We start from the raw sequence: 136,897 nt of genomic DNA, 5'->3' as shown, positions 1-136,897 counted from the left end.
AACCTTGGTGTGTACATTTTGGCATGTAACTGGTGATGCTCAGCAGTCTCCTTTTCCCTACCCAAATATCCATGCATTTCCATTACTTTCTGCAGGGATGAAGTCAACTGGATAAACACTTTTTCTTTAAAATTAGTACTTGTAAGCTAGTACATTCAGCTGAAAATTCAGACTGCAAAAAAAAACCCCATCCAGGTTACTTTCATTCATGGCTGGGCTTCGCGAACGAAGATTTGGGAAGGCTTTATCCATATTTGTTACAGGCACGTTGGTAACTTATGAGGCCAATACGTGACAGACATATCCGATTGCAAAAGGCGCAGCAGAAAGACTCCTTAGATGGTGTATTCCGCAAGACACGGTTCTTCCTGCGTTGCCTTTTCTCCTCGAGAGAGATCCTGCGTGAGTTCTCAAAGGCTTCCGCAGTGTTATAGATGGTGTGTCTCCAGGCCTCCCGATTTGAGGCCAGAGTGGACCAATTATGGTGATCAATATGGCCAAGGCTGAGATGTTGTTTCAGGGAGTCCTTGAATCTTTTCTTCGGGGCTCCTCTCATGCGGCAGCCAGTGGCAAGTTCACCATAGAGCAGGATCTTAGGGAGGCGGTGGTCCTTCATCCTGGAGACGTGCCCTGCCCATCACAGCTGTGTTCTCATCAGCATGGCCTCTACACTTGTGACTGCTGCTTGCTCAAGAACAGATGTATTGGTCACAAAATCTGACCAGTGGATGTTTAAGATTGTACGGAGGCAGCGCTGATGGAAGCGTTAAACTCCCAAGTTTAGTTGATACATTACATCAGCAGCCTTTGAGCTTTGATATCCTGATATTCCTCTGCTACCTTAAAAGCAAAGCATTTCTTACTGAGTCAGAGAATTTCCTTACACATTTATGTGTGTTAAATTAGTGCAGAGTTGAATTTTCAGTAAACAGGCATTATTAAAAATTGTATCTGAGGTGTTTTCTTTTTTTCTTTTTTTTTCTTTTTTTTTTCTTTTTTTTTCTTTTTTTCTTTTTTTTTCTTTTTTTCTTTTTTTTTCTTTTCTTTTCTTTTCTTTTCTTTTCTTTTCTTTTCTTTTCTTTTCTTTTCTTTTCTTTTCTTTTCTTTTATTTTCTTTTCTTTTCTTTTATTTTCTTTTATTTTATTTTCTTTTCTTTCTTTTCTTTTCTTTTCTTTTCTTTCTCTCAAAATGAAGACCAGAGTTATCTGTGTATGAGGAAGACAGAGGATCTGAACAGGGCACTGTGAAGATAGAAGGTGTGAGAAGCAAAAGAAACATTGGAAAAATGTACACTGGGAGCATGAAGAGAGAAGAAAAGGTAAGTAAATGAGATACAGGGCTACAAAGAAGAATAGACTGCAAAGTAATTAGAGGCAACACCAAGTAAAATGTTGCAAGACATTAATCATATTTAGGAGTATGAAAAGTCAGGTTCTTTGTCTTGAAAAGGCTGGGGATTAAAAGATTTTCCTTCAGCAACTATAGGATATATCTCACATGTATTTAAGGCTGGATTTTGAACTTTGGAAGTTACTTTATTTTACGGAACATGTGACTCAGGAAGAATATTTACCCAGGTAAATAGAGGCTGTGCAATCTCTTTAAAAATCTTATAAATTTCCAACCCAGTCTTTTCTGGGAGTACTGACTAGTTATTTTCACTTGGCTAGTTTGACAGTATTATTTTTTTAAATCAACACCCACGAATGCCATTATAGGGATAAGACTGAAAAAGCATTTTCTTAACATTTGTTTCTTTCATTTAACTTTATCTCTGCAGTTTGTGACATGCTTTTACTCCTCTGAAAGTGGAAATACTACTACTAAATTAATGTTCTCTTACAGTAGACACCTTCTGACTGGTAGACCTGTTAAGGAAAACATGATGATACATTGTCATGCTGCTAAATATTTCTTCCTACATTAGCTTTCCAAAGGTAAAAAAAGATAAAATTGTTCTAGCAGCATCAGGACTACTGAAGTTTAGTTTCCTACATAGTTTTGCTGGAAGTCTCTTAAACATTCTGCCACTAGTTATTTTTACCTCATAAGACTGGCATGTAATTTTTTTACTCTAGGTCCTATAAATGCAGCTATTAGGGACAAACACGGGGCTGTAGGGCTGTATAATCACCAACCTGCCAGGCGACTGGTGCTTCGTAGCTTCTGGTCCTGGGAAATGGGAAGAGTCAGGACTGACTATAATTTCTCCCAGCAGGGGGCACAGTAGAATCTGTACATCCATTTTTGGAGACTAAAAAAGCCATTAGCAACCTACTTGTTTTGACTTTTTCCCTGCTCTGTCATTTGAGTATTTCTTTGCCCAGCTTTTTCGGGAAACTGACAACTTGGCAAAATTGCAACTAGAATAACTCAAAATGCTTCCTTACACTCTCCCTGCACGGCACTAACTGGTGTTCAGCTCTATCATTTCCTTAGTGTCTATATAGTACTGACACTTGCTGGTTGCATACACATAAATATTTTAAAATAACAGAAAATTAGATCAATTATTTCCTTCCTAACCTGCACAGAGACGTTACAGTCTGAGTTGAGGTGGGAAGGGGTGAGCTTTCCAATGTTTTAGAAACAGCAGAGGCAGGACTGGCAGAAACCACCGGCGTCCTTAAGGGCAGTTTTCCAGAATTAAATCTTCATATGCAATATAAGTTTGGTACAGAAAGCTTGCCAGTTTATGCTTAGTTTGCTTGGGACTGATCTAAGAACTCCAATATTCTCATATCTGAAAATTCACTTTCAAATCTCGGAATGACTTTTGAGACAATATTAGAGTCCCCTGGGGAGGATTTGAAGCTAAAAGTGCTAAGCTGGCTTCCCTGTTCTTTCTTTAGTGTTCCTGAAACGACCAATTAGAAAAGAACTTGTGAGCCAGGTTGCAACCATTGTAGAGAATGACTGTCACAAACCCATCCTACAGAAAAAAAAAGAAAAAAAAAAAAGACTATTCAGGCTACTTCCAGCATTCAAAATCTCAGTGCAACTTTTTTACTTCCAGGCACTGCCAGTGAAACTTACTTGGGCAATAAAGGACAGGGCTAAGAAAACAACACTAAACTAGCAGACGTCAATAATAACAGCATCCACAGTGTATCAGCTTAGCCCCCCAGCGCCACACAGGTACTTTCCTCTTCTGCTTTTAATTATTTCTGGTAGTTCTTAAATGCTACTCAGCCTCTGCCTTCCTACCACTGCAGTCACTCATGTTTTAGTTGCTATTGTCAAAATGTTTCCTAAGAAGGCATAAATACATGCCAGAATGAACAGAAAGCCAAAGGGTAGAGGAGAAAGTCAATGCCTGGCACGCTACCTTCTGCAAAGGTTAAATGCATCCCAAGCTGGCCTCTAAGACATTTGCTTCCTCTTGAGGCATAAAAACAAGCAAACACTGCAAAACCTCAGGCTCTTCCTTTAATCCTTTTCTTCTTTTGGAGCAACAATCACTGGGCTCTTCTCTCAGTAGGGCAGGAACTCCTACAGTGTTTATATGCATCTCTGAAGGTTGGCTTTTCCTTCTCTCTCATTTCTCTTCCTCTGTCTCTCATATTGCTTATGAGATCTTCAGGGTTCACATCAATTCTGTGTCTTGTCTGTATATACAGAGTTCTTGTCTAATAAAAGAGGTGCCATACCAGGTAGTTGCTTTCTGATAGGATTGTACTTCAATTATTAGCATAAATAGGAACTTTATTTTGTGTAAAGTGGAAAGATCAGACTTTGAAATTAACTATCTTGCTAAGTAAACTAATAACTTCATGGATTTCATAACCATAGAGCCTAGAGACAATCAAAAGGGCCAACACCAGTAAAATTACTTTTCATGTTTTCATTAAATCTATTTGAACCCAGACAAGGAAAGTGCAATATATATTGAGGGAAAAATCCAATAGAATACCATTGATTTTGCATCATATATTATATTAAAAAATACAAAATATGAAATAAAAAATAGGGCTGAAATAATCCCAAGATCTCTAAGGAATTCACCCTCCCCCCAAAAAAAAATGAGTGAGAAGGGGGAAAAAAAGCCAAGTAATTATACAGGAAGCATTATTGACTGAGAACTTGTAAAAATAAAATGTTCTAGTATGAAAAATATGATACCTTACAATTTATAAGAAAGTACATATTAGAATTAAAATATAATTTTACAATAGTTTTGTTCTAGAAACCCACTCCTCCAACTACTGAAAAAGAATAAAAAAGTAAACAAAATTTTTCTGAAAGCAACCTCCTTGCTCTTTGGGTTTGCAGACAGAGAAGTACATAGTATTATAAAAGTTAAAGAAAGTCTAATGGTCTACTTAGATATGTATTAGAATATACATAACAACAGATTTATCTCTAATGCTGATTTTTCTGCCATTCCCTAAAAAAAAAAACAGGTTGAAAGAATATTAGATTTGTGAAGTTATGCTTAGAATCCCAGAAATGCCAGAATCAAACTTAAATTTTAAACTTACAGTTGTGTCAGTAGCTCATCTATTATACCAAAATCTTTACATACAAAAGGTGAGGGCAGGGATAGAGGGACACCTCCACATCCTATCACTTACAATCACCAAGTGTTTTTGCTGTTTGCATAACACAGCAAAATAGCATGACGTATCAAAAGAGGCAAAGGATAACAAGCTACGATAGACAAAAAAAAATGTGACATTTAACAATGTTGGTATTTTATTTCTTCTTTTACTATCCTTGAACCTGCTAAAAAAACCAGGTATTTTGTCTGCCAAAATCCTCACCTGCTGCTGCTGAGATTTTTTCTTTCTGTCTGCCTTTTGGCCTTCTTTTAGGACATATTATCTCCCTCCTTTTACAGTCCTCTTCATTCTGATTTACAGAAACCGGTACCTTCACGTTGCTTTTTCTTTCCCTCTCAGGATTTTGCTCTCCAATACCCAATTAGTAATGGCAAGCAGGGGGAATCAGTCAAGTGCCTCATAGCTCTGCTGGTCTGCCAGTAGTGAGGGAATGATGAGAAAAGAAACAGGAAGATCAGCAGAACAATACCTGGCTCTGAGCTTGGTGTCACCGGCAAAATTTTGGGCTCTTTGATCATGGGTTAGTTTACAGCACATCAGGCTTGCTGGCAACAGGCAGGGTGCACCTGTCTTAAAGGAGGAAAAGGAGTTTGCACAGGAATTAATAGGACTCATTAAGAGGTCTTCAGACTAGATTTGAAGGGAAAAGAGATAAAACCAGGCCTGCCAGAGATAAGACTGGTGGCAGCATGCCACTGTCTGAGGGATGGTATTCTAGCAAGGTCCCTCACTCTGCTGTCTCTGTAGAGATGGGGATGGAAATCATGCAGTAGCAAAGATGTGAGGACTATTGAACTGCAGATGTGCCTGAGGAACCACAGATGTGCCTAAGAATGGTGACATAAGGATTAGGGCTTCTCCCACCAGAAAGGTGGCAGGATCAATATCCCAGCTGAAGTGCATGCACACCAATGCACACAGGATGGGCAAGAAACAGGAGGAACTGGAAGCCATTGTGCAGCAGGAATACTATTACATAGCATACATTACAAAATCATGGTGGCATGACTTGCACAACTGGACTGATGCAGTGGATGGCTATAAACTCATCAGATGGGATAGGCAAGGAAGAAGAGATGTTGTAACCCTGTGTGTTAGGGAGTGTTTTGATCATCCAGTGCTTAATAATAGTGATGATAGAGTTGAGTGTTTATGGGTAAGACTCGGGGAAGACGACAGAACAGATATCCTGGTGGGAGTCTATTACAGACCACACAACCAAGGTGAAGAGGCAGATGAAATATTCTGTAAACAGCTGGGAGAAGTCTCACAAGCATTAGATCTTGTTCTTACGAGGGACTTAAACTTAGCAGATGTCTGATGAAAATACAACAGCCTACGAGGTTCCTGGAGTGTGTGGCAGAGAATGTCTTGACAAAACAGCGAGTGAGCAAACTAGGGAAGGCATTTGCTGGAACTGTTGTTTGTAAACCAAGAAAGATTGGTGGGTGATGTGATGGTTGGAGGCTGCCTAGGGCATAACAATCATGTAATGACAGTTTTTGATTCTCAGTGAAATAAGAATGGGCCTCAGCAGAACTGTGACTTTGGAATTCCAGAGGGCAGACTTTGGCATATTCAGGACACTGATTGACAGACTCCCTTGTGTGGGAGTCCTGAAAGGCAAAGGTGTCCAGGAAGGCTGTACGTTCTTCAAGAAGGAAATCCTAAAGAAGCAGGCTGTCCCCGTGGGCCAAAAGATGAGCCATTGGGGAAGAAGACTGGCCTGGCTGAACAGAGAGCTTTGGCTGGAACTCAGGAAAAAACAGGAGAGTTTATGACCTTTGGAAGAAGGGGCAGGCAAATCAGGAAGACTACAAGGATGTTGTGAGGTTATGCGGGGAGAAAATTAAAAAGGCCAAAGACCAACTAGAACTTAATCTAACTACTGCCATAAAAGACTGGAAAAATTTCTTCACCAAAAGGCTTACAAAGCATTGGAACACGTTGTCCAGGGAAGTTGTTGAGTCATCATCTCTGGAGGGATTTAGAAGGTGTGCAGATGTGGTACTTAGGGACAAGTTTAGTGTGGACTTGACACCGTAATTTAATGGTCCCACTTGATGATCTTAGAGGTCTTTTCCAAACTAAATGACTCTGTGATTCCATGTTGTTTCTATGTTGTTGCTTTACCAGGATGAAAGGCTGGAGCACGACACTATGAACTGTGGGTAGGCTGACACCTGCATGGGTTTTGGCCTGCATCAGGGACAGTGAATACCTCCTGTGAGCTTCATGGGCAGCTTAAGATAAGCATGCCAGGACCATCTTCTACTTTTGGTAGATACTGTATAGTCACTTTTGCAACGATTATGTTCCTAGGGGTATTGACCTGAAAACAACTGTCCTTCCACCACAACTCCCTTTCCATTGCCTGGACAAGACCTACACACAATCTTAGCCAAATTCTTTCCCTTCTGCCCACAGTGAGACTATGGGAGTATACTTTTTGCACTGCATGCTAAAATTGCTTCTTGTCTTTCTGCAGACACTGAATAAAACTTGCAGATTGTACTCTGTGAATAGGCATAGAGACAATAACAGTGCCATGAAATTCCTGCTTTTAAGTTGTGACTTATGAACTTGTGTAATAATTGTAGTCACAGTGAAGTAAAATATTTGTACCAAGGTGCAGAGTACAAAGATCCAAATTTTTTTATCTTCTGTTGGTTCAGTGTGTGATCCCGAAAAAATCTTCACACTTCTTCATGTTTCTGTTCTCCTGTCTTCAAAAACTGTGTTTGTACTCCTTTGGATGATAATATTGTATTTGAATAGACACTGAAGTTGGCAGTGAGCAACTTACACAATCTAGATCTTACTGTTCCCCCTACATCTTGCCAAAAATAAAAGATAAAACATGCTACAGTTACTTGAAATAACTTCTAATTTGTGATACATCCACTTAATCATGGTCATTTAAAAATGCATTTATCTAAAACCTTACATGAAATTCTGTAGCAGGGATATCTAAATTCAGAAATTATACCCCTGATTTTTCTTAAAAGCAATGTAAAGTAAGACTGCATTCTTACCACATATATCGTATTTAGATTCTTGTGAAATATGGTCCAAGTACTGAAGTGCAATAAGATTTCTATCATTCACAAAGACTGAGAAAATATGTCAGTCATCATAAGAGCAACATTTACTTAATGCTTAAAAGCACCAGTATGGAATAACATGAAGGCCTGAAACAAGATTTGGTGATCAGAGAGAATGTCAGGATAGGTCACACAACTGGAGTGCTGCAATGGGCAGATGCAGGGTCTGTGGAATTCAGGTTGGAAAGGTGAGGAGGTGATATCATCTCTTATGTGAGAGAGCAATAGGGATGCCTGGGTCCCTGCATTGAGATGGCTCTCTGCCTTGGGATGGATGATGAGGTGGCTGGGTGCTGATGGCTAAGGATAAGTGGGCAAACCCTAATGTTTGAAGACGCATTTATGAAGGGTTAGGAAAGTTGACTCTGGTGAGGGATATGGGGACAAAAAGAAAGCTTTCTACAGATACATCTTTGGAAAAAGGAAGGTGAGGGAAAATCTGGGCCTACTGCTGAATGGTCAGGGATCAAGAAGTAAGGGAGATGGGGAAGGCCCAAGTAGTCTATATTTTCTTCATCTCAGTCTTTAGAGATAAAGCAGTCTCAGGTCACTAAGACCAGCGGGAAAGACCAGGGGAAAGAATATTTATCCTTCGTGGAGGAGGATCAGATTAGAGAACTTTCAAGTAAGACTGGGCATTCATACATTCACAAGATCTGATAGGTTGCACACGAGTGCTGAGAGAGTTGGCCCTTGTGAGGTCACTCTCAAGTAATTTTGAAATGTCACTGCAACTTGAAGAGGTTCCTGAAGACTGGCAAAAAGCAAATGCTATCCCCAACTTCAAGAAAGGTACAAAGGAGGATCCAGAAAACTACAGATTAATCATTCTCACATCAATCCCAGTAGGTAACTGGAGCAAGTAATCCAGAACACCATTTCCAGACATTTTAAGGAAATGAAGGTGATTGGGAGTAGTCAGCATAGATTTATGAATCCTAGATTATGTGTGACCAACCTGATAACCAAACATGAAATGACTGGCTCAGTGGATTAGTGGAAAATAGTGGCTGTTGTTTATCTGAACTTCAGCAAGGGCTTTGACATTGTCATCTGTAACACCCTCCAACAAACTGATAAAGCATGGACTACAAAAATGAAGGTGGATTGAAAACTGGCTGAACTGCCAGGCTCAAAGGGTTTTGGTCACTCACACAAAAACCAACTGGTGTGGGGTGGTCACTACTGGTATGCTTCAGGGATTGAGACTGAGTCCAGTTTAACAATTTCATTAAGCATCTAGAAGTGGTGGGACAAGACTGCAACCTTAGCAAAATTGCAGATAATACAAAACTGAGATGAGTGTTGCTATACAGACAGATCTGAACAGGCTGGAGAAACGAGCCAACAGAATCGTTACGAGAAAATGCCAAATTCTGCAACTGGAGGGAAATAACCCTCCACACCAGCACAGGCTGACGACTGAGCAGCTGAAAAGCAGCTTTGACAAAAAAACACCTGGAGGCTCTGAAGGATGAGTAGACCACGAGCTAACAACATGCACTTGCAGCAAAGGCTGACAGCCTCCTTGTCTTCACGAAGAAGAGTGTTGCCAGCAGGCAGGGAGATGTCATCCTTTCTCTCTGCTGACCCCGGGGAAGACATCTGGAGTGCTGAGTGCAGTCCTGGGCTCTCCAGCACAAGCGAGACATGAACATACTGGAGTAAGTCCAGCAAAGGATAACAGTGATTAAGAGACTAAAGCACCTCTCATAGAAGGAAAGGCTGAGAGAGCTGTGAGTCTAGCCTAAAGAAGAGAAAGCTCAGGAAGATCTTATCACTGTATATAATTATCCAATTACCAAAGTAAAGAGAGAGCGAGACTCATCCCAGTGGTCCCAGTGACAGCAGAATCAGCAACGGACAAAAGTCAAAATACATAAGATTCCATTTAAATGTAAGAAGAATGTTTTTTTTTCTGTGAGGGTGGCTGTGAACAGGTTGCTCAGAGAAGTTGTGAAGTCTCCATTCCTAGAAATACTCCAGCTTGGTTGGACACACAGCCCTGAGCAATCTGCTGTGGCTGACTTGTTCTGGGCAGGGGTGGGACTATGTGCCCTCCAGAGGTGCCAGGTAGCTTTGATGCTTCTACCATTCTGTAGCTGGAACCTTATCCTGGCCCACTGTTACCCACATGGTTGGTACTGCACAGCCAGGGTCCCTTGCTGAGGAAGCTCATGCTATGCTCTTAGCAAGAAAGGAGTTCACACCCACGTTTTTCAAAGAACTGGAGCTCGTTTCACTCCTCCTCAGTTGATGAGCCAAGGTTATGGAGTAGACTTCTGGCAGCACTCTCACTTGCCCTGATTATCAAGCTTTTGGAAATAGCACTGCTTCTCTTCCTGCCTCCTGCTGCTTTAAACAAGCATGAGGCTTGTTGCAGTCCAGCAGCCCAAGTTCCCCAGTCAGCCTGCCGGGGCAGGCCTTTCTGGCACTTGCAGCCCACCCTGCTTGACACTGTTGCTAGGACAGACACGTCTCCATTTCAGAGCCCTGCAACCACGACCAATGTGCACAGCCAGCATTGTTTGACTGTAGGATCAGCCTCCAGGAGAGGTATCACAGGAATCTGAAAATGGAGAACTCCAGAGAGCCTCAGTCAAGTAAATGGAACTCTACCTGTGCAGAGCGGGACGTGCACTTTTTGAGTCTTTTTACATGCTTTCAATCTTAGATGCTAGCAAGAAGAAAAGAAAATAATTCCCAAAATAGCAACAGATTTTAAGCTTTAGTATGTAACAGGTTTTGAATCTGACAGATTTGATTGTACAAATTAGGAAAGAAATGAAAATATACATAAGAGGCTCGAATAAATGTTTTCTCTAGGCTCACTGCAATGGGTGAAAAAGTGTAGCGCAAAACTGTACATATTTATACCAAAGGCAGGCCACAGTGCCCTTGACTGTATACCACAACTCCCACTGCAAATTTGTATGTGTTTGGCTCACTGACTCAATATACAAAGTATTATATCACAAACAAAGGCTGTTGTTTACAAATCCAAGTCTACTAGAAGACCTAAATTGGTCTACTCTACCCCAGCCTAGTGATGAAGTATCCCCATTTGACTTCAACAAAGAAGCCAAATCTATGTAAATAAGTGGATGATTTGGTTTATAATTATATGCTGAATTTAAATTAGATCTACTAGGCATATGTTCTTCAGGGTTGATATTTGTATTAGAGAAAGTCTCTATTAGATTTTTAAAGTTCATCTGAAATATTACCCGCTCATGGAGTAGGCAGTACAGTTCTCACAACCAGCACAGTTGCATTCATTTACTACTTCAAGTGTCTGAACTTCTCTTTTCTGGAAAGGACAATGCTCACTTGGTCTTCACAGTAGTTACAAAGTCCAGCCACACTTTGATAAAGGCAAGGACTTGCACTAACTCTGCCAGACACAAGAATGCAGAAAGTAACAATTAATTACATTATCCTTTGTTGCTGTCTGGAGTGGATTGACTTAATTGGAACAGATCAAGAAGATAATTCCATGAAAACCAAAGACTTTTCAGCCATCATCTTTGAGCATAAGGGAGAAATTTTAAAGCCTCATGTGTGGTCAGCCAGACAGCTGAACACCTTCTCTGGTGTCTGTACAAAAGCCCATTCTTAGACTCAGGAACTTCTGACATTGCCACACCTAGAAAGGTCATCATTTAGGTACCATTCCCTGACATTAGAAAGTTGGAGCAAAATTATTTATGCAGAAATTGTTTAAATAATTATCCTAACTCTGGTTAAACAACTACAAACCCTGAATTCAGTAATTGAAGGAATTTCTTTCAGGATTAGGGCTGAAAATTTTAGCAATTTTCCAAAAAGAAATGTGGATTCTCAGTGGCTTCTATAATCTCAGATTTTGTATGGTACCCAAACAAATCTGTATTTGTTTATTTAATGTACAATGTCGCATAATATATGTCTACAAAGTGTATTTTACATTTGTTGTTTCAAGTACTGAAGAACAACAGATTTCTTTTATACTGGATTATTATATAACCATTATATAGGAAAGCTGCTTTAGGAACATATCTTAACATAATTTTAAAAATAATTACTGATATTTCTGTATATGATACTTGTTTATTACACATGCAGTGTAGCCAAACTCTAAGAAACATTAAATCACAGAAGCACAGAATTGTTTAGGTTGGAAAAGACCTCTAAGATCATCGAGTCCAACCTTTGACCAATCACCACCTTATCAATCAGACTGTGGCACTTAGTGCCATGTCTAGCTGTTTCTTGAACACACCTCCAGGAATGGTGACTCCACCACCTCCATGGGCAGCCCAGTCCAATAGTCAACAACCCTTTCCGTGAAGAAATTCCTACTGATGTCAAGCCTGAACCTCCCCTGGTGCAGCTTGAGGCTATGATGTCCTCTTGCCCTGTTGTTATTTGCCTGGGAAAAGAGGCCGACCCCCACCTTGCTATGACCTCCTTTCAGGTAGTTGTAGAGAGTGATGAGGTCTCCCCTCAGATAAACAACCCCAGCTCCCTCAGCCGTTCCTCATATGACTTACCCTCTAGACCCTTCCACAGCTCCACTGTTCTTCTCTTGACTTGCTCCAGCACCTCAATGTCCTTCCTGGACTGAGGGGCCCAGAACTGACTTGACGTGTGGCCTCACCAGTGTCAAGTACAGAGGGACAATGATTGCCCTTGTGTCATGGTTTGAGAGCCCCAAAATCCAATTCCCTAGTCCAAGCCCCCTCCCACATCTCAACCCAGTGTAAGATGTGTTTTCCAGACACCACACAAGACTCAAAACGGGGGAAAGGGATTATATATTACAATGACTGTACAAATAAATACTACAATACATTATATACAATCTTAATTATCTCTACCATGACATAAGTATTTACAATGGATCAAATCTCTTCTCCCCTCCAAATAAAAGTCCAGAAGGGAAGAAGGAAAGATCCTTCTTCAGAGCAGCAGTGTCTCTAAGGCAGCAGGCATCTAGAGCAGCAGTGTCTCTAAGGCAGCAGGCATCTATTTTCTTCTCATGCATGCAGCAGCTGTGGCTGGATCTCTGCCAGTACCCATGAGGGGGTATCCAAGCCCCCTCGGCCACCTGTCTTCAAGCGAGGGTCTTCTCTTCCATGGACTGCGTAGCAGGGACAAGCTCGCGTCACCACGTCATACCACGAAGCTCAGGGGTCTTCATGACGGTCCCTTTCCTCAGGGGATTCAAATTCCCCTTTGCAGAGCTCCGTGCTCTGTCTCAGGGCAGCGGGGAGGGGCCAAGGTCACCCTCTCCGCATTCTTCCTCGGAGCTTTCTAGCTCCTTTCTGCAGTGCTGCTGCAGTTTTAGGGCTTCTATTCAGTAGGAGTCCATCCTTTCCACTTAGGAAAGGTCACAAAAGGAGTTTGGGGTTTTAGTTTCAGTTCTTACCCCAACTTCCTCTCTCTCTCTGCTGGCTCTCTTTCGGCTCTCTCAGAAAACTCTGTGTCTTCCTGGCTGCATGCTGTTTGCTGCTTCGTCTTATCTCTTCTGGTTCTGTGCCACCGTTTCTCTGGTCAGTGCTGGTCTGCCGCTGCTTTCAGTATCTCTTGCTGCTGCTCACAGTGGAGAAAATCTCCCGGCTTATAGCTACAGACATATAGTCCAGTTTAACACTGTTCCAAGTCTCTGTAGCCCCCTGTTGGTGCTGGGGGGGCCCAGAGGCCCCAAGGGGCTCTGAGCCCCTTCCTCGTGGTATTCACAACATGGCTAACCTTCTACAACAACTACAACTACCTTCTCTTCTGTTCTGGTTGTAATATGTTTATATTTTGTAGAAGCGCTCATTGCCTAAAACTTCAAAACTTCAAGGGTCGCCACCCCCTGGGGTTTTACCATTTTATAACTGCAAGGGGAAAACTGTTTCCCCCCACCACACCTTATCTTGCTGCCTAATACAAGCCAGGATGCCATTGGCCTTCTTGGCCACCTGGGCACATGGCTGGCTGATGTTTAGCCACTGTCAAACAGCATACCCAGGTCCTTTTCCACTGGGCAGCTTTCCAGCCACTCTTCCTCCAGCCTGTAGCACTGCCTGGCGTTGTTGTGATCCAAGGCCAGGACCCTGCACTTTGCCTTACTGACCCTCACACTATTGGCTTCAGCCCATTGATCCAGCCTGTCCAGATCCCACTGCAGAGCCTTCCTACCCTCCAGCAGATCAACACTACCCCCCAACTTGGTGTCGTCCACAAACTTGGCAACCGTACACTCAATCCTCTCATTCAGATCAATAAAGATACTAAACAGAACTGGCCCCAAAACCAAGCCCTGGGGAACAGCACTGGTGGCAGGTCTGGATATGACACCATTCAATACCCCTCTATGGGCCTAACCATCCAGTCAGTCCTTAAATCAGCACAGAGTGCACCTGTCCAAGCTATGGGCTGCCAGCTTTTCCAGGAGAATGCCACGGGAGACAGTATCAAAGGCTTTGCTGAAGTCCAGGTAGACAACATCCACAGCCATTCCTGCATGCATTAGGCAGGTCACCTTGTCGCAGAAGGAGATCAGGTTGGTGAAGCAGGATCTGCCTTTCACAAACCCCTGCTGGCTGGGTCTGATGCCCCAGTTTCCTGCGTATGCTGTGGGGTCACGCTCAAGATACTCTGTTCCATAACCTTCCCTGGCACCAAGGTCAGGCTGGCAGGCCTGTCGTCTTCTGGATCCTCCTTCAGATCCTTCTCACAGATGAGCACCACACTGGTCAACCTCCAGTCCTCTGGGACCTCCCCAGTTAGCTAGGACTGGTGATAAATTATGGAGAGCATCTTGGTGAGCTCTTTCTCCAACTCCCGCAGTACCCTTGGGTGAACCCCACCCAGTCTCATAGACTTCTGAATGTCTAAATGGCTCAGCAAGCCATTAATTACTTGCTCCTGCATTGCAGGGAATCTATTCTGCTCCCTGTGCCTGTCTAACAGCTCACAAGACTGGTTTTCCTGAGCATAACCAGTTTTACTGTTAAAAACTGAGATAAAGAAGACATTAAGTACCTCAGCCTTTTTTTCATCCTTAGTGACAGTGTTCCCCTCTGTGTTCAATAAAGGATGGAGATTTTCCTTGGCCCTCCTTTCATTGTTGATGCATTTATAAAACCACTTTTCATTGTCTTTCACAGTGGCAGCCAGATTGAGTTACAGTTGAGCTTTTCCTTTCTAATTTTCTCTCTACATGACCTAATGAGATCCTTGCACTCTTCCTGAGTTGCCTGTCCCTTCTTCCAGAGATGACAAACCCTCTTTTTTTGCTCTGAGTTCCTGTTATACTGAAAATAGTGATTAACAGGTCAAGCTTCTGAGTTGTCTTTGGATATGCTATTACAGCATTTTGGTGCATATCAACAGTGCATTATCAAAGCAAATCTATTGCCCTCACTTATCATGCTTTGGCTCTCTTCACAATGCCATCTTTGCAACGCACTTTCTAATGTAACCAAACTGGAAGATGGATTCCATGAGTGCACATAATATGTTTCAGTTGCTAATGTGGATGCAAGATACTCAACTCAGTGACCAGGCTGCAGCCCCTTAAATCATCCGGTGCATAACAAGCACAGAAGTAGAGGCAGAAAGCTCTCATTACGTACAGCTGTTGTCGTTTAGGAATGGTAGTCCCCATTTTAGTTCTCCCAATGAGACTCTCCAAATCAGGCTGCTCCTCACTCGCTCCCCCTTCTCCTCCTCCTGCAGGTGGTTGGAGAAGAGAATTGGAGCCACAAAAGGTAAAGATCACAAGTTGAGATGAGTACAATTTACTGGAAATAGCAATGAGATAAGAAAGCAAACAGTAAGAGCGACAATACTAATGACAGACAGTACAAGAGAGAGGCGAACAGTTCACATGGAAACCCCCTGACAGTAGACAATACCCAATCTGTCTCATCAACAACTGATGAGACAACCAGCATCTAGGGTAAAATATAAATACAATAAATAATAATTTTAAGAATATAAATTAAGAAAATAAAGTATTTTCTATGTGGAAAAGATATAAACTTATCTTCAGCGGAACCCAGGCCTTCCAAAGCAGCATAGCACTACTGTTCACATAACAGAAGGCCTAGGCAACCACAAAATGTGTGCACTACTGCACCTCCTGCCCAGCAAAGCAGTGCAGCCATCTGTTCCCATCCCCAAGGTCAAACATGCAGACTGCACAGGTAGTTGAGTCAGCAGAAGAAAAGGCATCTCAGTTCCTCAACTGTCTCCTACAGATAGATAGTGTGTGTTCCTGAATGAGTGACTGTACCTCTCTACCCTGCTCTGGTGACACTCTACCTGAAGCATTGCATCTAGCTCTGGAATCCTCAGTACAGGAAAGACATGGACTTGTTGGAGCAGGTCCAGAGGAGGGCCACAAGGATTAGGGCTGGAGCCCCTCTGCTATGAGGAAAGGCTGAGAGAGTTGGAGTTGAACAGCCTGGACAAGAAAAGGCTCTTTGTAGATCTTAATGCAGCCTTTTAGTACTTAAAGGAGGCTTACAAGAAAGATTAACACACACTTTTTAGTAGGGCCTGTAGTGATAGGATAAGCTTATAAAGGGTAGATCCAGACTAGAGATAAGGAAGAAATTTTTTACAATGAGAGTGGTAAAACACTGGCACAAGTTTCCCAGAGTGGTAACTATTGGAACTATTCAAGGTCAGGTGGGACAGGGATCTGGGCAACTTGATCTGGTTGGAAATGTCCCTGCTCTCTGTAAGGGGGCTGGACTGGGTGACCTTTGAAGGCCCTTTCCAACTCAAACTATTTTATGACTCCATGATTCAATGATACTCTGGAATGCTAACTGAAGAAGAGAAGCCAACATAATAAAGCAGATGCTATTCACGCAAACAGCAAGGGATTGACCCTAGCCAATGGACCAAGCCAACTTCCCCTAACCGTAAACAACACCCAAATATCAGTAGGCATTTGGAGAACAGGTACCACACATAGCTGGACTACAAGTATGCAGATCATCAGTTAAGAGGGGACATCCACACCACAAGGGGGATAAGTAAAAAATACTCAAGACACTAGTGAATGACTTGTTACGGCTATAAAATAGCCTAAGTGTAAGACTGTTTTGTGTACTAGTATTTACCCATTAGATAAATAATAAACAACTGACCTAAGTAGAACTGTTTGGTCATCTGTGCATTTACTACAGTATCCAAAAGAACCACAGCAAGCAATCAGACATTGCAGCGTCTAGATCTGCACTAACTTGCCTATCCCTTAACATCAACATCTTACATATCTCCTTTGCCTTTTTCCCTCTCATTATGAGCACTCGTAGGAATGAAAATCACAGAAATTAATGGGACTACACTTTCAAGAATGCAAAAGGGCTTGTTTCTTTGTATAAAATCTGCCAGACAGTTGGGTCTTCTTGACAAAAGATTTTGTGAAAGATGCTGCAAAAAATGATACTTGTATGTATGTTTATGGTGTGCTTGGACAAATTCTTGGAAAAGATTCTCTGATGTTTACAAAAAAAGACTAATCATGCAGGGTTCAGAAAATCAGTAAGCTGAAAATGGTCATAGGGTGGCAAAGTTAAACAAGTAAAATGCACATATATGCTTGCTCTTGCACTTCTCCAGGCATTAACTTATACCATCTGGACCAGCAAAAATACTGGATTTGATGTACCCAATCAGTTTGATTGCTTTCACACACTTTACTTCAGTATTTTGTGTTGTCTTTTGTACTGTTTCGTAAGATATATAGCTACTGTGTCCTGTACAACATGGCTGACAGGAATGCATTATGGTATATTTCAGATATGCTACAAATGACAGAGTGTATCTAAAAACCACTGGGAAATGCAAGCAACCTATGAAGTGGACCTAACAAAATAAATTTAAAAAAGGGAAATGTTGTATGAAATTCCTAGACAGCTAATTATGACTTTTTAAGAAATATCCATGTAACTGTTGAAAAACAAAAACTTAAAGCATTATAAATCCAGTATGAGAAAAAAAGTTATCCATTGGAACAGTCTTTCTTCCACTACCATTCTCAACATCAGAAATTGCAGTAGAAATTCCTGCATATGATGCCAATTCTTTTTTCCAGAGGTGTTAAAAGTTTTGATTCTGACAACAAAAAGCAATAATTTTTGCAGTCCATGACCAACTTCTGTTCCAGCTCTCTGTTAGTCCACTGGGGAAAAACTTTGATTATATTCTGATTATTCCTTATCCATATAAGAAGGTATAAAATTAATTGAGATATGCAGCATATTCTGTATCTAAATATAAACCACAAGGCTTTCAGCAATACAACCACTTTTAATCAATAGTGCTTTCATATTTCAATTTGGCAGGTTGTTTAATACTGTTACAAAAGTTCTATGAAGTGACTGAATATTCTAGTGATTATCTTTCCGTGTTGACAAATCCAAAAAAAAGGAGATAATCTCTCAAAAAATTAAGATGAGACGTGTTCTTTGACCAAGATCAAATTGATAAAATGTTGAAACAAAAATCTGTAGAAATTTATTTGAAATTATTTGAAAGAGTTTCCATTAGATCCTGAGTACCTCTGCAAAATAATTTTACAGATGGAAACATCAGAACATTGAAATGATTAAATAATTTTCCTGTAACAAAATTAGCTACTTCCCTTTGACACAGCAATTGATCATGTATTTATAGACTGAAATGCTGGTATAGACTAAAATATTTTGCAAATATACTGGCTTGAGGAAAATGTTTACTGATATTTATAAGCCGATATTTTAAATTTCTGCCAAGACCTTGATTTGTTCTTTCCACATATACAGACACATAAGTTTCATGATTTGAGTAAAAAAATTAACCGCCCAGTGGTTTTATCCTCCAACTTTATGGCATCTACCACAGCTCACCCTGCTCATCTTGCCAAGAACATAACCATGCAAGTGACAACTGACACAACAGAAAAGACATCCAGAAGTAAAACACTTTAAGTCAATGCTTTCTTTAGCAACATGGATGACATGACCCAGGGAACTGGGTCACATCACTCTGGCAATTTTTCTGGCAAAATAACTCAGTGTCCAACACCCCTTTTAGGTCTTTTACCTTGTTGATATGAAATTTAAAATCCAATGAAAACACAAATCCTCAAACATTTCCATGTACTAGAATACCAGCTAAATAAACATACCTGTATTTGCTGGATAGATAGAATGAAAGATGCTTATAGAAGTATCTTTTACTATCAAATCAATCAAATGTATTGCTTTGTTCATACCTGTGTCCCATTTTAATGTTTCTGATTGAAAAGGCTAGTGATGCAAGTTTTATTAATTCAAGATTGTTGTGTTATAGACTTAAATCTCTGTCAGTTAAGCTGTTGTTCCTATATACTTAATATCTTTCTCAATATTTTCTAGTAAATAGTTTTTACAGCTACAACGGTTACACAGGGTCCTGGAAATCACAGTAAATCGATCAACGTTTTGACAATGCTTCTGTGGTATGTAAAAGCAATTTCAGTTTGTTCCTGTAGGGACATGTGAAGTGGGGTGGTTACAGGGCATGCCACACAAATGTCAGGTTCTTGTAGCAAAAGGTATGAGAAAGATGTCAAGACTGGTAAAACGTGTTGGTGGAATATTTGAGGATACAGACCAGTACACAAGGAACGGTCATGAGGGAATGCCACGGTTTACATGGATTACAGGCAAGCATTACTGGCTGCACTGACTGCAGCAGCTGTGTATAGATCTTCAGAGATACTTTGCTGCGTAGTAAAGGGTTGCAGACAGGGATGCACTGGAACTAGAGGTATAAAGCTGTGGCCACTAGGTGTGTGGGCACTGTGTACACAAACAGCCTCAAGGTCTCCTATCCCCCAAATATACTTCACCTCAACATAAGACAAGAATTTCTTAATGTATACATTGAAGGTGGCAGAGTTCTGGAACAGGCTGCCCAGGGAGGTTCTACAGTCTCCCTCTCTAGTGACATTCAAAACCCACCCAGACGTGTTCCTGTGTCACCTGCTCTAGGTGACCCTTCCTTGTCAGGGGGGTTGGACTAGATGATCTCCAGAGGTCCCTCTCAACCTAAAAATTCTGTATACACCTGGAACAAGCAGATACAGCCTGTCAGGAACGCAGTCGGCTACCACACCTACGCGGTAACCTCCCTGGCGGTGTTTAAATAAAGACTGGATGTGGCACTCAGCGCCATGGTCTAATTAACACGGTGGTGTTCGGTAACAGGTCGGACTCTGTGATCTCAGAGGTCTTTCCCAACTCAATTGATCCTGTGACTCTGTGCCAGCAGGGCACCCGCGGCCCCATCGCCCGCACTCAGGTCGCAAAGGCCACGTGAGCCGAGAGCGGCCACTGGGCACGCCGGGGCCTTAGCTGGGCCCCCCGCAGAAGCCCGGCGACTGGCGGGACAGGCGCAGCGGCGGCCGCATTCCCCCTTCCACCACCGCCGCCTATCGCCGGCGACCCGTTCCCCCTCCCCTTCGTCGTCGCCGCCGCCGCCGCCGCCGCCGCCACCCTCCTCCTCCTCCTCCTCCTCCTCCTCTCGCCCCTGGAAGATGGCAGCATGGGCCCACAGGCGCACACGAAGCGTAGATACCTCCGCCATCTTGCGGCGGGCGGGACTGCGCCGCCAGGCCCCTCCCGCCAGGCCTCCACCGGAAGTGGCGTCAGTGGCCTCCACGCGGCCCCGCCCCCCGCGCGGGCCTCGCGCCGCCGCTGCGCTCCCCTCTGCCCTCCCGCCGCACTCCCGCGCGCGCACCCCCGCGCGGGCACAGAGTCGGGTGGGCGCGCGCCCTGGGCCGGGCGGGAAGGGGGGCACCGCCCACGCCCGCGCGCGCCGGCCGTTACCGCAGACCCCGCCCCTTCCGGGGCGCGCGGCCGCGCCGCCGCCCCCGCCTCCCTCCGTCCGCCTGCCGGTCCCTCCCTCCGCGCCCGCTCTCCCTTTTGTGAGTTATAGCAACCGTTGCCTTGTGAGTCGAGCGCCATAGTCACCGTAGTCCTGGCGACTGTTACCCATCAACAACAGCCGCTCCGCGCCCGCTCCTGCTCCTCCTCCTCCTGCCGCTGCTCCGCACCCCCCGCCTCACCGTCACCCACCACAACAACAACAACAACAACAACCGCAGCCGCCGCCAGCACCAGCAGCGACAGCGGGAGCGCCGCCGCAGCCCGCCCCGGCACAGGTGAATGCGCTCGGCGGGCGCTCCCCGGCCCTCCCTTCTCCTTCTCTTCCTCCTCGTCCTCCTCCGCGCGGCATCCAGGCCCGGGATGCGCCCTCGCGGCTCTCCCGTGCTCGCGGGGCGCGCGGGGCACCCCCGGCCTCCCCCCCGGTCTCCCCCGGCCCCGGGAGCGAGGCGTGGGGTGGGAGCGGGGTGCGGGCACGGCCGAGGGTGCCGGGCGGGGAGCGGGGCCGGCCCCGCGCGGGTGAGCGGCAGCACAGGCTGGGCGATGCTGCGGGACCTCTGGGACAATCGCTAGAATGCGGTGGGTGTGCGTCCGGCTCGGGTCTCTCGATCGTACGGGTCGAGAGATGGAGAAATCGGCCGCAGGCGAAGGTTATTGGCTTTAAACCCGAAAAAAAGCCAGTTGAGGTTGGGAGGAAAGATGCAGCCGGAGACGGATCCTGTAGCACAGCAAGAGCAGGGGTTGTTTTTCCCCTTTCACGTACAGGGGCCTTGTTCTCATTTAATGTGACTACTAAATGTTGCAGGTTTTTGTGAACTTGCTGTATCTTTTAATGATAGTCTCCTACTGTCGATCATATCAACCACTCTTTTTTTTTTTTGGTGCTTTCTGTATGAATTTTTTTCTTTTATTCATAACTAGTGTTGCTGTTTATTTTAGTGCAGGCTACATTTTCTTTGTATTGTGAAGTGCGTTTTTGTTTATTCATACCCCCACTCATATACACGCGGAGTAGCAGGTTGGTTTTTTTCTTATTGCACTCCTTTTGCAGGGAATTGTTTTTTAAATAGTGCTTTCGTACTGCCAGTGTAGTATGGAACTGTGCATGTGTAGGTCTAGTGTATTGCACGAGTTACGTTCATGTGGAGAGAATCCATTTCAGTTTTCCTTAAACTCTCCACAATGATGGCAATTCAGGATCCTGACTGCAAGTTTCAGTGCTGAGGATCAAAGAAAGGAGGGAACAAGAAATGGTATTAAAACAAAGTCTCTGTGATTTTGCTATTGCTGTTGTGTTTCAAGAGTGTGTTTGGAAAAGAGGGAAGAGGCGGCTTTTTACCTCTCGAGATGTAATAGAAATGGTATTATTAATGAGTATGGTTTGCTTTGTATTTTCAATCCAAAATGCTTGTTTTCTTCATCCTTTTTGTGATTGCTTATTAGGATCTAAAGATTTGTGTTGTCAGTAATGTCAAATCATACTGCATTATACTTTTTGAATTCTTTGGATGAACTGAATTTTAGGCATCTTTTATGGCAGTGAAATTTTCTGAACATCTCCATATCTAGTTGCACTCTCCCCTTTGACTTGTCAAATCATGTGTTGTTTTGGCAAGCTTTTTTACTTTTGAAGTGGTAACTTATTTATTTAGTAAAATAATTAGAAGAAAATTATATTCTTATTTTTAATCTAAACCCTACATTTTAATTGTATATACATGTTTTCCATTTTTTTTATCTTTAGAACCCTGTGTAAAATGCAGGATTTCTCATTACAGTTTCAGCTACAAGATGCTTATTTTGTCTCACATTGGAACTACCAACAAATGTGGCAATTTTTTAAAGCAAGTATTGACTACAAAATCTGCTAAGTAGTTAGTGCATTGTTGATACTAATATTTCTTGAGATAAGGCACATTAGATCTGTCTTTTCTTTTTAATGTATATTTCATGGGCCTACAATGACTTAGGAAATAAATTATTTTGACTAATGATCAAAAGTCTTTACGTCATCATTATTTTATTATTTTACTCAAAGATTAAACCACTGCATGCTGATTTTGTAGGTCCTACTGTCAAATATGTTAAAGACATTAATAATTTTTAGTGCGAGTTTTAGGATGGTATCAGTTATATGGCATACTTAAATCTCGATACATTTGTTATTATTTTCTTGGTTCATTGGTTTTTAAATAATTTCTGGCACCTACTGTTGTTGAAAAGAGAAGATGTCAGCTCTACACCGTATTTTTCTTGAGCAGTCCTCTTGGAGTGGGACAGAATACTACTCAGGATTGGGTCATTCCCTGGGTATTGAAATCTCTTTGCAGAATATGTATCCAGGCTGCTGGGTAGCAAGGTGTGTGTGTGTCTGTGAGACAAACTTTCTGTTTCAACTCTGTGAGGAGGCGTACAGGTCTTAAAAATTGTATTAAAAGCACATGATTTTGTCTAAAACCAGCAACCTTTGTAGTACTATTTAGTTCCATTTTCTTTAGCCAGTGACTGCAATTTGGAAAATAATACTTTAGGTATCTGAGAAAAGTACTGACTCCTTATTATCACTGAGATACTGTAATGACCACAGATGAGATCCTCATTATGCATTCTGATTCCCTAATGCCCACAGCTAACAAAATAGTTGGCGTTTCTGATGCTAACCAGTGTTTGAAAATCAGTTGGCTTGTGATTATTTTTTTTTTAACACATAGGTTTTCATGACTTATGTGGTGTAACTACCTAATGGTTTTTCAGTGTATCCAAATGAGCCAGTCAGGATTTTACGCTCTGTTGTGTTACTAGTGAGCTAAACCTACACTGTGCTACTGTGGAGAAACCCTTTCAGTAATGTAGTGTAGGTAAATGAAATGAGAATCAAAGGTACAATGCCATTAAAGAGTTCAAAGTCACGGTGCTTTATTTGATAATTAGGTTCAGCTTTGTTAGCACTATCCCATTTCTTGTTCCTGCCTGATAGGGTAGTTTGTTAATCACAAAACTGCCTACAGAAATAAATATTGCAGTTTCTTTCCATTTACTAAACTTTATATTGAGAAAGAAGGCTTTATCATTGCAGTTCTTTTTAGTGTTCTACCTAGTGTTTCTGATTTTCGTGCTTTGAGAGGCTTTCTTCGCTCTTAAAAAATTCTCTATTAGTTGTATTTTTACCTGCAGTCTCCAAAAGCTTACCATCTGCAGGTAAGTGTCAGGAGGAATGCTTAAAAATGAATAGGCTTTAAAAAATACATGTGACTATTAAAATACTTTTTAAAAATAATTTTCAGTTGAAAAGACATGTTGTGAATGCCCTACAAATACAAACAGAATAAAAAATAAGCTTTCAGTAGCAATGTAATATGCATGTAGTGGGAGTTCCATTTCAAAATCAAACTCCTTGTCAAATGAATGTGTTAGAACAAAAAAAGCGGAATGTTTTGAAATTATCAATGAAAATGCTTATTTTTTTATTAAGAATTAGGGCTGAAAAAATTAGTGAGGCTTTTAAAATGAATAGGCTAACGTTTAAGAAATTTTTTTCTTTAGCCACAAATTTATTATTTATGTATTTTGCCTACAGTTTGTTGTCAATCATAACAATACTTCTCTTTTCTCACAGATGCTATTGTACCCAAATTTTGGAAATTTAAGGATCAGTACATACACTGATTTGGCTAAATCTAGTTTGTTAGAGACAGATGGCTGATTTAAACAGGTGTCACTTTCATTTCTTTTGCCTTGTGTTGAGTCTTCCAGAGGTTTACAAAAGAACTGCCTGAAGCAGATGGTGATCTCCACTTCTGTGATTAGCAAAATGTACTTTTGTAAGAGATTATTTTCCTAGTGACTAGGTGTATTTAATAGTTTGATGGGTCATATCAGAGTTTGTGTTTTAATAGTTAAAATGTCGTATCAGAGTATGAACTGTTCCATGCAGTATAAGTGTCATTTTTTTAATTCTTTTCTCACTGGACTTTGAAAAGAGATTATTTGGGTGTGAAATTTAGCAGGTTTTGAGCGTGTGGATAGGTATAGTCCTAATAATTGTCATTCTTGCAAGTCCAAGAGCAGATATGTTGCTTGGTGTAGCATTTTGTTTCATTAACTTATTTACCTTTTTTTACTTAAAGAATATTCCACTTTAGAATATTTTTTAATAAAAATGACCTATTATTAAGAACACAGAGTTAGCTTCAAACTTCTGTCCTTTTTAGAATTTTTTTTCTGGTACCCTTTTGTATGAGCACACCTGCAGTTTTCTTTCTTTTAAATTTTTTTTATTCAGCACTTAAAATTTCCTCACTTACAAAAGATTTTAATAAGAAAGCATGAAAAAGAAGTTTGTTTTCTGATAATTCTTTGGCATTTTTGTTTCTAAGGGTTTCCTTTTTCTTTTTTTAATGCTGTCTTTTTTGTAACAATGACTGGTGTTTATTGTTAGTGTTTTCTTTCAAGTAGATGCACCAGAGGGTGCTATGCTATTTGAAATACAAAACCGAAAGCAAATCCTAAAAATTCTTTCATTGAAATACATTGATAATGCATATGGGATTTGAATAAACCTTACTGAAATTTTCCCACTTTCCTCTGTGCAGTGCAATATGGCAAACTTAATGTGTTGACAATATTATGCTAAAAATCATAGATGGTATTGGCTGCTCCGTATCTGATTATGTCTGTGTTTGTAGATATACACACACACTTAAAATACAACCTCTGTTCATTGAAAGAGAACAAGGATTTGTATGTAAATTATGTTTTTATCACATATAGCTCAAACAGTGTATACTTATTGAAGTACTGCATGAACTTGCCTGAGAGACGTATGTATTTTGGAGTGACTTTAATTTAATGTTATATTTTTCATTTATAAGTTCATATTCACATTTTATGTAACTTGTTCATTTATACCTGAACCCTTTTTAAAAATGCATTGCTGCATATAGATTTTCTTTCTTTCTTTCTTTCTCACTGCAACTCTTCCAGGAAGAAACTGAGGTTGAGCCATACCTGCATACTCCTGAATTGCAAAAGAGACGGGATATTTTTCTCCATCAGTTATTAGTTCTGGGAAAGAAAACCACCAACCCCCTACCACTCAAAACAAAACAAAAAACCAAACAAACAAAAACCAAACCAAACCCCAAACAGCCCCAGCCTCTAGAAATTTACAAGTACCACTATGTTTTATTTCAAAAATTTCTCTGTGGATATAAGGACCTCAGAGATTAGAATTTAGTTGTAGTAACTTATGTAGTTTAGTAATACCAATTTTTTATCACACACTGTAAGATTAATAAGGTAATATTGTTTTTTTTATGTGTCATGGATAGTTTGTCTAGTTCAGTGTAATTTCCCTTTGGAAACGTGAGAATGTACAGGCTGGAGTTTGGGTAGTACACCTTAAATTGTTTGATTTTTGCACACTACCTTTAGTTGTTTTTCATGTTCCACAATGGCACGTTGTTTGGTTTTGGTCCCCTGACTCCAGTTTCAGTGGCCTAAAATCCAGAAGTGATGGTTAGACTATATGTAAGTTCTGTTTGATAAAGAAATTTCCTGGTTTACAATATAAATTTTAATAAAACTGGGAAGTTTAATTTCTAGCAATTCAGACTTCCTGTGTAAATACCTATCTTATTTCTAATTGGTCTTGTTTAAATTCTTGGATGACATCCATAGCAATGCTCTGAGAATGTCAAATATTGTATATCAGTAACTGAATTTTAGTATACTTGTAATATTTATGACTTTTATTCATTCATTAAAGAGAGAAAAAAAGATATTTAACACTATTTTTAAAGGTCATTTCATTCACCCCTGGACCCAGTACATTGACTGTATCTCAGCTTCTTAGACCATCTCTGAGTAAACAATGTATTTAGTTCTTTCATTTTCTTCTTATTGAAGTCTGATTTCTAATAAGGCAAGAGCCATGGATTTAGATTTTGTTCAGCTTTGGATGCTGCCTCTACAACTAATGACTCAAAGCTGTGTTTACTGTTTGTCTACCAAGTAAATGGATTCTCTCTTCTGTTTTACTACCTCATTATAATTAATCTAACAGTGCTTTCTCTTACATACCACCTCAGGGATGCTTTCTGAACGCTTAAACTCAGTGCAGTTAAATCACAGAACATTGCAAAGTAGAAACAGAAACAAGCAAATATGTTAAAATGTGTAGTATGTCACTTTGCAGCTGCCATTGAGTCAGGTTATTCTACGTCAGTTAAGGTGTTCTGGATTTGTAGGTTTGGGTTTTTTTGGTTGTGTTTTGTTTTGGTTGGGTTTGTTTGTTTGTTTGTTGTTTGTTTGGTTTTTGTGTGTGGAGGTGTGTGGGGTAACTTTTTTTTTTTGTGCTGTTAACCATACTTCCCTTGCAAAGAATTGGAAATGTGTAATAGGATTCTGAGCCAGAACTGCTTACAAGACAGTTATTAAGGCTATAGAGGCTATTTATTATGCTTCTGTGGAGCTGAAATTCAAAAATACATTTTTGGCTCCAATGACCTAGTTCATGTTTGCTGAATTTTCAGATGATGCATTGTATATTGTTTCTCTAATAACTTTAGTCTGGTTTTCTCTCCCCACTCCCCTCCCCATATGTGCCTGAATCTGGGGTGGGGAGAAGGGAGAGCAGTCTTGCTTATGTATCTCCCATAATCTGACAGTGATATTGGATGTTTACAGGATTTCTGAAGGGTTTACTTGCTTGTGGGTTAGATGACCAGGGTTGTCAATTTGAACTTTTATCTTTTGGTGTGATCTGTTGCAGATAATCCATAAAGCATTTTAAAACGTTGCTGTTGGACTGTGTAGCTTCATCTAAACAAAACTAGTTTCTATCACCTGAGCTTTTTCTTCCTTATCTCATGGTAGCATTCTGCATTGCAAACAGCTGAGCGTGAAATTGACAGGCAAGTCTAAGAGAGTTGAACTGCAAAAAGTAACTAGTATTTACTAAGGAGGACTAAGTTCTACTCACTATTGGTGGGTGAAAGGAAAAATAAAATAACTATAGTTCTCTTGCCATTGGAAGCAGTGATGAAGGTTAGGATTTCTTTCATATGTTAAATGTCTCATAAATATGAAGATTCATTTTTTATTTAACCGCTGCAAAAAGTATTCATGATTGTCTATCTAAAACCCTAACTTTTTATTCCAATAAGATGTGTGCTGTATTCTTACCTCTTTATTGTTCTGTGACTTGAGAAGAGAGACAATAGAGTTAGAGATTTAATGCAGGAAGAATGTTTCCTCCTTCCCATATTTGCTGATGATATGCATACTGTAGTTCTTCCATTATGTGGCTATACACAAAGGATTATTAATTTGCCTTTCTAGTTAAGGTTTTATATACTGTGTTTATTATTGTGATGCAGTGTTAATTACTTTGTATCTCAGCAAATTTGGAAGATACTGTAAAGAAAAAACTTTACCTTAGAGCTACTTGCTTTAATTGAAAACCCATACCTGCTTTTGAAAGTATTTTTTAGAAAAATAGTTATTCTATAATCACCGTTTTAAAACCTATTTTATTTTATCCACTCTGTGTTAAACCACTTCATCTGAGTTGCAGTTTGCAAAGGAGTTGATAAGTAACTCTTCTACATTCATTCTATTGTTTTCCTGTCAAATTTAGTAAACAGACAGATGTAGAATCTAGTATGTCTTTAGTTCCTCAGAGTTGATTCTGTGTAATAGTAATAGCAATTCCCTGTGACTTCTAGGAAGATTGTTTGTTGGAGTTTCTGAAAGTTGCGGAAGCTCTTCTGTTGTTTTAAGGAGCAAAACATGCTTAGTATTAAACTATAGATTTAACATAATGTAATTATTATTTAATTGTAAATGGAGGTAAGTAGCACAGAAACGTAGATTCATTCCGTTCTCTTATTTTGTGGAAATACTTTTGTGCTCAGATTCTGGGTTTTGAAGTGAGGCAAGAGTGAACGACTTAAGATAAAAGCACAGCTCTTCATGTTGATGTCTCTTTCTAGGTCTTTTCTGACTGATGGTTGTCCTGAGTTGCTCAGGTTTTCTCCAGTTCTGAGACTCTTTTGTACTGTAAGGAGCACAGTCCTGACAGGGTGTTTCAAGGGACAATAGTGGGCAGGTAAACATGTATAGATTTGGTGCACTGAGTCTGTGGTAATGTGGAGATGAAAAAGGCTTAGGATTTTGCAAACCTTGGGCTGGTTTACAAAATTTAGGTTTTGTGAGTGAAGCACCCTTTGTTAGCACACTTTTGTCAAACTGAGGAAAGGTTTATTTTTAGTAGACTGAGAATTAGAGTTTGTCCTACAAAGCAATAGCGTAATTTATCATGCTAGTGTTTTAAAAGCTGTGAGTTTATGCTGGTTCAGTTGCATCTGTTTGGTGTGGTGGGTTTTTTAATGCTGTTGTTTCAGTAGTTAGTAGTTAAACAGTATAACAGTAGTTAGTTAAACAGTATAACCTTATGAACTTGTGTGGTCTGGGATATCCAGATTTCAGTAGTGTATTATATCTAAAGTTGTTTGTGGAGTCAGATCCTGCTAAGATTTAAATTTCAGATATTAAAATTACCTGCCATGATCCTGACATGAGCCACTAAGTCAAGTTTCCTGTCTTTAACAGGAAGGTTAACAGGTTTGAAGGTGTTCAGTGTCTTCCACTGCTTGTCCTTACTTTAGTATTTGTTTCTTATTGAATCCTGAAGAAACTGACATTTCTTGATTTAAGGGAAAAGCTAGATGCAGGGTCATGACTTCAATGCAGTGACCAACTTTCTTGACCTAATGCAGACAGATTCTTCATGTGGCCTCAAATCACAAGTTATAAGTTAATCACAAGCATATTTCAGGCAACTGAGATGAGGAGTTTTAGGATTACTTTGCAGGTGGAAGATTGCCTTTTAAGGGTTCCCACTGCTTGATTTCAAGTTGAAATACTAATATTTTTTAAAAGTATAACATTTTCTTCCCACATTTTATTATATGGGAAAAGATATAGTGTCCAAGGGAGGAAAACAGATCTATGTGGCAGATAGGAAAATGGAAGTTCTGTTTTGGCAATCTGTGATAGAGGAAGGGAGGTGTGTGTGTGTGTGGAAAGTTTTGATCAGAAATGCTGTAGTTCTTATCCCAGAGTCTGTAGCATAGGAATGGCAGGCAGCATAACAGGGTTTGACCATTAAAAATGGCCAAGATGTAATTGGGTGTTAGTAGTGGGGATTGAGATGTTGATTCATAATATGTTAGGTCTACTAATAAAATTAACTGTGTCATCTCCATAAAACAAGCTGCCTGTTCACAAATGTAACTTTGTTTTATAGCTGTGCTTCTGAACTCCCAGTGATCTGCTGTCATTGACTATTTTGTTTTTAAAAGTACGTTCATTTCACATGAAGTGCTCCTGCCTTTCACATTCTGATTCAAAAGCTTTTTATGTACTCTCATTACAGCATTTAACCTGCTGGTATGGAAATGGTTCTGTTTAGTAAAGGAACAGAAGATGCTTAGGGTACTCAGTGCAGTATGGTGGGCAGTTTGTGGTTTATTTGTATTTGGCTCATTGGGCTTTTATTCCCTTGGAAAGTGAAAGAAATGTGGCAGATAATTTCCCAGGAATAACAATCATCTAGCAGGACATTGTGTGATAACCTAGGTGGTTCAGCCTTGTCAAATGGAGTTACGCATTTTAGGGCAGTGGGTAAAACTGGTGGTTTTCACATCCCTGACTGGTATGTCATTTCTGTTTTGAGTATATTTTCTGGAATAGTCTGTTAACTGTCCTTCACAGGGTGTTAGAAAGCACATCTTTTCTTACAGCAAACATACAGACTGTCTGTTATGAACACAGTAATTTTGTGCTACTGAGTGAAATCTATAGCAAAAACAGTCACTGAAGAAAAGACTCTTTTAACCTAGTTCTACAGTAATATCCTGGCCAAAATGGAGAGGAGTACCAGTCCTGTGCAGCTCTCTAGGGCTTCACAGACCCATAGCTGTTAGTCTGCAGACTACCGGCTGGGGACGGTGGCTGGGACTACAGGCTGGATGAGACCTTGAACATTATGTAGCAGTGTACCTTGGCTGTAGGGAAGATCCAAAGTGTCTCTCGGGCTGTATGAACACAAGTATAGGCAGGAAATAGAGGGAAATGCTTATCCCATCTCTCTCTGCATTTATTAGGCAACATTTACATCCATTTCTAATTTCGCGTTCACCCTCACTCTCCTGTGGCAGTGGGAACGATGTTGGTAAACTGGACTAAGTTCAGCAGAGACCCACTAAGACAGTCAGGAACTAGAGCACACAGGTCTCCAAGGAGGCACTGAAGGACCTGGGCTTGTTCAGTCTGGAGAAGAAAAATTTCAGGGATCCTCACAGCAGCCTTCCCTAATACCTAGTTCCCAAATATAAGAAGGTCATCAAGAAGATGGATCGAGGCTTTTCACAGAAGTGCATGGTTGAAGGATGAGAGACAATGTTTCTTAGTTGAAACACGAGACTGGAGTTAAGGAAAATATTTTTCCCCCTGAGGACAACCCAGCAATGCGTTGAAGTTTTCCCATCTCTGCCTTTGGAGATTTTCAAGCTCTGATAGGATGAAGCCCTGAGGAGCTGGTCTGACACCAAGTCTGAGTCTGCTTTGAAAAGTAAGTTGGACTTGGGAGCTCATGAAATCTGTATCAACCCAAGCTATGCTATGGTTTTACTTGTGATTCTTGCTCTACAGCAGAAGTTCCTTGAGTGGATCTAGTTTGTCTTCTTGTTGGCCAGTTCTGTTGCAACTGACTGCATTTGCAGGTTTTTTTGTTGCAGCAAAAGAGAAAAATAAATGAAAAGAGGAAAAACTGCAAACACCATTTTTATTGGAAATTATTTAGACTTTTGAAATAAATTGGATAGTTTCCTGTCTTTGGTGAAACAAATACAGGGGTTTTGGTGAAACATTCTATATTTGGCTAACTTCCTGGTGATTTGCAAGTGGTGGTCAAGATATATAAAAGCCAGGAATCTGAAGAGGGGGTTTTTTGTTATGTCTAAAACATTTTCCTATAACACACCTATATCCCTGCTCATTTTGATAAGAATTGAATTGGGTCCAAAAAAGAATTTGGGAAGCAAGGATGATTGTTTTTGAGCCTCTATAAAGAGATGTTTGTTTAAAAAAAAAGTTTGCTTTATCATATAGCTGCAAATATAAAATGAAAAATGGAGATCAAGAGCAAGGGTCTAAGGAAGTGCATATCGCAGTAACTGCTATTGGTAAAGTGAGAAAAAGAGTTTCATAATCAATGCTTCTATTGATCGAAGTGATTCTGTTTGGGGGTGTTTTATTTGTTTTGGCTGAGGTTTGATCATGGTTTGTCATTCAGATATCAGAGTCCATAGCAAAATTATTGTATCTCTTACTCTTGTTTAGCACTGCTTGAGGGATAAGCAAAAACATACGTGTACATTACTAATTATGATAAATATAGTTTTGATATTCAAGGCAGTATGAGAAAGTAATCCCTTTATATAAATTCAAATGTTTCATATTCGTTAATAAACTGAGTTGAATTGAATGATTAAGGCATGGATAAGCAAATAGATTGCTGAGACCTCGGTTTTTATTTTATTCATAATTTGCTAAACTTACCTCTGTCAAATTTGAGATTTTAAGTGGACAAGGGATGCAGGATTTCCATAATGTTTCCAGGAATCTTTTCCAAGGAAAAGTCCTTTTTCTGGTAGAACTAAATAAGTGAATGCACAGTGAACTTTAAGTGTCCTAAAAGATCTAACACTATAACACGGTTAGTACCTTTTCCAAGTACCTCTGTTTTACTGTCCGTGTCTTTTAGAATGTTCCTGTCAAGTCTCAGATATCTGACTTTAACAAGTCAATGATTAAAATGAATGTCAAGAAATTAAAGTACTATAAATCTTGCTGAGCAAAACAAAGAGCTACCATAAGGAAAACAAATGGAATAAATGTCAGCATATCTCAAAAATTATATAAATAGTACTCTGTATTGGTGTTGTATGTCTCACAATTTAGATTTTTACGTTCCTATACTGTAAATGAGATAGCCAATGGTATCTATTTGATGTTATTTTCCTGTTACTTAGCAATTATGGAAGACAATGCAATGGTATGTTACATAGTCATATGGCTTTATTTTAAGACTCAGAAATCAAATTCAGTTTCTGCTGTTCGTGAAATAAATCTTGAATAAATATTGTCACTGAATGTTCTTTATATTTGAATTGGTTTTTTATTCTCTATCAGGGCAGTAGGTTGGAACCTAATAAAACAAATCTTACCAAGTAATTATAAAAATGAGTTACCATTACCTTTCATTAAGCCATTTTTGAAAGTAATATTACTTAAACTTCCTGAGCATGAAGCTTTTCGTCAGGTAGTATGAAAATCTGTTAGGAATGTTTTGTAACCTTAGAAGCCAACAAAGAAACAAACGTGCCCTGGATCCAATTGTGCCATTCTTAATATTCCATTTGTATTGTAAGTACAATTATGGTAAACAGTGAGATTTGCTAAGTATTTCCTATTGTACAGTACCAGCTTGATTAATGAAATTATTTTTTTTATAATTAAGTTCCCCCCTTTTTTTTTTTATTCCCATTTCTATTTGCTGATGTTTTTCATTATTCTTCACTGCATTTGGGTTTTACATTGTAGTTTATATTTTTTCTATCTCAGTGGTTTTTCTTTGAGGGCAAAAGACCCCATGCTAGATAAACCTAGCTAATAAGAAACATTATGCATATATTCATTTTGTGATTTCATGTTTTCACATGCTTTCTAAAGTCAATCTTAGCTAAGAGCTTAGAGAGCGGTTTCCTTAAGAGAAGTGTACGGATAAGTAAGGAGGATTTAATAATTTTAGAATATTGTTTATAAATATATGCCTGTAAGCTAAAAATATAAGTTGAAGTGGTTTGTTCTAAATCACACATGGAACAAAAATAAAAATATTGATATCTATCCAAGAAATATAAACTGTGGCTTGTATCAGTGTCTTTTAAAGTGGTCAGTACTGTTAGGTTGGAAAAGCAGAACAGAATGCTGTGTTTGGAACTGTCTTCTACTGCAAGGTGAACAAAAAGCCAGGTGGTAGTTTTTCTGTATGTTTGGCTTACAGAATTTTTTTTTGCTTAATTTTGTGTGTATGGATTTGTATATATTTTGAATATAAAAATGCATTTAATCATTCCATGAGACATCAAAATCAACATTTGTGGTATTTTCTTGAATAAATATGTGCTTTTGAAAGCCAGTGTATTGGAAAAAGTCACACAGAAAACCAAAGGAGGTTAAAATCAATGTCTAAATAATGTTTTCTGGTGTAATAGTAAATTTCAAGCATGTTTGGTGAAATAATTTTTGTAGAATGGGGGTGTTTCTTTGTCATTTCAACATAATTTTTCGTGTATTTCCTGTTGGATTGCTGTTGGTGAATTTGCTCTTGAGAATAAATTTCTTACATAAAAAGAAAAGCAATAAATATAGTGAAATATTAGTCGCGTCGTTACAGTTACTGTACTTTAAATCTATAGTTACTGTACTTCAAATATATGGATACGAAGCAAAGAAGCAGATTTCAAAGATACTTGAAATTCAGATGATGGGGCAGAGTGAAGGATGTCTTCAGGACATAAAGTGGTATTTTAAAATAAGGTAGATTTTACAAGTGTGTTTCCAAATTTCCGAAAGTTTCTAAATTTCTAAATATTTCTTTTTTTTCTTTCAAATTAAAGTATATGCCACTCTTTAAATCTTCATTTATGTTAGCAGTTTTTTCTTCCTTTGCAGTTTATGATTGTCCTTTTTTGCTGCCTTATTATATTATCATTGATGACAGCGATATCTGCTTGCATATATTTTGCGATTACAATTATATTTTACTATATATTTGATTATATGATACTTTTTTGCACTTGTTTTTAGTTATTAAGCTCTGCAGCTCAGTATCTACTGGTTTTTGGGTTTTCTTTCCTGTTCCATGTTGGATGCCTGGCTTACATGCGGTTTAATATTTAACAGTTTACCTGAGACTGTGAGGTGTGACAAGGCTGCTAAATATCACACACCGCTGATATATACCCAGCTGGTTGTAGGGATAGCCTAAGGTACTGAGGTCTGCTTTCAGGGACTGCCTGATCTTCCTTTGCCAGCAGCCACTTTGCTTTCCTGTTTCCTAACGTGTAGCTTTCTCTCAGGGTTCTTCAACCTGCTTCATGGCAGTGTATACAAAATTGAACCTTAAAAAATATATTGTGTGGAACATTATTTGATGCAATTGGAAAGAACTTGTTTGGTGTAACTGGAAAGAACTTGTATTGAGAAATTCAGAATCTGTTTCTTTCACCAGCTACCTGGGAACAGGTAAATCCCCAGACTCTGGGGAAAATAGCCCCACATATTGAGAAGTGGAATGCTCCAAGGATATCTTAAAATGAGATCTTGAAGCGTTTGCAGTTTTTGGTGATGGGGTGTATTTGTTGTTGTTGTTTCAGGGAACTCAGGGGAACAGTCGTACATGCATTTGGTCTGGTGTAATTGTGGAGGTAGCGAATCCTAAGAATCCTAAGAAGAATCCTAAGAACAGGATTCTAGAATTATGGGAAAAATGTTACCTTCTTAAATCATCTTAGTAATGTGAAACAGTCTCCTAAAACCAAGGGAACATTCAGCTTTTTTAGCTTCCTTGAATGGCCAGTTCTGAGTTATCTTCTATGATAAAGGATGGAGGAATCCTAAGCATGTCCTTAAGCTCATTATAGCCAGATTCTGGTCAAATTTCTTTTATTAAACTGTCAGTGAAGACAACCAGAGTGTCTCACCAGATTGAAAAAAATGAAGGCCTTATTCTGTTTTGTGTAAAGAAAACACTTATGTCAAGTTTCATTTACCTCAATGACATTAAAGCAAATGTCATACTTACAGAAGATAATTTAAGGAAAAATGGTAGATGAAGATAGCTTTGGATCTACTGTCTCTGTCAAAATCTTTCTTGTCTCTATTAAGTTCTTGGACAATACCAAAGTACTTAACAAACTCTAATGAAATTTTGACTGTAAAACAGCTCAGATAATCAATACCTAGGTTTTAGTTATAAACCTGTAGGTAGTTTATAGCATAACATGCTGTATTGTTCTAGCTGTACCTCTAGCTATATCTAGCTGTTGTCCAAGCAGCCTGTCATCTTTGAGCTCACAACCACTAGGATAACTTAATATTGCAGTGATCTTTTCTTTATAGAATTATAAAAAGCAAACTAGCAATGGTGATTATACATAACAATTCTTTTTCTATGGGTTTGGCTGTAGAAGTCAGTGGAAGGTGTTTGATTCTGATACTTGGTTATAGACCCTGCTAGATTAGCAGCTGTTAACTGTTCTAGGCTAAATCCCTCAATTACAGGGGATAAGGCAAGTCCTTTTTGGTTCGATTGTTACTCTAACACAGGTAGAAAGTTTATTTTTGCTTCAGAAGAAAATTCTGCAACTTTTAAATTCTGGAGAAGCAGCAAAGTTCGAGTTAGAAGACTTTGAATTCATGAACGCATTCTGCTGATGCTTGCTATTTTACCCACAACGCTCTGAGATTTTTGTCTTCAGAACAGTGTTCATATTTTTCATTGTTTTCAAGTTTTCTCTAGAAAATATCAGCCGCTAAGTAGTACAAAGCATTTTGGGAAGGATAAATCCTAGCATTTTCTTACCTGAGTACTGTAGTCCATTTTGTGGTGCTGACTGTTAAGTCTGTTGTATCGACAATCATTCTTAACATTTCCAATAACTTTTGGGACAGTGTGTTTCTTTCTTAAATTAGTACTCTTAGGGAAACAGGTTTGGTTTGGGTCTTTTCTGGTATATCTGTCCATCTTATTCAAAAGAGAGTTAGAAGTTTCAGAAAAACAGATAATTTGTTTGAAAATGTAAGCAAAAATGGGTACTACCACTGAAGAAGAGGCAGTTGCAACTCATTTTGCACTCCCAGCATCCTGGGGAGTCAGTCAGCGCTCACAGTCCGTGCTAGTTTGTTGTAGTATGGTTCCATTTAAAGGACCAAGCTGGAAGAAATGCAGCTTTCTTAATTCTGGTGCTGTAGAACAACTTGTTCTTTGGTGCAGACTGGAACAGCCTGAGATTAGTAGAATGAAAAGCCATAGTAATCAGCTCTTTTGTGGGTTATTTCTTAGCCATTCTCCAGCAGATTTGCAAAAGTGTTGCTGAAAGAAATGAATCTGCAGAGATCTACATAGGTGTCTAATATCAATTGCATAATGTGTAACAGTGACAAAGACACAAAAAGGGAGAACTCAGTTTGACTGCAAATCTTGGAACCATCTTACAGACTTATTGGACATCTTTTGATATAGAGTATAAATATCAAGTATTATTCAGCCATTTTAAAGTTAATTTTAGGCCTTTCTTTTTCCCCCAAAGTCTCACTCAGTGATCTAGAATATGAAACTTAGTGTATCGATCTGTCAAAAGTTTATTATAAAATAACTTTGCAGAGCATGTGAGCAATTCCATTATACTACCTTGTTAGTATATGAAAGTTAAACTTTGAGGTGTCTGGAGTTTACAGACTCTTATCTTTCCTAACCTAAATGAGAGATTGGGGAAATGTTGTTTGCTTTGCTGTAGGATGCCGTATAAGTCAGATATATTGCTTCTGTGTAATTTTTTCTGGTTTTGTTTGTTTACAGTGTTCAGATCTGTTATTGTGACTTTTTTTAAGCGTATGCCTGGAATTGGGGGTTGATTGAGGAGAGTGTTAATGTATTTAAATAAACTGTTTAGAACCATAGGAGACCTGTGGTGTTTTCAAGGCTTCTCAGCCTGAAAGCGCTGCATAACCCTTTTAGGTTGCATAGCAACAGGCTCCTAGCAACAATAATAGATTGAATTTCCAATAGTGACCGGGCCGGATGTAATAATAAAGCAAGAGTACAAACAGTTGTCATGGTTTTCTTTTCATAATAAACTAGTGTTGAATTTAGGGAGATTCTGTTTCTCAAAGTGGCGAACCTCTTTGCAAAATGAAGGTAATTTTGAAAATTGTGGTACTGAAACCCTGACAAAGCTGTTTAGAATGAATGACTTCGAAGTCTAGTAGTTTCAAACATCGGAGAAAACAAAGAAACATTGAATGAGTTGTTAAGGAAAAGGGGTATTAGTAACCTCTCTAAATTGCTTTTAAATCTCAACTTCTTTTATAAATTGATCTGTACTGGACCTTCACAGAAGTCCCCTAGCTATGCAGGTATATGTGTTGTTTAGAAAAGTTTGGAAATATCTTGTGAAAATATTGTAAAAAGAGTAATGAATAAAACGGAGTAACTGCCAGACAAGTTTATTTTATGTCAGTAATCTATTAGTATTTCGTATTTTCAAGGCCTGTTATATGTTTGGTAAGCAGATGACTTGGGATCAGAGACAGAAATTATCTTAAAAAATAGTAATAGTTGTGATTTTGGATGGTTACATTTCAGTTTTTGACCTGGCTAACAGCTGAAAATTAAAACACTGAAAACACTGGTTGTTTAATAAAGATGTAGATTGACACTAGATAAACACTCCTCTTCAGTTCCTGTGTCTGCTTTTGGAATGTTGTTGAATTGTCACTATAGTAAAGCCCAAGTTAGTTATTTGTGACTTGTGATATTCCGTTAGGATCACACCATTTTTTTTTCTGAATAGAGGAAAACTGTTCTAAGAATATGAAAGATGTGTCTTTATGTACTGATAAAAGGGACAACCCTTAAGGGCTACACAGTATAGAAGAAAAAAAATGTAAAGAATTAGATGTTACAGACTTGAGAAGTTTCACTGGATTTTGACATTTCAGTATGTTCAGATAATAATCAGTAATGTTTTGCCACAGGAATTTAAAAAACTTATTTCTGAAAAAGCTTTTCTTTTAAATGGACCTTGCTCTTTGGTCTACTTGTGTAGGCAGTATTTTCCAGCTTAACTGTTTTCATAGAATCACAGAATTTTAAGAGCTTGGAAGGGACCTTAAAGTTCATCTAGTCCAACCCCCCTGCTATGGGAAGGGACACCTCCCATTAGACCAGATTGCTCAGGGCCTTATCTGGCCTGGCCTTGAACACTTCCAGGGACAGGGCAGCCACAACCTCTCTGGGCAACCTGTTCCAGTGTCCCACCACCCTCACCCTAAAGAGTTTCTTCCTAAGTCTTTCCTCATTTAACACTAGAATTCTTACTGAAAAGCATATTACTGTGGTGACAGAGAGCTATTTTGGAAATATTCAATAGAACAAGGTGTTTTTAAGGGATTGTTTTTGAAAATTGAGTTCTGTAATTTGAATTTAAGTGCTGGTCTGAGCAACATTCTGAATTCTTATCATGTTTGTAATTAAAACTTAACTTGTAATTTAAAACTTAAAAATTATTTTGAAGTGTGATCTAGTTTGAGTATGATATCTACTGAAAAATGTTTGACTAGCATTTGTGGATTGCTAACTAATTTTGTGCACTACAGAGGTATTTATTCAGTAAGGTAGCTACTTCTGCTCCAGCTGGAGAGCTAGGAGAGTTTGAAAAATTTAGGAAAATTAGAATTTTGTAACTTAGAAAAAGTTTAAAATCTGATAGAGAAATAATAGGTAATGTATAGAAAGAAAAAATTTAAAAATACAGCAGCATACCTTTTACAGTGTTCAATTAATAGATGATGACTTTTAAAGGTGGTTTTACTGAGAGGTGTTCTATATGGTACAGTTGTGATATTTTCAGAGTTGTTGAAAATGTTTTAACCTTACATAAGAAATAGTATCCAGTGTTTATTAAGGCAAATACATATTCCTAAATCACGTAGATTATGTTCAGAATTTCTCTAAGGATGTAATTTACTTTCCAGAACTGCAGTCATTAACTTTGTTCAGCTCCCTCTGCCTCTTCTCCCACATAGCTGGATTTCTGTATGTTGCATTGGTGCTTGTTTTTATTTCTAAACCAGAGATATTGCTTAGAATAGTTACTTTCTAGTGTTGTTCTTACTGAGCAAATTCGAATACCTGGCTTTGCAGCTTAATGCTTCTATTTCATCCAGACCTAACCTATTGGACTGCATGTTTAATGATTTAAAAAACAAAAAAAATCCCCATTCTCATTCAAACCAGAAAAGCAGAGATTAGATATTTGGACTGTGCCAAATATGATGGTAATGAGTGTTTCTTTGCTTCCTGTGTTTTTAATGGAGTTCAAGTGAAACTTGCATCTGAAAGGATACTTTGCGTTTCTTAGAACTTTACCGTTTTTGTAAGAGAAAAAAATTGTCTAGGATAGTAACTAAAAACTGAGAGGTCAGAAAAACGATTGTGGATTGTTATAGCATGTAACACTGGAAAATCTTCAGGAATGAGGAACAAGACAGGAAGGTGAGCAAAAGTGAAAATAAAATAGACTTATTCCTAATTTTACTATTTTTAACTATAAGAATATGTAAGTTTAGAAAATTCATTGAAGTGTTTGGAAATGTAAGAAAAAGACTAGGAAGGAAGTAGGTCATTGAAAATTAAAGGACAATAGAAAACAAGAAGTTAAACAAACATTCTGTATAGTCTATTTGCCTGTATCTCTATCCATCCTACTGAATGACCAAGCAGCATAATGTGTTGTGGCATCACATTAAGTGTTTACTCATAATTTTTTTTTAATTATTGCTGTTGATACATAAATTTGTTTCCAGCATTTTCCATTTCATGTAAACACATCCTATTCTTGTACTGATTTAGTTGTAAGAACAGTTACAGTACAATTTTGTGTAAGAAATTGAAACAATTATTTTTTTATTTAATATCCGTAAATTGAAAAGCATAGTTTGAAATAATTGACCAGATATCAGTTCTGAAACAAACATTTCATCTGTCTCCGGGTTTTTTTTGTAGTGATGTCTTCCTTTTTTCAATACACCAGCCATGACTAAAATAACAAATACAAACAGTAATGTTAGTTTATGTAGTGTTAATGAAATGCTGTATAAAATTACAAGATGTTTAAAAATACAAAGGTTTTTTAACGAGTAAAGAAAGAGGTTTAAATAATGAATACTATATTAGCATTAAATGTAATTGTTGTGTGAATGACTTCAAGATCTAATTAAGTTTTGGGGACCTAATTGCTATTTATATGCTACTGGATCATGATATTCTTCTTGAATGAGTTTACCAATGTACAGTATTCACTGTTTGATCATATACTGTTATTTACGGCACATTTATCTGCCAAGAAGAGTGAAGAATGTCAATGAGAGGTTTTTCTGCTTAATTAAAAACTGAAGACCCAACCTAATAGATCTACATCATATAAACATAGGATTTAATCAGACACAAGTATAAAATGCTGTTCGTGCATTGGAGCTATATTTGTGTATTCAGTATCTCTATTCTTGATACACCCTTGAAGATTTTAAAGTGACTTGTATGGGAAAGGTAGGTGTGGGAATCCACAATTGTTGTGAATTAACCCTGCTTTTATTTAGAGAGGACCATCTTTGATGGTGAACTTTTGAAGAGGTTGATAGAATTTTCAGGTTGTGAGATTTATGTCCAGATTTATATTTTTGGAAAGTAATTCCTCAGAATGTTCATTTTATTGCAAGGGTTTCAGTATTGGAAAATTCTGAATTGCCTAAGCTTTACATATTTGCTTTAGTATTTTCCTATATTTCTGGCAATTGGGAAGCTAAGATTTCTGTAGGATTCAGACATTAAAAATATTCTTTTGCCACTTTGCTTCCAAATGCATTTTATACTGTAATAACTATAAGAGTATCTAAATAGTATTGCTAAATATTTCATATATCCTTACATTCATACTTTTATGTACTAATTCTTTGTGTTTCATTTTTTTTCATGTTTGTAATAGAATTTTTGACTATTCCGAAAAAGGAGACCGTGATCATACAATGTTAAATGTAACTCTTGGGGCTACCTATTTTCTATTAGTTTATTGACGAGAAAGCTGTCATTAAGGAGTTCTCTTTTAAGAATTTTCCAGATACAGTACATGAATTGCTGTCTCATGATTTGATTTTTGAAGCATACTAGAACAAAAAGTCCTATGTTTGGAACTTGGGTAATTTCTAGGTCTTTCTAGAACTGCAGTATTTTCTATTACAGTCATTGAAGGTGCTGACCTATAAAGCAAACCTTACTTTAATTTTCTCTTTGACCAAGCCAAAATCAGTTAGTAATACAAAGTTATTGATGCCTTAAGATAATCTGCTATTCAATTCTTATGTGGATATGAGAATAGAAGTGATACCACCTTACAGTTATTTACATCATTGAAATAAAAAAGATTGTCTCTAATCATTAGATAAATAATATTGCAATTAATTGAAATGTCAGTAGCTAGGCCTGTTTTTTCCTTTTCTATAGAAGACAGTCTCTCTTGAAGGTTGTTTTGACATGACAAATGTGACATAAAAATTAGTGTAGTTCCTTGGAATAATTAATTGACATGCCAGTGCTCTTATAAAATAAAGTGGTGAACATAGGATGTATCTAGTGTTATTATTTCAAAATAATTTGTAACTGCAGTAGTGCTCAGTATAAAAAAATAATGTTGTAGGTTCAGACATAGGTAGTCCTTTTAAACAATTTGACTTCCTTAATATGTTTGAGATTATTTTATCAAAATTTATTAACGTGTCAGTTGGACCATGTGTTTGAGTTTGCACAGTTCCCCTCCCTGAAAAAAAAATAGTTCCAGTACTATTTCAGCTTTCTTTGATATTGCTGTTTTTAATGTCTGAAATGAAACCATTGTAGTATTGAAAAAATATCTTTTACCAGGTAGTGATGCCTTAAATGTTTAGTGTTTGGCTCCCAAATTATGCCATTAGTCACTTCTGGCTGCACAATACAGTTCTTTCCTGCATTTTCCACTTTCATTCTGTATTTCTTCTTCAGTATGTGAGACAGATGTGAAATGGGTAAAACAAGTAGTTTAATTTTGAGTTGAATAAGCAAAATATCATTCAAACTGAAGCTGTATGACTAAAACAATTGTGATGTCACAGTCTTGCATATGTTGCAGTGAGTTTAATCAGAAGGGCAGCAGATCATTATAAAAAAATTGCTTTTAACACTTTCTTCAGGGATTATTTAAATACAGAAATATGTGGAAAGGAGGATAGAGAATGAAATGTCCAGACATTAATTGAATGCAATTAGGTGCAATCTGGGGCAGATCTGATGGAAAAGGACATGTTGAAGGCCGAGGTACCCAGTGCATTCTTCACCTTGCTCTCTATTGGCAAGATCTGCCCTCAGGAGTTGCAGATACCAGTGGAAAAGCTTGGATGATGGAAGGCTTGCCCTCTGTGGAGGTCATAGTTTATGACTATTTAAACAAACAGGACATACAAAAATCCATTGGTTCTGGTAAAAGAAGAATGCTGATGGAGCTAGCTGATGTCACTGGGAGGTCACTTGCTTACGTTTAAAAGGTCATGGTGGTCAGGGGAGGTTCCCGAGGACTGCATGAAAACACAGGTCTCCTGTCTTCAATGGAAGATCAAGTAAACCAAAGACAGAGCATCCTCACCTCAATCACAGAGAAGCTGATGTAGTAAGTAATCCTGGAAACAATTTCCAAACTGTATAAAGGAAAAGAAGGTCACTAGGAAGTAACCATAGCTGAGCAATAACCATATCTGATAGGCCTCCTACATGGGATTACTGACTTGGTGGGTTAGGAGAGAGCAGGGAATCTTCTTTGTTTACATTTTAGCAAGGCTTTTGACGCTGTCACACAACATCCTCATAGACAAACAGCTGAAGTATGAGTTAAGTAAGTGGACACTGAGGAGGACTGAAAACTGGCTGAACTGCTACGCTCACCGGGTTGTGGTCAGTGTCACAAAGGCCAGCTTTGAAGACGGTTACCAGTAGTGTGCTACAGGGATTGATACTTAGACGTATAATGTCAGACAACTGCAGTTGGTGTAAAACACTAATATACCATTTTGTCAGCAGCTTCAGGTTGATGAATTCACAAAACATGCAATGTGGGGCTGGGAATGTATGTTTTAGCTGCATTTTTGATCCGTGCTTCTGTTTGTAGTCAGTTACCACAGAAAAATAATTGTTTTCTCATTAAAAATAATGATATCTTTTTCCACGTATCTTAACTTCATTTTATTAAACCTTTTCATTCCTAATTGATAGATATCTGTCTAGTATTCACTTTTGTTTAGGATCATATTTCCTTTTTTGGTACCATACTGACTAAAGAGAGGTACCAGCATTAGATTGTTAAGCTATTCAGTTACCAGTTTCAGAAAATTCATTCTGAATGCAACATTATATGATTTAGTTAAAATGCTTTCAGCAATGTTTTGCTATTTGGTTCTGGTTTATTAAAGATGCTTTGTGACAGTTTAGACTCTGCTAGTAACAGACTAATTTAAGGAAGTAAATAAAGCAATAGAATTGTCCACAGTGGGTTGGATTTCATTAATTTAGCCAGTTAAATAGCTTAATCAACTTAAAAACCTATTGAATTAAATCTGAACTGAATGCCAGAGCATAGTGATAGTCTAGATACTAAAGTAAGTTGCATAGAACAATTCCTTGGTTTTCATTTATGCTGTTTTGATGGAAAAGATCACTTGTCAACATACTTGTGGCTTTGTTATTGCATAACTTAACGTGTGATCTACTGTTTAGCAGTGAGCTTATTCCTCATGCTGATCTGCTTTTAAATGGGAAATCTATATTTTGCAGGTTATACAGTTGCTATTACTGTCTTTTTTTCGCATGGGAATATTTGAATTTAAATTATGAGGTACATGGGAATTGATTTATTGGCCATAAACATTAACCAGATCATATTTCAATAGGAAGTATCTGTCAGGACTCAATTGTTAACAGTTTCAATCTTACAAATCTGAGAATAATCTACTTCATGCTGTATGCTGCCCTGGATCTTAGTGGATAGGATATGTCAGTCCTCAGATGTGTGGGAGACAGAAAAATACAGTTGCCTCAATTTTGAAGATGGGAAGGTTGAAACTCAGGCAAAGAGACATATCAAAGATCATGAAAAAGAGTATGGGAAAACAGGATACTGAATTTAAACATTCCCAACTCTTAGTCAAGGATCTTTACTGCACGAGCCAGGACTCCTGAGAAGTCTAGAAGTTACACAGAGAATGATATGTCTAGGGCATATACTGAGAATTGTTTTTTTACCCTTAAGTTGGTGAAATACATATAACATGCAAACCTCTAAATGGATATATGGAGATAGATGTTCATTGGTGTGTATATTATTAGAGTCTAGAGCTGAAGGGACTCACTTCTGCTGCTACATCTGAATTCAGATGAATATAATCTCATGTATCTACCATTTGAGGGTTGAGTTCTAAACATTATAAAAAGCAGGGAGAAAGGCAAAGGGATTAGAGTTTCATTTTAAACAGATTGGTTAACATCATCTGAGATATGTATTTTTATCATGTTGCACAGTGCACCCCTTCTGTAATGATCTTGCAGTTGTCTGAATCAGCAAATCTACTGAAATGGCATAATAGGCCACATAGTTTGTCCTAAAATGAAGTTAGTAAGCAGCCAAAGTAGAGTTTCTATGGACTAGAACTTCCAGGATTAGCTGCAGCTTAGCAACATTCTTAGTGTATTTAGGTCTGTGTAATTCACATGTTCATAATTAAATTTCAGAAACTAATGTAATGAAGGAAATTTTTGAAGTTTATGTTTAGCCATGATTATAACATAATAGAGCTACATTGGTTTATCAGTTTGTCTTTAGTGATACTGTTGGAGTTAACATCTTCATTAACTGAATTTTAAGAAGGAAGTTTCATACACTCAGTCACTGTAGGGGAACGTTTAATGTAGTTTTACTTGATGATCAGATAACTGATTTATCAATGTGGTCTAGTTTTACTTGATGATCAGATAACTGATTTATCAATGTGGTCTAGTTGGAGAAAGATAACTACTCAAAGCATTTAAAATGGCATATGGGTAAGAAAGAACATAACAGTGATTATATTTGAAATTAATCTTCCATCATGTTTCATTAATTTCAGATGTTTCTTGTTTTAAAGAAATTTCTACATACTACCACAAGAAAAATCAAAAATAGTCAAAGTAAAAAAAATATTTTTCATGTATAGGTATAAATCTGTCACGGTTGGTAATCGTGAGAAGGTGGGAAAAAAAATGAGATGTTTGATAGATTTCATACAGGCATGCATTTGAAGTTAAAAACTACTAAGTGTGTGTAGTATTTCTAGCAGATGCTTATCATAAAAATAAAGGTTGGTGTATTGACCTGTTCTCAAACATCTTTCCACTAGCTTATTGTATTTTTGTGCACTTCATGTTTATGGTTTCAGGGAGCTTAAAGACTTCTTTTGAACTTTAATGCCATTAACTGTTTAGGGATGGTTGTGTGAATAACTGTTTGGCTGCTTCTGTAGTTATATAATTTAGATACCATGGCAATAGTGGTGATAGCCATTTTAGTTAGGAAGTCTTAAATTATGTGTTTGTTTGGGGTTTTTTTTTCTTTGCCTTTGCTTGAAAACATTTAGACCTTAGTCCTATTTATTTTTTTTAGGCTGAACTGGAATAGCACTATACTAATGCTGAACTAGAACTAAAACTAGACAGTATTCACTGTAATGAAGATTTATCAGAAACCCTGGAGTACATAAACACGTGTTTTTACTTTAAGGATAAGACAGAACAGACTTACGGAAAGAGTTGTGCTTACTAAATAACATCTCTAGATACTAGTTCTTCTAGAAGCAGTATAGGAAATACTCTGAAATTCTGTGGTTACGACATTATAATATACTGCTTACCTGGTTTTCCACACTATTAATGAATGTGTAAGGAAGCCAGATGAATAAACTGATGCCTTACCTTACCTCAATCCATTATCCATAACCTTTTTTTTTTTTTTTTTTTTTGGTGTGTGTGAGGCTATTAGTTGAAGTGCTACTGAAGCTAGATATTTTTCTTCAAATGTGATTTAGGAATTTTTCTGGGATTTGTGTATGTGTGTGTCTTTTCTGCCACCCTGTGGGCCAATTTATTTTTTTTTCTCTAGAATGAATTCTTCCTCTACTTCCTGGAGAAGAACAGTTATATTTTTTCTTACATGGATTTTTCTGCAGTTGTTTTCTAGTAATTTTTGTTTTTAGAGCTGAAGTTGAATAAAACACCTCCTAGTGTTTTAAATCTGGCATAAAGTGTCCTGAGAAGCTGATAATATCAATTTCTATGACCTTATTTTTATCCTTTTTTTTCCCCTGAATTTTCGTAAGCAGATCAACAAGGGAAAGACATAACTTGTAATTACTGTTCTTATTATATACACTTCAAGATAGCAGAATTATGTGGTTCAGTTAATTTATAAAAATAATGTTACTTTAACTTCATGAAAAGCAAATCAAGGAGGTATGCAAGTCTTAGCAGAAGAATATGCAGACATAATAGAGGAATGAATTTTGACTTCTGACTGTAAATACTCTAGTCATAAAATTCTTGGATAAAAGAACAACTTGGTTTGCTTATACTATTTGCCTCCCTTTCATCCCCTGTAGAATTAAACATTTTAGTTGTGTTCCTCTTGATGCCTGTGAAGACCACACTTTCTAACAGGAATTAATCCTGTCCGTTTATGTATGTATGTATGTAATTTAAGTATGTGTGTCATTTTAGAAGGTGAAAAAACGCGGGGGTTTATTTTGAGCCATCTGTTCTGGAATCATGTTACTGTCCTGCAGAAGCATTGAAATTTTATTTCTGTATATGTTTCAGTGGGTCTCAACTCTCTTGCGTTTGCATTTGGTGAAAGTTAACCTGCTCTCTATCTGCTGACATAAACTAATCTACAATGCATTTAATAATCATCTAGTTGTTAATTTTTATCCCTCCTCATAAATTTTTTCATCTGGAGACATCAAGATTTTAATTAACATTTTCCTGTTATGGATTTCAGAAGTTTAAAAATTCTTTGCATGGTAGTTGTTTAAATTAACTTTGAATCTCTATGCCATTACAAGGACAGTTCATTGTGATCTCAGACTGTGAGGTTTCAGGACTGTGTTGCTGATAAACTGGCTGGAAAAAAGTATAGAAATAAATGGTGAATATTTTAGCACAAAGATGTCAGGCAAAAGACCTTTAGTGAACATTCCTTGACTGTGGTAAGAATGTGCCAGAATGGGTTATTTTCAAGGTGTAATTGAGGAAATGTGCTGTATTTTTTGTTTGTGCCATGTTTGCCAACATCTGAAATAATATGAAAGTATCAATGTCTGGAATTTGTAAGTATTCTAGCAACATGTTTTTTCGTCAGCTAACTTAGTAGCACGTGCTGTCAATTTAAGAACAAAGGTTTAAAAGTGACCAAGAGTTTCACTTTTCAAATTGACAATGTGGTCTGTTCATTTTTTTATCCTCCACTTGGACAACTTTATGTATGGATAGTTGACTATTTACAGCAGTTTGTAAAGGAAAATCTTGGTGAAAAATCAAGTTTTGGGCAGAGAAATCAATGAGTTTGTGGAAGTAGATATGAAAGAAGGCGAGGCCAATTGGTCAGACTTTGAATACAGCGTGGAGGATTGAGAAAGGATGTTGTGATAAGTACATGCTAAGATGTAGGTGTGAAAGACATTCTGTATAAGAGTAGGGAAGGAAGAGTTTGATAACTGCTGTAGCATAAATGAATTTCTACAAAGGATAGTAATTTTTAGTTTTTGACTAATGTAGTAAAAAATAAGTAAGATTTCCTGAAAGCTGTAGATGCAGTGACTTCTCTCCTTTAACCAGTTAGAAAAGTGAGGACAGAAACTACACTCTCCATCCTTTTCTCTCTGTCCGTCCACCGCCCCTCCTCCTTCCTCTTCCTTTCCTTTCTGCCCCTTTCTGCTTTTTTCCTTTTCTTATGGTTTTCCAGACAAAAAAGTGATAGAAGAAGACATTAAGAGAAGGCAGTTTAAAAGCTCACACATTGGGTGAACATCCTTAAAATTTTGTAAAGGAAGTGTTCTGTGTAATATCATACTTTAACAAGGCTTTAAGTTTCTCTTTGAAGTCTGAAATTAAATAAATTTGCGGTATTTTCCATTTTTTTTTGGTGTGAAATACTTGATCTTTCTAGTCTAAAAATTGAACAGTGCTACATAAAGTTTAAATTTGCAACAACTCTTGCCATGATTTCTAAATTTTTTATACATAGAGATTCTTTACAACTATTAAAATTTGAGATAATGAAAAAATGAATATTTTTATTTCATACGGCTTATGAACCTTTAAAATAAAACAAGAAATTGTTTATAAAAAAAAAGGAAATTATTCTAGCTTTTATACCTGATGTGCTTTTTGTTCACTCTCCCTTAGGGACTTACTGTTTTATAAAAACATCCTACCTTGCAGAAAAACGATGGGGCAGAGGGGAATGGATTTTAAATGTGAAAAATATTTTAGCTTGTCCAAAGCTTATGTTGACGTAACAGGTCTAGGGTCTTCGTGGTTGACATCTGCAGATTGTTAGCTTTCTCTTCCTTAACAAACAAAGCAAATGGAGTCGCAAGGCACTCGTTACCTTTTCTGTCAGCCTAATAATAATTTATGTATTTAACTTACACAGTTCTTAAATTGTTTTTAGTGCTAAGCTGCCTATGTTACATGTAATGGGAGTGACAAGTAAAAGCTGCAAAACATTTGTGTTGCAAGAGAAAGCATGATTGATGGCTACATTCCTCCCTACAAAAAAACCCGCTGTGTGGCAATGTGTTCTAAATGTATAAACCTTAACATTTCAAGTTTCAGAAGTTAACTTCAAAAATTGATTATTACTTTGGTTGCTTTTAGTATGGAAACAATAATTGTTGAAATATTACTATGAAAATTAGGTTTGGGATTTTTTTTTTTAAATTTGTCAGCAGTATCAGTAATGGAAATTACAGAGAAAAGAGCATGTATTTTATAATCTGAAATAATATTTTTACCCCATTTGAAGTAGACCAAATAACAATGCCAAAACTAATCCAAATAAGTACAGTAGAAGAAACAAGAAAATTAATTGATATATTAAGAACTGTTGTTTTGAAACAAAATAATTTAGGACTTGCGGTTTTATTTTGTGAGAGATGGTTATGATTTACATTGATATATTTTCATAAATTGTAGGCTTAGCTCTAGTAACTGTTATGTCTACTGAAGATGAAAAAAGATTCTGAAATAAGACTGTTAGTCTAGAAACTTGCAGTTTATGTTGCTTATTCTGTATGTGTTGTCCAGGACAAACTGTTTAGGCCTACATACCTAAAGCCATTTAGAAATCTTAATTCCTCTTAGCTGATCCTTAATCAGAGTTTTTAAGTATTAGGGTTTTTTCAGTTGTGGGGTTTTTTTTCTTTTTTTTCCTCAAAAATTTGGATCTTCTGAGTGTGTCAGTACACTTTACATACTGTGGTTTAGCATCTTGAATTTGTTGTGGAATTTAGAAGGAAATGGCTAGGATTTAAGGGATGCGAGTCTTGGCTTATCATCCTTCTTGCATGGAGTGTTTTTTCAATCAGACTGAAGAGCTTCCATCTGAGGAAAATAGTATATTGGTACAAAATTGACAATATCCTAATCAACAGAGAAGAAACGAGGCTAAATTGACAGCTAAAATTGTTTAGCATATATCAGTCTCCAAAAAAATGGTTTGGAACTCAAGTATTGGGGTTTTTTTTAAGTCATATCCATTTATTCATTCTTATCATTGTTTGTCAATGCAAGAATGTAAATTGCTAAAGTCAGTCAAAAGAAGATTGATTGCATGACGGCTTTTAGTCACTACCAACCTCTGTCTATAAACCAGTCCTTGCAGTTTTGTATCATCCACAAGCTTTCTGACATGCTGTGTTCCACCATCTAAGTCACTAACGAAGATATTAGACAGTACCCAGCATCAATCCTTGCAGGTACTCACCTGATGACTGGCCACCTGCTGAACTTTGTGCCACTGATGAGATGACAACTCTTTGTTAAATTCCATTCGCAGTTCTTGTTTTGAAATATCGGTATCACCAAAAGCATATTTCAGAACTTTTCAGACTTGACTATGCGTGCTTTTTAGTCCTACAAAGTCACAAGATTCTCTCTCGGGCCTTTATGTTGTACAGGCATGCGTATGCAAAATGCCTGTCACTCACAGGGGATACTTGAAGTTGTGTGTGCCCTGGTTCACTGACTGGTTCATAAGGGTTGCATGACAGGCTTCTCTGTCAAATTCTTACAACATGTGTTAGGCTGAATCTGCTAATGAACTACTTTCACCCTCAGTGGCATGAAACGGGATAGTGTGCAGCCATTAGGGACTGTAGCGTGAGATGCTTCAAGCAGATTTAGGAGTGCTTAGTAAAGAAATGTGGGAGTTATGATAGGTATGAATATCTGAAACTTACTTGTAATTTGTAACAGAAGTTTCTGAGCTACAAGTCAAAAATTAGTCTCCTCTTATCATAAACTTTTTCAGTAACATTTATGTCTGCTAAATGCCACAGATTGATTTATTCATAACAGTTCTTAACGTCATGCTTTTTATCCAAGCACCTTTTATCTATGCAATACAATTGCTGACATAATGTTATAATCTTCATTGCTGTCTTTTCGCAAATCTCATATTTTAGCACTATTTTTTCCCTTTACTGTAATGATGGCTATGTTACTGTGTTCCCGATAACATAATAGTACCAAGTTTCAGTTGTTTCCCCAAAGTAACTCAATTTCCTTTTTGAGCAGAAAGTGAGGGGAGGATAATAAATTTTGATTTTTTTTTGACACAGAAGACTGTAGTTATCCAAATCCATTTTGTAATCAGATTAGACACAATCCTTTCATTAATTTTCACTTTCCTTGCTTATGCTTTCATCAGTAGTAGTATTTTCCCCTCTGCTTTTTATTGTGTTAATTACTAGCTAATTTTCTCATTTACTTAAAATCATGAGTGAAATTACATAAATCTTTCTCAACCTTCCTTATTTCTTTTTTTAAAGCTCTCACTACATTATGTTGGAGTAAATTGCAAATTTAGATGGGATCTAAGCTTTGAAAAGAAACGTGCCCCAGTGAATTGCTGGTAATGACCAAACGTCCTATAAACTTGATGATAGAATCAGCTCTTAAACTAATATATTTCATTGTGCTTTTGTTCTTCCTGTACAGTCTGGAAGAATCTGAGTAGAGATCACTTCTGGTTCTCTAGTCTGTGAGACACGCTGCAGAGGATACAGTTGCTACTTGCCAGTTTCAGAGTCTCTGTTGTTAGTTATCACTTTGTCCTTCCATTCCCTCAGTCTGCCTTCTGACTCTAATACAGTAATGCTTTAAATAATGTACTGCTTATCCTAAATACACAACAGAAGTTTTTAATAATTTGATTATCGTGAATATACATCAATCTTTTTGCAAAAGTTAGACAATAACTCTTAAGATTGAAATGATAAAATGCTAATATATTGTGACTTTGTACTATATTAGCTCCTAAATGTATTTTTATCTGACATTTATTGCACAGTATGGTAACAGTAACAATTTAATTTCTGATAGCTTACTAAAGGAAGTATATCCTTATTTGATTGAGGTCACATTTTACTTTTGCACTTTTTATACTACTTGTGTACAAACTCTCTGTTAAAATCACTCATTTCCTCAGTGATATCTCTTGAGGTTTTTTGTCTTGGTTTTTTTTTCTCTTTTTTCTTTCTTAGATATACCTAGAAACTTGTTGGCATTTGTTGGAAACTTAATAAAAACAGAAAACAACAAAATCCATCTTGTTAACCTGTGCAAATTATCTGCATGCAGTAATCTAATACAAGGCAAGGAACATTTGTGTTAAAAAAAAAAATTATTGTACTTTAAGTGTAATTCGTTTCACTATCTGCAGTCCATAGGAAGTTCTTTTCTGAAGACAGGCTGAAATTCTTGCCAAATATTAATATGGCCTCTAGAAACTGTCATACTGTTTTATCCCACCCCTTCTTTTTGCCCCTTGGAGCCACCATGATTCATTTTAAAAGGCGCAGAGTGTAGTGGTTTGATCCCAGCTGGCAAGTAAGCACTGTAAAGCCTCTTGCTCACTGCCTCCCCCAATGCCCACCTACCCCCACTCACCCAGTGCAGGGGAGAATTGGAAAGAAAACATAAACGTCATGAGTTGAGGTGAGAACACTAGTAATTTAACCAAAATATAATTTACTACTACTACAGGCAATGAAAAAGCGAAACAGAGATAAAATTACACCCCCCCAATTAGTGGGTTCATGTGCAGTGTACCAAATGGTTTTGAAAGATGCACGCTCTGGAAAGATTCTGGATGTTCATTCACGTTGCATGAAGGCCATAAGCTGCGCTCTCAGCAAGTCCAAGTGGATGACAGGTCCATCGGCAGGGCTGGCTTAGCATCCCCCTGCAGTCTGTGGGGCAGAGGTGTCGGAGTTCCTTGGAGCCCTCCCTTAGTCCCTCTCTGCCGGCCCCCTTCTCCCAGCAGTGGGATTGTTGTTGGGCCGTGGGCGCAGGTGGTAGCGCCACTGTGGGGATCTGCTGCGCACCCTCTGTCTGGCTGCGGGACTCTGCTGGCGGGAGGACGAGGCAACCACGTACTCCTGGTAGTCGTCGTCCGCTCTCACCGTGTGCAGGATGCGGCTGAAGTGCTGCCACGAGGAGACAAAGGCCTCCCACAGGGTCTCCTTGCAGGCCCAAAAGTGACCACCAGCCCCACAGCTGCCTTCCACGTGTGCCTGCCCCTCCACTGCCCCAGGCACGCTGCCCCCCTTCCAGGACAAACCCCCCCACTCCGCACTGCCCAGCTGGACTCAGGCTGGCACAGGGTACCTGCAGGAGGCAGTCAGGGAAGGAGGAACTGAGTGTGAGCCCTCGGTGCTGAGTGCCTCTGTGGACTCACAGGAGCCAGGACCAAATGCACTGGCTACTGAAGAAGTGCAGTGAGTTTGGTAATTTTGCCCCCAAGTGATACCACAGAAGGCTCTGTGCCTGCACCACAACCATCACTAAGGGAGGACAGCAAACACACCCAAAGGGGGAAAGCCTTTCATTCACAGGATGTTTGCCATGTTTTAGTGACTCTGTGGGCTGAGATTAACCTCAGTCTTATCAGATCCCGTGATGAGAAACTATTGCCCCTGGGCACAAGGACTCAGCAACAAGCAGTGCAGCAATGCAGTCAGAGAACTCCAGTTACTTTCTTGGTGCCATTGGAACACCCTGACTTGGCTCTTCCAAGAGCTGTCAGGGGAGAAGGACTCACTCCTTGCTTGTGGTAAGAAAGCTTCAGCAGTGGGAAGTAAACTCTTCCAAAACCCTGCTCAAACAGGGCCACTTAAGAGTCAGTTTCCCACAACCATATTCAGGTGGCTTTTGCAGATCTCCAGGATAAGAGATGCCACAAGCTGCTCCAGTGTTTTTTTTTCAAGCTCACAGTAAAAGTTTTTTCTGATGTTCAGCAAGAACCTCCTGTATTTCACTCACAGGCTGCAGAATGGATATCTGCTGCACCATGGACCTCTGTGGGTTGCAGGGGGTCAACTTGTATCACCATGGTTTTCCACTGTGGGCTTCTGGAATCTCACCTGGACCACTTTCTCCCCTTCCTTCTTCACTGACGTTGGTATCTGCTGGGTTGCTTCTCTTTCTCAGCTGGCTGTTGCATGTCTTTTTTTACCCTCTCTGGAGTATGTAGAGACAGGCACTACCACCATTGCTGTTCCAAAAAGTTGTCATCCAGGTTTTTCAGGAATCTTCTTGCCCAGGTTGTACCAGATGTGTGATGCTCCCAGTTTATTTCTAGCAAGTTCAAGTCCTCCGTAAGGACAAGGGCAGTTGATTTGGAAGTGTACCTTAGTTCCTCAAAGAATAATTAATTGGTGTCATTGTCCTGGCTAGGAGGTCTATAGCAGATTCCCACGATGATTGTTTGCCCCTTGATTCTTACCCAGAGGCTCTCAACTGTACCAGCTGTGAGCTCCATACCTTCTAACCCTTGTATTACATGCAGTGCCACCCCTCTGCCTCTTCTGCCTTCTAACCCTTGTATTACATGCAGTGCCACCCCTCTGCCTCTTCTGCCGTGCCTATCCCTCCTGAGGAGCCTGTACCATCCAGCAGGGCACTCCAGTCACAGGTCTTATCACCCCAGGTTTCACTTATGCAAATGTCAAATCTCTAAATCAATGTTGACTAACTTAAGCTGAAAATAAATCTTGTAGTAGCTTGGCACATTATTCTACTTTGTAGTAGAAACTTGAATCACAATCTACAGAATTAAAGGAAAGTTGCTCCTTACAAGAAGTAAAAAATCAGCACTTATTTAAGCATGTTGTAGTCAGTGTGGATACCTGTCAATCGATCTCATATATTAAATGTAAATATAATAGCTGCTTTGGCGTATATGCTGTGAGCAGTAACACTTCGGCAAACTTGTTTAAAACACGTAGCTAATTATGCGGGGTCTGACAGGCAAGTTTTCTTTTGCAGTCAAGAAACTCGCCTTATAATGATTGATAGTTTTTGCATGCTTCATTGAACTGCCTGTCATGTTTGTTTCTCTATATGCTAAATGAAGAGTTGAGAGTAGCTCAAGCTTTCAGCTCTTCATGCTACAGTTGTCCTCCTGAATTTACAACAAAAATATCCATTCTGATTTGTGTTGTGGGTAAAGTAAGAACTACTTGCTGTGAAACTGGAGGCTTGGAATATTAGCTCTATGCCAATAAAACTAATTTTTTTTGTAGTGAAAGTCCATACACATTTGTTTATTCAGTGCACATTCCAAATGTTGGCATCAGGATGTTTGCTCTTTTTCCATGTGAAAGGAAACCAGCATAAGTAGCATCACTGTCATTTTTGGAAACTAAGGAAGGCTCAAAATATGGGATGAAGCTTTCTTATGGAACAAAAGCTGTGAGAAAGTTGCAGTAGAGATCAAACTGTTATTTTCAGTAAGGATAACAGGCCTGCTGCTGTAATGCTGCAAGAATCTGACCAGTGAAAGAACAAATAATTCTCATGTCTCTTAGCTGGAGACAGGAAGGTATCATGCTGTAATCCAAGCAAGGCAAACGATAATGTAGTGGATGGTGAAGTTCATTCTTAATAAGGCAAAGTTACATGAACTAGGAAGTGTGCTAAGTTATTTCTTACACCTAACCAGTTGTTTTTGAACTAAGTCTTATTATTTCCACCTGTCAGATGGTAGAGAAATTTGACGTTTCTGTTTTTATCTAAGAGCTTTCTTTTTGTCTGGAATTCGTGAAGATTATGTGCAGATCCAAGCTCATTCTTTAAAGGAAATTTTCTTACCTGAAAAACTCACGTCTTTTTCTTATGTATGGTGTTTCAGACTTAATATTCCAGTCTGCTTCTATCATTTTTGGGTCCCGCAATCTATCCACTGGATCAGATGCAAACTGTTTTCACTCTTAAAACCCGGTAGAATCTTGAACCATACTGTCAGTAACTTCTCTTAGTTTGATTTGGAGTCCATTCTATCTGTAACCAATTTGTCTGTTGCTGCAGCCAGTCAGTATGTTTTTTTCACTTTTCTGTGTACAGACTTCATAAATGTAAGTGAACCTACCTGTAAGAACTAAAATATTCTAGCTTTTCCAACAAAATCTCTGCTCTTTTGACATGTGGAAAATGCCAATGGCTAAGCAAGAGTAGTTAGTTAACCTGAGTATAGGTTAATTATTCAGTAGCTACTGATTTACTTGTTTTTTCCCCAAGATGTTAGATAAGTTAAGAAGAGATAAATGAGTTATGAAAAGAAGGTTGTTAGTATTTTTTTAGGTTGGATTAAGAAATCTAGGCACTCTGCTTAAGTGTCTCTACCTGTTTTAATCAAGGCCTAGGTTGTCTTAGCAAAACCACTGGATTACTGATTTATTTGAGAATAATAGTCACTGTACTACAGCATAAGCGTCATCTAGAAATTTGGCCCCTTCTGAGTATGTGGGGAGGCTATCTCAGAGAAACTCTGGTAATGAAATAATCTTATTTACCACTCCAAGTACTTAGATATTTCTGAAGTTATAAAAGTATGTCATAAAATTCAGAAGGCAAGCAATTTACCTTTGCATCTTTCTTCAGGAATTTGTTTATATGTGAACTTCTTTTATTAAGGCTGAAGTATATTTGGCCTCTGATCATGTTGGTGACATGTTGGTTGTTTTTTTTTCCTACTGGGGCTTCCAAACCTGAATAGAGCATTCCAGATGGGATCTCAAGTGTGGAACTGAGGCACTTGCTGGCTACACCCTTCCTATTACAGTCAAAGCTGCTGTTGGTTGTCTTTCCTGCAAGGATATATCTATTTACAGTTCCCATTTTCTCCACACAAGTTGTGTCAAAATACTTAGTAATTACCTGTTATAATGTATTGTTGTTCAGGGAGATCAGAAAGACTTATGTGAAGCAAGTTAATATCATGCATAATTAAAACTATCAGCACAAATAAAGCATATGAGAATATTTTTCCAATGATTATAATTAGAATACACAGCACATAATATGCTGGAATTTGTAGCTTTTAAAAATCACAGAAATAAATTAAAGGACTGACAGTGGAATATATATTAAACAGTTCAGTCCTTGCAGATTCTCTTTGCAATATTAAATAAAGCTGTCAAACTATCTTGAAAGACAGATGTTCTACTCTAGCAAATTCTTGCAAGACAAGGACAGTCTTAAATAGTCTTAAGAAGAGAGAGGAACATTGTCCATTCATGTATAAGATATATCAGATTATGGCTTAAGAACATAGAAGCCTTCTGATATGTCAGAAATACTAAGCCACTGATTTTTGATTTGTCTAGCACATGAAGTTATTCAAAATACTACTTCTAAAAAAATTTTCTGTACTTTCAGATTCCACACCTTCATCTGAATTATTTGGTCAGCTCTTTACACCTGAAACTTTAATTTCCTTGAAATAATTTTCAGTTTTGGTAATTCAGAGCATACATCTACATGATGTTGTGATAAGCAAGCTATGCTAGTGTTCAGGGCTGCCCAGAGCATTCCACAGAATTCATGTCTAAATGTGATCAGTAAAGAAGCTTTGCACTGAAGTGATTTCAGTTCACAAAAGTTTGGCTCATTCTTCATGGCTTGTCCTCCACTGGTTTGGGTGGTTACTGTTATGGTAATTCCTATAACATGCAATTCAGATCATGGCTTACCACAATTTAAAGGTATATCCATTACGATCTCTATCCCTAGTCCTTTTGGGGCAGGTTATAGGCTTTAACATTGCAATGAACTCTTCCACTTGTTCCCACCCTGCCTAGGAACCAGGAGTTCCTGCTCTGGTCTGCCATTTATCTCCACGGGCTGCAGAGAGACAAGTCTGCCTCACCATGGTCTTCACTACAGGCTGCAGAGGGAACCTCTGCTTCCCCTCCTCCCTCATAGGGTCCCACCCACAGGAGGCAGTTCTCCATTGCAGTTTTCCAGTGTGGGTCCTTCTTACAGGCTGCAGTTCTTCATGAACTGCTCCAGCCTGAGTCCCTTCCATGGCATGTCCTTCAGGAACAGACTGCTCCAACATGGGTCACTCACAGGATTTTAAGTCCTGCCACCAAACCTGCTTCAGTGTGGGCTCTTCTCTCCATGGGGCCACTGGTCCCGCCAGGAGCCTGCCTCACACAGGCTTCTAACAGGGTCACATCTGCCTTCAGGCATCCAGCTACTGCACTGGGGGGGTCCTCCATGGACTGCAAGTGGATACCTGCTTCTGTATGGACTCATCCTTGTACTCAAGTTCACACTGGCATTCCAGCCTGTCCAGTACAGCCGCACAAAAACAGCAGCAACACCCTGAGCATGTGCCAGCCTAGGCACATTGCCATGGTTGCCATCAGAATGTTCCCAGGCACAGCACAGTGTCACATCACAGCAGCACAGCACTGCAGCGAGCAGCAAAAGCAAAAGGCAGCCACTGACAAGCACAGGACTCTACTAAGTAGAGTCAGAGCCCCATGGCAAGCACAGGAGCCTTCTCACTACCAGCTAAACACCACTAACAGCTGTAAATTCAGTTTGTTACATTGCAGTCAAATCTGTCATTATCTCAAACCCTTCATGCTTCACACTAGGTGCCGAAAAGGACTGTCATGGTTTAACTCCAGATGGCAACTAAGCCCCATGCAGCTGTTCACTCACTCCCCTGCCAGTGGGATAGGGAAGAAAATCGGAAGAGTAAAAGTTGTGGGCTGAGGTAAAGACAGTTTAATAGGGAAAGCAAAAGCTGCACACACAAGCAAAGCAAAACAAGGAATTCATTCACTGCTTTCCATGGGCAGGCAGGTGTTCGGCCATGTCCAGGAGAGCAGGGACCCACCGTGTGTTAACTGTGACTTGGGAAGACAAATGTCATCGCTCCAAGCATCCCCCCTTTCCCCTTTCTTCCCACCACTTTATATGCTGAGCATGATGTTCTGGCTGTGTCGGCTGTGTCTCCTCCCAGCTTCCTATACACCCCCAGCCTCCTTACCTGAGTGGCAGTATGAAAAGCAGACGGGACCTTAATTCTGTGCAAGCACTGCTCAGCAATAACAAAAGCATCTCTATATTATCAACCCCATGTTCAGCAAAAATCCAAAACACAACCCCATACCAGCCACTGTCAAGAAAATTATTCCAGCCAAAATTGCATGATGACTATAGATTCCTTTTTTTTTCCCATATTTTTTTAATACTGTTTCAGCAGAAAACATAAGCAAGGGTAAGGGTAACTTAGGATAGAAGCGTAATTTATGAGGAAGGTATAAGGATAAGTGAGGCTTGTTTGGCTACACAACTGCCGGGGGCAGAATGACAGATGTAAATTAGTATGATGAAGTTGTGTCTGGATACTCTGTGTCCTTATCCTCTTCTATGTTCCACGCCTGTTGACATCTTAATTCTGTTTTAGTTGCATTGTATTTCAGAATTGCCTTGCACTCCTAGTGCTTTCCTCTCCATTTCAAGTGAGTTGACACCATACCAAGCAGATTCCCAGGTGCAGCTATGGTGTGAATTGTTGCAGCTATTATGACTGGATAACTGGGGACTGCTCTAATGGGAATATTCTGAGAGACACTGGTCAAATCTCCAAATTTCAGGCAAGCACTTATTTATCCTTTGCTACTAGTCGATTGGTCTGTTACAAGCTAAGAAGAAAAAATTAATCAACTACATTAATTTAAGCTATAGGCTTCCAGTACCCTAAGTGTGATGACTATTGTTGGCTCCACTGGCCATAGTCTTTGATGGTTCTTGGTCTCTGAGATCAAGATGACCAGGCTTGTGGGCTCTTTGATGCAGAAAACTGTAATGAAACGGCATTTTCCATCTTTTCTCAGGGTCCTCTTGGTGTCACTGGCATTTAAACACTTCTCTGTGGGTGAAGACCAGTCTTGACCAAAGGCAATCTCATAGGTGTTGGTTTTCTGGGTTTTTTTAGAGGGATAATACCTATTTGCAGACATCTTTCCAGGCATCTGTTTCCTTTAAATAGTTGCAAACTGTGCCACGCAAGCCAGTATGATAAAATATTGTGCTTCAGATTCTAATTCATTCTTTTTAGGTGTCTGGGTATAAGGTGAACAAGAATTTATTTCATTTTTCTGTTTTAAGGCAAGCAGTTTTATGTCTCAGAGCAAGAATAAGGTGTTACGTGTCACAAACAGACCTTTGAGAGGAAGAAAAGCTCCAAGGAAAGACATAGCCAGTGCCCCCATCACTAGCAGAGTAGAATAGTCACTAACTCATCCCCTGATGTGCATGATACACATCCTTCTCCTACAAAATAACATTTCAGGTTGAGCAAGACAGAAATGGGAGAAACTGGTGAGATTATATCTGCTCCCTTCATTGTTTAAGTAGATTACATATAATATTCCTGTGGTAAGCCTGCAGATACCTGAGCTATAAGCCTATTTGCATGTTTCCCAAGTCAACAGAGAAAGGATTTGTCTTAGCTTGCTTGTTTGAAGCCAGTATATTTCTTTACTAGCGTCAGAGTTATTCTTGTTGAAATCTCCTTCCTTGTTACTAACATAGATGAAAACAGCTGGAACTTCTGTATTCAGTAACTGAATGGATTTCATATTTAGCCAAGAAGGCCAGTGGCATCCTGGCCTGTATCATCAGTAGTGTGGCTAACAGGATTAGGAAGTGATTGTCCCTCTATACTCAGCACTGGTGAGTGAATCCTGTGTTCAGTGTTGGGCCCCTCACTCCAAGAAAGACATTGAGGCGCTGGAGCACGTCCTGTCCAGAGGCAACAGAGCTGGTGAAGGGTCTTAAGCACAAATCTTATATGGAGCAGCTGAGGGAGCTGAAGTTGTTTAGCCTGGAGAAAAGGAAGCTGAAGGGTGACCTTATTGCTCTCTACAGCTACCTGAAAGGAGGTTGTGGTGAGATGGGGATTGGCCTCTTCTCCCAGGCAACCAAAACAACAGGACAAGGGGAAATTGCCTCAAGTTGTGCCAAGGGGTGTTCAAGCTGGATATTAGGAAAAATTACTTGACTGAAAGAATGGTTAAGCATTAGGACAGGATGCCTAGGGAAGTGTTGGAGTCACCGTCTCTGGAAATGTTCAAAAACCAAGCAGATGTGGCACTTTGAGTTATGGTTAAGTGGACATGGTGGTCTTCAATCAAAGGCTGAAAGTGATCTTGGTTGTCTTGTCCAACATTAATGAATCTATGATTCTATGATAATTGAACATCGTTTCTGTTTTTCATAACTGAAACCTGATATGTTTAGAACACACTTCTCCAAATAATTTCCAGTGTGTCAACAATATTTTTCACTAAGATTCTCAAAGATCAGTATTTTGTATCTTAGGCAAGAGAAAAGCATCGTGTAGTAAAAATAGGAGCTGTAAGGAGTAAGTATGGTGTAATACTTACTGGTGTAAAACTGGTGTAATACTTTCAGAAGATGTAATACTTTTTTTCTTTAAACGGTTTTATTTGACATAAACATATTAGTAAAATTTTCTAGCATAAATTTAGTTTTGTTGGGTGCTACTACCAAAACATTTTTTTTTTAAGAATGTAGAATTTTCATTGCACTGTAATGCACTTCTTCCAGCAAAAATGGAATATAGTATTTCACCTACTTAAGAGATATTGTGTACTCAGGATGTCATCACGTAGTTATCCAGTTACTGCAGTACATACACTAGATACTTCAGTTAAATGTTGTGTGGATTAGGATTATATATCAATATCAATACTGTCTACATGAAAATCATGGAAAGTATGTGTGAGCCTTTAACACCGTTTCCAATGTTTTGAACTGCTTCAGCTTCTCAAGAAGTTAAGTATTGAGATTTATGTATCCCTAACATGCCAAACTTTAACCATTTGGAATCTGATAATTTTGCAATGTATGGACTTTGAAGCAAACTTTAATATAGTTCAGAACAAAGGAAAAGGTCTCTTTTTCCCTTAGATGCATAATTTCACATTAGATCTGTTGTTCTTTAATATCATGTAGCAAGACAGGAACATGATGTATTTTACTTTCATTCTGTAGATGTTCCTAAATTTAAAGATATTTTAATATTGGACTGCTTTCAGTTTCCTGAAAGCTCTAAATAGCTGTGCTTAAAGCCCTTCAAGAGCTTTCATCAGTTTTTATCTTTATGAGCCCTCCTTCCTATCCAGTGGTTATTAATTCTAGTTTGGCAAATGGTGTTGATGGTAACATGAACACAGTGTGGTGAAGTTGTTAGTGGGTGAAACCTATGTGTCTCCCTCTACTTGTACCATTCTCTCAGGTTTTTTGTTGGTTTGTTGTTGGTTTTTTTTTTTTAACTTCCCCACCCCTACTCATAGGAGCCGTTGTACACCCTTCGCTGTAGAAGTTCTTCAGAGAGGCACTTCAGCATACTAATTTCCAAAAGAAGTTCTGTGTGGTTTCTTCATAAAGATGCCTTGTAGCCACTCCCTTGCTCGCATGCAAATGCTTTAGGTGACCCTGCTTAAGCCTCATTTTTTGATTATGTGTTGCCTTTCATTCATATCACCCCAGACCCATTGCTTATTAAAACTTCTCACCACTCCTTCACAGGGCTGCTGGTAACTCCCTTCCCATATCATTCCTTGTTCAAGTCCCTTTTTCTCTGGTCAGCCATCCTCCTGGCAAAAATACCTGCTAACTACGCCAGAAAATGTAAGACCCCAATACCCAAGCTACAAGCCCACCGAAGGGGTCTTACTTTAAAAATATACAAGATGCCAAAAGTTCACCCACCAAATTTATTAGAAGAGCCTTCAGTTCTTTTAAAACCTTAAAAGAGTGTGCAAAGGAGAAAAGCAGGGCATGTATTCTCAGGAGGAACTTTTACTGGTAAACTTTTGAAAATAAGAGAACAACCCATACAACTTAGCAAAAGCCAACCTGTCCGGTACTAAATTACCCAGAATATCAAGAAAGGAGATTAGGAGAGGAAGTAAAGAAAGAGAGAGAAAAAGAGAATTATAGCTACCACCCCTAGATCCAGCATAGATCCTGCTACTGGAGTTCAGAAGATGGAGGGTTCAAACAGCATGGCCAGCACATGTTGCTGCTTATATTTGCTTTGGCCCCCCTGTGGCCACATCTCTGCCCCCAGGCAGGACTTCCAGCCCAGGGGGCACTCTGGAGCTCTGAGTCAGAGTAAGGGGCAGTGCTCCCGTTGTTGTTATCCATTCTGAGGCTCTATCCATTCTGAGGCTTGTTTTAGGAGACAAGTGGTTGTTGTTGGGGGAGTGCTCCCATCCTGCTTTTGACTGACAGCTGCTTCAGGGCTGCCTAAGGAAGCTTGCAGGGACTGGAGTGTAGGAAAGAGGGCATCACCTCACATTCCTGAAATTCAACCTGTCCTTTCCCCCTCCACACACGCTTGAGTTGGTCCGAGCCAATAATTAATATAGTAATCCAGTGTCTCACAGATCCCATCTCTCCTAATCAGTTGTTACCCTCAAAGAAAGTCTTAAAGTCATAGAAACCAAAGCCCTGTTGCCAGTGCCAGTTCCACAACCAACTGTTGACATGCAGTATCAGTGCCCTCCAGGGGGAAGGAAAACATCACCTGGAGTCTTCCATTCACAGAATCTCCAGTGGACAGACTAATGCTTTAGAACAGCATAAATGTAATTGATGGTTTACTAATTTTGTTTCTTTTAACAGTTGTACATGCTAGTTTTGTCACAACAAAAACTCTTGAGAAGTTTTGGTCTGTTTTTGAATGTAATCTTTTTGCTGATATGTATTGCTGTGTAGGGCTGCTGTGTAATACTGATATATTATCCACCAAGAGTAAATACAATTTTTAGGTTTTTGCAGGGAAAATTAGTAGGCAGACCAAAGTGAGAGAGTTGTGAAGTAGTCATTCAGCCTAAGCATCCATGTGCTGTCTGTGATATGCTGGAAATGTGGAATTTCATTATGACTGTTGTTGACCAGTACTGTTCTTACGTACTTAATAAACTGTCAAGACATTTCTTTTTGATCTTACGAACTTTCTTGGAAGCAGTTACCAGAAGTTTCTGGTTGCACAGGTCAATTCCAGTGTGTATCTCTCTGTACTTCACCCTTCTGTGTGTTATTCTGCTATTATAGGGTTTTACTATTGGGCAGTATATGTGAATCCAGAGAATTAGCTTCTAAACTTTCTTCTGTGCCATTCAGTTAACTATTATTCCTCCCATAGATCTATGAAAATCTGGAAAAAGACTAATGAAATTCATGTTGCTAACAGAAATATTTAGCAAGTGATTCTAGCATCAGGCAGAGTCTGCCTGCCTACTTTGGCATTCCCTTGGGAGACAACAATCAATCAAATAATGCTTAGTAAGAAGCTGGTGTTCTACCATGAAAATACATTAGTATCTAGAAACTATTTGTAATGTTCTGTTTTTCCCCCATGAATAGCATGTGTAACCCCTCTTCCACTCTGTGGTTAACTCACAGAAATGGTTCCGTCAAATTCATAACATAGCTTGTTTGAAGGCAATTATTCATAACATTTTTGTTTGTACAAAAATTGAAATGCTTATGTAAAGCTAGTGTATTATTGAAAATTATTTCCATTTATACTATTGTTCAGGAACCAATCATTTTGTATTACTTTTTGAAACTTAATGTTCTGAGAAGTTTTCCTTTATTGTGAAACATATTATGTTGCTTCAAATTCTTAATTAGTATATTGGCTATTCATCATTATTAATAGATAAGATTTTAAGATTAGCCTTTTATTCCAACTATTAAAAGCCTGCCATTACTGCATGTGATTACGAGATCTAGTTCAGTTTACCTTCTGTGATGTTTTGTTTAGCCTTCTAGAGGAGAAAAAAGAAATTTCCTGCTGCACTTGAAAGTAAATTACAGGCTTTCATTTTCTGCATTGAATTAAAGCCTGCTACATTATTTGATCTAGACAATAAAGCATATGTGGCTGAACAAAACTTTGCAAACTCTGGTAGCTTCAAAAAGTAAATTAGTTCAATGTGAAGTAGTCCAGGAGTAAAATGAACAGTTATCTGACATATTTTATTATAAAACCTCATTTGATAAGTAATAGAGCAGGTTAGACTCTTAAACCATTCTGTCTTGATATTTCAAGTCTAGAAAGCAGAGGTATTCAAACTGAGAATTTTGGTATCTTAAAGAATCTTTAGGGAATTTAACAGACAACATGAAACTGCACAGAATATGCAGAAAAGAAGTAATTTTCAGTATAGTAGCTTTACCTAAATTCTGCCCATTAGAGTGACGAAATACTGTTCTTGTTGCATTCAGCAGCTGGGTCCCGACAGTATCTTTTTCCCACTTGGAGGGGTTAATTAGTCGTCTTTCAGAAGGTGCCTGTTTAGCTTACATTCACATCGTGCAACAAGCGCCGGCTGTACAAAGCAATACCATTAACAGACGGGTGTGTCCAACTCCTTAATTAGACAGAATAAAAAGGACCTTGTCAAACATTCATCTGTTTCTTGTGATACACCTGACGGCCCAATTAGGCAAGGATGACGTCTTTTCTGCTTGCAATGTGCAGTGTGCAGTTCTTTTACTTACGTGTAGTGTCAGTGAAAAAATGGAGACATTGCATTTATTGTCATGGCTTCACCCCAGCCTGCAACCAAGCTCCAGACAGCAGCTTGCTCACTCCTCCGCTGGTAGGACTGGGGAGAGAATCGGAAGGATAAAAGCCAGAAAACTCATGGGTTGAGATAAAGACAGTTTAATAGGGACAGCAAAAGCAGCACACACAAGCAAAGCAAAACAAGGAATTAATTCACTACTTCCCATGGGCAGGAAGGTGTTGAGCCATCTCCAGAAGAGCAGGGGTCCATCCTGTGTAATGGTGACTTGGGAGGAAAAACGCCGTCGCTCCAAATATACCCCCTTCCTCCCTCTTCCCCTCTCTTTATATACTGAGCACAATTCCATACGTTATGGAATATCCCTTTGGTCAGTTGGGGTCACCTGCCCAGACTGTGTCTCCTCCCACCCTCCCATACACCCCCAGCTTCCTTGACAGTGTGGCAGCATGGAAAGCAGAAAAGGCCTTGGCTCTGTGCAAGCACTGCTCAGCAATAACAAAAATATCTTTGTATTGTCAACCCTCTGTTAAACAGAAATCCAAAACACGCCATACCAGCCACTGTGAAGAAAATTAATTCTACCCCAGCCAAAACCAGCACAATTATAAAAATGTGTTCTTGTAACTTCTCAGTATTGCTGTGATGTAAAAGAATTATGGTGACTGCATCACTAACATGGTGCTAGGAAAACTTCCAGTGAATAGAAAGATATTTAAGGTTGACTGTCAACATATTGTGTACTGTGTACTGAGCTATAATAAAGTTTTGCATTTAGGATAGAGACTTAGACCAGAATAATGGAAGCAATCCTTGGTTGAATGCCAGGTGCCCACCAAAGTGGCTCTATCACTCCCCTCCTCAGCTGGACAAAGGAGAGAATATATGACCAAAAGCTCATTGGTCAAGAAAAGAACAGGGAAAGATGGCTCACCAGTTACCATCAGAGGCAAAATGGACTCAACTTGAGGAAGATTATTTGATTTATTGCCAATCAAATCAGGGTAGGGTATTGAGAAGTAAACCAGAATCTTAAAAATACTTTCTCCTCACCCCGCACTTTATTCCTGATTCTTTACTTCCTCCCCTCCAACGGTGCAGGGGGATTAGGAATGGGGATTAACATCAGTTCATTACACATTGTTCCTGCTGCTGTTCCTTCTCAGGGGGGCAACTCACACTCTTCCCCTACTCCATCCATTTTGGAGTCCCTCCCTCCTGCAAGAGGCAATCTTCATTAATTTGTCCATGAGTCCTTCCCATGGGCTACAGTTCTTCCACAGACTGCTCCAGTGTGGGTCCCTTCAGTGATGTGCAGTCCTTCAGAAACTTCAGAATGCTCCAGCATGTGACCCCTCAGGGTCACAAGTCCTGTCAGCAAATCTGCTTTTTGCGTGGGTTCCTGTCTCCATGGGTCTGACAGGTCCTACCAAAACCCTGCTCCAGGGCTTCCCATGGGGTAACAGCCTCCCTTAGGCATCCACCTGCTCTGCTGTGAGGTCCTCCACAGGCTGCAGGTGGATATATGCACCCCTGCGGACCTCCATGGGCTGCAGGGGGACATCCTGCCTCACTGTGGTCTTCACCATGGGCTTCCAGGGAATCTCTGCTTGGGCACCTGGGGCAGCTTCTGTGCCTTCTTCTCCACTGATGTGTCTGCAGGGCTGTTTTTCTCATATATTCTCCCTCCTTTCTTCTGTGACTGCAGTTTGCTTCTGCCCAATAACTTGTTTTTTCCCTTCTTAAATATGTTATCCTAGAGGCGCTACCACTGTCACTGATGGGCTCAGCCTTGGTTAGCAGTGATTCCATCTTGGATCCAACTGCATCAGACATAGGGAAAGCTGCTGACAGCTTCTCAGAGGGGCCATCTGTATAGTCCCAATCACCTGCACCCTAGACCTTGCCACACAAACTCAATTACACCCACCCCTCCTCTCTGACCTGTCTTTTCTGAACAGCCTGTAGCCATTGATGGCTGCACTCGAGTCATGGGGGTCATCTCACCAACTTTCAGTAATGGCATCTAGGTTGTAGCCTTCCAGTAGCGTGGAGGCTTCCGACTTCTCCTGTGGACATATTTATCCTGTGGGCATCTATTTTAATTGTTATAATCTTTAACATGTAAATGTTATCTGTGAAGTTCTATTCTTTTACTTTTGTATCCTTATTTTTGACAGGTGTAGTGGGTCCTGAAGTGCATCCACTGCTTAAAAATGTAGGGTTTATTTGACATGAAACTCTGACAATCTGTTGATTAATCTGAAAAAGGTTTGATCAAGAATTTATCAGTCTTTCTGAATACTTCAGAAGAAGCAGTTAAATCTGTCAGGTGCCATAGACCAAACCTGAAGTTTAAACCAAGAATGGTCCGAGTTGGCAAGGTCCTGACCCTATCCCCCTGACCCCATCCCGTAGTTATATACCTGTTTCCTTCTTTGCACTGGATACATTTCAATGCAAAGTGAATTAGAGGTAGTTGGAGGAAGGAAGTGCAGAAACCCAGCCTTAAATCAGTTTAAACTGCTGTGGAACCTAGCTCTGAAAAGAGAGTCTGCTGTTGACAGCTAGTTTTATTGTCAAGCAAGGAGAAGATAGAAAATTTTTTGGCATAGTAATTAATTTCTCCTAGTATATAATGGTATGTCCCTGAATTTTTTATTATGATTATTATTTGTCTCAAAAAAATATTGTAGGGTTTTTTGGGGAGGTTGTTATTTGGTGGTGGTGGTAGGGGTTGAAGTCTGGTCTCTTCCCTGTCAGCCATATGGATCTCATGAGTTAAACTAAAAAAAAAAAAAAAAATCACTCGCATAGGTCATTCTAAATATTTATAGATTTTTTTTTTGCATATAAATCTCTTTTATTATGCATGATAATGCTAGTCATTTTTGTAGCTAATATAGATTAATAGAGATTAAAGGCAGTAAAATTTTATATCACAGAACATCTGTCTTACAGATTAGTAGTTGTGTTTGCTCACCGTGATTCTTCACAGACGTGTACAGTCTTCTGTTTTGAAGGTACCAGGTGAAGAAGAACCTGCCTCATCTGGTTATTATTTTCACTAGTTAATCATCCACTACTTAAGAGAAATATAAAAAAAAGGGAGGAAAAAAGGCTGATTCACAATTTCGAATTCATTTTGGCTTGTCACCAGTCAACTGTATTGTCATTTGTGCTGTGCAAAATTCAGGAATCTGCAGCTCCCAGTCTGTATTTCCGATGAGAACATGTCATCCTTGGTTGTCTTTCTGATAAGTTTTCTTTATCAGGCATTTTCCTTGATTCTTGAACCGTTTCTGTGTTCTACCCAAATTTCCATTGTTCCCTTTAAATGTCAGGGCCATGATCATAGACCCTTGTCCACTGTATATGTATTTCTCTATGATATTAGTGTCAAAAAGTTTCTTCTCATATTTTAAGTACAGTGGTTGCTTTAATGCTTTCCACTGAAGGTTATTTGAGTTCCTTTTTCTCTATGACTTATTAAATGCTTTTCAGAGTTGGCATTCTGAATTAGACCCCTTCATTCTGTGGCCTCCTGGAAGTTTGGCTTTGAATGCGAATCTACAGAGATTTTAGTGTAATTCAGTAGACCAGATTAAAAATGGTTTTGAATGATGACCAATTATTTTCAAGCTGAGAGAAGATTTGCTGCTGATTTTTCTGAGTTATTCCTAAAGTGACAAAACTCAGATAAGTGATATATGTTTCTTCATATTTAAGCAAAAGGTATTTTGAATGTAAGATAAAAATAATATAAAAACCCATTTATACTAACTCATATGCTAGTAGGTGGAAAAAATTTTGACTGATACCAAGATTGGTGTTAGATAATTTTAAAATCTAAGTAGAGATAAGGGACAAATTAGTGTGCTAGTATAAGTGACAAAATAAAAGCATCAGTGTACTAATGTTTTAATTTTATGTCTTAATTTTATTCAGAGATCACAATGCAGACATCAGAGACTGGGGCGGATACAAGTTCGACTGTGACTTTACAGACATCTGTGGCTGGCCAGGCAGCAGTGCCCACACAGGTGGTACAGCAGGTACCAGTTCAGCAACAGGTACGTGGCTGTTAGTTTTGGGAAAATTAAAAAACAAAAATTCAGAATGATAGTTCTTTACAATGTAGTGAAGAACTTGGTTTTGTACAAGACTGCTAAATGAACTCTTGCTCTGCTTTTATCAATTTTGTTTTGCTGGAATTAAAATAGCTGGAGAAAGGCAAGCTGTTTTCAGGATCTGTTCCTTAACTAGAGCCCCTGACAAGCTCTAGTAGTACACATATGTGATTCTAACTGTAGTTTGTTATGGACTTCATGCAGTAGCTCATAGAAATGTACTGTATGTTACTGAATATTTACATTTTTTTCATTAAATAATAGATATGTGTCTGATATTATTGACTGTATCATTTCTCCATCCATTTGGATTTCCAAGAAAGTGCAATACAAATGTAAAAATGGAAAGCATTTTCCTTTGCATATCTAGGCTTGACTCCCCACAGATCTATGCACAGTGTCATGAAAGTATTGGTGGTAGGACAAACAGGAATTCATAATGTGCATTTGCCAGGGAAGGAAGAATGCTTTTGTAGCAGCCAGGGCAGTGCACTCTTCTATTACATGAAATAGTCACTCCTATGGAGCACCCATGAGCTTTGGAAGAAGTGGTGGCAGAAGAAAATGGGGAGCTAAAAAGGAAAAGTATGGAGGTACAAAATGGGGACTAAGTGTGATAGCTGTTATGGCTGTCCAAGACTTTTCCAGAATACACAGAAATAAGCTGTCCATGCGATGGGTACTCTAGGTGACATCTGTTGTTTTTCATCAAAAACTGACTTTACAGTTTCAAAATCAAGAAAATAAGAACTAGACATAAATTAATAAATACTGGCATTAGTTTCTCTGCCAGTGGAATGCTTATCTCTAAATCAAATTCTTCAGCATTTTCTGAGTTCTCAAATTCCAGTGCATTTTCAGGTATGTGTTCCAGAGTGTCAAACATTTCACTAATATTTTTTTCCTGATGCACAGACTCAGTTTCTAATGCCTCCTAGTTCCATTACTATAGTATGAACTTAGCTAGCCTTTGTAGGAGATTTTGTCTGTAACCCTTTTGTAGGGTTTGTGTAGTGCAAGACTTTTTTTCTTTGTCAAATACAATCTAGATGATTTGTTTGGTTTTTATTTTCTAAATGATAACAGTTGTTATCATATGATATCTATATGATAACAGATGTTTAATAGATGTAATTTATATGACTTGTTCTTGTTCAACCTTTCAGATACAAGATGGCAATTTGGTAGTGCTATGTGGTTGCTTGTTTTCAGCATATAAGATTTACCTACAATGGTCTAATATTACATACTGAACTTGTGAAGTATTGATCAATGTGAGAGATGGAAGACGGGTAGCCAGTTAGTGGCATATAGGATACTTTATAGTGTTGCAGTTCTAATAATTTTCTTGATTGAACTCTAAGGAGTTCTATGCATTTTTGTCACAGCAGAATGAAAAATGAGCAGGACTTTGGTTTGTTAAATTTGCTTGTGCAAAGTTTCTACTTTTTTGAAAACTTTTATGATAGAATGGGATCCTTATTTGCTGACTGGAGATGCCCACTGTGAGGGGGCCTCAGGCCCAAGAGTTAAAGTCTTTGGCATTGGGAGTGTGACTGCCAGAGAGTCTTGTGAATGGTCAGCCTGGGAACTTTCCTTAACATATTTTCCCGCATAAATAATGTGTTAATCTTTGTCACCAATTGTCTACATTTTTCCTGAAGTTATTCCAGTTGTCCCTTAATAATGTAACGCTCATGTCAAAGCATAGAAGCCCAGGAACAGATTGGATTTTTCCTTCTTTGATTATATCTTAATAAGAACAGCAAACAGAATTTTTTGTTGTACTACCTGAGTATGTAAAGGTGTCCCTTGATAAACTTTACATACATTTCCTTTAGTACTGCTACTTCTGGGTGTTCCCTTGCATTGAATACACCATCATTATATTGGATTATTTTTTCCTTTGGGGATATTGAATTATATTTATCTGGTTGACTTTTAACGCTGACTGTGTCATTAGCATAATGTTTGAGAAAGGAAAACTAAAGAGTCAGGGTTTGAAGATACAACAAGAACATTTGGAAATCCAGTGCAGACAGTATTGCAATGATTAAAACATATGTTTGGGAGATTTGTATAGAGAGATCTAATCCTGATTATGGAAGAAAATGAGTAGTAAGGAGAGAAAAAAAAAGAGTGAAAATGTGAATATGGTATGCCAGCAGGAAATGTGGTAAAGAATGTAGATGTGATAGATAATTTCAATTGTAGGGTTGCAGGTGTGATTTGTCTTGAGGAATTATCTGTGTACAGGTCGCATTTGCCTAAAGTTAATAGTGTCTCCGTGTACATTTGGTAGGAATGGGCCAGTTTGTCTAAAGAAAATGTGGAGAAAGAGTGCTATTTTAATAAAGCCGTTCTTTTGATGGCACAGGGAGGGCTTATTATTTCTGCACATTTAATGTTGAAAGCTGGAGAGAAGGTTTTAGATGCACAGTCTGTAAGATGTGGTTTTGTTTTTTCTATGGTTTATAAGGGACATGCTTAATAATATGAACTGTATCCAAATTATGTGGGAATATTCACATTTGGATTATATTATATTGTGAATATAAATTGCTAAAAGCAATGAGACACTTCTAGGGTTTTGTTAAAGGATACTGTAACATGAGTGTGTATATGCAACATTTGGTGTAAGCTGAAACCTGTATTATCATTTGCAGTAATTTACTAGTACTTTCTAGTGAATAATGCGATTTTAGATGAATTTGCTTTTAGTTAATATTAAAGCAGTGTCTAACATTTCATTTTTCCTAGGGAGGTCTTTTTTTCCCATGTTTCTATTCCTGTATATAGAGTGTGTTTAAATGACATCTCCTAAATGCATTAATTTGGGGTTGTTTTCATGGCATTAGTGTTTCCTTTATGCACACAAAATACTTATCTTTTTCAAAATGAAAGATTTTTGCCCTGAGGAAGAGCAAGCTGAAAAAGTGGAAGGGTGGACTAAGAGTCTTTACTCTTCAGCTGTGTTTATATTGAAGGATCCTGTCTTTTGAGGAAACAGCACAAGAGTAACTTGTAATAATTTCAGCTAAAACAAATCCCTAATTTCCATATAGCTGGTATGAATACGGAGCTTGTAGAAGTCTGCTGTGATGCTCCAAAAATAGGAACAAAGGAGGTACCATTAATGAAAACCTAGATTCTTCCTCTTTCAAAAGTGGCATTAGTGGCAGCTGGTTTCATACAACACAGCAGCAGTCACTCCTGAGATGAGATAGAGGGGAGTGGTAAACAAAAAGCAACAACCGTAAGACCAAAAATGTGGGAGTGTAATTAAATTCTGTTTAAATAGTCTGAGGAATTTTCTTCGTCTTGTTTCCTCAAATACAGGGATTTTTCATTAATGCATCATTGCTTTTGCAACAGGCACTCTTCAGCATAGTGCAGTAAGCTTTTAAGGATTCAAAATTAAACTCACTTTGTATTTTATGCCATGCAGTATGGAAGGACAGGAGAAATAAAACTAAAAATAGTCATATAAGCTATTTTATAAAAGTATCCATGCATTAGAAGTTGGGCAAAGCGTTTCTTCCTTGTCACATACACAGTGGCTATTGCATTCTCAAAGCATTGTATCACTAAGATGCAGACTTCTGCTAATCAAAACTGCTCTTAATGCAAAATTATGTTTAGCATATGAAAAGCATAATCATGAACTGACATTAGCCTGATATAAATATGAATGTGCTTAGAATGCTACAGAATGTTGTGTTTGTATGTTACTTGCCAAAAGTAATTCATAATAATGAAGGACAAAAACTATTTTTATCTCCAAGGACAGAAAATTCTGAACAACCAAACTGTTTGTGTAGACACGGTAGATAATTTTAGGTACTTTTTAAAATGTAATTTAAAAATCCATATATATATATTTTACCCTATTGTTCTACTCTTTGCTTAGTACCTAAGCACTTTTTCTTGGAAGTCAAAGTTCAGTCTTATATTTTGTTTTATACTTCAGTGTAATTTCTGCATTTCAGTATGACAGACTTTCATAGATAAAATATAACTTTTTTTATAGATAAAATATAACTTAATTTATCCCTGTGAGGTAGTATAATTAAGAATATAATTTATTTTAATTTATATAAAAATTGGTCAAAAATTTGAAATGAAGCAATGAAAATTGTAATTTTAACAAGTTTTGATATTTTGTTTTATGATAAATTATATTTTTATTGTTATTATTCCAAATCAGAAGATAAACACATTTTGGAATTTTTCAGTTTCCTGTCCAATGGGCACTGAGCTTTGATGCACTCTATACACTTTATCCCTGCAATATCATCTCAGTTCTGTGGTAAAGGTCTTGCACAGTGCTCAATCTGACATTTTTGAAATGGTAGCAGCTTGCGTCCAAGAATAATGGGAAAATATAATACCTTATATAGAAGGGGAATGTGACCTCTGTGTTTTAGTGCTGTGTTTGTACATTATGTAGAATTGTATTTTATCAGTATTCAGGTTCTGTCTCATTGCTCTTAATGGACAGAAACATCTGATTTTCCATCATGCTAATATGCATTCAAAACTTTGGCTGTTTTTTCTTTTTTCAGAATTTGAGTTTTAATGTCAACCTAAGGGAAGGTTTCTGTAAAAGTCTAGTATTTCCTTTCAGTCAGAGTCAATGTTATAAAAAGATATGAAACATATGCTTATTTACAGAACTTTTTAAAAAACACTAGAGGGGAAGGTATTAGACTAGGATATTCTCAAAGAGCTCTTGGAGGTTTTATCAAATGCATGAAAACAAGACTGATCTGAGGTTATGGTGTTTGCAGTCCTTAGAACCAACTGGATTAGGCTGAAGTTGCCTTATAACAATAAATCCAAGAAAAATTACAGTCACTTAATGTTACATCAATTTACTAAAGAAGTGCATTGTCATTTTCTGTATTTGATTCCATGGGTAAAATTGTGTCAATCTGTGAAATCTCTTAAGTCCTTTTGCATATTTTAGATTCTGGAGTGCTCTTGGACCAAAATATGGCTTCTCTGAATGATGGCAGCTGTAAAATATGGAATTCTTCATCTTTACTGTGGCAGAAGACAAAAAATTAAAACTGGAGAGGAAATTTGCATAATCTGAAGCTTTTCTACATAATATATGAATCAAAGGAATTGATGTGTGACTGTCCCCAGCAATATATGTGAAGATAATCCATGCTTTACTGCCTCTTGTCATTTAGCTCATTGATGTAAACCCAGGTTTTGTTGGAGTTTGTTATAGCTGATTATATTCCAGGAAAGGGGTTACTCAGACTAGGGGGTTTGGTCCATAATTGTACAGTGGGTCAAAGCACTACTGCGAAAAAAATTTGCATCACTGTAATTTAACTCATTAAACAAGAGCTAAAGCATCTTAATGTGAACTTTTATTTCTAAACTTACTGCAACACATTCGAGCTGGGATTTTAAGGCTTGTGTTACTTAGGACTAAAATGGAATAAGAAAATACATAAATATGACCAAATTATACTTTCTTCTGTAGTAAATGTGATTCTTCAGCTTGGTGCCAAGCGTAGTTACACTTCATTTCGTCTTTATGTTCTCCGATTAGTTATGTCTTTGGCACAGAAGATATGTATGCTCCATGAATGTGCATCTTCAATGTTAGGGCTCCATTTACCAAATTTACAGCACAAATATTATGTAGAAACAGTAACTTTCTTTGCTAGTGCTTTGATATGCCTTTAGTAATTACGAGTGCAGAGATATCCCGTATTGATTAGAAGCCATTAGGTGCACTGAAACACTGGTCCTTCTTTATGATATCCCAAACTTCTGGTTTTCTTGTTTTCAGGTACAGCAAGTGCAGACTGTGCAACAGGTACAGCATGTCTACCCAGCCCAGGTTCAGTATGTGGAGGGAAGTGACACAGTCTACACTAATGGAGCTATGTAAGTTGGCAAATGTTCAGAATTTGAATGTTTATTAAAATGTGAAGTTAAATACGTATTTCCAGTCAGATTCTATCAACTACTGTATATTGAGTTGGAAAGAAAAATTATTAATTCAAAGTTCTCCTAATGTCAGAGTAGTTTTTTGGATGAAAAACTGAATTCACACTGTTTTTATTAAGGCAGAAGGTTTGTATAAATAGAATTCTTGTGATTCTTTTAGTTGCACTTATCTGAAATTACCTGTACAGCATAGTGTTGTTTGTGAAAGTGTCTGGTTCGTGGGTAAGTTCTGTCCAAAGGATGTATTGTGTAACTTCTGTCCTCAGGACAGAAGGCAGGGCCTTGTGTCTTCCTGGCTGCAATCCTGGTGGCAAATGATATAAAGGTGCAATAGCGGTAGTTTTTATCTAAAGAAAGTAGTAATGTAACTTCATTCCTGTGTTTCATAAAATATTTTTTCCCAAAGGAATGAGGAGAAGCAGAGGAAGGTGCTTCTTCAACCTCTTTTCTGCACAGTTGTGCATTTCCTGCTGCCGTGAACATGCTTTTCTATCATCAAGCTTCTTTAATACACAAACTTAGAAAGATAGAAAAAAATAACCTAGATTTGATGTGACCTCTGGATGTTACCTAGTCTAATCTCTGACTTGGAGCAGCACCAGTTTTCAAGTTGGCTCAAACTTCAAAGTAGGATTGTGTTGCTTAGGGAGGAGCTTCTCTACCTCAGTTTTCATTTTTCATGTTTGCTGTGTAACTGGCTTTAAAAGAAGTACAATTTGGAAGGTTTTTGTAGTGTCTGAAGGTGTACTTGTTTGTTGATGGTAATCCAAAAGTGGTCTGAAAGAGCAGTATTATTTGGATCAGAGACTTATGATGTTAACACTGACAGCATTCTTTGGTCATTTCTACTAGCTCATTTCAGTGAATTAATTTTTCATGTATTGTTTCGTCCATTTTCTTCTCACTTGTAAATTCTAAACAATGTATTTTAAATATGTATAAGATTTCCCTGTTGTACTGGTTTGGTCTGGGACAAATTAATTTTCTTCATAGTAGATAGTACAGGGCTGTGTTTTGGACTTGTGCTACAAACATCATTGATGCTATCTACTATGAAGAAAGTATTGTTCCCCAGCCAAAACCAGCAGACCCATACAGCAGCACTCAGTGCCGTCGTAACTTCATTGCGACCATGACAGTCTGCTGTTAGCCTCCAAAAGAAGGCATTGTTAAATAACCTCTTTTTCAAGCTTCTCTTTTCATTTATTACTTTAAAATTCTTCTGTGTGCTATTGGCACTTTTGGCAGTTTATAGGAAGCGTACTACATTACTGATTACAGTCCTAGGGAAAAACAGAAGCAGATGTGACTAACTCCTTTTTACGAATCTTCAGGTTTCTATTATTTTATGGTGTTTCTAGGTCTGAATCCCTGCAAAATCAGTCAGTGGGATATAAGAGAAGAAAGCTCTCCTCAGCATGTGAGCCTAATCTAGATTGTCTTTACCTCCTATAGAAGATTTTACTCATGTTGTCGTGAGCAGCAACTGTGGACACTCAATTTGTTGTCCAATACTTTTAGGAATATTCTAAAGATTGTATTTTTATTGGTGGAGAATATGTATCTATATTATATGTATTGCGAAGCACATTTCCCATATGCTTTTATACTCCAGATTTTGTGTTGTCTTCCTATGATTATATATTTGATATATTTTATGACTGTCCTAAATCAAAATCTTAATTCTAACTCAAAATCAGATATAGGACACTTCCATAATCTATCAAGTAACAGTACTGCTTTAACAATGGAATAAGAAGTCTGCAACCCATAGTTAGGGTGAAGACATTAATTCAGTGTACAGACATCTCTGGAATAAATGTTACAGCATGTCTGTACTGCTCTGCCCACCTGGAGTGCTATGTCCAGTTCTGGAGTCCTCGGGATAAGAAAGACTTGGAGCTGTTACAGCAGGTTCAGGGGAGGCCACAAAGATGACCAGCAGGCTGGAGCACCTCTCCTATGAAGACAGGCTGAGAGACTTTATTGTGACCTTCCAATCCCTTTAAGGGAGCTTTACAAGTAGGAGGGAGAGGGACTTCCTGTGTGGACAGATAGTGATAGGACAAGGGGGAACAATTTTAAACTAAAAGAGGAGAGATCTAGATTAGATTAGATCAGGTATTAGGAAGAAAATCTTTGCTCAGTGGGTGGTGAGGCACAGGAACAGAAGCTGTGATACCCCATCCCCAGAAGTGTTCGAGACCAGGTTGGTTGGGGCTGTGAGCAACCTGGTCTGGATCCCTTTCCCCACCCACGACGTGGGGCGGCCCAGTTCTAGTTCCATTTCCATCTGAAGAACCATTCCGACGTCTTGAAGGATGGGGAAAGGGAACTCCAGGGGTTTTCTCAGGGTTTTCTTCTGGCCCTGAGGCTGGAGGGGAGAGCTGCCCTCCCCTCCCCCCACACACGTGGTCCCATGGCAGGCACAGAGACAGCACACTGGCGTGGAGAAGAGGCAAGAGAGAGTTTATTGTTGGGGATGTTACATTTATAGGGTTTAGGAGGATTCACAGAGTAACCAATTAGAAGACTCAAAAGGGGCTTACAGGAACACCCAATCACAGGAAGGGGTTAACAAAGGCCAATGGGAAACACCTCAGGACACCTTCCCAGGACATTCCTGCATGGATAACATTACCGTGGGGGGTGTTGGGAAGAAGAAGCATGTGTTTGCAAAGACCACCAAAAGCCATTTTAAGACACATTTAAACAACAGATTTCCCATATAATGCAGATTTACTGCCACAGGAAGGTGTCCCTGCCTGTGGCATGGGGGCTGGACTAGATGATCTTTAAGGTCCCTTCCAACCCAAACCATTCTAGATTTTATGAAAGAATTATCCTTCATTTTAAAATAAGTCCCTTGCAGACCAGCATTGATTTAAATCCATATGCAATAGCAACAAAGAATACAGTTAGAATATCTATGAGGAGAAAGTTACCTGATTCTTTTCATTATAGAAGTAAGAATTTTGTCAGGTTTCACGATCTTTGTCATGTGTAACTGTTGTATTCTTGTGACACAGTTCTTCCCACGCATTTTGTATCATGATTTGTCTATACTTAAAAGTTATTTGATTTTATTATAGTTGGAGGCAATATGATAATACAAGGGATGTAACCCCCAACTTGTCACATATATTGTATGATACGAGAATATTTGAACTATATTATCTGCATTTGCCTCTAGTTAACAACAGTTTTGCTTGTCAAGCATGTCACTCTATCCTGAAACAAAAATGCACTGTTGTTACAGTGACAGGTTCAGGCTTACCTGGCTGTTTAAAATATATTAAGACTATTATGGCTGCACCTTTAGTAAGAAGCTGCTTGGTTCCACATATCAGACATAAACTTTCTTCCTACACAGATTGTGATGTATTAATCAACTATAGCCATATAACTGCTAATTCTGATGTGACAAAGGGGGCTTTAATTGCTGGGATTGTCCAAGAATTGCAATTGCATTGAAACCTCATTCTTTACAAATTTGTTGTACAACAATTTGTGTGGTTTATATTGGCCAGACACGCTGTGTACGCACACCCAAGAATTTATTATTACTTGTATTGGGTTTCTGTGGCTGGGTTTTGGTAGCGGGGCAGACTACAGGGGTGGCTTCTGTTAGAAGCTGCTAGAAGCTTACCCTGTGTCTGGTGGAGCCAATGGCAGCGAGCTCCAGGATGGGCTTCCTGCTGCTGGCCAAGGCCAAGCCTGTCAGGAGTGATAGTAAGACCTCTGTGATAACATATTTAGGAATGGAAAGAAAGTTATTACACAGGTGAAAATTGCAGCAAGGGAAGAGCGGAGTGAGAACAATGCAGACACCAAGGTCAGTGCAGAAGGAGGGGGAGGAGGTACTGCAGGCATGGGAGCTGAGGCCTTGCAGCCTGTAGTGCAGACCATGGTGGAGCAGCTGTGCCCCTGCAGCCCATGGAGGAACATCGGGGTGCAGAGACCCACCTGCAGCCCATGGAGGAGACCCACACCAGAGCAGATGGATGCTTGAAGGAGGCTGTGACCCTGTGGGAGGCCCAGGATGGAGCAGGGTCCTGGCAGGGACCTGCCAGGAGAGTCTATGGACTCTCCTGGCAGGGACCTGCCAGGAGAGTCCATAGAGAGACGAGTCCACGCTGATGTAGTTTTTTCCCTGGTAGGACTTCTGGCTGTGTGGGGGACCCATGCTGGAGCAGCTTATTCCGGAAGGGCTGCACCCCTGGAAGAGTGACCTGTGTTGTTGCAGCAGTTCTGTGAAGAATTGTTGCCCGTGGACTCCATGGGAACAGGGGAAGAACTCCTCGCTCTGAGCAGCGACAGAAACAACTGACCATAACCCCCATTCCCCATCCCCCTGCACCACTGGGGAGGAGGAGGTAGAACTTGGAAGGAACGAGGGATGGGGGAATGCGTTTTTAAAATTATTTTATTTCTCACTCTTTTGCTCTGACCCTGTTAGTAATAAATTCAGTTAATATCCCCACTTTGAGTATGTTTTACCCCTGATGGGGGTCAGTAACTGACCTCTCCCAGCTCTTATCTTGACTCAGGAATCCTTAGTTGTTTTTTTTTTTCCTCTCTGTCCAGTTGTGGAGGGAGTGAGAGAGAGGCTTCACAGGGTACCTAGCATCCAGCCAGGGTCAACCCACCACAGTACTCTTAATTGAAATCTGAACTGTCAAAAAGATTATTATTACTAATATAATTAGTTATTTTCCTAGTACTTAACAGTATCTATCTATTTTTCTCCAGCATTATCTGTACCCTTTTACTACCCTTCTACATACTAAGGTGAATGGCTTCTGTCTGAGAACGAGTTACAGAGAGTTGCAGCAATTTAGCACTATCACAGGTGTTATGTCTGGACAAGTATGATGGGGGGGGGGGGGGTCTCTGTTCACTCTGTGTCTACTTGCAGCTATTTTTAATGTGTTCTAGCATAGTCTACACTTTATTGGTTTTTCACTGGTTTGCATGTCCATATTACATCTGAATGTACTTTATATGTTTTACGTTTGCTGGATACTTCTTGAAGATTGTTATGCCACAATCTTCTTTGCTGCATTTTTAATCTGGGGTCATGGATTGTTTATTCTGTACAGAACAGCTATTTGCTGTTACTGTCAGATAGAACAATGCATGAGCATTTTAATTATACGTTTTATACCACACAATCTTAGAAGGCTAAGCTAAATTGAAAACAGATTAAGTAACAGTTATCTGATTGTTTGACAGTTACTGCTAGAACAAAGCTTTAAGGCTAGCACAGACAAGTCTAAACAAAGGAAGCCTGACAAACCCAACTCTTGAGGTCTTGCAAATTTAGTGCGAGCCCTGTGACATGTTCCTAACAATGCCATATTTCTTCAACTATAAGTCTGCAGTAATTAATGAGAATTTTTAGAAATCTGAAAATTAAGGTTTCCTTATCTGTCTAACTTACAGGTCCCGAGAAAATAATATATAGAATTGCTCCTCTGTTTTCGTTTACTGTGGTCCCTGCTTTACGGAGTTTTCTGTAGTTGTGCATTGTGTGTGCTTTCACTGGTTTGTTTTCATGTGGAAAATGATCTTGGAATGAGTGTTGAAGATCTCAGTTCTTTTTTATGGCTAATAAATGCCTGTCAGTGACATATTTACTTTGTTTTTTATATGCAATATTGCAACTCTATTTTAGCTAAATTTTATAAAGCTTTTTCTGACTAATACATTTAAAATTACCCATACAAGAGAAAATGTATATGAATAAAGCAGGTCAACCATACACTATTACAGAGGAAATCATTTATTTTGAGTTTTCATTCTCTGGTTATAGATGCACTAATTGTCCTTTCATGGCATAAGTTTTGATATTTGTGTTTAGCAGTTTTACTTGATAAAGGGAAAGGATGAAAGAAAATAATAACTTCCTGTCTTAACAGTTTAGATCAATTTTAGACACTTTTGTGGAAGAAGCTTATTGCTTCATTTGTTGTTAAAAAGCGGTGAATCAATATTCTGGTTACAGGAGTAAGTTTCTTTGTGGGAAGGAGGTTGTATGAGACAGGATGGGATAGATAATTTAGCCCTCTCCATTATCATTTGACTGCTGTATCGGGTGCTGTTGTGATAGTGTCAGGATATGTGGCACTTCCTTTCCTTCCCATTGCTTAGGATACATCACCTCCAAAGTCTACACCAATGCATTGGCTGTGATAATGCCTTTCCCTCAGTATTAGACAAAGGATTCTGTTCTCTTTAGTTTCTACGAAGCTCACTGTTATTTTAAGGAGCACAGGATTATCCTAAAAACTTAAAGGAGTTTAAGGATATTGTTCTACCATGAAAGAATTTCTTGACTTTTCTGCATGGAGGTTTTCTAACATGTTGCAATACCATAGCATTATCATGAGCATTAGCTAATCTGCATATAAATAACTGTATCTTGAAATATTTATTTTCATCCAGTGTTTATCATATTTCTATCCCAGGAAATAATACTTCAGTTAATTAAGTACCATAAAAGACTCACAGAGATGACAGTGAAAAAAAATATTTGCATGCCTACCTGCTAAGCTGTGTAAGTAAGCCATACTAAAACCCACAGGAGTAATTCTGAGGCTGTTAGTTGCTGAGTAAGATAATAATTATTAAGTTACTTGTTTGTTTGAATTAGAATTACAGAAAAACAAAGTAAAGAGTGGTTTTCTTGTTTGAATTAGAATTCTGTTCTTGTACAGATACTGTGAAGCGATACTGGTATTTCAAGTTACAGTATAAAAGGTCTGTGTCTTCATTGTGGATTGACCTTGGCTGGACATTGGGTGCTCACCATGCTGCTCTCTCTCTCTCTCCTTCCCAGCCAGACAGGGGAGAGAGAATGACATGGAAAACAACTTGTAGGTTGAGATATGGCAGTTTACTAAAGCAAAAGGGAAAGTTTGCACACACAAAAATGAAGATGAAAATGACAAGATTTATTCTCTACTTCCCATCAGCAGCAATGTCCAGCCATATCCCAGGAAGCCGGACTTCAGCATACATAATGGTTTCTTAGCAGGCAGCCATTGGAAGCAATGAGTGCCCCGCAGCCTCCTCCTCCGTTCCTTAGCTTTTATGTCATATGGTATGGAATATCCCTTTGGTAAGTTCGCGTCAGGTGGCCTGGTTGTTTTCCTCTTCCAGCATCATGCCCTTGACTTGGGCAGGGGGATGAATGTTGAGAGACAGCGCTGGTGCTGTGCCAGCACTGCTCAGCAGTAGCCAAAACACTGGTGTATTATCAACACCTTTCTAGCTACCAGTGCAGTGCACAGCACTGTAAGGGCTGCTGTGGGGAAAGGTGTTCATCTCAGCCAGACCCAGTACAGTCTTCAAGTAAAAAATTGGGTGTGCATTTTAGCACACTTGAATTTTCCAAGCTCATGCCTGCATTTTGTGATAAGAATTTTGTAATTAATTATTTTGCAAGACATGAAAGTTACTGGAATATAATTTTGAAGAAAATTTGGGACCATGATCAGCCAATGTAAATCACTGAGACGTGATGGGATGGCTTGAACATTGATTCATTGTAGTCAGTAGATCAGGTTCTTGATATTTACATAGACTCAAATCATAGATTCAGCTGGGAATAAGTGATTTCCCATGTGTGCATGTGCACACTGAAAACTAAGGAAGGACAACAACAAGTTTACTCTTTCTGTGTCATTGTTTTTATTTGTCTCCTTTCTTCAGTGTCTTTCAAGAGACAAAAGTGTTTGTAAAGGTTAGGCTCAGTAACATTGATGTCCATAATGTAGTGCAAGACATTGCACTTAATTTATGTGGTAATGCTGGGGCTTACTGAATGTAGAAATTAGTTATTTTCTGTTTTCATGTGCAAAAAAAATAGTTTTCTTAACTTTATACCACAACTCCATCTGTTTTACTTTATAGCATTATATTTTGTAAGTCATTATGAAATGTACATAAATAAGCAATAAGGCATAATAGGTAATGCCTGGAATTTTTGTACTTTGCAATCCTAGTCCAACTCTTGCCGGTGTCATTAATTTCCAATGTGGAATCTTAACATTGGATACCTGTTCTAAATTCATGCAGTGTCTGACTTTGTGTCACTTGTTCTCAGAGTAAACATACAGCTTGCACAGCCTTCTGGAAACCAGGATGCTGCAGACTAACTACTTAGACTTTAGGTTTATTTGTAACTGATGAATTTTCTAATGCCACATTCTAGTAAACATCGGATTTCACACTGTTTCAGTAGGAAGAACTATTAGGTTCTGTTGCTTACCTTGTATCTCAAGCAAGAGTATATCATCCATGTTTTCTCATAAAGAACAAGATGAGTTACACTGGGGTTAGTCCCTGTATGATCTTTATATGCTGCTGTTGAAGGAGAGAATGCTTTTACTGTCTTTGGGATGTGAAAGAACTGACTATGATATGTGTCAAGCTATTTGAGAAGGTATTACATATTTGTGCTACAAGTGCTGTGGAGAAGTAGAAGATCACTTCCTTATTTGGAGTTATCCCTCAAGTGTGTCTAAAGGATATAACACCATATTTTCCTCTTTGCTACAATTTTATTTTAAAGGGTCATGTTACCATGGGCAAGGACCTTAAAACTTTCAAGTCTGCTTTCTAAAAACGTAATTTCTCTAAACTGCTTTCAAAATGTCATCTCATCAAGCTGCATTTTTAAATCCCAGATAAAGTGGTTTATATTTTGGGTAATTTAAATGGTTCTTCGCTAAGTTGCAATTATTATTGCATGTAATAATAATGGTTTTATCTCACTTTTAAAGACCCAGTTGATTTCAGCTGTGAAAGGTTTGCTAAATCATCACCAAATCTAGAACTTGCTCTTCTAGAAGAACCTGCTGGTTGTTGGAACAAAGGGAAGAGTGTGTTTATTTTGAAGTGTGGCCCATTGATGTATCCCACTGATACACTGATCCATTGATGCAGAGTACTGCTATAAGAAGAAATAGGTGCTATGTTACAATGAATCCTTATTTAGAGACTGTCCATGATACACAGCTTTATAGATTATATGTGTGATATACAGGTATGCCTTATGTATGATATGCAGGTATGCCTAAACAAGGCAAAAGTAAACAAACATTTCATTTACTCTCTCTATTTCATACCAAGTCCATGACTTAATTTTCTTTGAAATTCAGAACCCTCTCTAGGGTTTTCATTGCTTCAAAGATTCAATTCCACTTTTGTAAATGAGATTTGTTCTCCTGACATCTTTTGTACAGTGTATTTCCTCTAGCCATGTCTATTTTTGCTGTCAACAATGGTCTTAAACTTTCATTCCTTTCCTTACTGACACCTGATATGAAGTTTTTGTTTCCTATTTTGGGAGAAATTACAGTGTTCAGTCACTTAGTGATCATTTCCATGAACTAGTTCCCCTGAGCCTGCATCACAACATTTCCCTAAATTTGTCCTCTGCTGCATGGCACTGTTCTCATTGTGTAAAAACAGATGCAACATCCAGTCTGGTAGTGGTTATTGTGCATATCACAAGATAAATGACCTCAGGGTGGACCTGGGGAGATGAGGTCGGATAACAGGAAAAACTTCTTCACTGCAAGGAGTGATCAAGCACCGGCAGTCTGGGGAGGTGGCAGAGACCATCCCTGGAAATGTTCGCAAAACATCTAGATGCACGTGTGGACATGACTTAGGGGTGAACATGGGAGTGCTCGGTTAATGGTTGGACTTGATGTTTTTTTCCAAACTCAGCAATTCAGTGATTCTAATCTCTGGTTTTCAGATAAACAACATCACTGTGTTATCACAAGGTATCACTGTGATACCTTGGTGTGAGAGAACAGATAAATCAGGACCTCCACAGCACCTATATGCATGCATAGATTATTGCAATGCAAAGGTCAACTGATTTTAATCTCCAGAAGAAAGGGTGATAGATCAAATGTCTGTTTGAGCATTAGTCCCTAAAATAACTATTTTGCTTTGCTTTCAGCAGACTGCAAGGAATTTCTTTTAGATTAATTTAAGTTTCTTGCAGCTTTTGAAAGATCTTGAGGCTTTTGAAATACTTAAGCTTAAAGAGGGATGAGAGTGAAAAATGTAGTATAAGGGTTATGAAACATTTTGGATTATAAAACTAAAGTTTTGGAGTTTTTGAAAGTCTCTGAAGAGGAAAGGAGAAACTGTTGTGCCCATAATTACTAAGCAGAAGTTATGACTGGTTGTTGATAAGGTGTTATACTTTCTTCAGTTATTTAAAAGTAATGGTTTTCTGAAGGTGAAGAAGAAATCATCATCTCTGGTTCTGTTGTTTATCAATTAATTCATCTTATGTAAGCTTTCATAATTAAAAAAAAAAAAAGAAAAAAACCAAAACCAGCAAATTGCCTTGACCTTTTCTATACTGATAAAAAACTAAACATTGTAGAGATAAAGGAGAAGAAAAGCCTGACTTCAGGTTCCTGGATAAGTGTTTTAATCAGCAGCTTACTGCATAAAACATGGGTGCTGCTTCCACCTTTTGTGTTTCTGGACAAAAGTATCTGGGGTTTTGGTGTTTGGTTGTTGGGGGGTTTTTTGTTTGTTTATTTGGGTTTTTTTGTGGTTTTTTTTTTAACTTGTTGAGTTACATGACATTTTAGGACTTTGTGTTTGTTTGATTGTACTAACCAAATTAGAGACTTAGACAGAGATTGTTTTCTCCGAATCTTAATACTTTTGAAATTCATTTACTTGGACTAAGTGCACCTCAGCATATGCAACTCTGTGTTAATGGAGAACTTTGAATTTCAAAATGGTATTGCCTGTGGATTGCAAGAAATATTACAGATTTTTATGCTTAAATAAGAAAATTAATGATTGGGTAAACAGACTGATTTTTACCTGTTGTCATGCTTGCCAAGATACAAAGCTCAGTCTTTGAAATAATGAACGATATTTAGTTAAAAATTATGAAACAGAGTGATTTAAAGATCAAATTTAATACATGAGAACAAATCCACATTCAAAAATTATAAATAGATTATAACATGAAGAGTAATGATTCAAGATAAGTAAATAAGAACATGAAACATTACAGAAGCTTTCAGTAGCTGAATAGTTTGTTAGGGTAAACTGGTTAATTAGACATAAATGTTTCACACTTGAAAGTGATTTTAAAAATGTTACTGTTGTATATCTTTTAACTTCTTTCATGTTTTTGACCTTTTTACAAGTTATAGTTCTGTTTAGGTTTTATTTCTTAAATACAGTTTTTTATCACAACGTGAATTTTCATGTCCAATTTTGATCTGCCCTTTAAAGATAAATGGATTTCCCAAAACACCAGAGAACTCAGAGTTTCAAGCTTCTTTCAAGAGCTTCAATCTATTTAAAAACAATAGATAACATAGGATTCTTGAACATTGGAATCTGTTAGCTGACATTTGTGTGAATTGTTTGTAATTTTCCAACCTGCACCTTATGCAAAATATATAACATGTGACTAAAATCAAAGTTTTGTCAGATTTTAAAAAAGTTGATACAGATGGAGCTTTATAAATTGCTTATAAATTGGATGAGCTCTGTCTGCCCATCTCCAATTTTTATTGTACTTCCCTTCTCTCTTCCTCTTCACAGAGGACTGACAATTTTTCTGTAATGTTTAGTGGATACTTAGTGAATACTTCAACATTGACGCTGAATTGATTATTTAGTGCTTTGACTTGATTAAATGTTATTCTCTGAGGAGGCAGGGCTTGTTTGCCAATCTTATTTGATTTGGTTTAAGCTATTGTAAATGTATTTCTAGAATTATAACATTTCCCTCATCTAAATGAAATACAAATAACATATTTTGCTTTTGTTTTCTTTTAAGCCGATCAACAACTTACCCTTACACAGAAACCCAGATGTACACTCAAAACACTGGGGGAAATTATTTTGATACTCAAGGAAGTTCTGCACAGGTGACAACAGTGGTCTCATCTCACAGCATGGTGGGCACTGGAGGGATTCAGATGGGCGTAACGGGAGGACAACTCATCAGCAGCTCAGGAGGGACCTATCTGATTGGGAATTCAATGGAAAATTCTGGTCACACAGTGACTCACACAACGCGGGCCTCCCCAGCGACAGTAAGTATTTCAGACTGATGCAAAATCTTTGAGACTAGTTTCTTAGTCGCTCAGATGTTCTTGCAGACTGACACAGTTTTTGTGACAAAATGTATAGCAGTATTATGTTGTCAGAATAAGTACTACATAGTACTTTTTGTAAAAAAAGCACTATATATGTTTAAGATACAGGAGTAAGAATACTATGAAGACTTAAAGACATACCTTTCCCTTGACAGCTTGCAAATATTTACACTTCATACCTTAAATTTTAACATTTTTTATTTTTCTGAAAACATAAGAAAAATACAGTGTCGCTGAGGATAACTGTGTTAGATGTACGTGTTAAATAATGTAAGCTACAGATCAGTATCTGTAACTTCTCTGTGTTTTTTCAGTTTGTTTGCCTGATATTAGTATAGTTTTGGTAGCTTATTTCAAAATATTTCCAGGTGTTCAGAATTCTGAGATACTACATTTTAATATTTTATTTACTTATCTGTGGTATGTCTCCAAAATCTGTTCCAGATTAGAAGCTCATTGTGACAGTGCCTGACAGTGCTATGGGAAGATGCATTCTGTTATAACTGTGGTAGATAATATTGCAGATACATAAACATAAGCACAGATCCTTCCCTTAAGAGCTTACTCAATCGGCCCATATTTCAGTTAGGAAAACATGTTTATACTGTGTCTAACTTTGCTGCATAGCCCTAATGAGTACTTTTACCTCAACCTTCTGGGTATTCTGGTCTGGATGTAGAGATTTGGAAGTAATGGGGAAGAGAATTGTGAAACATAAGGTAGCAAGAGTTGAAAAATATAGAAAGGAGATAAAACATCATTAATAATATAGATTCACCAGTATTCAAAAAGACAATGAAATTACAGGACCTAATTTTTAGTAACCAATCTAATAGCATTGGATAATTTAGATGATCTGATAAATTCTCTCTATTTTGATTCTTAAGGTGATTGATATGGACAAATACAAAGTTCTTGTACCATGGAAGAAATTATTATTTCATCCAAAAACCTATGCAGTATTATTTTCTGAGAACAAGAATTGTAAAAATGAATTCATGAATAGTATAATATCCCACTAAAACATAGTGGGAGCTTCCAGCTAGCAACAAAGAATTTTATATTTGAATTACAAAAAAGAATGTATATTAACATTTGCCTTTATTTGACATCACTTTAATAGAGGAACAGAGTTTCTGAAAGAAGCATAATTCCTCTTTCAGATTTCACATGCTTAACTGAGTGTGAAAACAAGTGAGGCTTCAATGTATTCAGTAAACACAAGTGAAGGGTAGTAGATTTACTTTGAAATTGGAAATTCTAGAATGACTTGAGTATCAAAACTCAATGCTCTATTTTGCAAATTAAAAACCGTTTTGATTTTTTTGCCAAAATTAAAAATTTACCAACACTGAACAAAATCTAAGGTTCATGACTTCAGCAACATCTTTTTCTTGCTTAATGGGTCAATAAAACAGCCTGATTTAGTTTCTTAAGATAAGTTCTGTACTGCTCTATCAACTTGTTTTTAAGAATAGAAAAAAATACTTCTAATTAAATGACAATTATTAAATTGCATTTTGACACTAAAATATTTTCTTCTGGTTTTTAGAGTGGTATTTATTCTGTATAGTATTCTGAAGGTATGATACATTAGAGTATATTAGAAGTACATTTCTTGCTAAGGAAGTGGGACATAAAGTGATTTTAGATTTTACTATTTTAGGTTCGGTGTGTATGTTTCAGCTGAAATATCCAAGAGTTAATTGAAACACTAAAGCTTCAGTTGAAACTTGCTTTAAAGCACCAAGTCTGTTGTAATTTTACTAGGGGGCATAATTAAACCATGTAAAATAGAGCTATGTAATATTTTAATTTGATTGCACTTCAGACAGGTAGAGCTTGTTTCACTTATGATCCTCATTTGGTCTTTACCATCATAACTTTTTTCATTTCTTCCCAAATCTTCGTTCGCGAAGCCTCGCCATGATGGAGAATTTATTGGAATCATCAAAATAACCTCTGTCCAGACTGACTTGCTAGCATAATATGCAGAAAAATTTTCCAAATTTTGAATTAGTTTGGAAAATTTTCATGTGGAAAAAAAATGATATAGAAATTAATGAGAATTTATTTATTAATACATGTGGTCATCACAAGTTCTCTTTATTTTGCTATAGAGGTGCTAGTTCTGTTTACTCTTTTCAACTGGTAACTTCATTTCTTTTGTTGTTTATCACCTTCACTGATCAAACCATTACATTCTATAACAAGCAAATTAATCGTATAATTGATATTATCTCTTTCTGATAAGTTAAAAGAAAGAAACAAAACAGTTTCAGGTTAAAAGTCAAATGTATAAAACAAGTCAATTTTATTAACTGTCTTATAGATAAATTAAATTAAAACTCTAATTTACTTTTCACCAGGTATGCTGTTTGGTTTATGCAGAATTCAGCAAAAGATACTCAGAGACTTTTTACCTTAAGTTTATTTTCACTTTATTTTCATTATGGTTTAATGTAATTCTGAGTTCTTCTTCAGGTTTAATAAAGTGCATGTATTATTTTGTAGTATTTAATTAATTTTAATTTTTGTCATTTAATATTTCAACAGAAAACTGTCCTGCTTAAGCTAGGACAGGCAGTAGCACTGGTTTTATAGCTAAAATATCAGGACTTGTGCACTATTAAAACTATTCCAACATACATACAGTAGTGGTTTATCTTAGCATATGTAAAGAATATTTGCTAACTTTTTTTTTTTCATTTCCATTGATTTCATTGCTTCTTCCTGTTATATTCTTTGCTGGCCTAATAAACTACTTCTAAACTACCTGCCAGAAAGGACTTTTTCACTAAAACAGAAAGGCATTTAGATTACAAGACCTTCTGTATAAGATGCTGAGTAGATAAACAGCTTTCCAAAGTGATCTTTTTCATACGAGTATATGTGGATTGGTCACGACTAGACTGTGATTGCATTGAACAAGAACTGATTTACCCTAGCTGGATGTCTGTTTGAAATGAATTTCCACGTTGAAAGCTGGACGAAAGAGTCATCTGGTTTACTGGCAGCTCTCATTAAAGAAGGAGCAGCTACATTTAAGAGACTCTCCAGAAAATTGGATTGCCATGTTAATAATGAAATATAAATCACCTTCCAATTTTTTCCCCATATGTAAACATCTGAAGAGTGTTCTTGTGATGAAACAGGGTAATCTAATCAACATATTTCATAATATCACAAGGTTAAAAAATTCATACAGTTTCTAGTAATAAATGTGTTGTTATGCTTGTCAGTCAGTAAGAGGCTCCCATCTATTAGTCTTGTTTTCAAGTGAGCTTTACAACTGTTCTTCAATTTACAGTTGTCACTCGTCAGTCATCACCAACTATAGGAGGTCTCCAGTCATGCTGTTACAGAAATTCATCATATTTCAGTGCAAATGTAAATGTGCATGAAAATAAAACCAAAATTAATATTGATGTAACGTATCACCAAAAATTATTAGTTCTGGTAGTAAGCACAGTGTGCTGAAGTTGCTGTTAGCTTTAAAAGAAGAACAGTACCTGCCAAAAATGTGTTGTAACTATTGGAGAAAGAACAACAAGAGGAAGTAAGAAGGCCAAGTGGAAATATCATATCCTGATAATACCATTTTAGTGGAAGTATTATAATTATTTTCAGAAAAACTAACAAATGTTTAAATGTTTCATTAAAGGCAGAGGGGTTATCATTTGGAAAACAAACTTGAGATGAGATTTTATTTACTAATCTCTTTCTTGGTAGAAAGAACTTTTCTGGTAATTTTCATTTAGCTGGATCCATCTCAGCATAAAACAAAACATTTCTGATCAAATCAAATATGCACAGATTTTTATACTAAAGGGATTATTAGATAATTTGATCTGACATGGTTTTCGAGCGAGATATTTACTTATGATTTCTTCAACTGAGCACAGTGACATCTTTTGTGGGGAAAAAAAAAAGATAGCCCATAGATCATGGGCCTTTATACACCTCTGTATTCAAGGCTTTTACTCCTCTTATGGTTTCTCCTTCAGAGCTGTGGATCTTCATCATTGTTTCTCCCTCTCTCTTTGGGTGTAGCAATGTCACCAAAATAACTTGTGTCTTTCTCCCTTTGAGTGCCTTGCTGCTGCACTGTAAAGTCTTGCACTGAGACTGTGCCCTTTTCCCAAGACAAGGAATGTGGAGGAAAGGGGGAATGACCCTGCTAAGGTCAGCCTCACCTTCCCTCACTGCATTCTGGCTTTATCTGCCTATACTCCCTGTTTCTTTTATGATACAGGCTGGCTTCATTGGCTTTTAGTGTGTTTTCTGCATGGAAACCCCTCTAACAACTATAGGTTGTTTCCAGTTTTGGCAGTTTAATATTTATTCTAGTACTTTTGTATCTAAAAACCAAGTTGTTGGAAACTCAGTTTATTCCAATGTAGCGTTCCAATTACCAAATTAAAAAGATTTTAAGAAACACAATTTTTAATAAGATGTTAATAAGATATTAAAAATAGGTATCTTTGAATCCATGAGAAGAATTTCTGCTAATTCTTTTTATTTAAAAATATGTAATCAGCTGGATGCCAGAAGACTTACCATGATCTTCTCATAACAATCTGATTATCAGTGGCATAGATGCATCATATTTCTAAAGGACTAGGGATTTTTTTGTTTCTTATTAAATACACACTTGTTCTAATATGGCCACTCTACCTTTTTCTAAGGCTGTCATGCCATAAACATTTTCAAATTTGCTTTTAATAGGAATCTAAATTGAACTTTCTTTTTAGTTTCTCTATTTTGATTTTCTGGCGTAACTCTGATGTGTTTATAAGTGTTTTTCAGTGTTAGGTGGAATGTATATATTCTAAAAGTTGTTACGATAAACTTGAAAAGCGATCTTTTTATTTTCCAAACATGGGGGAAATGACCACAAAGCAAAAAAGTTTAGAATATGTTTAAAGATATGTATAATGGATATGAAATATACAAATAACTGGATGATCCTGGGGAGAAATAGTAAATTGGTCAGTTTGACCCTATGTTTGAGAACTTATAGCAAAGAAAGTAAACACAGAATCATAGAATTTTAAGGGTTGAAAAGAACCTTACTGGTCATCTAGTCCCAACCCTCCCTGCCATGTGCAGGGACACCTTGCACTAGACCAGGTTGCTCAAAGCCTTATCTAACCTGGCCTTGAACACTGCCAGGGTTGGGACAACCACAGCGTTCCTGGGCAACCTGTTCCACTGTCTCACCACCCTCACAGTAATGAATTTTTTGCTAATATCTAGCCTAAATGTCACCTCTTTAAATTTTTACCCATTGCTCCTTGTCCTATCACTGCAGTTCCTGATGAAGAGTCCCTCTCCAGCTTCCCTGTAGACTGCCTTCAGACACTGGAAGGTTGCTATGAGGTCTCCATGCAACCTTCTCTTCTCCAGGCTGAACAGCCCCAACTTTCTCAGCCTGTCTTCATAGGGGAGGCATTCTAGTCCTCTTACCAAATTCATAGGCCTCCCTTCAACAATGCTATGCTCTTCTTATTGTGAGGGCCACAGACCTGGACACAGCACTCCAGGTGGGGTCTCACAAGGGCAGAGTAGAGGGGCAGAATCACCTCCTTTGACCTGTTGGCCACACTCCTTTTGATGCAGCCCAGGATTTCGTTGGCTTTCTGGGCTGTGAGTGCAATGGACAATTCATGTTGAGTTTTATTGTCAACTATCACTCTTCCAAGTCTTTCTCTGCAGGGCTCCTCTCAGGCACTTCTCTGCCCAACCTGTAAGTGTTGCCTGGGACTGCCATAATCCAGGTGTAGGACCTTTGCTTTGTTGAACTTCATGAGGTTTGCGTCAGCCAACCTCAACCATGTCAAGGTCCCTTCAGACCTGGTCCCTTTGGACCTGGGCATCAATGTTTCATTTGAAAATTTGAGAAGGAGAAGGTAATCTGACTTAACTCCAAGTATTTTTTGTTCCTCCAGTCTATGACTCTTAGGTGTGTATTTCTCTCTAGGTTGACTCAATATATTCTTTTTTAATCTCTAGAGAACATGCTATATTAAATAGTCAGTATGCATGCCTTAGGTACCTGCAGACTATGTGCTGCTTCCAAGAGAGGCAACAGCACCTTACAGTTTGGTCTTGTCAGCACACTTACTAATGGTGCATTCAACTCCTGTATTCAGATCATTGATAAAAGTATTAACAGAACTGGCCCTAGAATTGAGCCCTGCGGGGCACCAGTAAAGTAAACTAAGAGGTAGCTGCAAGTTTTCAGAAAGGACAAGTGAATGATTTACTGTCTAGAAAATCTGTCTTCGAATCAATCATATTATATGCTCAAAAATAGTTAAGAAGCAATTGTATAACCTACCTAGGAAGAGAGTTTCTTTCAGTAAAGAGATATGTATCTGTCAGATAAAGGCTAAAGTTCATTTTATCAAAATTTAGACTAGAAATGGTAAAAAAAATAATTGGTAGTGAGAACAATTTCTCTTTAAGCTTGTCCTACTAGAATATGATGAAGACTCATTTTAAATATAGATCACATATATTAAAGTAATTAACATGTTTTAGTGGTAACCAGTACCGCTTGGCTTACATTATGCAGTAAAAGTAAACAGAGATTCATTGTCTTCAATGGCCATACTGGTGAAATCTGCTAAAAGAAATTCCAGCAACAAAAATTTCTCCAATAACAAAAAACCCCATTGAAAAGATGGAAGGTTAGCACCAAAACCCATGGAATCAATATGGCAGTGAGGAAAGAGTGTTGTCTGTAATGCCACTTTACTTTTTAAGTGCAGTTACTTCTTTTTAACAGACTGGTTCTCTGAACAAGACCAGAAGTTGCAGCAACAAAATGAGAGTTGTGCAGTAGTGGGAATGAGCACCAGGCAGTGTAACCTTGGTGTACAGTACTGCTGTGGATTGAGAATTGTGGAACAAGTAACCTAACTTTCAGATTTAGGATTTGAATGTCTGTATGGTCTTCATTGTTGGATTTTAGCATTATGTTAGGAAGGGAAATTCTGTGGCTACAGCACATAGCAAGTTGACCTTACTATGATGATCTTTTCAGCTTGTAGTTTTTATCATGTGGCATGCTTTTAGAATTTGATCTTTCCTTTGTGATTGAATACTTTGACCTCATAGTAGTTTCTGTTGAAGCAAGTCAGTGAAGAAGTCAGATTATTTAAAGAAAAAGCATTATTGCCAAGTAAGTTTTCTTGATAATAACTGCGTATTTTTAATAATGTACTTTAAAAAAAAAACACTTGCAAAGCTAATATTAAACAGTTAAAAGAAAAGACTCGTCACATTATTACGATAAAATACTTGTCAGTTGCCCTGTAAAAAAAGAAGCTAGTTTTATATGTATGGTAAATTCAAATACCAACTATAGTATTTTTCAGGTAATTTCCTGCTATACAGAGAGTTCAGGCAATATGGATAAATTATTTCACTAAAATTTTGGATATTTGAAGGAGGATAGAGAGGGTTCATTAAAAATGTCTACACAGAGAATTATAATTGTTTTTAAAAAGTATAATGGTGGTTTCCATTGCTTTCACTTTGGCCATTTAATGTAGCTAATTAACTGTATGCCTTTTCTTACTGTGCATCACATTGTCGCTGTCATTTTCATTGTTGTTTTTGCTCTTCTAGCCCCCAGTTAAATTACACTTAGGTTCTTATTTTTTCTTTAATGTTGTTGTTACCAAACTGATAAAAATCAAAATATCTGTTGTTACTAAAAAAGAAGAGAAAGGGAATGGGTGTGAGAATATTTGTACATTTGCATTTGAAGAAATTCTATTTTGTATTTTAGTTGTACTGTATTTTCTTTTCCTTTTAAAAAGCAAAATTATTGTGAACAAATCTGCTTTTCCAAAAGCTGGATCCTGCAGTCTGTATAACTCCTGACTTTCCATTTACTTTGACAGCTGGGAATATTCAGAGGGTGCTGGCAGCAGTAAGGGTTGATGTCCTGTCCCAGTGAAGTTAATGGTGTAAAACCTATTGAATTACTTTGGTTTGGGAATTGATTCTGTGATTTCAGAGAGTTAAAGTTCTGTTTCTAATTCAATTCCTATTGCAAACTCTGCATGTCTTTTCCTGATTTAATTGAAGGGAACGCATATGGAGGCCTTTCTTAAAATTGTTTAGGGATTTTTTAAAAATTTTTATTTTTACTTAATTAATGATATTTTTGTTCAGTCAGGGTTATTTTTGTTTCAGTGCAGCTCACCAATAATTCTACTCCTTTGAGCTCATTCTGAGTAGCTTGGAAGGCAAAATGGACATTGAGGCTATGATCCTGCAGTATATATGTGAGCAAAATGACTTTCTGACCTCCTTGAAGAGGTTTGTCTTCACTGGGACTCTGGAATGAGGCCTTTTAGTAGAATATATGCCCTAGCCAAGAATAAAGTAGGCATTTCTATTGATCTGTTAGCAGTCTGTCAAAACTTCTCTGATCAGGCTTTTTTACTATCCCGTCTTGAGTCCTTTTTTTAATGACATCTATTATCAGATTGAAATGGCGATTGAGACACTGCAAAAGTCTGATGGTCTGTCCACTCACAGAAGCTCTCTTCTCAACAGCCATGTAAGTTGTCTCTTCTTCACATACACTCTCTCTTGCTTGTTCTGCATGCTTAGCCTGCCTCTAAATGTTTGTTTTATTTTATTACTACTTTTTGCTCTTAATCTTCCCATCTTAGTTGCTTGTAATCTTCTACTACACCTCCCATGGCTTTATTTTGTCAGATTAAATGTCTTTATGGTATATAGCAGAGTGTTACCTGTTTCCTATGCTCTACACCTATGTTAAGACAAGTTAACACATTTGACTGTTCTGCAGGTTGTAGTGTAAATGTCAAGCTGAGGTTCAATTAATTCTAAAGTAGCTGGCTTTTGCCATTTTAAATAAAGTTGTCTGCAAAGTAAGATCTGTGTATCCTATACTAACTTTGGGGCACGTGAAGAGGAAGAGAAGGAACAAACAGCACACCTAAATAATATATTTAAGTTATTTCTGGACGTTTTTTCATTTGTTCTGACTAGAGAGTTTATTATGAATTTATTTACATAAGAATCCTGAAGATCCTTACGATGACCTGGTAAAAATTGAAAACATTGCCTTAATTTGAAGTACACAGAAATGGCTTGTTCATCTGCCTTTTACTTTATTCTTACTCTACAAGTCTTACAGTTAAGAATTTCCATAAACAAAGCTAAAAGATATTTGGGAAAAAACATGACCTCCAGATATAATGATAAGTATCTTTATAGTGATGTGTAATGTTAAAATAAAGGAAGAAGGCCCAAAGTTAATTTTAAACTTATTATATAAATAATAAAATTAATTTTTAAGTTGTTAGTCTTTCCTAAAATGTTTTTTTTTCTGTTGATATTTATGGGTTTGCATTTTGTATTTTTTACCATGTTGATTGGTTTCTTTTCATCTTACTACTTTTTTCCTTCTCAGCTTTACTTACTATGTAAATTCAAATTCCTTTATTGTTTTACAGAAGAAATTTAAATTTAGTTGCAGTCTTAATGTAGAATATGATGGTAGAGACTGTCCCTCAGAAATCAAATTAAAATGTTTTAGCAGGGTTGGGGGTTTTTTGTTTCTCTAGGTGTCTGGTTATGTCAAAGTCAAAACTAGAAATGTTTTGTGGAAAATATAGGCAAATTTTTTATTTCTTTAGAAAATCTAAAATTGGAACACTATGTAAAGGGTATATACTTTTAGATTCCACCTTGTGTGTTTATAAAATAATTGTTTTGAAGATAAGACAGTGTAAAAATTATTATTTAAATAATAACAATAATAGACAGATAATATCAAAATCATTGTTTAAATGTCATTTTTAAAAGTACCATACCTTTTTTAGGCATGGTCTTAGAAATCTGCATTAAGACTTGGAACACTAGAAGTATTGATAAGTTTGTGTGTAATCCTGTTATGAAGACCGTAGTCTTGGTATAAAACCACGAAAAATTACAAGATAAGCTGCAGTGCCTCAGTAAACTGTGTTTCACTCATATTTAGTTTTAGGCACTATTCACAATGTGTTTCTAATAATGAGATTTGCATCCAACCGTTAAGACTTATCATGATATTTCTTTCTTGAATGTGAAGCTTTTTCAAAGTTATTTTGATAGGGATGTATCTTTGACTCTATGGGGAAAAAAAACAAAAAACCAAACCCTTGTGCATATTTTTGTGGCAATAAGTATTTCCTAGTTTTTGGTCATTTTGAAAGACGTTTTAGATCTAGATCAAGTGTATTCGATGTTTTGGCTGTTTTAAAAACAATGCTTATTGTCTTTAAACTCAAGGACAATATGGAGGAAATTTAAGTGTAGTTTTAGTCTTTGTCTCTTTCACCTTTTCTTGATTTTGACTTCTAATGTTTTGGTTTGGCATTTATTAAAATAATTGGCATAATAGATTTTAAAAGTAGAATTCTACATTTTGTGTTTAATTAACTTGCACTTTGCTGATGATAAATTCATTTGTGAGGAAATTTTGTTTTCGGGATTGAAATTTCAATCCTCCTCCTATGATACCTCAATGAGGTTTTATATGATTTTTTTTCCTAAATACATGAGTGCTCATTTTAAGGAATTTGTCATTTCTACTCTGTTTTCTCTTCTTTCTTGATTTATTTCTGCATGAGATCGACTTATTTAATTAATTGATAGTTCAGTGTTTTATGAACATTGCAGCCTAGTTGAAGTTGCACTCAATTTAACAGTTCTGGCTCTGTAAATATTTCATACCTTTCCCCATCCTACCTATACAGCATAGTCTGTTTATTTAGTAAATTTAAAAGCCATGATTCAAACCTGAACAATTTTAGAATTATATTTGAATTTGGTAGAAAAATGTTTGGGTTCTTTAAAAAATTGTTTACAATAATGTTTGAAGAAAATTTTCTTTTAAAATCATGAATTAACTGCATTTTTTCCAGGCTTTAATCCATCAAGTAATAATTTCAAACCCTTGCTACTAAGTAATACCTCCCAAGCAAAAGTTCTTATATTGCACTTAACTTTTAATTTAGTTTTTTTGTGTTTGAAATAACATCTGTTAGAAATTCGTATAATTAATGAAGTGCACTTGAAGTGATTAATGCTAGGTTAGAAACCATCTGGTGAAAATATCTTCAATGCTACATACAGAACTTAATTGCAAAATAGTTATTTTTTGTTAGTCAGTCTTTTGGGATTGACAGAGTTTTTCCCTTTAGGGAAAACAGAAATACTTCACATTCTATGTCTGTTCTTATTAAATTCTAGATGTAATAATATATGACAAATGTTATATAAATGTATTAATGGAAATATAGATGAAATAACAGATTTTAAATATAGATAGATTGCAACCATTGAAAGATATAATTACCTTTGTTTCTAAGTCTAGACAGGCTTACGTCAGGTCATTAGTGAGATAAGTTTAATACATCCAGACAAAAGTCAATTATACTTTTTCTTCAGCTTTATTTCAAAAGGACAGATGCTCAGTTTGGAGCACTTTTGAATGTTCAAACATAATGGTATGATAACTGATGATTAACTACTTTTTAATTTTGTTTATTTGAAATGCAAAATTACCTGCAAACTGAGCTAAAAATTTTACGTGTTGGAAGCATTTGCATCTTACTTCTGTATTTTTCTAGAGCTTAGAAAATTTCAGGGATCTAAAACCATGACAAGTACTGGCGAAAAAAAAGGAAAATGTTAGCTTATCAGAAAACTGAAGCAGTGGAATTTAAATGCATTCTCAAACTTTATTGGTTTTGATCTATTTTGTCATTTTCCTGTAATATTAAATCTAGGACTATTAAATTGTCCTTGTCACTTTTTTTTTGTATATTAGCAACAGCTAGAGGTGTTTTATGAATTTGCTCTACTTAGAACACCCAGTGTTATTACATAAAGTCTCTTCTTGCATGTATCTAATTACCTACCACAATTACATGAAAAGATTACTGTTTTTCCAAGAAACTCATTCTGTTCCTCTTGGCAGTCAAAGGCAAGCAGGCTATATCTGAAAGGGTCGGTACCCTTAATAATTTATAGATGTACCAGTTATTTTCAACGTTACCTAGGTTGCTCTTTGACTTAAATGCAGTAGCTTTTTTCTTATGTTTTTTTAATAACAGGCAAAGAAAAACAGTACGATATTCCAGGTTAACAAATACATTAATTACCTATTATTAGTCCAAGGAGTTTGTTTTCTGCAATTTATGTGAATTACGTTCATGGTTACTTCATTTTTTTGTGTTACTAACAGTTTGTCTCCGAAGCATAGATACTTTTATCAAGTTATTGGTGTGTGAATCAAAAATATTTTAGGAAATGGGAACTTAACTGAGGTCACAAGTGCAATGAGTTCTGCTATTCCCTGGTAATCCGAAGATCCTATAGCACTATGGTATAGCTAACCTTTAAGGATTCTCTGAAGAAGGAAGTAATTGTTTAATAGACCTGAGGAGTGGTTCCAGGACTGTCAGAAGTTAATGTTGCACGGCTACAGTATTTTTAATAAAGTATATAATAAAAAATCTTTTTTCTGTTTTGTATGTGATATAGCTTCAGTGGCTTTTAGACAACTATGAAACTGCAGAAGGAGTGAGCCTTCCAAGAAGTACCCTTTACAACCATTACTTACGGCATTGTCAGGAACACAAATTGGATCCAGTCAATGCTGCCTCCTTTGGAAAACTCATACGGTCAATCTTCATGGGACTACGGACCAGAAGACTTGGAACTAGGTTTGTGTTATTGAAATCTGGAATTATAATAGAAAATATATGTAATCAGTAAGAAACTTGCCTGCTAGGGAAAAGAATAAACAAAACCTGCATTTAAATATTACAGTGTTTTTCTGTCAGTTCTGTTTCTTAATGTTAAACAGTTTTATGCATTTTCAAGATGCTTTATAGTTTTATTTCTTCTGGGTTTGACAGTTTATGTGTTTACTTTTTGGTAACTACACTGCAGATTTTTAGCATCACAAATATAACATAGCTTGCTATTTGGAAATCACTAAGAATACTGTCCGTCCATAACCAGATAAGTTGTTTTTATTTGCATTTTATTTTTCTTACTCAAACGGAATAAGAAAAGTTAAAATGCTGATAATATTTGTTTAAGAAAGTGAATTAATTTCCCAAAGGTGGTAAAAATGGCACCCATGTAAAATAGATATGACAGGAGAGTCAGGCCTGATTTGTGTTTATTCTTTTCCAGTCAGTGTAAATTGTAATGTAAATGTAATGTAAATGCATAAAAATAGTGTTACTGTTCTTTTAATTCTTACTCTTTCATAAAGGGGAAACTCCAAATACCATTACTATGGGATTCGTGTCAAGCCAGACTCTCCTCTTAATCGCCTACAAGAGGACATGCAATATATGGCAATGAGACAACAGCCCATGCAGCAGAAACAGAGGTAAAGTGTGAAATGAACATAACTACTTACTAATATTTCTAATTCATAAAATCTTACTTTTCCTCACATGGAAAAGTTGAATTTCTGATGCAACTTTTGTTCAGCTTCTCTGCTGTGAAAATGAAACTTTGCTGGGTATCGAGTTGGTGTCAATAAATTTAGGTACCAGTCAATGTGAAAGAATATTTATCTAGAAATTGTCATAAATTTGCAAAAAGAAAATAGTAATAAAATGACCTGTAATCAGACTCAACTGTCTTGAGTTCTTGCCCCACAAGCTGAAGAAAAGCAGTAAGAGCTTGAATTTCAAGTATTCCTGTTTGTTTTCATTGTTACATCATTTTATGTACACACTTCTTATCAGAGAGCTAATTATTAAATGCTTGGTATTTGTTTCCTCTTCCTGTGAAGAATTAATGTGACCATAATGGTCTGCTTATAAGTTGATTTAAGTATTTTTCCTCAGTATCTGTTGTTCCTGAGGAACCTGTGAAACTCAGAAGTATTTGAAAGCAGTGGCACAGGGCTGTACTGGTGGTGAAAGAATGTGAGAATATATATATTAGAAACTATGTTGAACATGGAATTTTAGGGGGAAAAATGGAAATTGGTAAATTTCTTTGAAATTAATTTTTATTTGACTGATGTCACTAGCCTCCCATATTACCCTAGAGTAAAATATGTAAGATGCATAATTTCATGAAACTCAAAGGTAGAAGAGTGGCATATCAAGCAAGACACCTTTAGAGCTATTACCCCCCCAAAAATCCAATTGAATCAACAGTTTGGTACAGTGTACTAAGCATATTTTGTGGCCTTAGACACAACTGAGATATGGAAAACACAACATCAAACTTTAACTTCAAACACAGAGATTGCTTTGATCTGAAATTATTTTACTGTCATTTCCAGAGGTAGTTACAGCACTAAATGCAAATTCACAGTAAGGCATATGATCTTAACTGTCTTTTGCTTAGATCATATGGGAGCATGAGATGTCTCACAATATGATCATGTGGAAAATTCTGTTACAAAAATCATCACGGGATAATATAGTAAGAAGAAATGATAGATATTTACAAATCTCCAACCAAGCAAATTCTAGCTACTTAATCTCATTCAGAAATTTCATTCACTCACATTCAAAATCACTGATATGCACCAAGACATATACCACAATGATCTAACTAGAATTGTTTCTGGAAAAATGATGCCAGTTATCTAAACATTGTCACACCTCTTTTCTTCTTCTTAATTCACAATGACAAAGTGATTTTGAGATTTCATTAAGTAACTGTCAGGAGTGGATATTTCTTTTTGTGTTATTTGCTTACATACTTCCTTTGTTTTCCTTACCTAGGTATATTTGGTGGCATTTTCTTAACTTTATGTCAATATGTTCCTTGATTATATTTGAATGAAATTACACATATGGCACTGTGTAGCAGTTAGTGCATACTTCTCCTTTAAACCCATGTTTTGCACATGCACACACATACTTGCACACACATACGTGCACAAGCACACACCCATTTATACTAAAGGACTGGATATTGTAATTTGCATCATTATGGTAATGTTGCTCTTTCATCAGCTTTATTAATATTTGTAGTGGTTCTTTTGTCTTTTAAATTGGTGGTAAATTGAAGTCAATATATTTTTTTCTGTAGTTACACCAATTCTACCATCTCTATCAGACACATCTCACTGGATTGACACTTCTAATCCTTTTCGGCAAAGGCTGTAGACTGAGTGTATGCTGCAGATCATTTTTCTTCATTCCTTTTCTTGATTTTTTACTTGAATCTTTTTTACTTGGGTAACTTCAATATCCCAAAGTCCTCTTATTCGATTTGAAGTCTTTCATTATCCTCAGACAGTAATGTCATTTCTTCTTAAGGTAATGAAACATTATTTTTGAATTACAAAATTACTGGGAAGCCAAGCTTTTTGGAAAGGGAAGGATTTAATTCCTTTTGGTGTAAATTTGCTGGTCTTATGGTATGCTGTTAGTAAGCTAAATTCCATCAGGAAGTGCTAGTGGTGCTGTGATATCACCTTTATGAATTCTGTAATGCATTGTTAATACTATAGCTTCCCTTTGTGGTTGTTTCTTCTGTTACTGACAAAATACATAAAAATCTCTAAATTCTTTTGTTGCTTTTCCTCAAAATTTTATTTTGAGGTGAAGAAATCAGACTCTATGATCCATTTATGAAGAAGTGAATAGAAAGGATAATTTTGTACTTGATATTTTTGTAGGTATAAGCCTATGCAGAAAGTGGATGGAGTTGCAGATGGCTTCACAGGAAGTGGTCAACAGACTGGCACATCTGTTGAACAAACTGTAATTGCCCAAAGTCAACATCATCAACAGTTTCTAGGTATGAAAGCAGGTTTTATACTGCTATATAAATAAGATGAGCTTCATTATCACTGTGAATATCAACTCACACAAGTACAGTAGTTGCTTCCAAGGTTGTCATACCCTCGTTAAAATCCTTACAGCTGAACAAAAAGGCACTTAAATTACACATGAGCTTTATGTAATATTTAATATGCATCAGGAAAGGAAAAACATATCTGTATTTGTGAGATATATTTAATATTACATAAATGCAGTTGCTTTGCAAAGTTATATTAAATGTGCATATTGAAATTCCTGCTATGAAAGTTGTTTCCTGCATGTGCATTACAGTGCATTTTATTTTATGAAAGATGGGGTAGAGGGATGGCATTGCATTACTATTGCAGGTTAGCCATCCCGTGGGCTGCTTTGGAAGTGTGTTCTAGCGTTGTAAGTGGAAAGAGACAAATTGTTTCAACTGGAATGCCAGAGTCATGTTTAAAAATATCTAAATCATGCATTCATTGATCCAGTTAAGCATGTATTTCAGTAATGGAAACAAATTGTAATTTACTTAATTGTTTATGTAAAGAAGTGTCCTTGGCTGTGTTATTAGAGAAGGTGTAGTCTTACTTGGCTGGGAGTTTCAGGGACAAAATCCTTTGGCCTAACCATCTGGAGCATAAGGGTAGCATTAAAGTGTTTTGAGTCTTCCTTTCTGGGTACCTATCAGCCCAGCATTTTTATCTATCAGCTTGTCTCTCAGAAACATTTGTGACAAATAGTAAAAGCACACAGTGGCTCTACTTGAAAGTCTAGTAAATGTCAAGTAAAAATGTATATTGAGTCTATTAAGCCCCATGACACCTGGCTACATGGAAACTCTTCAGTTGGACAAAAAAAAAAAATTCAGTGATTAATTTTTCATGCACTGGCTTAGATATTTTCCTTCATCCTGTAATAGTTTGAAAAAGTATGTGTTAGCTTCTCTATATAGGTGTAGTATGTACATTACATCTTTTTAATGTCTTCAAGAATAATTTTTTATTTCTTTTTTATTAAAAAGTGCTGACTGAATTTATTTATGATTTTAGCATACAACAGGGATGAAGGACTTTCCTCTTTGTATACTATGACCTTTTGGAATTTATTTCTTTGTATAATCCTTAAGGTTTTTTCTTAATTGTACTGTAACTGGCACTGTTCACAACAGCCTTCTTTCATTATGTTGTCATGACAACAGATGCATCTCGAGTACTGCCAGAGTTTGGAGAAGTTGAAATCTCTTCTCTGCCAGATGGTACTACCTTTGAGGACATCAAATCACTACAGAGTCTTTATCGAGAGCACTGTGAGGTATTTCCTAAAACAATTTCTTTCTTAAAGCCAATACAAGACAATAAAGCCAAATATTGCAGCTATGATAGTGGTATGTGACTTTCCCCCACGATATTTTATTTATTTCATTGAAAAGGATGGCAAAAAGATTTTTCTGGAGGATATCTTTTGAAATATTGTTATGTGTATGTTTTCAGAATGTTAGAGAAACTAGACTATAGATTGTAGGTGCAGATCTTTGGTTTAGTCAATAGGAAATGTAAATGAGGTCGAATTATAATTATTTTTTTTTTACATTAAAAGCAGTAACTTTTTCTCATTTTGAAGAAACATTGAGAAATTTAAGCACATTTGATACTGAACAGTATGTCTTTTAAAATTATTTTAAGATATTTTCACAACCTATATGGAATTATGGAAGTGAATAAAGTGTGAGGTTTCCTTCTGTCTTTACAGTAGCAGTAAATATTTTCTGCGGTAAAATTCCTGTGATATGTTTACGTAGGCCATACTAATTTCTGGAGTCTTCCATGCTTGTGCACTAAGTCTTATTCAAGTTTCTGTGTGCAGCAGTTTATAGTGCTGGATAATTTGTGGATATCAAAGGTGTTAAAAGTGATACCATTTATAACTTGAGAAATGTACAGTTTGTCTTTGCTCCACTACATGGTGAAGGAAAGAAGCTATAGATCCAGTTGGAGTTAGGAGTGGGGGGGAAGCTGGGTACAAGACAATATGATCTCATGTTTTGTTTTCTCAGGCAATACTGGATGTGGTTGTTAATCTTCAATTCAGCCTGATAGAAAAATTGTGGCAAACTTTCTGGCGTTATTCTCCCTCTGCTCCACCTGATGACACTCCTGTCACTGAACCAAGGTCAGTCAATATTTCTCTTTGTTTATTGTGTCTCATGATAATATAATACAAGTGTGGGGGAAGAAACCTTATTAGTTTTACTTGAGTAGTAATAATTTTTTCTCCTATGATAATCTTCCAAGTTAAATTTATGTTGTGTGGCATTTTTGTATAGCTGGGGTGTATGCCAAAGGTCAGTCTTGGAACAGTTGTGCCATCCATTGGGTTTTTTGCATAGAGAACTACAATAAAGGTGTCTCTTACCAGTATTCAGTCTACTTCTTTTAAGCCAAAAGTATCGTCCATATGTCTGCACAATTTATGAGCTATAGGAGAACTATGGAGCATTTCTTAAATCCATTTCCATGTGACACAACGTCTAAAGAAGTTATACTGGGTGTAGCTGAGAAATCTCTGACGTCTTTAGGAAAAAATACATTTTAACACCCATTTCAGATTTTTACCTACTGTAAATCATGGAATCATAGAAACTTTAAGGTTGGAAAGGACCTGTAAGATCTTCTAATTCATCTGTATACCTAGCACTGCCATGTTAACCACTAAACCATGTCCCGAGGTGCCATATATGCATTATCATTTATTCATTTTTTTTGACACCAGCAATCTGAGTGAAATAGAAAGTCGACTTCCAAAAGCAAAGCTGATTACTCTGTGCAAGAATGAGTCTATTCTGAAATGGATGTGTAACTGTGACCATGTGATGTACCAGGCTTTGGTGGAGATTCTCATTCCTGACGTCCTTAGACCTATTCCTAGTAAGTTGAATACCTAAAACATTTTGTAAGGATTCTTCTGCAAACATGTGTGTGGTGGAGGTGTCCTTATGCCTCACAGGGCAACTTAAGGAAAAAGTTTGAAAGTTACAAAAGTATTTTGTGTCATTACCCCTAATTTTGTTGTGTAAGAAGTTATGCTGAGAATTGACATATGTTTTGTATTTTAAACGTACATGAGGATTTTAGTGCAGTTGGAAGATCTATTTTTCAAGGTACAGTTTCATATTAAACGTCCTTTCTGTGTGTGTTATATCTTCAGGTAAAAATGTGTTCCTTTTACCCTGGCTCTGGCCTGCCTGATAGAAGTCCTGTTGCCCTGAGACAATGTGCACTAAGTCAGTCATTCCACTACATTGAGTAGTTTTCAGTTTAAGTATCACATATTAAACTTTGATTAGTCTGGGAAAAAAATGAGGGTTTTGTGATTCCGTGTTTGGACAATTAGTCTTCTGGTCCTTATCAGTGACTGCTGAAATCAATTCTAATGTCTGTTAAGGCAATGAAAAATTAGCTCATAAATTTTTAATCCAATTTATTATTCCAACCTGTTGTTCTTTCTCTCACACATCCTGCATGAAGGAGTCAGTAGTTGTCCAGTCATTCTACCATTACCAGAAGTACAGCTTTCTTTTCAAATTTAATTTTACTAGAATCCATCATTGCTCCAGCAGTGTATTTTTATGGCTATTTTTGGTAGAAAACAAATTTTGTTAAGAAAGTTAAACTCCTTAAAGTATTTATTACCTCCCATGTGCTCTCCTAAATATTATAACGAAATCATGTTAACAACTCACTATAAACCTCATAACCCCTACATATTGTTTCCTTTCCATGGAAAAACAGTATTCACTTTATAAAGTTGGATTAATATTATTTAAAAAATTATAGCCTTAAGTGGTACTGCAGCTAACAAAGCTGTTTTGTCATGCTGTGAACACCTCTTCTGCTATATTGACTCCAACAGTATAAGCACTCCATAAGACTATTTGCAGGTACTGCCTTGCAAAAAAGTTTTATTGACTCCTTTTTTGTCAGTGAAATTTAGGTTTTAGCAAATTATGTATGATGCAAAATTTTTTTTAAACTTGAACTGTATAAAATCTGAAAGTTTGCCATTTACAAAGGTAGTTTTACCTTTTTTTAAGGAAGGGGTAGATTCTTGGTAGAGAGTGACATAATTTATCTGTGCATCTGTATAGCAGAATAAAGGAAAAATGTTTTCTCAAATACATGCAATTATTGACAACCTTTACTTATATAAATTATTTTGCATTGGTTTATATTCTCTAATGACAACACCAATAGGTAGGATTTTTGAGTAATATACTGTATTACAAACAATTAAGCAATGATAAAAACTGCACAAATTTAATTGCAACATTTAATAGGTAGAATTAAAACTCAGACTTGCAAAAGCACAATAATTTCTGAATAAAAAGGTGATGCAAACACATTTTTTTCATCGAACCTGCTTTTCATCTTCCTTTTCACTTGCAATGGGCGTTACCAGTAGAGGATTTCAAGAAAATGGGACACAATCATTTAATATCAATAACAACAGGCATCATGTCCTTTCCATGCTATTTTCTTTCTTTCTAGAATTACCAGTCATATTTGAATAATTGATACCTACTGGGTTTGACATTCCTGTTTTGGGGATGATTATCAGACTGTTTCATGCAAACACATCCCAGGACAAATATTTCCCAAGCGATTTCTGCCTCTGTTTTGTAAACAGCCCAGTAGTTTTTTGCTCAGAAGTCCACTACTTAGCTACTTTTGGAAGACAGCTAATGTATTTTCTTACTTTGTCTTTAGGACCAGCTAACTAAATGGCTTTTTCCAGTCTTCTTCCTGTCATGATGGTCCATCCAAGTTTCTTCTTCACTGTTAAATGTTTAAAATATTTTTTTTTTTTTAATCCTTCCTTAGAGTAAAAGCATCTCTGGTCATTACAAGAGACAGAAAAGATGGCTTAAGGTTGACTATGACAGTAATGGAGCTGGGTGAAGTAGATAAATTCATCATCCTCTGTGGGAAAATAGCAGTTGATAGAAAAGTTTGGACTGTGTAGAGGAGCTGGGACTGTAAATGCTTCGTTAAAGACATGGCTTGTTTTTCCTGAATAGATGGAAAGATAGCAGCAGCAGCTGCTCAAAATAGGGAAAAATATTAATTTGGAAAGGGCTTGAAGAAAGCATATGATTTTTTCAAGTTTGGGTTTTTTTAATCTGGATTTTCAGTGTTTTTTCTTTTAGATACTGTGCTCCTCAGCTGTGTAATACATATTACTGGAATAGAAAAGAAAGACCATTGAGGAATAAAATGGTTTTATTTTTAACTTCTGTTAAATTTGTCAACTGAAATATTTAACACCCACAGAATGAATGAAGAATTGCTGTGTATAAAACAGCAAAATTCCTTTTCCTAAGAAAAGTGAAATGCTCTCCATCTGAGTCAGGAATAAAGACCATAATTATCTAATGTCTTTGACCAGAGGTATTATGTTTTAGAATGGAATTTTTGCATCTTCACAAGTGACAGAATGGACAGTAACATATTTGCTTGTGAGCTAGTTTCTATGATAGGTCAAGAATTTATGCAAAATGTACTTCCACACTGTATTACACAATTCCAGACAGACAAAAATTTAAAGTACTGGAAAGACTTTAAAGCCTAGTTTTGTACATGTCAGGGTTATTGGTTCAGAAGTCAAGCTTTTTAGGTGCTTATGCAAATCAGACTTCTGGTAACTGCCACTGCCACATCATTTAGTGTGTGTCTAGTAACATTTAAAAATTTACTTTGCACCACACTCCTCATGCAAAGATTCTTTGAAACAGAGTTTTCTTGGTTTTCTAGGATAGCCAGATGAACTTAGAAGAAAGACTCAAGGATATAGGTAGTTCGGGTTTTGGTAATGGCAAGATGTGTACTTAAGGATAGAGTATGAGAAAAATTCTGTATTTAATACATCTCCAGAGCTCATTAGAAATTTGTGATTGTTCTGTACAATACTGATGCCTGATTATCTATTCGAGCCATTTTATTTCTTCAGAACTTAGAAATCCTTTCATTTGTTCATTTTTCTTCCTAGTTAAAGGCCTTTCTTAAGGCTTGAGCTGCTTTTTCATATTTATTTTTAAAGGACATCAGCATCAGTGATGCAAATGATTTTGTAATATATACTCTCAGGTGAAAAAGAGTAATAAGCACATTAGAAGTGAAAAGGCAGAAACTAAGCACAATTTATACAGTAGTTACATTATTATTTCCACTTTGCATTTTCTTGTCTTGTAGGTAAGAAAATGTGAGTGAATACATAGTCAATTAGTAAGTGCACAGCAATAATTTACAAAGCAGCACAAGTGAGCTAGGTGATTGACAGGCTTGAGGAAAAAAGCTTGTTCTTCATGTGTAAACCTCAAAGGAGAAAAAAACCTAATGCCATAAGGGGGCTCAGCTAATACAGATACTTTGTATCAGCTAAGCATCCAAATGTGTGGTGAGTTATATAAATTACCAGTATGGATTCTACTGCTTATCACTGCAAATTTGAAGACCTGTGAAAAAGAGATGACAAAGAATACAGATTTTATTTTAGTAAATTTACTTTTCTGTTAAAGCTTTATTTTAAAAGGTATTATTAAAGAAGGCTTTATTATTAAAGGTATTATTTCCTTTATTTTTTTCCTCTTCACGTCTGTAGTTGCATTCATTCTCTACCAGTCTTCAGAAACCTGTGGTTTTTCTTTTTGTCTCCTGTTTTTTGCAACAGTTTGAGTGGATGCTATTTTGTCAATGTGCAGGTGTTAGGTGTGGGAAAGCAAGGTTTCTACGACTAAGACAATGTGATTTTCTTTTTTCCAGGCACAGCTCCTTGGGACAATACTTTCTGTCCTTCTCCTCTGAAAAAATTAAAACTTCTGTTTTTAGTAGTGCAGATTGCTGTAGGGGCTTCTTCGATTTCTCTCTAAATCTCTGTCAGCCTCGTAGCATTTCTATGGGTGCTATAGAAAAGAAACAAAAATGCATACAAATTCCATAGTCATTTGAATAATCTCACTTTCTGTCAGTGAAACACTCTCCTATATCTTGCTTACTGACGATATCATTAAGCATTGCATGTTGGAATTTCTTCTTTAAAACTGAAATAAGCAGCACTATGACATGGCTTAACGTTACTTTGGACTGTCTTGAGGAAACTGCAGAATTCCAATGTCTGGATTTTTTCCCAGAGTTTTGCTTTTTAAAAGAGGTGCTTAGATGAAATGGAAAGCTGGAAGTTACTGGTGGAAATTTCCATCACATCTGCTGCAGTTACTGTTGTTCTTCTATAGGAGTGCCCAAAGCAATACTGCTGGTCACAAAAAAAAAGATTGTTGGTGAAGAAGTTAGAACTACTTATTAAACCAAAATTAAAATCATTATTGCATAATCTTTATCTCAGTGAGGCATTTTGAACCTGAACTAGATTTGTCTTTTAATAAGTAAGAACAGTGGACCTGAAAGTTGAATACGGGAGTTCTGAGGATGCAAAACATTCCAAGACAGGTGCACTGCTTTCTTTTAATTCTGTTTTTATTCTCTAATGCACAGGTGCCTTGACCCAAGCCATTCGCAATTTTGCAAAAAGCCTTGAAGGTTGGCTTTCAAATGCCATGAACAATATTCCACAGAGGATGATACAAACCAAGGTAGACAAAACTGTTGCAATATGATTCTTGCAATGGCAAACCAAGTGGGCAGTAGCATCTTAACTTAAAAGCAGTAGAATTTTAACTTTAATGCTAAATTTCATGTTTAGCATCAAGCATCAAATAATGGGAGAGGAAATAACATTATTTGATTTGCTACATGGACATAATTCAAATATGAGGACTAATTAATAAAAACTATTAAAATGAAAGTAAAGATTCAATCTGTAGAATTAATCTACAGATACAGAGTATGGTATTTAAAAACAAATAACTTTCTTCATAGGTTGCCGCTGTAAGTGCCTTTGCCCAGACTCTGCGAAGATATACATCTCTTAATCACCTGGCTCAAGCAGCTCGTGCTGTGCTTCAAAATACTTCTCAAATCAACCAGATGCTCAATGATCTTAACCGTGTTGATTTTGCCAATGTTCAGGTAAAATGTAATTTTAAATAACCGGCTTTTTTTTTTAAGTGTTATTTCCTCTGTGATTTTGGACTTTATTGTTAGCTGTCATTCTATCAAGAAAGTAAAGTGGAAACATTTTGCTCATTCATATATGTAGTGATTCAGTCCAAGTGTGATGGCTTACACTTTAAGAAAGTAAGAGCTCAAAACCATTTTCTGTTTTCATTTACTGTCTTGAAACACACATATTCTTCCAACTTCTATGCAATTGTAAAGCAAATACATTCTTAGAATGGGTACCATGAATGATGTCATAATAATGGCAAAACTTATATTTTAGGATTAGATCTCAGTAGCATATCTTCTGAACGTCTCTTAAAGCTATTACATGTACAACATTTTCAGTAGAGACTGCCTCCAATATTTAAAAACCCATACCATTAGTATATTTTATCTAAGTGCCTATGCTTAAAATGACGAGATTTCCTGAATAATGGATTAGATTAGTACAGATGCAAATCTGTAGAACAGAAGTTTATATTTTTACTAAGCTTGATTTCTCTACATGTTTCTACTCTGAAAAAAAATACTTTCATCCTTTTAGCCAGCAAAGTGAAAGGTTTGATATTCCTGCTAGTGCTCTGTTTCTCTCTTTTCTTTGTGAAGGAGTGTTTTGGTACTTGTTAATAGTCTTAACAGAAGTCAGTCAAGAGTTCTTGACCAAAGACAAAATATATTAAATATAGATGGTCATGGATGATGCAGAGCCTGTGAATGAGGTGTTAACTTGGCTCATGATAGCTAGAGCTTAAGGAGATGACTTGCAGTTAGTGAGCCCTCATTTTTGTCTCAGTTTATGAATTGATCAGCTAACTTTATTTAAACTTGGTAACACTGGCTAAATTGCTGATTATTGGATGCTAGTGTGTTTCTCCATTTGTGTGCAGTTTATGTTGTACTTCAAGTAATGCGTGATCTATTACTACCAAGAGTCAGCAAACAGAACAAGCTTTGTTTTCATATGAAGTTACTTTTATAATACAGAATTTGTCTTTAGGCTTAGCTTCTTCAGAACTAAAGGAACCTTGTACTTGATTTCTCACTACTTCTTTTATTACTTTAGCCCCCCCCCCCATTTGACTCTTCCTCCTACCTGAAGTACCAGAAAAGAATGACAAATCAAGAATATTTCAGTAGAAAAATGAGGAAAGTAGAAGCTTTTTTTTGCAAATGAATGTGGAAAACTACAACAAACTTGTGTTGCTTCCGTTGTTTTTTCTAATTTTTGTATTTGATGGCTGCTCTTACATGCAACGCTTTTCCTACTCATTTGCTTCCAACAAAGTTACAACAGACATAAAAATAAAAGCTGCTTCTTAGTTTGTCTATTAAGTGGATTTTGTCCTTTTCCCCCATTGAATAGCTTAATCTTTGATATATAATTACATTCTGTGCTTTGGCTTATGTATTGTCAATTCAAGATTTGCCATGTGCTGTAACAGGAGCAGGCTTCCTGGGTGTGCCAGTGTGATGACAACATGGTTCAGAGACTAGAAACAGATTTCAAGATGACTCTTCAACAGCAGAGCACTCTGGAGCAGTGGGCTGCCTGGCTTGATAATGTAATGATGCAAGCATTGAAACCATATGAAGGAAGACCCAGCTTTCCTAAAGCCGCACGGCAATTTCTGTTAAAATGGTCTTTCTACAGGTAGTATTTAATAGACTTCTAAAACATTCTGACTGTTTTATTATTTGCCTAATTGTGCACTGCAGTAAGGTCGACAAATGTAATATTAAACAGTGGCTTAGTACATTGTGAAAAACATAGGGTATTTTTAGAGTGTTGTTGTTGTTAACCTTGAACTCAAGGCTGTCTGCAAATGAGCAGGGACTTAAGTGACCCTTGTTTATTTTTTTAAAGGCCATCTGCAAAGGAGTGCAGGTGGAATTTTGTCCAGAGTTAGAAACATAATATGAATTTTTTTGATTGAATAACTGTGCAATTATTAAGCCACTGGTTTTTGTATTATTTATTAAAACACTGTGGCATCTATGTTTATTAGGTAAGGAAGACAAAACCTGCTTTTAATGTATGAAAAGAACATTAAGAGAAGCATTCCGTGTTAGCTGCTTATTGAAACAGTTATCAGAGTAAACCTTGTTCTTTGAACATGACTGTAGCAACTGCTTGATGAGCATATCTGAATTTGTCCATATAATATTAGGATGCAAGTCTATTTCTTGTAGTTTTAAGTTTCAAAGTTTTCAAAGTTTTAAGTTTCAAAGTAATTGTGGCAATTAAAACCTTTATCCTGGGAAGGTGGACACAACAGACACTAGTTAAGCAATAGTTTGGTTTTAAAATCAAATATTTTTTTTACCATTTTAGCTGTTTATGTTTTCAACAAAGTTTCTTTCAAGTTAAGTTTTACACTTGCTCAAGTATTGGTAGTTATGCATAGAAAACAAACCAGTCTGGTTATTTCTTGTGTAGTTTGATATCCAACAGAACTTTCAGAGAAAGAGAAAAAACAAATGATTGACTTTCCTGGTCATCTCTTTCCAAAGATACCATAAATGAGATATTTGTGGATAATGTTACTTTTGAGAATATTGATTTCTAGGTGAAATGTGTACATGGATAAATGTTAAAATGGCTGTGACATATAATACATAAATATATATATTTTTTATTTTTGAATAGCTCAATGGTGATTCGAGATTTAACCTTGCGCAGTGCTGCTAGCTTTGGCTCTTTTCATCTGATCCGCTTGCTTTACGATGAATACATGTTTTACTTAGTAGAACATCGTGTTGCTCAGGCAACAGGAGAGACACCTATTGCAGTTATGGGAGAGGTAAGATAATATGTAAGAGACTAGACTGATAGATTTAGTGATGAATTTAGGAAAGTGTCTTTGCAAATTTTTAAACATTTTTGTGGAGTGGTAGGATGTTCTGCAGTTTAACAATAGATTGGGTTACAAATATATACAGTAGTTTCAAACTTGTTTCTCCGGTTCACTGACAGAGTACTAAAACCACACTGAATTGTAAAAACCAATTCTTTCTAAATGAACTTGCTCTTTTACAGATCTGCACACAGATTCATGTGCACAGTTTGAAAAATGTTGATCAACATATAACCTTTTTCCAGTTTTTGAGAACTGAATATTTTATGTGGAAATAAAAAAGAGCAGAGTAATAGGAAAATGTTACTTCTGTGAATCTGTTTAAATGCATTTGCACGTTTTGAATTCCCACACAAAACGTACTGACTTAAGAAGGATGGTTTACGTGCAGAATTTTGTCTCGTACAGTGCTGTTCACATACACGTAATAAAACCAGCGCAAACATACATAGAGGTTTGCAACACATCTGATTTTCATACATGTGTTTCAGAGATAACTGGTTTAAGAAACAGAACTAGAGTCTCAATTCGTAACAATTTTTTTTTACTCATCTATGGCATCTGCAAGACAAAGTTTATTTTATCCCTCTTCTTTTCAGTAGTCCATCTAACCTTTTATTTTGAGTGGGCTAGTGAGGAATGCATGAATTGTTACCAAAGAATTATGTATCCAAAGTACTGGAAAATGGATATATTTAAAAATATGGTCGTTAATACGATGGATTTGTTACATTTTTACACTTGGGAGTCACTATCCTATTCTATGTTACCGATAAATTGCAAGTCATTTTGCTCATTGATTTGGCATCAGTTATCATTCTTCCTTCAGGATATATTGATAGCTTCATTAAATACTAAAAATAGACTATATACTTTCAAGAGAAATTGGAAAATGTCTCAGCTTTATTTGTCAAATGATTTTATATCATGTGTCATGTTTCAGAAAAACTAAATAACATTTCTGCTTAGTGACCACCATCAGTATACATGCTCCTACATTTTTTGCCTACTTTTACTTTGCAGTAAGTACTACTCAAGTATACAGTTACTACATTCTTGTTGCCTTAACAGACTTGTATGTGTTAGACATAAATGTAGAATAAGGTCTTCTAAAAAGTTTATGATACTGAAGATGGAAATACAATAAGAAGTAAGTATTGCAGAATTTTTAGAGGTGAAGTGAGGTGAGGTGAGGAGCAAAATAGAAGTAATGCATTAAATGCATTACTGTGTATTTCTGTGTATTCAGTGGCTGTGTGGCTGAAATAAAAGAGGAAGACTACAGTCCCAACAAACACTGTAAGACAGTAAAGTGTTGCATCTGAGAAAAGCACTCACATATTTCTCCCTTCCTCTTCTCCCACCTTTGGACACAAGTATTGGCAAAATTCTTCTGAAAAAGAGTGGTGTCATCATTTTTGCTTAGAAATGTGTTTATCTAAATAGTGTGCTCCTTTCATCTGAGATTCATTGGCGGCATTTTGCTAGGCTCCTAGCTTATGAGCAACTTGTTTTAAGAGGTCTGGATTTTGATGTAAATCAGTTGTCAGGTTATAAACCCTTTCTCAGCAGTGCCTTTCATCTGCCTTACAGGTAGATTAGCAGCTGTGACAAACCTTCATTTTTGTTCCAGCATAATAAAATTATCTCTGGAAAATTTAAAAAAAAAGGTTTTGTTAAAATACTGGCAGTTCAGAATGTATATCCATCGTAATTTACGGCTTTATAAAGCACAGAAGTAGCTCACTTCAAGCAACAAAGGCCCTTATGAAGCAATCTTTTAAAATGTTTGTACTTCTCTGTTTTAATTTTTGAGGATGTACTTAGTGATAATTATCTTAATAACTGCCAGACTGAGATGGAATGGGAAAAGAATTGCTCTGCTATGGATGTGGTTGCAGCTAAGATCATGTGTTTGAATGCTAGCGTGAAACCAGTGGAGCACAGTGGAGCATAGATATTCTAAGTTCACATTTGCTTAAGACTGTGTCCAGTTTTTTTATTGTTTATTTCACAGTTTGGTGATTTAAATGCTGTATCCCCTGGAAATATGGATAAAGGTAAGCATTTTAATATCTCCAGTGTATAATTATTTGTAGAGGTAATGTGAGCAAAAGAAGTCCTTATGTTTTAAAAACACAGTAAAACCAAATTTAGAGCTGTATCATCCTCTAAAGTGCATGTGTATGTTATATGGATATGTTATTATATGGATATGATAGCTATCTATGTAATATGTCACATGTAACAATGACTAGAGTATTGTAGGTTTCTTTTAAAATAAGAACCTTATTTTAAAGATGTTCATTATTGTCACAAAAAAAATCCAATTCTTGTTCAGAATTTTTTTATATCTGGTAGGACAGAGGAGAGTAACAGCTGTGGGAAGAAAGACAAGAGTATACTTTTGTATATTTAACTGTAGTGAATGTTTTACTAAGCAAAGAAGGCAGAATTGTATCCAAGTATTTAAAAAGCAGTGAGTTCCTTATAACCTCTTCATGCCATATTTTGACATACATTCTTATGCTGATTCTTGAGTGATTTGAGGTGACTTAACCTCAGAACACTCAACTAATGAGTATAAGAATGTATGTCAAAATAAGGGATCAAGTCACCACAAATCTTCTTGCCTCAGTTTCCCTATCTGTAACTAAGAGTAACAACTCTTTTGTTTAGCCTGTCTTAGAAATGAGACATTTTGCAGTATGAACTTAACACTTTGTTAGAACTTTTCTTTGAGGTTGCAGTTGTTTTTTTCACATACTGTGTCAATAATGTGTAACTCACGTGATTAAAGCTGAGTCCATTTACGTATTTGAGATAATAGTTGACTTTTTCCATTAAAATTTAAAATTTTCAATTTCTGCTATGTCACAGATTGCTAGTCTTCCCTGTAGTTTTGTATTTCAACTATTATTTGCAAAATAAAGACCCTTGTATTAGAATTTTTCCCTTTGTGCTATTTACATAGTGGTTTGTTTGTGCAGATGAGGGCAGTGAAGTTGAAAGTGAAATAGATGAAGAGCTGGATGAAAGTGGAGAGCCACAAGCCAAGAGAGAGAAAACTGAGCTAAACCAGGCATTCCAGGTGGGCTGCATGCAGCCAGTGCTCGAGAGTGGAGTACAGCAGAACCTCCTGAACCCAATTCATAATGAGCACATTGTTGCAACTACCCAGACTATCAGACAATGCAGTGCTACTGGAAATACATATACTGCAGTCTAATGTGAAACCTCCCTCGCTTCCAACACACGCCCCATTGCATTAGTCCTTTAGGTTTAATATGAAAAAAATAAAAAAACTAAAAAAAAAAAAAAAAAAAAAAAAAGAAAAAAGAAGAAAAAAGATAATAAGTCTGAAGGTTGACTGTTGTCAAATTTAGCTGTTCTGATCATTATTTTGTTGGAGTTAAATGGAATGGGTGTATGTATTTTGCCAGATCTGTTTAAAAAAAAAAATTTTTTTTGTAAACAGATTCATTTTACATTGGCCACTCAGTAGCGAGGGTTTTCTTCTTATCAAATGCAAGATTTTTGCAAAGCTTAATGTTAATGTTTTGTCCTCTTATAATAATTTAATTTTTTCATAGTTTTTAAAAAATATTTTAATGTTAATTATTAGTTACGATGCTGATTTCATATAGATAGGTTTTTAATTAGATGCACTTCTGTGAAATATCAAAGGAACTATTTTCTTTGATTTACACTGGAGGCATACTTATTTGACAGCAGATGTATCAAATTTGTTATAAAAGGTGCTTTTCATCGTACTACGAGAAGACACTATTTTGATAAAATTGTGAGTATTCAGGGGGATTTTTTTGTAATAATGCTGGAGGGTTGAGAAGATCTCGTTTCTTTCTGTGAGGAAGAAGCGTGTTTAAATGACAGAACTGTAAAGAATGTGGTAATCTGTATGGCATAAACGTACCTAATTATCTGACCATGATGTAAACAATGCAAGCTTCCTTTAAAATCAACAGTTCCAGATATTATTTGCATACCAGTTCCTCTCTTTTGAAGACTACTGATTCTATATGTGAGGCCACTGAACAGATGCTTTTGGCTGTTCAGTGACACTGTAGTTGTTAGAAACTGAAGCTAAAAAAGAAGTGACTTGATTATTATTAATTTTAAGTGTATGTGCTACTTATACTGAACTGGACATACAGGAAAACATTCCATTTGGATGACTTTCTTCTATTCCAGGTCTTTTCCTACTAGTGGTTCAATCTGCTGCTCTTAAAAAAGATGATTTATAGAATGCAAGGAATGTAGCAACCTGCATCATTTTCCTTTCAAAAACATTTCCTTGTTGTTAAAGTGGATTTAAATTTTTACAAAAATTAGACAAGGCAGTGTAACTGGCACACCTCACTTGTACTTATTCCCAATTGTGTAGAATTTGAATAGGTGGCTAGATGGACCATTGCCATTTAAGAATGTACATCAGGGATCATTGTACCTCGGCTATTACATGGTGCCTTAAACAGAACTGAAGCTAAGACTTAGTACTTTCTGTTATTCTTAACTCTTAAATTAATTCAACAAGGTGTGCCTGTCATTTTCAAATTCCCTAAGAAGTAAGGACAGGTTACATAGCCTTCAAAAGAATAAAAGGATTTTTTTATTATTATTAAATGATTTTAATATCCCTCTTAGAATGACAGTAAACCTATTTTTTCTTGTTTCTAGCTGGATTTCACTTTAATACAAATAAAATTTGCTTGGGAACTTGGAAAGCAAAACTAGCTTTAATACCAACTTCAAATGTCAAAATAGATTGACCATAGTCCCAAGCATGATTATATATTTTCTAAATCCTTGCCTACTTTTAATTTTAAAAACTAAAAAGAAATAAATGAGCAGGTGCATAATGCAGTGCATGTTTTCAATTTCTATATTTTGTGGGGTATCAGCCAGATATTACATTTTAATGGTTAAACAATAACAGTTTATAGAGACCATATTAATTGACATTAAAGAACTCAAGTTTTTCTTCATAAACATTTCATTAAGCAGACACATGAATTTGCTACACTAAATAGTGGAATTAAATAAGAAAAAAAGCCAAAAAGTAAAGGAGAACACAAAAAGATCAACTTTACAGAAAAGACTGTGTAAGAAAATTAGGATTCTTTTATTCTGGTTAACTACTGTGTCTGACAATGACTTCAAAATCATATATACCAAATAGGAGAAGAGCATGTAAAATGGAACAGTGTATTTATAGCAAACAAGTTTGTTGCTAGAGTTTACATGTGCTCCAAATACAGCTGCACATAAGTGAAAATGTCCTAACATTATTGGTGCACAAAAATAAATTTTAATTCCTTTGCAGAATGGTGAACCCATACAGCTCATTTTGTGTAGGCATAATTCCTACTAATGTCAGTAGATGGCTTTTGCCTCAGTAAAAAGTAAACGTGAGGTTTATATTCATTATTTCTAAACTCATAAATGCACTGAATCTCATTATAGATTTTGTTGCCACATATATCACTCAGTGTGTCCTGATTTTTCCTTAGAAATCAGCACATCTGTGTACCCTTCACCAAAAATGCTAAAACTAAGCTGTGATAAATATTTACTCCCCTTCATTGTGCATTATAAGATGTTTACAAGTAAAATAAAGTGAAATAATTCAACACTTTTTTTCATTTTCAGCTTTTTATTTTAATACTATAGTACTTGTTTAAATTTTTGTGTTGGTTTGTGTTTTCTTATTATTAACCTTTCTTGGTTTAATGTTGAATTTGTTGTTGCTGAGGAAAGAGTACGATTGTAAAAGGTAAATACAGATTGCTAAATATGATGGGACTTGAGTATCTTCATTATTTAGCTCCCCACTCCATTCAGTTGTTCACTGTCACAAAGTGAAAAACAAAACTGAACAAAAATCTGAATACAAAAAAAGGGAATGTATTTCATAGCTTCTAAAAACAATGTGTAATCAAAACAAATTGGAACTATCCCACGTTTGGAAAACTGACTGGAGTCTGTATTCTTATGCTTAAATTCTAAAGGATTTTACCTGATTTTTTTAGAGCAACTGTGTTACTGTAAACTGCATTGTATACTTACAGATTTGGGGGTTTCCTGTTTTATTTTTACTGAAAATTTAATCAAACAGATAAAACATTTTGCACACTCTTGCTATTTAATAGTTGGGTTTTAGTACTCACTGAACTACAGAGATACCAATACCTCAGTCTGTCTTCTGTAATGTGTAGTGTGTGCTTGCACTGCCACACCAGCTCTGGAGTCCATTGTCAGTGCTATGGAGAGGTGTAGCATGTGTCCACAGGGTAGACATGATGAGAGCTGACCTGATTTATGTGTTTTATCTGCTCTTGAAATGGAATCCAGAATAATTATTTTAGAGGCATTTCCCCCATTAGCACAAATAGCACAGTGAACAGTGTGGGGGAAGAGGTCTTGTTGAACTACCTTTTCAAAAGTGGGGCCCAATTTTCAAAAGTTTTACATTTATTAAAATTTGTTGGTACATTTCCATCTTTCTGATGGTAAACTAGTTTTAAAGCTTCTCTTTTTTTCAGTTCTTTTTCTCTTGTACTGTAGCGTGCTCTAAGCACCTTCATTTTAAAAAAGTTCCATAAAAATTTGGAAAATAGATGTTAAATTATTTGCCTATAAAATGATGATTTACAGCATTAATGCCTTTAGGTCAAAAAAAAGAGATAATGTTCTGTCATTCAGAAAGGCATAGGTCTATACACAAATTTAATTTAAAGCAAGGTATTTTTAAATATCTGAAACACTTATTTTTTTCACCTTGTTTTCATAGGAGAAATGATCTGATATCATTGTGATTCTCACCAATTGACGTCTGCACTGTTTAGGAAGTTTTATGTTAGAGATGCACTGCAGTCCAGTTTAATTCAGAATGTTTTTACAAAAAAACCCCAACCACTGAGAGCCATAAACATGCTAACAAAAAAAAATATTTATTAGTAATAGAAGTATACAACAGTAATTTCAGAGTTTAAAATATTAATTTGAGAGAGCAGTGTGAATTTCTGAAAATTGGGCCCTTGTCACACTAACAGGACATGGTCTTTGCGTATGGTTTAAAACAAATCAATACATAGAATTCTAGTATCTCTGCTAATTGGTTTGGTGATTTAACAGAGACAATAAAAACTGGAATAGAAGCATAAACACACAGTGCTTAGTTCTAGTATTAGAAAATTAATTTGATAAAATGCCTTGCATTAACCCTTTGAGCATTGTAAGTAACATGATGGGAACAAAAATTTTTAGATAATTTAATTAGTCCATTGACAATATACTTTGAAATAGCTGATAGTGTTGTAAACTTTTTTTAATTATGTGTAAGTAAATACTTGCATACTATATGGGGATGTTTTTTATTACTAGGAGGCTGAATAGATGTAGGCAAAATATTCACTGCCATTGATGTGTACTGTCTAATAGAAAACAGTACTTCAGCTCCCTGGTTTTCATAGTTGCATATATTTATAAAGAAAATCAAACATATGATTCTACAAATAAGAAGTTGTCTACTTTAAGATGCCTTTAGAAGATAAAGGTTTAGAAAATATATTCAGCTATTTTGAAAATCTCCTAAGGTAGGTTAGTATTGGAATACTCTGGTACTGTAAAAGAGAATCTTTAGGATTAAAAGAAGGCTTAGTAATAATAAATTTTGCAGAATAAATGTGTTTGCATTGAAATTCTTGGCAGTGTTTTTGAGAAACAGGAACAAAAAGTGCACAATTATATTGATATTCCTTTTAAAACTCAGTCACTGCAATAATGACTAGCTAAAAGATTAAGGTATTTTATTAAATTTCACATACAAGAGTACAGTTTGGATGGCCCTTACTGAATGTCAGAATTTTAAGAGCAACCTAGAAATTGCACGAGCAAATATTTTAGGAAGCCCCCATGTTCTTACAATTACTGCTTATAAGAACAAGGGAACAAGCGTAGCAGCAAGTAAAGATTCTTTTAACTTAAGAGATACTGATGCCACCTTACTAAGTGAGAGTACATTTTCTACTGGTTTCTTGCAATATCAGTCAGTCAGAAAACACTAAAGCAGCTGTACTTATTTAAGTCTAGCTGAGGGCAAAGAGAAAGGGTATCATTTTAAATTATTTAAGGGAATTTCGTCAGTAGTATAGTGCAAGTGAGTTGTAAACATTTTTAGTCAGTTAATGCAAATTAATGCATAATTAAATAACAAATGCAATACTCAAAGGGTTTTAATTTAACAACTTTTTTTATTCATAATTTACTGTAAATGCTTCTGAGTTTGCATGCCTTGATCATTGCTGCTAGTGATTTTATGTGCCAGTAGACCTGAGTTTAATTTACCAGTTTAACTAAGAAATAGTAAAAGCCACTTACAAAGTGACTGCCTAGTGTTTGTTTGAAGTAAAATATGCCTTAGTTTGAAAATGGTCATTTTAACTCTTGTTTTATTCTGATTTTTTTTTCCTCTTCCTGTTGAAAAAATAAATTGGCATTTTGGAATTGGAAGCCCTGAGTAGTTAAATATTTGGTAAGAATTGTTCTTGGAGATTACTCATTAAGGCTGAAATTCACTGTAGAAAACAAGGCCCAGAACAAGCCTATGGGCATCAAATGAGCCTCACTTAACACTAATTCAGGAAAATGTTCTTTGTTCTTAAGCACTTTCTTGATTATAGTGCAAACATCTTACAGGAGTTTTAATTCTGGATTAATTTTACTCTGAAATAATAAATGTCTTTGTAAGAGGAATTTAGAGCTCAGAGGAACAACATTGCATAGATTGGTATTTACCAGGAACTCAGTTCAATTTTTTTTTTTGACTTACTGATACCAGCGAAATCTTTTTACACAAAGAATACTTAATGGGTTCCCCAATTAAAGTTTCCTTCCATACAATATTAAAGTGATTGCCTTGTATTTAAACATTAAATATCCATCTTAGAGTAACGCAGTTAAGCAATTTAAAATATGTTAGGAAAATATCACTTTGTACCAAAGCAAGTTGCCCATCTCCACTCATCCCCACTGAAAATTTGGATTTACAGTTAATAACCAATGAGGCTGTTAAAGAAACTTTGAGTGCCTTTCAAAAACTTGGAAAATTGTGCCTGAGGTGGTAAACTTTAATTAGGTTAATTCTAGAGCTACCAATCAGTAATTTTATCATCACTCAGGGCTTTCTTACCTTCTAGGAAACTTCCTTTGTTGCATTTATTTTATACTGTATTTTTTTTAAGTGCCATCATTTAAATTTCACTTAGTAAGTGGCAGATTACATTATCCAATCCCACAGCACAGAAACATCATTAACACTAGGACATATTCAAACTCTTATTTTCCAGTTGACTGAATATATTATGTAAATGAGGTAAGCAACTTTTTGTAGATTGTATGTGTGAGATAATGTAATGTTCTTTTCCAGTTTTTGGGCTACAGTTGAATATACTTTTTAATTATTTAAAGAAGACATCTTTACAGAATAACGTGATGGTTTTTTTTGTATAATGTATTTGATTTTGTAAATACGTATTTCCTGATGTGATTTTTGTGACAAATGCTAAATCTTTTAGTATATAATGTCCTCTCAAAACTGGCAGGAGCTAAATAATAGTTTATGGGCAATTTGTATTGTGTACTGTACAATAACTGGGGACCTTTTATAATTATAAAAATATATATTAACTTTTAGTGTGTTGTTTAAAAAAATGACTGGAACATACTAAAGACAGTAGGATTTTTCTGAATATTTCAGACTTGAACTCAGGCTAGCTTTCTTGTGTTTTTCAAAACAAAATTGTGTCTTGTCTTTTAAAATCAATAAATTTGTTTTCTTGTTACAAACATATCTGAATTGCTTCAGTTTTTATATAGCCAGATATTTTGGATTGTTGTACTACTGATTTTGAGAGAAAAATTATTTCAACTTACACCTTCTAAATAAGATCACATTTTTTTATTTTGCAGCAACAGAACTAAGTAACAAATGTGTCTCAGGTGGCAAAAGAAACAAGAATTGTTGAGATTGGAAGGGACCTCAGGAGATCATCTAGTCCAGCCCTCCTTCCAAGACAGGGTCACCTAAGAAATGTCAGTTCAATTAAGTAGCTTTCACATCCCCAGTAAGTAGAGACTGTAATATTCTTACTAATTTCAATATTAACAGTAATTTCCCATCACAGATTTAGCTAGTTAGCAGTGAGGGGCACGCAGACTTTGGTCTTTGGGAATTAGTGGTGTCAGTTTGTTACCAGTGGGACCTACTTCTGCAATTTTTGCTCTAAATATTCTGCAATTTTTGCACTACATATTCTGCAATATGTTAATGTGTTAGATGTTTTGACAGTTTCACAAAACATAGATGAAGGCCTAATCTTACTGGGTCATGTATCTTACGGGGCTCTCATTGCAGGTACTGTTTTATATAAAGAAATGCAGAATTTTAATCAGAGAGGACCCACTAAGTAATAGATGCTAGAACATCAAAATGACTATTGGATACCAAGCTTAAAACAGGTATTTCACATGAAAGTATGGTAAAAGTAGAAAAATTGCATCCTAAAGCTCACTTTTCTCAGGAAGTTCAGCTGTAAGTTATGGTCCAGTTATTGCCTATTCTTTAATTTCAAATAAAGACCAAAAGCTTAGTACAGTACAATACTGGTCCCTGCAATGCATCCTACCAAAGAAGACTACAACTTCAGCAGTGACCTGTCACAGCTGTAGAATCATAGAATCATCAAGGCTGGAAGAAACCTTTTAAGGTCGTTCAATCCAGCCATCCACCCAGCACTAACACTGAAACCCCTGAACCACTAAACCATCACCTAAGTGCCAGATCCAGACACCTCTTAAACACCACCAGGGATGGTGATTCCACCACCTTCCTAGGCAACCTGTTCCAATGCCTGACCACCCTCATGGTGAAAAAATGTTTCTAATGTGTAATCTGAATCTCTCCTGTTAGCTTAAGGCCATTTCCTGTTGTCCTCTCACTGCAGGCATGGTAGAAGTGACTGGCCCCCACCTCACTACAGCCTCCTTTCACGTACTTGTAGAGAGCAATGAGGTCCCCACTGAGCCTCCTCAAGACTAAACAAACCCAGCTCCCTCAGCTGTTTCTCATAAGACATGTTATGAGAATATGTTTCACAAGCTTTGTTGCCCTTCCCTGGACACGCTCCAGCACCTCAATGCCTTTTTTAAAGTGAAGGGCCCAAAACTGAATGCAATACTCAAGGTGCAGCCTCACCAATGCTGCATACAGGGGAATGATCACTGCCCTAGTTCTGATGGTCACACTATTTCTGATACAGGCCAGGATGCCATTGGTCTTCTTGGCCACCTGGGCACTGCTGGCTCATGTTCAGCTGCTTTTGACCAGCACCCCCAAGTCCCTTTCTGATGAACAGCTCTCAAGGCACTCCTCCCTCAGCCTATAGCGCTGCCTGGGGTTGCCGTGACCAAGTGCAGGATGGGGCACTTGGCCTTGTTGAACCTCATACCATTGGCTTCAGCCCATTGATCAAGTCTGTCCAAATCCCTCTGCAGAGCCTTCCTACCCTCCAGCAGATCAGCACTGCCACCCAACTTGGTGTCATCTGCAAATTTACTGAGAGTGCACCAATTCCCACATCCAGATCATCAAAAAGATGTCAAACAGAACCCAAGACACAGGCCCAATACTGAGCCCTGGAGAACACCACTGGTGACCAGCCACCAACTGGATTTAGTTCCATTCACCACCTTTCTCTAGGCCCAGCCATACAGCCAGTTTTTTACCCATCCAAGCTGCAAGCAGTGAAATTTTCTGGGAGGATGCTGTGGGAAACAGTATCAAAGGTTTTACTGCAGTCTAGGTAGAAATTTCCACAGGCTTCCACTCATCTACTAAGTGGGTCACTTTTTTATAGAAGGAGATCAGGTTGGTCAAGCAGGACCTTCCTTTCATAAATCCATGTTGGATGGGCTTGATCCCCTGGTTGTCCTTCATGCTGTGTAATGTGGGTTATGGATTTGTTCTATAACCTTGCCTGGAACTGAGGTAAGGCTGACAGGCCTCTAGTTCACTGGATCATTCTTTCAACCCTTCTTGTAAATGGGCATCACATTTGCTAATTGCAGTCATCTGGAACTTCTCTGGTTAACCAGGATTGCTGGTAGGTGATTGAGTGTGGTTTGGCAAGTTCTTTTGCCAGCTCCGTCATTAGTCTGGGCTGGATCCCCCCAGGGCCCATGAACTTCTGAGTGTCTGATTGGCATAGCAGGTCACTAACCGTCTCCTAGATTATTGGGGCTTTGCTCATCTTCCCATCACCAGTTTCCAGCTCTGGGAATTTCTCAAGCTTGGTACCCTGAGGACAAGTGGTATTGATATTGAAGACCAAAGCAAAGAAAGCATTAAGTACCTCAGCCTTTTCCTCATCCCCCCGTCACTACACTGCCCTCTGCATTCAACAGATGATGGAGACACTCCTTGACCCTCCTTTTCCTGCCAGTGTATTTATACAAACTTGTTGTCTTTAACTGCAGTGGCGAAATCAAGGTCTAGTTTGGCTTTGGCCCTCCTAATTTTCTCCCTACATGATCTTGCAACATTCTTATAGTCCTCCCAAGTTACCTGGCCCTCCTTTCAGAGACAATAGATTCTCTTTTTTGCCCTAAATTCCAGCCTGAGTTCTCTGTTTAATCAGGCCAGTCTTTTTCCGCCATGACTTGTCTTTCTACAGGTGGGGGCAGCCTGCTCCTGAAAATATAATCATTCCTTCTTAAACAACATTGAGCCTTCCTAGACTCCTTTGCCCTTCACGACTGACTCCCAAGGGACTCTGTCAATCAATGTCCTAAACAGCCAAAGTCTGCCCACTGGAAGTGGCTGCTGGTGTGTCTCCTTACTTCACCCAGTATTGAAAACTAACCTTTTGTGGTCACTCTGCCCAAGACGGCCACACCCATTAGTCCTTTGTTCACTGTTGTGGTTTAACCCCAGCCAGCCACCAACCCCCATGGAGCCACTCACTCACTCCTCCACCAGAAGAATCAGGAAGAGAATCAGAAGGGTAAAGGCCAGAAAACTCATGGGTTGAGATAAAGACAGTTTCATAGGGAAAGTAAAAGCTGCACACACAAGCAAAGCAATGCAAGGAATCCATTCACTGCTTCCCATGGGCAGGCAGGTGTTTACTCATCTCCGAGAGAGCAGTGCACCATCACATATAATGGTGACCTGGGAACACAACCACCATCACTCCTCCCTCTTCCCCTCACTTTATATAGTAAGCATGATGCCCTATGGTCTGGAATATCCCTTTGGTCAATTTGGGTCATCTGTCCTGGCTGTGTCTCCTCCCAACCTTCCCTGCACCCCCAACTTCCTCACCAGTGTGGGAGCAGGGAAAGCAGAACAGGCTTTGGCTTTGAGTTTGGCTTTGGCTCTGCACAAGCACTGCTCAGCAACAACAAAAACATCTCTATATTATCAACCCTGTGTTCAGCCAAAACACAGTCCACACAGCCTCTGTGAAGAAAGTTAACTCTACTGCAGCCAAAACCAGCCCATTCACAAACAGTAGGTCTGGCAGGGCACCTCCTCTGGTGGGCTCTTTCACCAGTTGTCTTAGCAAGTTGAGTTCCACACACTCCTGGAACCTCCTGAACTTCTTCCTCTCTGCTGTGTTGTATTTCCAGCAAACATCTGGCAAGTTGAAGTTGCTCAGAAGTGAATGTGAGACTTCTCCCAGCTGTTTGTAGAGTGCCTCACCTATCTGTTCATAGTTGGGTGGTTTGTAACAGACCACCAACACAACATCCACCCTGCTGACCTTCCCTCTGGTCTTTGCCCACAGGCACCCAACCTTATCATCTTCATCATTGTCAAATCCAATACAATCAAATCACTCCCTAATAGTGCTCTCCGATCCTATTCTATGTTTACAGAATACTCCTAATTGGTCTGCTAATTGAGACTGAGTCTTTGTTTTCTAGTGGGTGCCTTGCTGAGACTAAATAGGTCTTTCTCTAGCATAGGTGCACAGGAAAACAACCTGTAGAGGGATCTCACACCAACCAACTCTGGATACAGCCAACAGCCTACATTGCTCAGCTCTTTTCTACTGACACTGTTAGCAGGAAGACCCTGCAGAATTCAGCCTCTGTTGCTGTTGATATTAATTGAACAGGTTTAATTAGTTAACCAATGAAAGTTCAGGTCAGCATCCCACAGTACTAAACTCAGACCTCAAAGAATGAAATACAGCTAAAATGTAGAAGAAATTTTAAAACACTGGGTACTGTAAGAAAACATGAGGGTAAAAAGGATAATAAATGACATTTACTTTTATTACTTCTGTAAGGTAATTTTCTGCACGATGTTAATGATAGCAAATAAGTAAGATAAATTCTACATAGAAATTATTTAAGTGTATTTAATTTGACTTACCTAAAGCATTGACTTCTATTATGTAAAATTGCATACAGCCTGTAGCAATCCAGTGTGCATATCAAGGTCTATGCTCAAAGCCACATGAAATATAAGCCAGTTATTTTTCCCCAAAGGCGTCTAACCAAAGCAAGGAAGAAACCTTGATCCATTTTTGGCTCTGTTAGCAGTATGCTAGAGAGCGTTTTTATTCTTACTTGGTTCTGCTGATCTCTTTAAAAATTTTGCTGAATCTCATTGTACATGTACTTCCCCAATACGTGAATTAAGGGAACATGTAGGACTTTTCTGTTCAAAAAACAAAATCCCTCCTTGACCAAAATGTGCTACTGCAGACAGTTTATTCTAAACATTTTATAAACAGAACTGTTCTAGTAAGAATAACTCTGTGTGTAGGCATTTTCCACAGTCAAATTGTGCACAAGGCCTGCTGCTGTTTTCATTATCTGAGTTGAGAGCAGACATAGTAGGTCAGTATTTATTTAGTAAACTAGTTGTTAATAACACAGACATACATTCAGAAATCTAGATAGAAGAGGTATAAAACAATTGCTGTCTCAAGCTCCTTTTTTTCTGCAGCTGGATATTACCTTTATCCACAGTGTAGTCACACTAATAGATGGAGGCTTGTCAGAGTTCTGGTTTATAGCCACCTTTGCTCGGACTGCTGCTAAAAGTGGTCTGTATTACTGTCTCCACTGCTGGAGACATTTGTTGGTTAGCAAGCCCTGTTAGCCTGCTTAAAGCACAGGAGTGCTCAGGTTTTTTTATCTTCTTTCATGAAGTATTACTAGCAGAACTGTATTGACAATATTTGAGTTAAAGCACAATTTAAGAGAGCTACCGGTAGTATTAGTATTGTGAATACCCTTTAGTAGGTACTTCAGAAGAAGGGTTTGATAACCAGTCCTTTGCAGAAGCCACAGTTTTAGTTTGTATCATCTTCCACCAATATTGAAAGATGTCAGAAGCAGCAGCAGAAGTTGCTATAACAACACATTGAAGTTAGGGTCACACACTGTGTCATTGCAACACAGGCATTGAATTTACTGGCCCATGTGAGTGACAAGATGGCTGTTGCTCAGAGTGGTAGCAATCACTTTATCCATTTATTTCCCTGGTCTTCAACAGTTTCTGATGCCGAAGAAAAATTTAGACTTCCCTCCTTCCTCCGGTTTCACCCAAGAAAGCCAAACAGCCAAAATCAAAAGATGCAAAAATTAACATAGCAAATGTGCAAGAGAGAAGCATGTTAAAAATGGAACAGCCCTAATCATCACCACGTAAATGATACCTTTCTCTTTCTGTGAAACTCTGGTAGATGATCCATTTTGTGTGGGAAGCATAATTCTACCTGTACACTCTACCTCCATCCACTTTCTGGCAAATCCAAATCCGTGCTTCTACTACATCAGCTGCATTAGAGGTAGACGAGAAAATGTCTTGTTTTGGGATGGTTCTGCTGACAAACTTGCCAGAATATCTAACAATATCTATGCTGAATAATTTACCATAACTAAGCTTTTCTATCTTTTTCCTGTTAAAGAGTATTTATTGATTTAAAATGCCTTACAGTATTAGTATTAGCAGCCCAACTGTAAAAGAGTCTGAAATTCAAACCTATGTTACAGCACTTCTCACATGCTAAGTTGGTTTTTTGTAATCACCAATTCACGTAGCTGGCTCAGTGTAGCTGGGAAATCCTCTCTTTGTACAACCATTCAGTCCTTTGAACACAGTCAGTGTGGGTGAATCTGCTTTCTTTCCAGAAAGCTAGACAGTATAGCCCAAGTCACCATTTGGGTCCAGAGAGCACTGGCATACATCCTACAAAAAAGTCTGGGAACAGAATGAGCAGAGGCCAGTTTAAACGTCACATGGTACCTTTAAAACACAAGAGCACTTCTCAAATACTGATTAATTAACCTTCTCAGTGTCTTTTTAACACAGAGGCATACATACCAAAGTAACCGGCAGGGTTTGGTTTGGTTTTGGGGGTTTTTTTTAAACTTTTACCGTGACGGGGGGAGCACGACCCAACTCCAACAACAAGCAAATAATCCAGGGAAAACTTCTGTAGCAAAATAGCGACACCCACTGCTGGATATCACAGTTACACCCTTACGCTCTTCGAAAACAAAGCGGAAGGGGAAACGCCACGGAGGGAGAAGCCAAACTCTCAAGGGGTTTGCGAACCTCCTCCTCCACACATCGCTGCCACGAACCTCGCCTTCCCGTCCCAACAGAGGGATGCCCTTAAGCCCGCGCACGGTCCATCCCCACCGGCCGCGGGCACTCAGCAGGGAGAGATGGAGGGACGAAGGGAGGGTGTTACGGCATCACCGCCTCCCCGCCACGCGAGCTCCGCTGCCTTCCCAGGGCGGAGCGACGCTGACGGGGAGGACAGAGGACGCCGCAGCGTTGAATGGTGAGGATGCTCCTCGCCAGGGAGGGGCTGCCGGCAGTGCTGCAGGTCTCCAGCCCCGGCCAGAGAGCCCTGAAGCTGGAGAGGAGAGAGCAGGGCGTGCCCGCGACACGCGGGTAAGCACCGCAGCTCCTCGGCTTTTCCGGCCGGGAAGCAGCTGGTCCCGGAGGGCACCGGGCACTTCTCCTCGCTGACGGCTCGGCGGGGAAGGGGCGCCGTGTCTCGCCGGGCTGCCAGCGCCGCTCGCAGCCCTGGCACGGTGCCAGAGGCTCCCGCCGCCTTCCCTCGCCTTCCCCCCGCCGGCGGCCGGGTGAATGGGCCGCGACTCTCCCGGTGTGCGCTGTCCTTCGGCGCGGCACCACCCCGGGCAGCGCCGGGCTCGGAGCGGCAGCCCCGGCCCCCTCGGGGTCAGTCCGGCCCCTGGAGCGGGGGCTCTCCTCGGGCACGCCGGGCTCCGCGGGGGGCCGTGGGAATGTGACGGCGCTAAAGCGGTGGCGAGGAGCCATCTGGGACTGCAGAGGAGAGTTAGGCGGGGAGCGCGGCGCTGCCAGGTCCTGTCCCGGCATGGCTGGCCTGAGTACGGGCGAGCCCGGCGGAAAGGCGCCGCTCCGCTGTCGGAAACTGCTCCATTGGGGAAAGTACAAGACTGGAGTGTCAGGGTCGTTTCTCCTTCCCGTTCCTGAGTTTGAAACTTCAGCCAGGGGTGGTCAGAAGAGGTCTTTCCCCCTCACCTGAAAGACCAGGTATTGATTTCTTCCTGTGGAGACATACGGGAAAGACGGAATAACCAAGCGGAAAGGGAAGGAGGTCATGGAAGCGAGCGTGTAGCTGTATGAACAGAACTGCGTTTGTTTTGCTCTGAGGCTGCCGGGTGGACCGCTGAGCTGGGAGGGCAGCAGAGCACGGCGGTGCCTTGGGATGCACTGTGCTGCTGGCAAAGTCCAAACTGGTCCGGAAGGATAGTGCTTTTAGCCCTGAAGTAATTCTCTCTGCCTCTGCTATTTGTAGATAGGCTCTATTAAGTTGCACAGGTGATGTCTGCGTTCATACCTTTACTGGCTTTCTCAAAAGCAACAGTTCTTTCAGATTTGTGTCTTTACAGGGTATTAGAATAGCTGACATTTTAAAATAAAACAAACTGCTGGAATCTAAGACTGTGAAAAAAAAAAACTGAAATTGATGCACGTATAGAAAGTAATTAGAAATATTGTCAGTGAGGTGGGTGAACATGAGACCAAACATGAGCTGTTCTAGACATACAATGCTTGTTGTGGCTTTTGTTTTTCAAAATGAATCTCAGTAACTAGATCTCATTCCTGTAGGCATTATCATGACCTCTTAAAGTTTGTTGCTATCATATCTTTATGAGTTTTTATCTCATGTAGAGCAGAGGTGGATAGCCACAAAGACTTTCAGATTGGAAGTTCTTCATGGAAGTGGGGGGTTTTCAGATGTTTTCAGACTTCTGAATTGTAGACTGGTGCAGCAGCAAGAAAATATATTTGTCATGTGAAGCCTCATCATAACATCTGAGTGCTTCCACCCCTTCCTGTATTCATCTTAACGGCCTTAATAAATAAGAAAATGCAATCATCTCTGTCTTATAGAAGAATCTGAAGGATGGCACAGCTATGGCTTACTACTCATTATGACAAAAAGCTTGGTTTTAGGTTTTAGTCTAGTAGCTTCTGCCACTAGACTAGTGACTCTGATTTTGCTTGTGAAATGACAAAGAAGGGGCAGCAGGGCACATGAGAAGAAAGAACTGTTGAAAGGCTGTAAACTACAATATAAGTAAAATTAACCTGACTTTAGCATTCCAGACATCTGTTCTGATTCTGCAGCTATTTGAGGTGATAAATGACCTACACAGATAAATCTGAACGGTAGCTATACCATAGTAATGTGCAGTTTTCAAGCATTTGCCTGAGTAAGCAGCAATTTGCTCGAGATAGTTTGCAAATCAGGGATTTTTGATTAGAGCTTAGAAAAAGTCTCAGACGTTGCTTCCAGCTGATTATAATGGACACCTCAGTGCCTTTGAAGATGTCACCGTGGGCCTGAGCAGACTGAGCATGCTTGGTCTGCTTATTTTGTTTAAGTGAATATTTTGTTAAAGATAAAAGACCCCTCATGTGTAAGAACTCCAGCATGACGAAATAGTGTTTTGAGACCTCTGACAGTTTGTTAGGCCTGTTTCTTACAAAGCAAGTTGAACCCTTTTCCCTGACGAACTTTTCCCTGAGATCATCAATGGGGCTCTAAATTGCAAGCCAGTGCGTGATGTGGCTTAGAGGAAAGACAGCAAAGCTGCATTTCTGCACTGGCCCTGTGCCAGACCACCTGTTTGTAAACTCAGAGCAATTTTCTTAGTAAAATTTCACTGCTGGAACTGGTGCTGGCTGCTGCTCTGCTTTGCTCCCACCAGCTGCAGAGCCACTGTACCTCCTGCTCCACATCTGCAGGCAAAAGCATCACACGCACTTGGCCCAACATCCGTCTGTGAGTTCATCCAACCTCCACCCTCTCTGGCTGGAACCAGGCAGGGAGCAGCAGTCAGCAGTGTTTATGCAGGTTTGTCTGATTTTCCTGCTGTGAATCCAGGGAATAATCATTTTTTTCACGGCAAAAGCAAAAGTGCTAGCCCAAGCAGACTGTTTGATAGATATTCTTCTGTAAGCTTTAATCCCACAGCCCCTACAAGTATCCATAGCTAAGGTTAAATGGAGCAGTCAGCCACAATATTTGCAGGTGACAGTGGACGTGCTGTCCCCACCACATGTGCATTTTGCAAATAGACCTCTTCTGCTGGAAACACAAACTACTTGCAATGAGAGTGATCCCAAAGTCCATGCAATACTGTACCAGAGGATTAAACTCTTCACTCTTCAGTACCTTCTTGTCAATCTGGGCTAATTTGGTTCTACTGAATTTCAGCCAGAGATCGCTCACATATTACAGGGCTGTTGTCTTTTGATGAATGGCTCAGCTGTGTCTCACTGACATATTGCTAACTGAAGGCCAGTCTCTTCCATACCCCATATTATAGAAGGAATTTACCTTCAATCCCCAAATTAGTCAGCATGCATGCAAAAAAACCCAAACAAACCACCACCACCAAAAACCCAGCAAACCCCAAGCAAACAAAAAACCCAGCCAAACAAAAAACCCCCAAAACAACAAAAACAAAAACACAGAATGCCCTATATAACAATAAAAACCCAACCAACCAAACAAAACCAAATAAGAAAAAACCCTCCAACAACAAACCCAAAACAACAACAAGAAAAAAACAAAGAAAACACAAAAAACACAACCACAAAACAAACCAAAACCATTTAAGAAGATCTTCTGAAAGATCGAGGCATAAAAGCAGGTTCTGATTATCAAACCCACAGCAATTCCATTAAAACAGCCTTTCTTTATAATTTCATAATTATGGCTCCAGAGTAATTTATGATAGATAAATATGCAGCACCTAGCAAGTCCATGGTAACAGAGGCAATTACTCATCCATACAGCATTCCAGCAATTATGTTGCATTTTTTTAAGATAACTCTGCCCTGGACATTGAAACCAGCTTCTGATTTATGTTTCACCACTCCCCTTTTGCATTCTGAGTCAAGAGCATAAATGTCTTTGAGGCCTTTATGAAAGTCCCTTAACCTGTTTTAGGGTGACCACCTCACTCCTATTCCCTTTGTTCTGCCACAGAAGATTCCTTGCTGATTTTTTTTTCCTGCCGTAATGAGGATCTGCAGTCATTGACCAGCACTGCTTCAAGACAGAGGTAATGCTCTGATGCACCTGGCATAGGTGACCTTTGCGCCTGAGGAGTGGTCAATGAGCTGTGCTACCATTGACCCACACAGTGCCCAGCGCCTCACCAGAGTGAGCACAGCTGGCCTGCTGTGCCCATAGCTGGGCAGGGATGCCCTCTCACTGACACGGGGGCTGCCAGGCAGTTTTTCTGCAGGTCCCATTAGGTCTGACCCCCTTGCTGCTGGTGCCCCCCATCCCCTCATGCAAGCAGTGGGAGCTGCTAGTGGCACCAGGGCACCATCCTCCCCAGGGACGCTGGGACTGAAGGGACGAGGGAGCTGCTGAACGGTCGGTGAGGCTGAGGGGCCAGTGGGTGCCTGAGGAGGCTGAGAGGTAGCTCAGGGGGATGTTGGAGGCTGGGAGCTGTGGGATGGCAGGGGCAGAAGGGAGGACTGAAGGGATTGAGGTGAGGGCTGGGGACACTGATGGTTGGCAAGGGCTGAGGGGACCAGGGAGGGGCTGAGGGCACTGGGGTGTGGCCTGAGGGCACTGAGAGGACTGCAGGGAACTGATGACATAAATACTCAAAAGGCATATTGTTTGCAGTATCTCAACTGAAACAAGAGAAACTGAGACCCATTGGTTGAAGTTTCATAAACCGTAAAAAAGTTTCCTGATCCAGGAGACAAATTGTTCAACCAAGCCAGCAGGACATGAACCAACTCTGGAGTCATGTTCTCGGGCGACTTGTGACCGTGAAAGGATAAAGTGAGGTGGGGGCTATTCCCCAAATGACCACCAGAGACCCTCTTGAGACCATTCCCCAAACTGTATGAGGCATGCCCAATTATTAAGGCGTACAGCTTTATCTATGTAAATGATTCCTGAGACGGGGGAGGAGAATTCCGGGAATTTAGATGAATGTATATATGGTTTACCTAGATAAATGAAGCTTTGAAACGTCGAGTGCATGTGTTAGGAGTGATTCTTGCTGAAAAAAAGTAATGCCTGCCTTCTAATACTGAAATTAGTGTTAGAGAGTTTTATTCTTCCCGACATTTTGGTGACACTGGGGGCACTGGGCGGTGGGATGGGGACACTGAGGGCACTGACGAGGGGCACTGGGGTGATGCGTGGGGCTGAGGGGACCGAGGGCACTGAGGGCACCTGGGACTGCCGGACGCGAGGCCGAGGGGCCCGGCGGGGCTGGGCCGGCGCCGGCACGAGCAGCCATGGTGCACCCGGCGCGTGCCGGGGCGCGGTGGTGGTGGAGCCGCCCTCGCGCGGCGGCCGTTGTCGTTGCCGGGGCGTTGGGCGCCCGCCCTCGCGTGTCGCGACAGTTGCCGACAGGCGCGATGGCGGAGCCGCTGCTGCCCGCTGGCTTCCGCTCCGGCTCCACAGCCTTCTGGCCTTGCCTCTTTCCCGCTGCCTCCCGGCCCT

General features: G+C 37.8%; 3 protein-coding genes across 6 annotated transcripts in view; 2 read left to right on the top strand and 1 right to left on the bottom strand.

Moving 5' to 3' along the window:
- Positions 1-20,548: 20,548 nt before the first annotated feature.
- On the top strand, positions 20,549-124,676 carry RFX3 (regulatory factor X3). Of its 3 annotated transcripts, none has more exons than XM_032675454.1 (17): positions 20,549-20,844; positions 69,686-69,810; positions 75,680-75,777; positions 87,686-87,944; positions 96,514-96,588; positions 100,590-100,771; positions 101,332-101,451; positions 103,714-103,835; positions 105,042-105,154; positions 105,897-106,012; positions 106,613-106,767; positions 111,388-111,485; positions 111,772-111,921; positions 113,397-113,605; positions 114,602-114,755; positions 116,827-116,869; positions 117,800-124,676. In XM_032675454.1, exons 2-17 carry the CDS (start codon positions 69,694-69,696, stop codon positions 118,036-118,038), a joined length of 2,250 nt encoding a protein of 749 aa, XP_032531345.1. In that variant the 5' UTR covers positions 20,549-20,844; positions 69,686-69,693; the 3' UTR covers positions 118,039-124,676. The 3 variants fall into 3 exon arrangements, with proteins under 3 accessions (XP_032531345.1, XP_032531347.1, XP_032531346.1); XM_032675455.1 differs by lacking the exon at positions 20,549-20,844 and adding an exon at positions 43,062-43,173; XM_032675456.1 differs by lacking the exon at positions 96,514-96,588.
- A 4,637-nt stretch (positions 124,677-129,313) lies between these two features.
- Positions 129,314-136,532, bottom strand: LOC116780813 (translation initiation factor IF-2). Its single transcript, XM_032676156.1, has 2 exons — positions 135,583-136,532; positions 129,314-132,452 (listed from the first exon to the last, which is right to left on the bottom strand). The coding sequence occupies exon 2, from the start codon at positions 132,259-132,261 to the stop codon at positions 131,602-131,604; it is 660 nt and encodes a 219-aa protein (XP_032532047.1). The 5' UTR covers positions 132,262-132,452; positions 135,583-136,532; the 3' UTR covers positions 129,314-131,601.
- A 221-nt stretch (positions 136,533-136,753) lies between these two features.
- Positions 136,754-136,897, top strand: part of LOC116780812 (heat shock factor protein 5-like) — a 1,404-nt gene continuing 1,260 nt past the window's right edge. Inside the window, exon 1 of one of the 2 annotated variants that reach the window (XM_032676154.1) lies at positions 136,754-136,897. This exon is cut by the window's right edge and continues 514 nt beyond it. In XM_032676154.1, coding sequence (XP_032532045.1) covers positions 136,813-136,897 — 85 coding nt within the window. In that variant the 5' untranslated portion in view covers positions 136,754-136,812. The other variant, XM_032676153.1, reaches the window with a different exon arrangement.

The sequence above is a fragment of the Chiroxiphia lanceolata genome, chromosome Z (assembly GCF_009829145.1).
Source record: "Chiroxiphia lanceolata isolate bChiLan1 chromosome Z, bChiLan1.pri, whole genome shotgun sequence".
In the NCBI taxonomy this organism is placed as follows: Eukaryota; Metazoa; Chordata; class Aves; order Passeriformes; family Pipridae; genus Chiroxiphia; species Chiroxiphia lanceolata.
The sequence above is the reverse complement of the archived record's forward strand: the minus strand, read 5'-3'. Positions and strand labels throughout refer to the sequence as shown.

What these genes read in the sequence shown, in the direction of transcription:
- LOC116780813 (XM_032676156.1), bottom strand. Translation starts at nt 132,261, where the DNA reads ATGCCGGGACAGGACCTGGCAGCGCCGCGCTCCCCGCCTAACTCTCCT.
- RFX3 (XM_032675454.1), top strand. Translation starts at nt 69,694, where the DNA reads ATGCAGACATCAGAGACTGGGGCGGATACAAGTTCGACTGTGACTTTA. An exon ending in GCTCTCTTCTCAACAGCCAT is followed by an intron (nt 96,589 to 100,589) that starts GTAAGTTGTCTC and finishes TATGTGATATAG; the next exon opens with CTTCAGTGGCTTTTAGACAA. An exon ending in AGAGGATGATACAAACCAAG is followed by an intron (nt 111,486 to 111,771) that starts GTAGACAAAACT and finishes CTTTCTTCATAG; the next exon opens with GTTGCCGCTGTAAGTGCCTT.